Consider the following 143,131-nt stretch of genomic DNA (forward strand, 5'->3'; position numbering starts at 1 on the left):
TAGTATAGTTATATTCTCCAAATGCACGCACAAAATATAGTCATTTTACTTTTGTTTAAATTGAATTATGCAACTGAAATATGTTTTGGTAACTAAACATTGCACACGCATGACTACCATCTAGTTTAAAGGCACTCCAGGACAACCTTGTCCAGAAAGATAAAATACAATTAATAAATTCCTGCAGTTGACTTGTGTAGTAACAAATCTTTAATATAGATGATGAAAGACAAAATCTTGTCAGAAAATTGGGTAGAACTAGAGCAAAGGTCTTCAAACTTGGCCCTTTTACGACTGAAAAGTTTTAGCCCAGAAAATTGGCTAGAACTAGAGCAGAGATCTTTAAACTTGGCCCTTTTATAATTTGTGGACTTCAACTCCCAGAATTCCTCAGCCAGGCATGCTGGCCGAGGAATTCTAGGAGTTGAAGTCCACAAGTTATAAAAGGGCCAAGTTTGAAGACCCCTGAATTAGAGACTACTTAAGTTCTGATGTAAATTGTATCAGCCATTTATTCACAGAAGTCCAAGGAACAGGAAAGTTGCTACAGCTGTCTCATTTTAAGGGCACAGCGCAAGATAGTTATTGAGACGTCTAATTCTCTTTTCTGAAAGCCCGAGAATTTGCATAAATCTATCTTCTGAACTCACTGCAAAATAATGGTTATCAAAGGGCTCCAACATCTTCACTAGCACGTACTTCTGTATTAGAAAGGAAATGATCTTGGGTTTGTGTATAATTTAGAATTCTAATTCCACATTGCTCAAATGCATCTTTTCAAAAAGTGTTTCATTCTACCAACTGTATTGTGATAATTTGAAAAGGCAAATCTTTTAACCAACAAACTGAAGTTACTTGAAAAAATAGTTTCCCATCCGCCACTGAAGTAGTATTCTCAATGAGGCAATTCAAGGGAAAAATTAATACAAGTTAAGCAGTAGGAAATACAGAATTCAGGTTTCTTCACCCCACCTGAATTTGTGTGTGTGTGTGTGGGTGGGTGGGTGGGAATGAATCACTACATTGGAAAATACGATGAAAAACATTTAAGTTAAGACAAAGAAAGTGGTCAGAAACAAGGAAACTGGAGTCACAGGAATTTTTTTAGTTGACAAAAAATTATACATAAAAATGAGAAAAATCTCATTTGAGCAAGGTGCAAGCAGCTGCTTCAACACTAGGTACACTGCAGTTCCACCATTGGAAACATTACGGCACATTTACAAATATACAAATCCAGGATTAACAAACAGGAGGCAATACTAGAAGCACTTGTACAAAAGACAAATTCCATTTCAAGAGGCAGTCAGGCCAAGTAGCTTAAACTTCACTGGATGGAAGAGTTCACAGCCTTCTTTTCATACTCCTGGGCACTTGGTTTCAAAGTACAAGCCAGGCTTCCACCTCCACATATGCATATTTCTTTCCCATGCATTTAAAAACCAATTGCTACCCAAATAGAATCTCTGCTCCCCCTCCCCCCAGGACAAGGAGAGTACAGCACAAGGAGGAACACTTGTAATAAAACAATTAAAATGCAAAGAACTAGCCGATTGCTTTCAGAGACCTGCTCAAGTTTGATACTATTAAAAAGATAAATTCAGGAAGTTTGCTATCTGCAACTTTACCATTGTTTCTTTGACCTTTTGAGGAGATGCAGAGATGCAAGGGCGTGCCCCACCTCCTAGCAATCAGATCCATAAATGAGAATAGCAGCTTTCACCTAGGTATGCGCCATCTCCCAAATAAAATGATTTTCTGGCACAAAGGCCTGTATGGTAATGCCCCAGCAAGTTCTATGTCAAATTCCAAGAACTGCAAGCATTATCAACATATGAAACGGAGGCCAGAAATATAAAGAAAAATGTAGATAGGTGTATCAGTGAAGCTTAAGTTACTGGGCAATCTCACAAATACACTTTTAAAAGTTCATACACAGTACTGAAAGTACCACCATCAGTTACTGTCAGAAAGTACAACTTTAACCCCCAAAAGAGATGTCCTTTTTGTCACACAAATCATCTTTAACATCTAAGTAGTCTCACCACTTTTGTTTACCACCCTCAGAAACAATGCAGGACACAAGGCACAGTTCAACCTAGTTGTCTGGCTATTAATCCTGATGTTGCCGAAGTTCCATTGGGATCTGCTCAGAACAGCTCACTTGTTCCTTGTCACCAAGCTGTCTGTAGACAAACACCACTTTGCACAAATCTTGTTCTTGTTTATTCTCCAGAATGTTCCTTTTGAGTATTACCTCTCCTCAAGCATTCCTCATTTTTCCAAAAGTGAAGCAGTATTCCCTTTCCCTCACATCCTAGCTGCCTTTGGGGAAAACGGGCTTCTACTTCCAACATTTTCATTTCCTATTAAAAATCTATGGCTTTAACTATGTTAAAAGCATTCAGCAACCCCCCCCCCATTTTCAGAGAATGATGCAATTGGATCTAATGAGAATTTCTTAAGACAGCAACTCCATTAAGTATGCAGCAAAAGCTACAAGCTTTCACTGATCATTCATGGAGGATTCCCTGTTTAATCATTCTTCTGTACTTTGTTATGTTTACTATTTCTTTTGTAGGCCAGAGTGGTGAATGTGGTAAAGAAGTCCTTAAGACAGAAAATGTAAATTACCATCATGTAAAATACCACTCGGATCAGAAGAGTGCAGGACGTTGTATGCCACGAGCCATTTAAAAAATAATAATAAATGCATTGTTTTCTGCCCACGTTTGGCCTGTGTAGTCATTCCCAGGTGAAATTCAATTTCCCTCCTTGCTCCTTCCTGCCTCCTGCAACTGAAGCAATATAATAGCAGTGTCACAAAGTAACAGCTGAACAACAGGGTAAAAGACTCATGGCAACTGTGGCATCTTTAAAAAAAACGAAGACATGCTTCTCCAACAGGATTTCTTATGAAAAAGACTGCTCCCTAGATGGCTAGCAGGTCCCTGCAAGGTCATAGGCTGCCTTTGCACTGAGCATCACTTCTAGCACACAGTGCCATGGCAATTATTATGGCAAAAAGTTTCTGTGGGTTTTTTTTTAAGGTTCCTAGATGAAAATGCTTACACTTAGTCATTATGGACTACTCACAGATTTGCTAATCTACTTCTTGGTCACCATGCAGTCTTGAAAAGGTGAAGAATAGCTGATCTCTTGAATCCCAGTGACTGGAAATATACAGTAGTATAACCCCCTTGGATTACATTTTAACCCTTCCCTCTTCGTCAGCTGGCTTTAAACCACTGTAGCTTTTAATCCTTTTTAACATCTTAAACCTATCCTTTATTATTATTATTATTAGCTAGTTCTTTATGATGGCCCCTAGTTAGATCCCCTTCTCAAGAGTGTTGCAGTTTAAGTTTGCTCCCTTTTCCCAGCGCAGGGCCGAGTCCCACCCCACCCCATTCCATCTATGATGACCTCTGAATAAACGAGGCCTTTCCTTCTGCCACTGAGATACCCTGGTTTTTGTTTCAATTGGTTATGGAGGCCCACCCTCCCCCCCCAACTTTGTAAATTTCAGGAGATGGGGAGCGGTCATTTTATGTCCCACAATGCTCTTCCCGTCCTCCCTAACCCCCCATTAACAGGGATCTGCAACACTGGGTTATGGACGAGTTCCCAGTATCCCTCCCAGCGCACACAGGAACCTAAGGAAAGAAAGAGATTATTGGAATTAAAAAAAAGGTAGCCAATAACCCACTGAATTCACAAGACTGAACCATTTTTCACAACTCGTTTTATCCAAGTTACTTAACTTTCATCATGCAGAGTAACGAGTTAAATTAGTACAGCCACAATTAGAAGTGGAAACTGGCCACAATTCAGGAGCAATAAAAAATCAATACCATTGGTTATGGTGGACGTTAAAGTCTTATTGGTATATTTCCTAATTCTAACGCGTATAGTAAAATGAAAAGGCTGCATCTTCAAAATCAGTATGAATTAGAGATTAGAGCAGGAAGATCTATCCCTTTCTTCTCAATTTCTCAGCCTTGAGACAAGATTTCTTAAAAAATGCTCCATCCCCTTTTAGTTACCCATTCTCCTTTTAATTGTGGGGATATAATCTCACTCAACATTCTTGGGACTCACCAAGTATGGTTTTGCGGCTTCGCCTAAACACCATAGAATGCAGCAAGCCTCTCTTTCAGAAGTGGAGGAAACTGCTCTGAGAACTGCTGCCAGTTATCTTCCCCAACTTGATCTTTGAAACCATGGAGAATCTGGAAAAAATACAGTATCACTCATTAGGAAGAAGAAAAAGGCACACCATTACAACCACACCATTATTAACACAACCCTATCTCTCACACAAAACTGCTTATAATCTATCTACAGTTTCCAAAAAAACTCAGAAAGAAAATTCAGAGATATAAATTAGGAAACAACATGAGTATATACAAATAACATCAACTTACTGAAGTAAAATGAATTCTAAAAGAATGACTACTTCTCTTCATACAGCATACTGTCAAACAAACCTCTTCCTATGATGATGACTTACCTTATAAAACATATCTCTCAGGTCATCCTTTGGACTCACCCATGAAGCAACAGCATCACAGAAGAAAATAAAATCCTAGAAAAACACAATAATTCTTAAGAAAATATTCACTACAAATTATAGTTTAAGCCAACATCATTTTGCAAAAGTATAGGGCATGACATCAAAAATCTAACCAGTGTGAAGTTAAGAAACCTGGCACGCCTGCCTTAAGCTAAGGAAGATCTTGTGAAACTAATATATATAATATACTGGATGTTTTTGACTAGTTTTCTACATATTAACGAGCATATGAAAATACTGCAGAGAATGGAACAGCCAGCTCTAACATCAATTAATGAGCAATGAAGATCATAACAAATTGAAACTTATGCAGGACTGAGTAAATGTCTGATTATTATGAATTAGGCTGGCAGAGTTCAAGGTAATAGGATCAGTCTTTTTAGAAAAACTAGACATTAATCTGTTTGGAGTCTAGCAAGGGAGACGCATGCAAAATTTAAAAATTGTCTCCTCATATAAAAATATTTTTCATAACTGACTGCTATTATGGCTAAGCATTTGAGAGTCAAACATCCTTAATTAATTTAACAGTAGATTTACCAGTACAGCAAGATCTATCTTCTTGTTCAGCCTGGGATAGCATACATAACAAAGTAAAGAATTTATGTTTAAAGCTTATTTACCTGTACAACTCCACCAGGGTTTACTCCAATCATCATACAGATGCCACGGAAAGCAGAGTCCTTCTCTTCATTATCACGAATGTTCCTCAAAGATGTACACCTATGAACAAGAATACATCTTTCATATGTTAAGAAAGTGGGGAAGACCAAAAACAATGCATTTCCCAAACCATGCACTAAGATTGGTATTTTTGGCAGAGATACATCATCAGATTTATTAGAGTCAAATAACATTCTTCCACTAATGTATTTACATATAAATATTCACTTAGCAGCCTTCTTTATATAGTGCTTATGGTTCAATTTAAACTCTGATCATTATTTAGAGTAAAACCACAAGCAAAAAAAAAACATTATAAATGCTAATTTTAGGATCTTTCCTTTACACGTCCTGTAAGAAAAACTGTGACATTAAATGTATTTCAACTGTAGACTTGGGGGGGCAGGGGGGGGGCGTGGCGGGCATAGCAGGTGTGGGTGTGGCGAGCTCAACATTGCTCGTGTCGGGGGTAGGTGGCCTGTGCAGGGCTGGGGGGGATCCATTGTCTCCAGCCGAGGAAGGCGAGACCAGGGCGAGCACTACACCCTTGTCCACCAGAGGAGCCTTTCTGTCCCTCTCAGGCCATGCAGAGGAGCCCCAGTGATGCAGGCTGCCCGGAGCCCTGGGCAGTGGAGGGCCCAGTCCAGCCTTTCCCAAGGGGGGGCGCCTGGCTGTGCTTACCTCCTCCTAAAGGCTGCTGCTGATTGGCTCGCTCTCCTTGGCCAAGTTGCTCATGGTGTGTGTGGGAGGGCAAAATGTGTGGGTCAGAGGGAGGCCCACTCCCACTCGGCTTTGTAACCAAAGCATCCTCAGTGATAGGATGGGAAACCACCAGGAGAGGTCAGGAGGAGGGAAAAGGGGATGGCGAAAGGGCAGCAGGGCTGCTCGTGGGCAAGTGGTAAGGCAGGACTTCCTCAGACCCTCCCTCCCTCTCATTATAATCTTCCTTCCTTCCTTCCTTCCTTCCTTCCTTCCTTCCTTCCTTCCTTCCTTCCTTCCTTCCTTCCTTCCTCCTTCTTTTTCCTTCCCTCTTCATTTTCCTTTCATTCTTCTTCCTTCCCCTCTTTCCTTCTTTTTGTTTGTCTTTCCTCTTTCCCTTTCTCCTTTCCTGTCCCTTCTTGGATGCTCAAATGCAAAAGGGGAAACATTTCTCGATGCCTCCTTGCCTTGTGATCAAAGGCCACTTTTGCTAGTAGTCTGTGGCCACTTAAAAGACCGGGAACAAACCAGGCTCGGTTTCTCCCACGCTTGCATTTAGTGGGGGCGTCCACAGACAACAGTACAGCAAAACTGTCAAAATGGTGGCTGGGATAGTTAATCAGAGCTCCTCCGTTTTTTATGTGCAACAGCTTTAGCATTAAGTTAGTTGCTTTTCCATTAATACATAATGCTTAAAAGGGCTCTTCTGTAGGGACCCAGCCATGGTCTAATTCAGACTGGAAATATAGCAAAGGAAAATATTTTCCCCCACTCTGCTTTGTCCTGTTTTCCCCATTGGAAATGGCCGTTTGCAACACACAAGGAGGGGATACTTTCCTAAGAGTTCACAACTCAAGAATATCAATGTTAACTTGGATTACCAACAAAGTTGTCTGTGACAAAACAGAACACAAAATTGCTTTCTCCTTTGAACCCAAGTCTCAATGGATCCAGGACTGAATCAGAAGTGCGTGAATTGGGGCATCTCCAACCAACTTGCCTCTCTCTCCTTCCTTGCTTCCTCCCTTCCTCTTTCCCTCCTTCACTGTCTCCCTCCTTCTCATTTCCATCTCCTTCCTTGCTTCCTTCCTTTCTTCCTCCCCTGCTTCTCATTCCCATCTCTCTTTCCTCCACGCTCAGGAAGGAACGACGGGAGGGGGAGAGATTGCCAGTGCTGCTGGTGGCCATTCTGCGGCCGGCCATCGCTATCCCACGTGTGGGCCCCCCCCAGTCTTGGTGAAAGGGAAGCCCCGTGGCTGTGAGCCTAGGTCGGCAAGCGGACCATGGAGGTGCTGGTGGGGGAGGGGGGTTGGCGCTGATCTACAACCTGGCTGCGTCCATCAACGCCAGAACGCACTCAGCCTTAGATCCATGGGGCAGCCCTGGAACCAGTGAGGGGCTGCCCCGCTGCCTCTGCCCCGCCCCCTGGATGTGTGCACAGGAAGAGACCAGGGCTGGTGTCCTGGGTGAAGTCAGCCTCCAGGGCAAAACAGCCAGCAGGGACGCCAGGCTCCATCTGCTTGCTGCCTCCTGCACGTGTGCTCAAGGGGCGGGATGGGGGTGCCTGTCGCTGGTTTGAGGGCTACCCTGTGGATCTAAGGCTGTGTGTGTGCTGGCTTTGATGGACGCAACCAGGTTGTAGATCGGCGCCCAGTTGGACTGGGCCAGGCCGAGGTGCTGCCGGCTGGTCCTTCGCTGTTTCCAGTGCAGCTCCGTAGGCCAGACGCAACCACATGGCGGGCCGGATCCGGCCCACGGACCTTGTGTTTGACATGTCTGTTCTAGTGCAGACATGTCAAACACAAGGCCCGGGGGTCAGATCCAGCCCGCGAACTGGTTTCATGTGGCCCACGAAGCCATCCTGGAAACAGTGAGGGAATGGCCCCCACTGCCTTGGCCCTGGCCCAGAGACCTTCCTTCTGCCAGAGACCCTCAGATCTGTCCCACTCCTGCCCAGGCCCCCATAGGCACCCTTGATGCAAACGATGTAGAGCTGGCCACGCCCACCCAGTACGCCATACGCACTCTAGCCACGCCCACCCACCCTGGCCATACCCACCTGGCCCCCTGAGGGCAACCGCAATGCTGATGTGGCCCTCAATGAAATTTGAGTTTGACACCCCTGTTCTAGAGGATCAAATACTTCACCATTTGAGATGTCCCCAGTCTGTTTTAACCCCGGAAAAGCAAGCCCCAAAGTTTCTTCTATGCCTCTTCATAAACACTAACCAAGGTCTGATAAACTGCTGCAACATCGGTGCCACTTCCTGAGGACAGACGTAGCCCAAGCGGCCAATTGTGATGGCTAGAAAAAACAAAAAAAACCCAAACCTGTCACAAAAGCAGTGTCTTATCAATTTGTAGTAATAAGATATGGGTGGACAGAATCAATACCACCTTAGCTTTACTATACTGCAGCACATAATATAAAGATGGTTTCACACTAGTAAACGTGCACAGAAAAAAAGAAAGTAAATACATACAGCTTTTTAATTCCATTAAACCTTTAGTAAGTCATAAATCATTTGAAATTAGTGAAATTTTAGTGAAGAAACAGCCATAGAAGTCTAAGGTTTAATGACATTTCCATCTGATGGTTATGTCTTATTAATTCCTTCAATTCCATCCCTTCATGCGGCCCGGTGGCCAAGTGGCCACAGCCCAGTAGTGAGCCACGGCCCATAAGTTGGGGACCCCTGATGTACCGAACTGCATTTATATATCCTCCATCTGATTATGTCTGTGTATAGAGGCATTATTTTCATTGTTTGAAGACAGTGTTAGCCATGACATCATTAGAACAGCAGATATTGATAAGTTGGTCCCCTGCTTCATTTTAGTTTCCTAAACCATGCTATTTAATGATATTTTCTTTCTTTGTGTTTCCAACATTGGCATTTCAATCACAAGCAACACACTTTGCTTGTATGTTCTGTTTTTTTTTCCAACTTGGAATTGATCATAAAGCTTAACAACTTCATTTTCTTCTGAACTGGTGGTTAAAGCATAATCTTGAATGATTGTCATATTAAAGGATTGCCCATGAAATCTAATCAATAGGACCCAGATTGTTGGGGGCAATAAGCTGACTTTGTAATAATGCTGCTTGGGGAGGGGCGAAAGCCCTAATAAAGCAGGCATATACATAGAATGAAGGCTATTGCTAAGCACATTGATTTGTGCTTCTTAGATTGTAAGCCGCCCTGAGTCTTCGGAGAAGGGCGGGATATAAATGGGATTTTAAAAAAAATTAATAAATCTATTTATGAATTAGTAAACAATCATAGCTATCACTAGGACAGCAAATGCCCTCTCACCTGTGTTTTCCAGAAGAGTTTTAGGGGTATTTGGTCTGTTGATGATCTCCACAAGATTATTCAGCACCATCTGAACATATGGTTGCATTTCAGCCCCTGGTAAAAAGAAATTTGTGAACTGAGTCATGCTTAGTTGTAGAAATCTAGACTCCATATTTGAATGTCTTCCAATTTAACATCTTGCTGGTTCTTCATGCATAAACAAAATGATTTTTGATTCAATGACCAGAAAAGCTTATATCAATCTTAACAACACCATTTAAGGCTAGAAATCAAATATAAGAAAAGGGTCCTGTTACAATTAGGGGTAGGCCACAACTATAGATAAAGTAGAAATTGATGCTATTATTTATGTATTTATTTGACTCTGACACTATCCAACTCTAGGCTGAATCAAACAAATGAAAATGGGGAATGTGGATATACACCATCAAAAAAACATGCAAGCAATCCAACCTAACTCAAGCATGGGAGAACACCCTGATATTTATGGGCTTCCAGAATGCTATTAGGGTGGGAGCCATTCAGATCTCAGAGGGGACGCCATTTCAGATGCCAGGCACCAAGTCACAGAAAGGCATGCTTCCTGAAAAATGGCACTGTTTATTAACGGGACCCAGAGAATGCACTTTCTGTCAGCTAGATGGGAAGAAACCATGGGAGACAGATGGTGTCACAAATAATCAATCCTTATGCCATTTAGGCCTTTCTAGGTCATCATCACCACCTTGAATTGTACCTGGAGAAACACTGACAATCATCATAGCTCACGAAGCAGAAAAATTTCTAAGTGGTCTTTACAGGCAGGCCCTCTCAAACCAGGAAAGGATGCAATTGATACTCCAGATGGAGCTCTGCAAAGGCCTTTTTGGTTCCTTAAATCCAAGAGCTTCATCACTCTTGAATGGACAAATGCAATTCCATCCATGAATAAAAATATAAGGTCCCCAGATCTAGGTGGTTCTAACATCTACAGCCATTTGGTCTTTGTGGCATTTGAGTTTGCATTAGTTTCTTCCCACTGAGGCTCACACAGCCTCCATGCATTGGGACAGCACTTCAACAAATTATATTATCAAATTATCAAAATATATCACAGCCAACGTTAACAATGGCTCAAGACTGTGAGAGTGAAAATCTCATTGGGGGACTAACAGAATTAGACACCAAAAAGCACAACTTAAATAGGTTTCATACATCACCTAAGCAACAAGAAGTCTACCACCCTAAAATGCCAAAGAGACATTATTCTCATATAAAAACTAGAAAGGAATACTGCTCCAAAGTGCTATAGTAGTCTATCCACCCATATTTGTGTGGGCACTTTTTTTACACTCACCCATTTGCATGCATATCTCTCCAATTGCCCAAGTAGCATTGTTGCACACAGAAATGAATTCTGGATTCAGGTTGGTCCCTAAGATAGGCATGAATTCAGCTAAAGAGAAAATACGTTTACTCAGCATCGATTATCCACATAATAAAGAATACTAAGACTACAACTAACCGTTATAAAGGTTCTGTACAGAAAGAATGGGCAATCTCATCACTGTGTTAGTTCTTTCAATCTTAATTTAGGCAGCTCTAGATTTGGACTGGCAAAATTCAGATGTCTCATTAATGTATCTTTTATTTTAAGAAATCAAACAGAATAGAGCTGGAAGGGACCTTGGAGGTCTTCTAGTCCAGCCCCCTGCTCAAGCAGGAGTCCCTATATCATTTCAGACAAGTGGTTGTCCAGTCTTTTCTTAAAAACCTCGAGTGATGAAGCACCTACGTCTGAAGGCAAGCTGTTCCACTGGTTAATTGTCCTCACTGTTAGGAAGTTTCTCCTTAATTCCAGGTTGCTTCTCCTTGATTAGTTTCCATCAGTTGTTACTTGTCTTGCCTTCTGGTGCTTTGGAAAATAAATTGACCCCTTCCTCCTTGTGGCAGCCTCTCAAATAGTGGAATAAGGCTATCATGTCCCCCCTAGCCCTTCTTTTATCTAGACTGGCCACTCCCAAATCCCGCAACCGTTCTTCATATGTTTTAGTCTCCAGGCCTTTAATCATCTTAGTTGCTCTTCTTTGCACTTTCCCCCCCCAAAGTCCCAACATCTTTTTTGGAATGTGGTAACCAAAACTGGATACAGTATTCCAAGTGTGGCCTTACTAAGGCTTTATAAAGTGGTACTAATACTTCACATGATTTTCATTCTATGACTGTTTATACAACCAAGGATTGTATTAGCTTTTTTGGCTGTGCCGCACACTGCTGACTCATGTTTAAGTGATTGTCCACTAGGACTCCAAGGTCCCTCTCACAGTTACTGTTCTGGAGCCAGGTTTTGCCTAATCTATACTTGTACCTTTGGTTTTCCTGCCCATGTGCAATACCTTGCTTTTCTCCACATTAAATATCATTTTGTTAAATAGGGCCCATTGTTCAAATCTGCCAAGATCTTTTTGGATTCTGAGCTAGTCTTCTGGAGTGTTGGTTATTCCTGCCAGCTTGGTGTCATCTGCAAATTTGATGAGATCTCCTTCTATTCCCTCATCTAAATCATTTATGGGGATATTGAAGAGTATTAGGCCTAAGACAGAACCTTGTGGTACCCCACTGCTTACTTCCCTCCATGTAGATGTAGTGCCATTGAGGATTACTTGTTGAGTACAGTTTGTCAGCCACTTACAAATCCATCTGGTGGTGATACTGTCACCCATATTTTTCTTGCTTACCAAGTAGGTTGTGGTCTACCTTGTCATCCTAGCCTTAGTTCTAAACGATCAGTACAGAACACTTAAATTTGAACTCATACTGTATTCAACTGCAACATTACAATTAGCATTTATAATATTTGGATCACTGATTTTTTTTAGCTCTCATCTGGAAGCAGCAAATTTTTAAAGTCATTTTTGCCAAATTCCAATAAATAGGTTGGTATAAAAGGCTCCATTTTAGCCTGAACAACAACTATCTAATATTTAAGTTTAAAGTCTCTGTGTAATAACTTCAGAATAATCTTTATCAAAGTTTTAATCCTTGATTTGGCAGACGCCCTCCTTCCTTCAGTATTAGTTGTTAAAAGTTAATATGACTGAACTGATCAAATCATCCCTTTAATTCTTAATTTACTTCTGAAGGCTAGCAGCAAAAAACCCAGAATAAAGATCAGTTGTATATCTGCCATCTTTTAGTTCTCAGCCTACACAAAACTGGCTGGGAGAATTATCACTTTCATTTTAATCTTTTTTTTCTCACTAAAGCAGGAAACTAACTAATTGTTAATATTTATTTTTATTTAGACTTCCGGTGGCGGCGGAGCGCCGGAGACAGCCTTTTCGGGCTGCCCGCGGCTCAGCTATGTAGATTTCACCCGAAACAGCGCCGATCAGCTGTTCGGGTGAATTTGAAGCCCCCTCCTTGGGAGAAGAGGAGGGGGTGAGGCCCCAGGTAGGGGTCGAGTTCTCCGGGGCCGCCTGAGTTTAAAGCTTGGGCGGCTGAAGGATCGAACTCCCCCGTAGCCTGGGTTGCTCCCAGCTGGTCAGCGTCTCTGCTCCGGATTTCTTGGAGCAGAGCCAGGCGTTTGCGACCACCCCTGCCAGAAGGAAAGACCCTGGAATAAAAGGAGCAGGCAGAGCGGTACAAGAGGAAAAGGTGAAGAGGATCTTTATTTTTACTCTCGAGCTTAATGGACTTTTTAAACTTAAAGTGAAAGTGCGTCACAAGTGAAAGTAAAACATGGCGGCTAAACCTCCCTCAAAAACCCTTCGGAGTGCTGGAACTTCTCCGGTGCAACAGACATCGTTGCAAGCCTTGCTTCCTCCTGCTGCATTGACATTGAAGGATTTACAAGATGCCCTTGAAAAACATGCCCAGGTAATTTTAGAAACATTGGGTGATAAATTGGCAAAAATGGAGGAGAGAATAGAAGAGAGGATGGAAGAGAAATTTAGTGCGATGAGGGTAGACATTTTGTCTACAGTGGAAAGTGTGGCTGAATGTGTGCAAGGTTTGGAAGAAAAAGTGGAAGATTTGACTCAAAAAAATGCTGTACTAGAAGTAAAGGTATTGGAGAATGAAGACTTAAGAGACAAAATGGACAGAGAGTTAAGCCTTGTTCAGTTTCACCAGATGCAGTATGCTGTTAGAATCAGAGGCTTAAAAGAAAATATTAAAGAAGATTTAAAGCAGCTGATTTCTGAAGCCCTGGAAGCAGTATTGGGTCAGCCAGCATCTGAAATAAAGGGATGTATGGATAAAGCTTTTCGTGTTAACTCATGGATTGCCAGACAGAGGAAGTTACCTAGAGATGTGGTGGTTTATTTTACAAAGAGAGAAATCAGAGATGAAGTTATTCAAGCTGCCTACGATACTAAAGTAGTGGTTGCTGACCAAGAAGTTTTGGTCTTAAAGAAAATTCCTCCAAAGATTTTAAGGAGAAGAAAGGACTTTGCATTTCTTGTGCAGGAACTTAAGCAACGTGATATAAGGTTCAGATGGGAGATTCCAGTTGGGCTGGTGGCGATGTATGAAGGTAAAAGATACCGCCTGGTTACTGTGGCACAGGCGCGTGATTTCTACAATAATGTCTTAAAAGCAACCCCACTATCACTTTTGGAAGCGGCAAAGGGATCTGGTGAAGAAAAACCTCATGAGGCTGAAGATGGTCAGACAGAGGAGGATGGTGCTGGAAGGGATCAAATTACAACTTTGTTGGCTGATGCTGGAGAGCTAAGGGTGACGCGTGCTGCTTTAAAAAGAGCACAACAAATAAAAGAACAAGACCAGCAGAAGTTTATGGAACTTTCAAAGCGCACTTACAGCGAGGCAGTGGGAGGAGCGCGGCCCAAAGGCGACAGGGCCATTGGAGAGGTGCTTCAGAAGCTTCGGGGCGACAAGGATGGCGACTAAATTTTTAACTTGGAATGTTAATGGATTAAATTCGCCTCAGAAGAGGAAGAAAGTTTTTCAATATTTAAAACAATTTAAGACTGATGTTATATGTTTGCAAGAAACGCATATTAGGGCTATGGACCAAAAGTTTTTACTGAACTCAAGATTGGGTACGCAATTCGTTGCCTCTGCAATGAATAAGAAAAACGGAGTGGTTGTTTATGTTAAAAGTGCTATAACAGCGGATTTAATTGAAGCAGATAAGCATGGAAGATACGTAATGATAGATTTGTTGTTAGAAGGTAAAAAAATACTTTTAGTTGGACTGTATGCTCCTAATCAACAACAACAACAGGCTGACTTTTTTAGCTCACTTCATACAAAGCTTACTCAGTTGGATTACAAATCGTTTATTTTTATGGGGGATTGGAATGGCGTTTTGGACGTACAGATGGATAAAGCTGGTTTTTTTAAGCGTATTCCGTGTCATGCCAGACTGCCTAAGTCTTTTTTTGAAATGAAGGATGATTTGGAATTGCGAGACATTTGGCGTGACACACACCCGCATGAAAAGGATTATACTTTTTTTTCTGATAGACATCAATCTTTTTCTAGGATTGACTTTATTTTGCTGACTAACGACTTTTTTTCTAGGATTAAGAAGGTAAAGATCTGTGCAAGAGCTATTTCTGACCATAGTCCAGTATGGTTAGAGATCAATAAGGACAATAGAGATAGGCGCTCGTGGCGTGTAAATGAGAACTTGTTTAGAAATCAGAAAAATGTGGAAGAATGTAAGCAACGAATGAAGGATTTTTTTGAAATTAATATGAATAAGGATACTTCTATGGACATGGTTTGGGATGCTAGCAAGGCATATATGAGAGGGGTGCTGATATATATGAATAATAAATACAGACGTACTTTGGAAGCTAGAAGGAAAGAATTGGAGAATGAAATTAAGGAAAAAGAGAAGGCCTTGATTTTGAATCCATTGGATGTGAAGATTAAGGAGGCTATCAAGCTATTAAGAGGACAATTTGATAAATTAATGGCTGATCAAGTGGCAACCAATTTGAGGTTTGCCAGGCATAATACTTTCTGCAATGCTAATAAGCCAGGTAGATGGCTAGCTTATAGATTAAGGAAAAAGCAGAGGGCTTCTAACATAGACAAAATTGAACATAAGGGGAAGGTAGTGTTTCAACAGGATTTTATTAAGGAAGCCTTTGTGGATTTTTATTCTAAATTATATGCTAAGGAGAAGATTAATGAAAAAGATATTGATGAGTATTTGGAGAATGCTAGCATCCCGGTTCTTACGCAAGTACAAAAAGAGGAGATTAATCAATTGATTACAGAAGAAGAAATATTTACAGCAATTAAGGAGTTGAAGGTCGACAAAGCGCCAGGTACAGATGGTTTGACTGCGGCCTACTACAAAAATTTACAATTAGAGATGGTTAAACCGTTAAAGGAATTGTTCCAGACAATCCAGAGAGGGGGAAAGGTGCCTCCATCTTGGAGAACTGCTTTTATCTCTCTGATTCCGAAGGAAGACCAAGATGTTACTCAAGTAAAAAACTATAGACCGATATCACTATTAAATACAGACTACAAGATATTTGCTAAGGTGCTGGCTAATAGATTGATGAGGGTTCTGCAACGGGTGATTCATGGGGATCAAACTGGGTTTATTAGTGGCAGGCAAATGAAAAATAACGTGAGGCATATAGTTGATGTGTTGGAATTTTTGGAAAGGAACAACCAGATCCCTGCGGCACTAATTTTTTTAGATGCTGAAAAAGCTTTTGATCAATTGAATTGGCAATTTTTGATGAAAGTTTTAGATAAAATGAATTTTGGGGATATATTTTTGCAACCAATTAGGGCATTATATCAAAAACAAACAGCTCGAATAATAGTTAACAATAGTTTGTCAGAAGTATGTAGTATTGAGAAGGGTACAAGACAAGGGTGCCCGTTATCGCCTTTGTTATTTGTGTTAACATTGGAGATATTATTGGTAAAAATACGAAATTCGGAAAGAATTAAGGGTATACGGATTGGAGATCAGGATTATAGATTGAGAGCGTTTGCAGATGATCTGGTTGTTACAGTGACCCAGCCGGAGAGCTCTGTTGTGGACCTGATGGAGATAATAATGCAATATGGGAAGGTTTCTGGATTTAAAGTTAATGTACAAAAAACTAAAATTTTGGCCAAAAACATGACAGCATCGCAAAAGGCCCTTTTAGAAGGGTTAACTGGATTTGAGATTGTCAAAAGGGTCAAATATTTGGGGGTGCTTTTGTCGCCCTCTAATACAAAATTATATAAAAATAATTATGAAAAATTATGGGGAAAAATCCAAAAAGAAATGGAGAGTTGGGAAAAATTGCAATTGTCTTTGTTGGGGCGAATCGCAGCAGTAAAAATGAACGTCCTGCCTAAATTCTTGTTTTTATTCCAAATGATACCGATTCTTAAGAAAGATTCTAACTTGGAAGAATGGCAGAGAGGTATCAATAAATTTGTTTGGGCAGGGAAAAGGCCACGAGTCAAACTTAAGATCATGCAGGATACTCGTGAAAGAGGTGGTCTTAAAATGCCTAATCTTAAATTATATTATGAAGCTGCTGCGTTAGTAGGTATAAGTGATTGGATTAATTTGACACAAGAGAGATTATTAAACCTTGAGGGCCACGACCTGTTGTTTGGCTGGCATGCATATTTGTTGTATGATAAGAAGGTAGATAATGTGTTTAGAGTGCATATTTTAAGACAGGCATTGCTGAGAGTTTGGAAGAAGTACAGACATAAGCTAGACTGCAAGATACCATTGTGGGCAATTCCAAAACACGCAATAGAAAATATACATGCTGGTTTCAAACATGATGTGACTACATACAAGGAGATTCTAAACTTGGAAAGAAATATCTGGTGTTTGAAACCATATAGTCTCTTGCGAGATGAGAAGATTGTTCAGAATTGGTTTCAATATACTCAGCTACGGGCCAGGTGGAAAGAAGATCAGAAAAATGGTTTTACAATGACTGATGAAAATCTGATAAAGCAAATCAGAAATCAGGGTCCAGCACATATTAAACGGATATATCTTGCATTGATAGAGATTGACTCAGAAACAGAACTTGTTAAAGATTGTATGATAAAATGGGCCCAAAATATTCAAGAAGCTATTACAATGGACACGTGGGAAAAGATTTGGGTGAGGAATGTAAAATTTACACAAGCTCAAAATCTAAGAGAGAACTTTTATAAAATGTTTTATAGATGGCATTTAGATCCTAAAAAGCTTGCAAGCATGTATCCGAATTATCAACCAAAATGTTGGAGGTGTGGTGATGAAGATGCAACATATTTTCATGTATGGTGGACTTGTAAAAAGGTTAAGGCCTTCTGGATAAAAATTTGGTGGAATATGCAGAAGATTTTCAAGCAAAGGATAAAGTTCTGTCCGCAACTCTTTTTGCTGGGAATAATTACGGATGCTACGGTTGTGGACACTAAGTTGATGTTGAATTTAATCACGGCAGCAAGACTTTTAATAGGTCAGTATTGGAAGAAAGAGGAACTGCCGACTATAGAAGAATGGACTTTAAAGGTTTCCGACCTGGCAGAGATGGCAAAGATTTCGGCTTACTTGAAAGATCACTCGCAAGAACGTTATATTATGGAATGGAGAAAATGGGTTGAGTACATCCAGAACAAATATAGGGTTAAGAAGTTTCATGTAGCATTTGAATAAGTCTTCCTTCGCTTTTTCTTTCTTTATTTCCTTTTTTTTTCTTTTCTTTTCTATATATATTTAATATCATTAAGGTTTGTATTATCCTGTATAAGCTAGAGAGTGATGGATTTTAGAGTTTATGGTTGTTAGTATATGGTTGTTTATGATTGTTTTTTTTCTATACCTTGTATTTAGCTCTGGGAAGTCGGGGGGGGGGGAGGGGGGGAGGGGTAGGGAGGGAGGGAGAGGGGAGGGGGAGGGGGGACTCTTAAAGATAAACTGTATGTTAAAACTTTTCAATTAAAAAAAAATATTTATTTTTATTTTTATTTTATTTATTTAGATTTATATACCGCCCTTTCCCGAAGGACTCAAGGCGGTTTACAGGGCATTTAAAAAAGAGTCAATACAAACGTTAAAACAAATTAAAAAAGATTAAATAAAACCCTGAGAACAGTAAAAACCCAATTAAAATTAAAATTAAAAAAATTCTCAGCCTGGGCCAGAGAGCTCGAAGAGCCAGGTCTTCAGGTCCCGGCGGAATGAACGGAGGTTGGGGGCAGTCCTAAGCTCCACAGGCAGCTGGTTCCACAGGGCAGGCGCACCCACTGAGAAGGCCCTACCCTGGGTGTTACCCGCTGGCAATCTTTAACCGGCGGCACCCTGAGAAGACCCTCCCTGTGGGAGCGCACTGGACGAAGGGAGCTTGATGCCGGCAGCAGGTGTTCCCTCAAATATCCCGGACCCTCGACATTTAGGGCTTTATAGGTCATCACCAGCACTTTGAATCTCACCCGAAGGGCAACCGGAAGCCAATGCAGCTCGCGGAGTAGAGGTGTTACATGGGAGTATCGGGAGACCCCCATCATGACTCGCGCTGCTGCATTCTGCACCAGCTGAAGCCTCCGGGTGGTCCTCAAGAGCAGCCCCATGTAGAGAGCGTTGCAGTAGTCTAAACTTAATATACTGCCTTCAATGGAACCATCTTTTATCTAATGGGAGCTTCTTTTAAGTGGAATAGAAATGAAAATATCTGGAATCTGTACTTTTCAAAATGTCCCAAAAACTAGGAATTAGGATGGGCAAGGAAAATGCCAAAGACCATCTTTTATCAGGAGCACAGGAACATAAACCACATACAAGTCAATGTTAACAGTTAGCATAATGTCCTTCTGACCTCTCCCACCAATGTGCATTTCTTGCTTTTCTTACCTGGGATATTTAAAAGCATCAATACCGAGACTACTACTACCATAAAAAATATCTGTAGGCCTTAGGGGAAAAGGGTACCTACCTATGCATGGCTTGACGTGCATAAAACAGGCTTTGGTAAGATCTCCCAGGAGTGCAAAGGAGCTTTGCCGAACCTCTGGCATAGTATCCTATAAACAGGAGAATATGAGAAAAAAAGTTCTATTTATTATTTTAACTACAGTATTGTGTAAGAAGTGAACAAAATTATAAAAATACAAGATCTAATATGATGTATAAGCCTAATGTGTGAATTTATCAGCTACATGATTAAATTTTATTTCAGACACAGAAATAGGACTACCTGTGCCAGTCTTGTTTAAGTCCTACTCCAGGCTCTTTGCCTTATTGGTTCTACCATACAGCTGATTAATTTTTCTCAGATTAAAAATTTGCCATATTTATATTAAAAGCTGAAGTAAGGTGAACTAAGTTTGGGACAAATACCCGTAGCTAGCCACTTGAATTCCTTTTTTATTATCCAATTTTGTTAAGTTTTAATTTTAATTTTAATTTTAACTGGGGTTTTTATTTGTTCAGGGATTGATATAATTTTTTTAAATTGTTTTTAACTTTCGTATTTTCATTTTAATCACCCTGTAAACCGCCCTGAGTCCTTCGGGAAAGGGCGGTATATAAATATAATAAAATAAAATAAATAAATAAATAAGTTTTTTAGATTCACTTAGAATATAAAAACATACGTATATTTCTAAATTAAATGAAAGAGAAAAGCAACCTGGAATTAAGGAGAAACTTCTTAACAGTGAGGACAATTAACCAGTGGAATAGCTTGCCTTCAGAAATCGCGGGCGCTCCATCACTGGAAGTTTTTAAGAAGAGACTAGACCAGGGGTGTCAAACTGCCGGCCCGCGGACTGGATGCATCATAGCAAAACCGTGCCCACCCCATTGACGCCAATGGAAAAAAAGTCACGATATGTTGCAACACGTCACGTGACAAGTTTGACACCCCTGGACTAGATAGTCACTTATCTGAAATGGTAATGCTTGAGGAGGCGGCTGGACTAGAAGACCTCCAATGTCCTACCTTTATTCTATTCTAAAAGATATTTAATCTACTCCAGTCCCCATTAGACAAAGTAATTTTTTTCACTTCCTTTTAAAAATTTGCGTCTGACTAAACAACATACATTGCTTTTCCTATCTTCAAAGCACTGCTGGATAATTCTCATCTATTCTGTTTCTTCAATAATGATATTTACACACACATACATACTTCCCATCATCTCTCTTTCTCTCTCTAATATGCTATAAAAATTATCTTGAAGTGGTAACTATCCCAAAGTATTTACAGCTTCCATTTTTAGAATGCTTTTATAAAGCAAATAATTAAAAACATGCAATGGTAAATTACTTCCTCTGAACTACCTACGTGCCAATCTTGCAATCATGCTAAAATATATTATAACAGCTCACTATTTTTATTGCAATGTTTAGACTAATATTCAAGATATGATTTTTGTTTGAGCGCTGACTAACTGTTTCTGGGCTAAACAGCCAAACATGTAAAACTTCCACCCACTTGCATGCACTGGAACAGTAGAGTCATTATATTGCTACGGGCCACAAGCTGTTCAACATGACATCCAAGACCTTCAGCTAAACCACTGAGCAGATCAAGAGCAACTATCATGAAGTCTTTGTCAGGTGCTTCATACTGATCAGGGTGTTGACTGTACATCTGTGTTGGGAAAAAAAATAATTTATTGCAAAAAAAGGTGACATATCAACTATACTTCAAGTTTTCCTGAACAGATTGAAAAGAGTAGTTTTGCTACTATAAGAGATAGACAACTTGCAACCACATGCAGCTCCCAGGACCCCTCCGGAAATTTCCACTGAATTGTAGTTTGTGACATAGCAGATTAAAAAAAAAATACAACAACTATTCAGTGTATTTCGATTAAATCTAAATGAACTCGTATTTGAATTTTCAAATTGTTCCACATTGTTCTACAGAATGCAGCCCACACCATCCAGTTCTAAACCAAATATAGCTCTTGGATTGAAAAACTTTGTATACCCACACATTAAAACAATAGACTGGCAAATTCAGCTTCAGGCACCTAATGGTTCAAATATTTTTTATGATGAATTAATGTGCTCCATTACTTCTCATCCATTAGCAAGCCGTGATTCCAAATCAGAAACATGTTTTGGAAACTTAGAACAAATTTCTCAGATACTGCTGAGAAAATACTGCCATACCATTGCTTGAGCCAAGGTTTTCTGCACAAGGGTTACACAGCGCTGGTAGACTGGTTCACAGTACGGTAAGAAGCCACTTTGTAGAGCAGTTGCTACAGATGACAAACACTGTAGAAGTGAATGGACAGTGCATGAAAAGACATTCATGAAAGATCATGTTGAATGTACATTTCTATACTTAAATATTGAAATCAGGAATTTGAGATCATACATAAAAATAAATATCAGTTTTCTCTCATTTTGCTAAAACGACACACAACATGTAGCTCCATAGAGTACAGGACCTACAGACATTTATCTTTAAACAGAGCATCAGATAAGTCAATTTTTCATGCACAACGCCATTAATCATATCATCTGAGACACTAAAACCCATCCAAATAATTAGTAGCTAATTGGCTACTTACTTCTAGGAGGGGGAAAAGATCCTTATCCTCATCCTTCAGCTCATTCCATTTCTGAATCAGTGGAGGCATTAATTTTTGGATATATTCCTGGAAAAAATAAGGCAATTTACAACCACATTTCAGTTGGAACCATTGCCAGCAACAGCCCAGAATCTTTAGAACTAAAAATCATTCAGTACATTATCAAACAGTCTCTATTTTAATTTGTCATATATGTTTCTGGCATTGGGATTTCTGCTGGAATTCAAATCAATTGAGTAATGTTTACCAGATTTGAAAATGCTAACAATTACACTGACAGGAGCATCTATTCATAAAAACACAAGTAGCAGACGAAAAAAATAAGATCTGGAGAAATTTCAGTTCTCACTCATAATAACTGCCGTTTGTGATTTTGATTATAATAAGAAAATTAAAGGAGAAGTGATTAATCAGCTGACTAGGAAGAAGCCAAGCAACTGAATGTTGCCTGTTAACTTTCATTATGTATATCTGAAGTAGGAATCTGTAGCACCTTGGTTGTTTCTAATAATAGTGAATCACTAAAAAGTTTCATTTAGCATTTGAATAAGTAGTGGATCTATATGATGTATAATTAGTTTGTAGTTATTTTATTATTATTTTGACGATGGAGAGTTAAAGTGCGATAGAATTTAATGTTTTATTGTTGTTAGCGTATTTTAGATTATGTTTATTTGTATTTTTATACCCTGTATTCAGCTCTGGGAAGTCGGGGAAGGGGAGGGTAGGGTAGGGAGGGGTTGGGGAGAGGGGGGGTAAGGAGGGGGTTTTTTTGTATTCAAAAATGTATTTTAAAACTTTTCAATAAAAAAATAAATAAATAATAGTGAATCACACCCCCGCGCACACACCCAATCAGTACTGAAGGCTGTTTTGAGCTGCAGTTCAGTAACAACTAGAAGGCCAGTTTCCTTATGCACTTGATACACAGGCAGACCAACAGCTGTTCAATACAGTCTACAGGCAGTCCTCAACCTACCATTCATTCAGCTACTTTTTGAAGCTGCAATGGCACTGAATGAATGATGGCTAAGACTGGTCCTTGGAGTTCTGGCTATCCCAGCATGGGCATGGTCATGATTGCAACCTGAGCACTTGGCAACCAGTTCACACTTACAACCAGTTGTAGCACATTGCAATCATGTGATCATCATTTGCAAACTTCCCTGCTTGCTTACCCATAAGGTCATAGGGGAAACCAGCAGGGAAGGTCATAGGTCACTGGGGTAAGTCTTCCTGACCTGTGCACCCTTCCTGAGCCCTCTGTACTTGCGCCATGTTGGCTACTTGCACACCCTCGCCAACCGGCACCTTGACTTTTGTACATAGCCTGTGCACCCTCTCTGACATGTACCACTCATGCAGTGCCTTGTGCACTCTTTCCAACTTGTATTGCAACTCGCACTCCCCTGCACCTTCCAACCCACACTTCTTGCAAACCTCACCACCTTGAATTGTACCTGGAGAAACACTGACAATCATCATAGCTCACGAAGCAGAAAAATTTCTAAGTGGTCTTTACAGGCAGGCCCTCTCAAACCAGGAAAGGATGCAATTGATACTCCAGATGGAGCTCTGCAAAGGCCTTTTTGGTTTCTTAAATCCAAGAGCTTCATCACTCTTGAATGGACAAATGCAATTCCATCCATGAATAAAAATATAAGGTCCCCAGATCTAGGTGGTTCTAACATCTACAGCCATTTGGTCTTTGTGGCATTTGAGTTTGCATTAGTTTCTTCCCACTGAGGCTCACACAGCCTCCATGCATTGGGACAGCACTTCAACAAATTATATTATCAAATTATCAAAATATTTGGTGGAAATCCAAGAATTGTAAAAGAGGTGCCCCACTATGGTTTACACTCTTCTGTGTACCATCACATTTTAATTTAAGGATTTCTGTTTTAAAGAAAACAGACATAAGTAGCAGATCCCTTTCCCTCTACTGTTATCCTATTGAGTGGGGGAAAAAATCACAACCTGGATTTGCCTATATTCAAGAATCCTGGCACTAATAGTATTTTATTCAAGTGGGAAAGGAAATAGTTCAACTAATCACAGTCATTAAATGCTAGCAGTTTCTGCTGACACTGCCTGCCAATAGGAAAAAATGTACTAACCGGCTGGTTGAGGTGGTGTCCAACAGAATCAGCCAGAGTGCCAATTGCATCATACAGGATCAGCAAATTCTTGTGCTGGTATTTTCCAAAAGCAAAAACCAAAGTATCCAGAATGAAACTGAGATATGGGACCAATTCTGTGCAAGCTTCCTCCTCAAGGGTGGCAAAAGCACTAAAAAAAAAAGACAATTGGAAGTGAATACAAACCCAAAGGATAACAGCCCCAGGAAGTGAACAGATAAAAACGAAAAGTCAACCCAACACTTTGGTGGTTTTTTGGATAAAAAAAATAGTTTTGTTGTGATAGCCTAATTACTATTTTTGATCTGAAATATAAGGGCATTTCTCTGGATCAGACAGTACGAATACATGACTCATCATGTGATAAGAGCTCAATCATCAAATTCTTCATCATATCCAAAGAAAGCCTCAAGATAATACTAGAAAGCCTTACTATACAGCTCAGACCTGCTTTAGAATATGGGTGGCCAGCCCACACAAACCATATATTCTGGATGCAGGCTGGCAATGTAATAATTATTGTTCTCGCAGTGTTTTTTTTCCTCAGGATTGTAATAGGCAGGCAAAATGAGGTTACACTTTTCCAAGAACCCACTGTAAACCTGCTACTTACATAATGGTAAATAGATGTCATGATCTGAAGCCAAATTGCCAGGAATAAAGGGCATTAGAAAATGTAATACCCTATGCAGCATCTAAGGTAAAGGTAAAGGTTCCCCCGCACATGCGTGGTAGTCGTTTCTGACTCTAGGGGCCGGTGCTCATCTCCGTTTCAAAGCCGAAGAGCCAGCGCTTGTCCGAGGACGTCTCCGTGGTCATGTGGCCGGCATGACTAGACGCCAAAGGCGCACGGAACGCTGTTACCTTCCCACTGTAGTGGTCCCTATTTTTCTACTTGCATTTTTACATGCGTTCGAACTGCTAGGTTGACATTGCAGCATTTATGGTCCCAAAAAATCCATTTATGCTACAGATCCTAAGTTTTATTCAGGGCTACAGATGGAAGCTCAAGGCTTCCAGATACCTTTCTTACCGGGAAGCATTTTTAAGCTCCCTATCAAGCCTAGGAAATAACAACCAGCTGGCACTCTACAACGTCATTTCTACATCTAAGCAGAGGGAACTATGGGTGGTAAAGGATCATCAATGTTTTATTTGCATTTTAATTATTAGCCATTTTGATTACAAATTAATAGAAAAACAAGAGATAGATAAATAAGTAAATAAATAAGAAAGTATATTTGTGCTGATAATGACAAAAAATCTTAAGTCTCCAATGCTGTCCTTCACAGATAACTGAAGCATTCCAGGAGCAGATTACCTGCAAGCAGCCTCTTGCACTCTTTTATTACTGTCAAGAATCCTTTTGAGCAACTCTGTCATCAGAGGCTTGAGATACATGTCTGGGGGTTGGCTTACAACCCAATGTGCATAGCGGCTCAGGGTCCAGCAAGCAATGGAACGCACCAGGGCCTTTTTGTCAGACAGGCACTGGATCAAGTGGGGAATCAGCTCAGGGAGGTAAGGAACCATGCCCTGCATGCAGCCTAGAAATGCAAAAGATGTTTTTAGTACATGATCTAGACATACTCAGGCAAACTAATTAAAACTGTCAATTCCATGGGTTGTTTTTTTTGTTGAAGTGATCACTACTGTCCTTGTCCCTCAATAGAAAGAAATTCTGGCTTAAACTAATAACTTCAGGATTCACCTTCAGCAATCGCCCCTAGGACAAGGATTCCAGACTCCTTGATGACCCACTCAGGATGGAAAAGCAGCCCCTTGAGTAGTGGGAGCAGATGCGGGAGGAGCTCATCTCGAAAGACATTGGCCAACACATCAAGGGCAGCAGCCGAACACTTCCCTGCAAAAGAAATGGGCCTTGTGACAGAAATGACACAAATTCTGAAAGGAGAAAAACTTTTCACGTCAGTAAGTACAAAGAGCTTCTGCGCTAAACCCTGTTATGTCAGAAACTCATTTATTGATTTCAACGGTATGTATTGGAAAATTAAGTATATGCTCTTCTCTCAAGCCCCTGCCAAGATGATGTAAAATTAAGAGTTAAAAAGGGGCAGCCAAAAAGAAGAGTAACAATTGGTTCCCAGTAAAACTTATTTTCTACATCTAATTATCATCTAATTCCATATAACAGCAAAGTAGAAAACGCGTTAACTACTTCATCTACACAGGGCTACAGTTTCAAGTTCAAATAGCACTCTCTCCATTTAACCCACATGCACTATTTCCCAGAATCCACATCCCCGGCATTTTACTCTTCTCGATCCCTAGAGCAGAGGTCCCCAACCTCTTGAGCACCAGGGACCGGTTCTGTGGAGCGAGGTTTTTCTGTGGTTTTGTGTGCTGCCTGCATCTCACGGATGGGACTTTGTTTGTTTGTGCAGACCAGTTGCTGGCATGCTGCAGCCTGGTACTGGTCCACGGACTGGGGATTGGGGACCCCGGCCCTAGAGCACGGCTTAATACTAATCCCCCTACGCACTCAGATTCCAGTCAGACAGCGTGTCGTCGTCATCGTCCTCATCCTCTCCATCTTCCTCATCCTGCAACCGTTCCTCTTCATGCTGCAGAGTAACTGTGCGTGATTTATGAAAGCGAGGTTTGATATCTTGTTCACTATCTGGGATGGCTTCATCCTCCTCCACATCACCCTGTAAGGGGAAAGAGCCTATTATGGAATCTCATTTGATAGGGAATCTCTTTTGCTAGGAAAGCAAAACACCGTATAGTATTCCACTGATTCTTCAATGGAGGACCTTAATTATTCTCTGAAACCTACATGGTTACTCTCTGTATAGAATAGATTCAGGTAAGAAACCAAGTCCATGGATATCATGTTCACTTGCAGCCATCTGCATTTGATTGATGGAAGTCCAATGTATGAAAATACTTCAAATTGCTGACTTAAACTTTGATAAGAGTGAACTACAAGCTTCTCAAGAGGCTTCAGACAATGCTTCTATGGATCAGACAGTACGAATATAACAACCCATCACTGCTGTCAGGTTGAAGGTCATGCATCATTTCCATAAATGCATTTGCTCAGCCTTTTCCTTGCATTTACAAATATCTAATAACCTGTCTTTAAGAGGCAAAAGTCCATGCTATCTGACTTATTGCTATAACACTTTTTTGTTACCTGATATATAAATTAAGAGTGCCAGTTAAGGCACAAGGCTAGAAGCCAGAGACCAGGAATTCTATTCCTACCTTAGATAAAAAGCCAGCTAGGTGACCTTGGGCATCACTCTTTTTCAGCCCTTGGAAGTGGACAATGGAAAACCACTTCTGGAAAAATCTTGCCAAGAAAACTGCAAGAACTAGTCCAGGAGTCATCACTGACATGAAGGGACCTGTATGTGTATGTGCGTGTATTACATTTTCTGCAATAGATAATGTACTTTTTCAGTTTCATAGAAATGAGTGTCTACTATCTTTTTTTTTGCTTTTCCCCCCACTACACCCGGAAGGATGTTCAGCAGTAAAATAGCATAAAAAACCAATGAAGCTGTATTGAAGCTACTATACAACACAGAATATAATTTTAATTAACTTGGCTTAGTAAAGAACTAGGAATAGTGATAAAAAATCAGAAAAGAAAAAAAATTAATAAGCTAAGCAACATAGTATTCCTAAATTGTTTAGATGGTTTAAAGTAATACCTTCAACAATATGATGTCAATTTCTGAATATTTCATGCCCTTCACCAAAATAGGAATCAATCTAGTAAGAGAAAATGAGATAGTTTATCAGGTGAAATCCTGACCCAGAACAATATGGATAACAGCAGCTTTGACAAATAGGAATGAAAATGTATGATTTAAATTTCAATAGCTTCTGAGAGTTCAAAAATATTTTAACTATTTTTAAAAGCAAGGAAGTATTCACACAAGATATCTTGGCTTTTGTTGCTAGGCAAGAAACTACAGCATGTAATAGTAAAGTGTAAAGTCCATTCAGACTTGAATGGTGGTTTAAAAAAGTAATAAACATTCTAGGGCAGTGGTTCTCAGCCATTTCTTCACCACGGACTCCCTTTAAACACCTTTTCTGGCTACGGACCATGGCCATGAACCTCTAAGACTTAACTCAAGATTTAAAATCATAACATTTCTTCAAGCCTTTGCAGACCCCCAGTGACGATATCAGGGACCTCCAGAGGTCTGCAGACCACAGGCTGAGAACCACTGTCCTAGGGCAAGACCAGATCTAGTGGGTTAAAGCTACAAAGAAGGTGGTTCGAGCCAGAAATCAGGAATACTTTATAAATGTAAGAACGGTTAATCAGTTAAATAGGCCATTACATTATGCAGTGATTTCTCTTTCATAAAGAGAGCCTGGATGTTTATTGATCAGAAATGTTGTACTGTATTCTGCACTGAACAAGGGATTGGTTTTCTAATTTTCTAATTCTTTAAATTCATATTAATAAGTGAGGATTATAGAAATATAACAAGTTTACATGACCAACCGTCTTCTCCCATCTTTGTTATTAATAACTAGTTCAGTGACATTTGGCTTGGTGAAGTCTAAAGTTTAGTTTATGCTGAGAGACACTATCCATCTGGAATGAAATAGCTGTGGTCTATTTCTCCTGAAAATACTCCTTTGGACCAAAGGGATATATACTATTTTCATTTCAATATTCTGTTATTTTATTCCATTAGTTTCTCTAAAGAAAGCTCACAAACATATACATTAAGCTATATGTGTTTAATATACAGTTTTAATATAAACTATCCAGCCTAGCTGAAACTCAAATAAGCAAAATCAGCTTAGTGGCAGCTAAGTCTTCTTCTGCTTCCTTTTTGCACAGAGCTTCTGTTAAGAAAGGATACAATAGCGGAGCCATCTGCAAGTTTTCACAATGTAAATATCAAATCACTTGCTACATGAAAACAAAGTCCACGCATCAAAAAGTAGACAGTGCACTGCTGCTGCTATTAAATTACTCACTGTACTAAAGGTGAAGATAGCACCTCTTTGCAGATGGGTTGCTCAGCCAACGTCAGCCAGAATTCACAAGCTTCCAATGCCACATTTTCATCACTGTCCTGAGTCCTCTCAAGCATATACTGTCACAGACAAAACCACAGACATAAAACCTTTGATTCAAGAAACCATTATTTTTGCTTTGTATTTGCTATATCTGTCTTACAGAATACTAAAATTCCTGCAAAAAGGAGTATAGGTATTCCTTGACTTACTCATTTACTGACTATTCTTAAATATTTTCTTTAAGAAAACCTCCAACATTCATTATGATTATACTAATAGTATTATTTAATGACTTGTAAAATTAATTAATTTCTCCTGCTGTAGAAATAGGGTTGTACTTGAAGGAATATTAATTTGTGGGCTTTAATTCTGAAGGCTTTGGAGGGAAAGAAAACCCAGGTTGGAAGTAAATAATTTCATTTTTGAATAGAGAATACAGGTAGTCCTTAACTTGCAACATTCTATTTAGCGACTGTTTGAAATTACAACAGCGCTGCAAAAAGTGCCTTGTGACTGTTTTTCACATGAATGTTACAGCATCCCCCAGGGTCATGTGATCAAAATTCAGAGTACTGGCAACTGACTCATCTTTATGACAGTTGCAGTGTCCTTAGGTCATGTGATTAACGTTTGCAACCTTTTGACAAGCAACGTCAATGGGGAAGCCAGATTCACTTAACAACAGTGCAAGAAAGGTTGAAAATGGGGCAAACCTCACTTTTAACAAATATCTCACTTAGCAATTGAAATTTTGGGCCCAATTATGGTTGTAAGTCGAGGACTACCTGCAGTTGGTAGTGGCCTGATACTTATTTGCTTGGGACTTGTCACATAAGTAGCATAAATCAGTGAGAATGAACTTTTCTATGAACCAGTGGAGCAACACCAGCGGCTAGCACACATTATCCCTTTCTTGTTTGTGTTTTCCAAAAAACTGGTGAACAAGTATCAACTTCCAGAAGAATTTTGCACAATGTAAACAAAAAGTTCAGATTGGATGGTGCAGGGTCACATATTTCTTGTATTTTTGTTCATTCAGCTTCTTTGGTAATCATCGTAAACATTACGTTTGGTAAACATCAACAAGGTGAATAGTTGTCAGGAATCGGTAAATGCTGCGTGACATCCAAAATGTTGCAGCACGCCACCTCTGATATGCGTGTTGTAGGCTTGCTATGATTGGTTTAGAGCAGACATGTCAAACTCATGACGTCACGTGACATCGCACAACCTATCGGAGCTTTTTCCCCATTGCCGGCAATGGGGTTTCCTGGTGACGGGTCTGGCCCTTGGGCCGGCAGTTTGACACCCCTGGTTTAGAGGGACCAACTCTGTAAAGCAAGAGTACTTACTTGGATGATACTATGCATGTGAGGGATCAGTCGGTCAATTCGCACTTCTAACAGCATTACTAATGCTCTGCAAACATTCTTTCGAACCTCAGGATCTTCATCTACTGCCAAGGCAAATAAGTGCTGCCAAGAAGGGGGAAAAATTACTTTAAGTCAAGAATCCAATGCCATCTTCAAGAATTGGACAAATACTTGGATCTTCTAGAACTGTTGTAGCCTAGATAGAAAACCTTCCCTTCTATGCAGAAAAACATTACAATCTGTGTTCTTTGTCAATACAGAAATGCATTTATTTTTCATGCAACTCAAGCCAAGTGCAAGTAGTGCCAAAGCTTAGTATTTCTAACAAGTGGACACATGGTGACAATAAAGTTAGTAAAGCAAAAACAAGTGTGTACGGAAAGAAAACAGAAAAGCCTCAAGCTTACTGTTTGTTGTACACCTTATGAACATTCAGGTTTTTCACAGACACTATCTGCCTATTTTCAAGTAGAGAGGTAGCACAAAACAGTGACCTCAGTATGCATAGTTGAGGCTGTATTATATTTTCCTATATTTAGGGAAAGGAATATGTTGGTATTAAGAACCAAATACCTTTCTCTCTGAACTGGACCCTGTATTTTCTAAGGATACCTCTGCCCATGGATATGTAACTGCAGTAAAAAGAAATTACTAAAACGTAGAAAACTAAGGATGAAAATGTTGAAATCCTTATCTTCCTTTAAAAAATCATATTAAGCACTAGACAAAAAAAACCAAGACCTGATACTGCCTATGGTTACAATAGTAGAGAAATATAACAATCACAGAAGAAAATCTGATCATGTGTTGCAAGGTTAAAGAACTGTTAATTCAATGACATCAAACTTTGCTCTGAAGAATCTTGGCATTTCTTAAAATTTTTGAGGCCTCCTCAACCTACACATAAGCCAGTAAATAAATTTCCAAAAAACAATTCCACAGTTTCTTCCCACCATCGTTCAGATACAGAAAACATTTGGTATGTTTCCAGTTTCAGGGTACTTGATCCAAAAACTGCAATAATCAGAAAGAAAATCTCTGGAAGATGTTCACAGATTTCTTTTTAAGATGAAGTGACTTCCCCTTAATTAAAGGAAGAGAATATACCTGGGTTTGGGAAAGCTCATAAGTCAGGAGCTGCAATTTTCCCCTCTCATCCATAAAGTTATGTTATAATGACATTACAAAGGGAGTTTTGCCTTAATTTTAAAGATGCCTTTTTAATTTTTAGAAGTCTGTAAAGTCTATCAGAAACTTCTGAGTTTATTATAGTTGCTCACCAAGGTTACACAAGAAGTGTTGCAAGATGGAAGGAATCTGGGAGTTGGAGAAAAAGGATTTGGGAATTACCCACCTGTACTCGAAAATTATAATACTGATAAGTCCATAAAACACCTAATACTTAAGTGGACTGTAAAAACTCAACCTTCAAAACAACTGTTGACCTAGTTTAATTCCACTCACCTCAATAAATGTATCAATGTTATCCATCAAGGCCTGGGCCCTCTCCATGATGAACTGGTTGACACAAGCAATAGCATGTGACCTAAGGAACAGAAAACAACAGCTTTAAAAATATTTGGTTTAACCTTTGCTATTGACTTCAGTAATTTACTAACAACATGATATAATCTCAAGTAAGTTCTGGACAACCAATATTTTGTTCTAAAAATAGATCAGATTTAACAATTTCCTTTACTTATTTCTACAGGTAACTCTTGACTTATGGTGGCCAAAATTGAGCCCAACTTTTCTGTTGCTAAGCGAATCATTTAAGTGAGTTTTGCCCCATTTTACAACCTTTCTTGCCACAGTTATTAAGTGAATCACTGCAATTGTTATGTTAGCAACACAGTTAAGTGGACCTGGCTTCCCCATTGATTTTGCTTGTCAGAAGGTTGCAAAAGGTGACTACGCAACCCCGGGGACACTGCAAACATCATAAAGTCCTTCGGGAATAAGGCGGTATAGAAATTTAATTAAATAAAATTAATTAATTAATTAATTAACAGTAAAACTGATGATCAAAATAATTTGTTTCATTCTATTAAAGCCTAACAAAATAGAAAATATATTTTTACATTACTAAAATGGTAACTATGTTACAAGGATAGTTCCAAAGATTAAAATATGTCACTATATAACAATAAATGTTCTTTTTCACTTGGCACTCTATGGCAGGGGTGTCAAACTCGCAATGTCACATGACGTGTTGCGACATATCATGACTTTTTTTTTCCATAGCCAGCAATGGGGTGGGCGCGGTTTTGAAATGACGCATCCGGCCCATGGACTGGCAGTTTGACACCCCTGCTGTATAGGGAACATTCAGAGAATCTTGCTTTTGGAAGCCTGGATATGACAAGCAGCACGTTCTATCAACTTTGCTTTTCCGCTCATGTAATCAAGGGGCCTAATCTGAAAACTGCAATTACGAACATTTTCTTCAATTGGAAACTGTATTCCAAGCAATTCAGGATGCAAAACCCAATGCTCACATACCTATTATTGTTTACTAGCAATTTACTTTATCACCTGTTATGTGTAAACTAGAGACCTTCAGTTAATGGTGGTTTCTAATTAGTTCCATTACTTGTAAAGAAAGAAAAAAATTCCCACCAGGAACAAGGAAACTGCTTCCATTTATACTACTTTTATGTCCTGATTTATTTCAACCAGAACCTTTGGCTTAGTGTCGTAAGTTTATGAAGCTATCTAGATTCACATATTACACTAAACTATCAGATTTTTTGTCCTTTCTTTTTAATATGACTTGGTCACCGTACTTTGCAAAATCATTCTTAATGGGTTAGCATCATATGAACTTAGAAAACTGTGGCTGAATTACCCACAAGTACCGTGGTTAATTATTGTAATGAGTGGACCTTGACTGTCAGCACTCTCCAGGTTGCTAAGAAAACTGAGAATTGGAAATCAATCTAATAGGAGCCTCCAAAGATCAGTAAGACTAGTTTAGATATCTGAGCAACTTGCCAAAAATACTACTAATTTTATGACAGACAAAATATTTGAAATTGGATAGCAATATGATTTTGGTTTATTCAATCAAAAAGCAGTAAATATATTACAAAAAGCTTTAATTACTATCTTTGATTTTAATCCAAAATGGCACATTCCACTAAACGTTTTATTGATGCTAGAACAGATACATGCCTAATTTTGGGGCTGCAATGCTTGAAGAACTGAAGGAACTTTGGGATCATGACATTAAGAGGCCGATTGAGGGCATCGCTGTCCAGGAGCTCAGCAGAATCTTCACAGATCTTCTGTAAGGCACCAAATGCCCCCTATAGAATATTGCAATATTTAGTAACAAATATATGGAGTTGAAAAACAGGCAAAGATCATCTAAAATTCATTTGAATGCCTACATCTTGGCTCTGCTCCTCAAATTGATTTTCTAACATGAGCAGTATTCACTCTGTGCCAAAGAGAAGAGACAAGCTGCCAATTTGAAGGAACGTGTTGTCCTCTTACCCAGAGCCAGACTTCCTACGCAACAACCTGGTTATGTGCCATTCTAGTGGCTAAATAGCTGAAGAGATTGCAGGAGGAGTACCAATTGGATTGTTCTTTAAAAAATAAACACACTGCATTTTTTATCAGTAAAAACTGTGAGCACATGGATATATTCTTAGAATACCTATATTTCCAAGATGCAAATGTTTAACTTGATTTTTTTTAGAGTACCAGTTGCATCTGATACTGCCCAACTACCTTTTTCCCCCACATATCTCTCATTTTAACTAGGAAATTTTACAATGAAAAATTGCACAGTAAAACAAGAATACAGGTAGTCCTCAACTTGCAGACACAATGGAGTTCCAAATTTCAGTCGTAGGTCAGATGTGACTCTTTTCAGGATGGTCATAAAGTGAACTGTATTGTCATTAAGCAAATCTATTCTTCTGAATGGGTGAGGTTTTTGCTAGAAACAGCAAAAAAGAAAAATGCAGTCATGTGACTGCAGGATGCTGCAACCAGTTGTAAATGCAAGTTGCCAAGTTCCCCAAATGCAATCACATGATGTGGGGTAGGGGTGAGGCAGCTGTTGTAAGTTTTAGGATAGGTCAGTTGAACAGTTATTGACCAATTGGTTGAGAGTCAAGGACTACCTGTATCACACTGTGTACAGTAAGAACACATTTCTGAAATATGATACTACATTTTCAAAAAATTGTGAACACCATCTAATACCAGCTAGGCTTTTAAAAATATTCCATTAACTTCATAAATACTAAAAACACCAATATTGTATCTTATCCCATCTTATCTATCTTAGAGGGGCACAAGCGCCAAGTGCTTAAGACGCTGGGCTTGTGGACAGCAAGGCTGGCATTCAAGACAGTACCGTGTGATGGAATGAGCTTCCGTTAATGGCCCCAGCTCCTGACCATTTGAAAGCATGCAAATTGCAAGTAGATAAAAGGGCACCATTTTGGTGGGAAAGTAACAGTGATGTGTGCACCTTCAGCATATAGTTATGCCAGCCACATGACCATGGGAATGTCTTCCAACAACATTGGCTCTTTGGCTGTGAATCAGAGATGAGTACCGGCCCCTAGAGTTGGACAAGACTGGAAGGGGAAACCTTGTCTGTCTATCTAATTTTAAAACTGCCATTGCCCTCACAGAGGGACTCTCTCTGACGTTTACTCATCAGAAAGAGTAAACTCACAATAGCTGATTACTGAGAAGACATAGGATTCCAATGAACAGGAAGCGACTAGTAAATTAGAAGTTCAATATATTAATATATTATACCTAGCAAAAACTGAAAAATCCTTAACACACTAAATAAAATATGGCTTCTGGCATCACTTACACTAGCTTTCTTAGGAAAATTTCAGTGCCAAATCTATACTCTATAGCCATAGTTAAGACCATCTTGCTGGCTCAAGCCATCAATTAATTCTATGCAGTTGCCCCACTCACTTCACATGTGTTGTAATCTTCAGAATTAAGTAAATTGCAGAGTTGGGGCAGAAGCTCTGGCCACATCTGCAGTTCTCCTTTGGAAGCAATTGTTGTGATAAGAATACCTGCCGAAAGAAAGAACAAACTACAAGATCACCTCACAAGCCAATTTCTCATATAAGAACTTTGATTTTATAATGCTTGCTATAAAAAAAATAGATGAATTTTCTGTTACCTATCATTCACTGGGGCTGAGCGCCACTGATTCCTCAGCTAATCTAACAGAAAACATGCTAAGACTGTTAAAGCAACTGAGACATACTAGGAGGAATTATTATTTAAAGGTAACTAAAGTGTGCAAATCCTTTATGCTACATGTTAATTTTTGGAGAGCCAACAATTGGGGTAAATAAAACGTTTACCCTTTAAATTGTAATTTTTTGCCCTTAAGGAGAATATGCTATGCTATGCTATGACTAAGGTCTATATAGACAAATCCAGTTTACACCGTCTACTTGCTTCATATCTGTTGAGCCCAATCACCCTACTTTTTATAAGTGTTCCTATACACAGTGGGAGGTAGACAAGTTCCAATTTGCACAGTTAGCTGACCATTACAAGTTGAAGTAGAGTCTTATTAAATAATTCTGCTTTTAATTAAAACACTTTCACAGCACTAATTTAGTATAGCCCTCCCTTTCTAATAACAAAGAGCAGCTCTTCAGAAATAATGTTTAAAAGATGGCTGGGAGTTTACAGGAGAGAAAACAGCACCTATCTGAAACTCTTCAAAGTACCTATGTCTCTATCCAGTATTGATATGCATAGCTGCTAATTGCAGTTTCAATATAATCCTGGGAAGAAAAAAAACACCACTGCTGCTGCACAAAGTTGCAGACAGATTCTATTTTCACATTCCAATATGCTCCATAACTTGTTTCATATTCAAAACATAGCACAGATTAACTCTAGTTAGTAATTCATCCTTATTAGCTTCTTACCACTACTCACCAATTGTAGCTCTTATAAGAGAAGAAGCATCCCCAATGTTGTTAAGACACTCTTGCTTAATAAATTCAGCAACAGGCTGGGGGAAACTCTGATAGTGAGCTTTCACATTGTTCTTCAGGATCAAGCCACTCAGAGAACGGGTAGGTTCATCTGTTTTTAAAGAGATCAGTGGGATTAGAACTAAATGTTATGAGATGTTACATAAAATTACGGAAATGTTTTAGGTAATAACATGCAAAAAACAAATAGAAGTGATGTAAATAAAGACACTGGGGAAAAAAAAATGGATTCAACAACTGGCTGACTGCCGTACAATGAAGCTATGTATACCCAAAAAGTAATGCAGTCTATGTATGCACGTGCATTTCATTAACTTCCTTCTGAATGTCTTAAAAGACATCCGTAAGGTTATGCACCTATAAATCTCTCATATACTTTGGACTGCAAAACTATGTCTGAACTAACATCTGATCCTGCTATCATGGGAGTAAGTTCATTAACCAAGCTGTGTTGAAAAGGGTCACAGTCTGACCTCCCATTTAGCCAAGAAATTTAGCAGCATGACTGGATTTTGGTTCTACGGTGCAATTCAGCATTTGTGTTCCTTCTTTAGTCTTATGTAATATATACACTTCCAGATTTTAAGAAATTTGACAGTACCATTGTTGATGTTCTCAGCTAAGTTATATCAATTTCCATTCAAGTTATGTTTTCCTTGTTATATTTATTAGCCTATAATTCAGAACAGAGCTGAAGATCATATTATTTCAATTAAAATTTAAATCAAGATTCATGGATTATTCAAAACAGTACTTTTTTAGTTTCAGTGTACCAAAGTATTATAAATGATAGGGTAAACACTACTGCCTGGATACCAACAATGAAAACTTAGTATTAGCCTTTTAGTAGATTAAATTTTATTAAAAAAGAACGTAAGGCCGGGTGACTATAAGGGGAACCTGTGCTATATGAACCCAGTTTTCACAAAAATAAATGAGGGCATTTTAATATACCAATAAATCTTGTGTATGGAATTAAATGATTCTTTGTTCCTACGTTATCCAACAAAACTGCCAAAGCTTTAAGAGGGAAAAAAAAGGTAAAATTATTAGAGTTATTTCACTCAGGAGTCTCACTAGTTTCTAGTACAAACAGCAGCTTATTACAAATTATTGTAAAGATCCAAACAACTTCAATCTTTTTTGTATACTTAAAAATCAGGGCACTACATACCTTTGGTCATCAGTCACAGAACACCTTTATCTATAGGATTTCTTGCAAGTTAATTTATATGTTTACAATGGGCTTGTCTTCTTCTTACCTTATTCTAGAATCTAGATTCTTTCACTGGAGCTCTTCCAAAAGCTCAGCCTATTAACCCTTGCTCTGCCATTTTGAAGGGGGAGCATAGCTTCAAGGGAGCAGCATTAAACAAAACAAAGGAAGCTCGACTTTTTGATTCCTGAAATCCTCCCTTGCTTTCTAAGCCATTTAGAGCACCAAATTATCAGTCACAGATTAAAAGGGAAATCTCCTTTAAGATGTTAAATCAGGCAGTTTTCCAACATTACTCAAAGCTAAACATGCCATATCACTTAAGTCAAAATCTAATTTTCCTCAAATATTCCAATGGCCAGTTAAAGACATTATTTTTTTTTATTTTAATTCCATTTATATCCCGCCCTTCTCCGAAGACTCAGGGCGGCTTACAAGCTTAGCAGTAGCCTTCATTCTATGTATATGCCTGCTTATTAGGGCTTTCACACACACCCCAAGCAGCATTATTACAAAGTCAGCTTAATTGCCCCCAACAATCTGGGTCCTCATTTTACCTACCTCGGAAGGATGGAAGGCTGAGTCAACCTTGAGCCTGGTGGGATGCGAACCTGCACTAATTGCAGGCAGCTGGTGTTACTTAAGGAGGCATTAGCCCACTGCTCCACCAAGTATTAAGTATTGTATCCCATTATTATACAGACTATATAATATATATAATATAGGTTTTTTTTTTAAAAAAAGTGTTGTAATAGATTTGATAGACATACCCTCAGATTTCAGTCGTGTCAGAACAAATATCAAATAGTTATTGAAATCAGGGAACTGGTTGAGCTGTTTCAGTTTCTGTAGCATTAGTTAAGAATTCATTCATTCATAATATGTTCTGACTAAAAGTCTCCAAAAGCCCATATATATTTTTTTCAGCCACAGATGTAGTAATAGACGACCATATTGCCCTATGACTGCAGCTTTTTGCCACCTGGGGTTTGCCAGATACGCTGGAATGCGAATTCCATAATCCCCCAGCCAGCCCATTACAGGCGGCTACATCAAGAATAGGCCACTGCCAGAGGAACCACTTTCAGGTTTGTTTTCTGCTACCACTATTTTAGACCAGGAGTCTGTGACCTAGGTTACGGTCAAGTCCCCAAACCCCTTATTCTTTGCCTTACATATATACTCTACTTTGGGGGCCTGTCATTCTGCTGGGGGGAGGGGGAGCTTTTTACTCTCTCCTCCTGCCTCCATCCCTTTGAGAAAGGAATGTCTCCCTTATCAGGGAGTCGGTCACAGAGAAATGAAACTGGAGGTGACCCTGAGATGCCCACCAACTGTGCCAGTTACCCACTCTTCAGGCCACCTGTGGATTGGCTGGATTTCAAATGGACATTGTGAGGAGGAGGAGGAATATTGCTTGCTTAACTATACCGTTTCGGTGGGCTTTTTCATCTGTGGGCTTTTCCACAGATCTCACCCTGACTTCCCTACTGTCAGTGACCCCTAATAAAAGTATCCTTATGAGACAATGTCATTTTCAAGAGTTCTGCTTTCTTGGGTGGTTAATTGAAGTGGGTCCTTACAATGATAAAAACAATCAATATTACCGCTGGTCCAGAAATACAGGAATTACAGCCCCAAATATATGGAAAAATAGTATGTTGGGAAAGTTGTTAACAAAATGTCTATCTCATTAGTAATTACAGGTAGTCCTCGACTTATAACACAATTGACCCCAAAGTTTCCACTGAGAACTGAGGCAGTTATTGAGTTTTGCTCCATTTTATGACCTTTTTGCCACAACTGTTAACAAATCACTGCAATTAAGTGAATCGTGTAGCTGAGGCTGCTTGTCAGAAACCAGCTGGGAAGGTTACAAATGGTGATCATGACTCCTGGACAATGTAACTGTCATAAATACATGCCAGTTGAAAAGTGCCCAAATTTTGATCACATGACCATGGGGATGCTATAACGGTCATAAGTGTGAAAAACAATCATAGATCACTTTTTTTCAATGCCATAGTAACTTTGAACAGTCACCAAACAAATGGGGATAGGTCGAGGGTTACCTGTATTCCCCAATGTGACATATTATTTTTCTCCCTCTATTCTTTAAGCTCATTGCCTGCATTTTGTTCTTTTTAAATCTCAAGCAATACTGTAGCAATGCTAATTAGTTCAAGGATACATCTTGCACAATACGCTGGGTTGCTGTGTTTGGAGACTGGGAATCTTTGAGTAACTGAAGAACTTGCTGGAGACCCTGTTCATCTGGTTGCCAGTCCATGATGGAAAACTGCCTATCTGTAGGTAGAAAAATTATTAAAACATAAATTAAAAGCAGTTATACACATACAAGCAAAGCTAACAGCAAACCTCCTTAAGAATGCAACCTGGAAATCAATCTACATGCAAAATTATATAAGCTACCCACATATGGCATCAGTGCTTTATAAACCAGACAGTCCACACAGATAAACTTTACTTCATTCCAGCCTAGTTTATATTCTAGGAAGAAAGGATGCAATGTAAATCTAAGATTTGGCTTATGGGGCTTAAAAACACACTGTATTAATAAAGAAAGGTGACAATTTAATTCAATATTTCTATGGTGGAGGATATGTTGAAGACCAGCCAAAGAGTTTCTCTAATGGAAATATTTCATATTTCATCAACAAAGTACTTTTATGCAATATAATACTCTACATGAACTTTATAAATAAAATTGCTATGGTTCCTTGTGAAAACAGAAGAATATACAAGACAGAATAAATGAAATCTAGCAGGAACTTTTATCTACAATATCGAAGACATTTTTTTCAAAGAAAATCAATTAGAGGCTACTAGAAAAATATGAGGCACCAGAGTCAAAATCTACTTATGACTCAGCACACATTTAGTCATGGTGGGGCAGAAGGAACTATTTGCTTCCATGTTTTTCCATATAGAGATCTGGTAGGGAAGGACTTACACTGAAATAAACAGGGAAAAAATTACATGAAGACAGCAAAGGAAGTAAATACAGAGAATGATATCGGATGATGCCTTAATTAATCTTTCAAAAATGATAATTAAAGATTAAAAAAACTACATTCTCTAAACTCAGCAACTTATTTGTCTCCCCCTTCTCCTCCAGCTTCACTTTCAGACTTTAGCTAAACTCTTGGTAGATCTGCTTCCTCATCCCAAAATATTTAAATGACCAGCTTTGCCATGAAATGTAACAGATTTTTCAGTCTGTTTGAGCACATAAACTCATCATACATGTCAAATGCTTATTGTTGCAGTCAACCCTGTTATCTCTCATGAAGTAGTCCAATTATTTCCAAGCTCTGATATTTTGTATCTCAGGAAAAAAAAAACCCTTCATATTCAGTGATACACATTTGTGAGATTTCTACATACACCCAATATTCTATGATAGAGGACTAAACAAAACTATAACTTCTAGATCTGTATTTTTCTTTACATTTCAATCAAGATTATAAAAATCCATGGGACCTGCTCTTCCTCCTTTAAAAGTCCCCCTTTCTTCTATTGTTTTGTAAGCTTTTTATGTCATAGGTTCCCATACACCCATTTTTAAAAAGATCATATTACCATGACCTAATGCAAGGAAACTTTCTATTGCTTTTGGACTGAATAGCACAATACTATTCCAAAATAAGGTTAAAAGATTTACAGTAAAACCCAGGGTATTATTGGAAACAGGTACTTAAGGATAAGCTATTTATAAAGCCCTAAGAACAGAAAACACAAGGCAAGCTTTGGTACGGGGGGGGGGGGGGGGAAATCAGTATATGGAACCTTCAATTCTCAAGAAATATATTTAAGAATCAAGAGTTGCTAAACAGCAGACATTTGCACTTGCAAATTGGCAAAAACTCCCAATAATTTTAAACAGTAACAAAGAAAAAAAAAGGTTCTACTAAGGTAAGCTCTTAAAATCAAGCATAAATGCTTTGAAAAGAGATCATAAACAGGGGGGAAAAAACGCTATTCTACCATTCTATAGCAGTTATTTTGATGGGGGGAAAACGGACTAATAAATCAACGGAAACAGTCAGTGCACACTGGACAGAACCCAGGAAAACCCCTTTTTATTATTCCATGATCCCCGCAAGGCAAACTATCAGTAACGATTAAACGAGGCCTCCATGTTAAAAGATTTCTCTCCCAAGTACCGGGAGGAGGGAGGGAGGGAGGGAGGGGGGCCCAGAGGACAATCGCATCCTAAAAAGAAAAGCACTACTTTCTTGCCCTTTCTGAGCTTTGGGAAAGCAGCTGGGCAGTTCTTTTTGGGCAGGGGTCGGCAACCTCGGCTCTTTTATGACTCGTGGACTTCAACTCCCAGAATTCCTGAGCCAGCATAGCTGGCTCAGGAATTCTGGGAGTTGAAGTCCACGAGTCATAAAAGAGCCGAGGTTGCCGACCCCTGTTTTTGGGGGAAGAAGATCCTGAGGGGCTAAGGCGAACCCGCGCTCTCCATCAGCCCAAGGTCTTTTTTGTCTTGCATTTTTGAAGCACATTTCCCGTGCGGTTCCCAAGGCGCTTGCTTCTCTCTCCGCCCGGGGTTCTGCAGCATCACCTCCCCACACAGAGGCACCACGGAAAGCAGCAGCAGCAGCAGCCACCGGAGAGGGGAAAAAAAAAAAACACCTGAGCCCCTTCCCCGAAAAGCCACGGTCGCTCCCGAGACCCCCCACCAGCCGCAACCGAAGCTTTCTGGGTTGCTCCCCGCCAGCCACGCCAGAGAAGCTCTCGGCCGGCAGCGTCGCGCCCACCGACCCACCCCGTTCGAGCACGGCTGGCGTCTCTTCAGACAACCGGGAGTCCGCTCCGCAGCCGGCCCCCTCCTCACAACCCTCCGAGCGCAGCACCTTCAGGCCAGCTTGGGCCGGACTCCTGAAGGCTCTCCTTCACCCAACTCCTGTCTAGGCCAAACCTCGCGCCATCGCCTCACCCTGCAGCTCCTGACCCTCCACCGACCACCCCCGCGGCGAGGTACCTGCCGGCTCCCCGCGTGCCCGGGCTGAGGCCCCGGCGTCAGCTCCGAAGGAGGGAGAGAAAGGAAGGAAGGAAGGAAGGGGGCGGCAAGCCAGAAGCGAACGCTACACGCGGGCTGTGAGCCGGCCCGGCCGCCGTCTTTGCCTGTCACGTGTCCCGGCGCAAACGCGAGAGGAAGCCGAAACCGCTTACGCACGTCGGAGGAAGAAAGTACGTCATGCGGCGTAGCCTAAGAAAGGGCGGTGGCCACGCCCCTTCTTCTGGAGTCTGGGTGCTGTGGTCACGTGGCACAGCCTTACCTTGCCAGGAACGGTCCCAAGCCGGAATGAATGTTATTTCCGAATGGCTTCCTAAAATATCTAGTTTCTAACGAGCAAACTGTTTGTTTTCCATCTACAGGTGATGATCGGCCCTATCTTCACGTCGATTACTAACCCACGATTAACGGAACCCTGGTTCACTGAATTAATCCAATTTCCTGCATCTGCACAGCACTCGTGCGGCTCCGGTTCCAAATAGGCTGCATTAATTATAATAATTATAATAAGTTGGAAGGGACCTTGGAGGTCATCTAGTCCAACCCCCTGCAAAGGCAGGAAACCCTATACCATTTCAGACAAATGGCTGTCCAGTCTCTTCTTGAAAACTTCCAGTGTTGGAGCATTCACCACTTCTGGGGGCAGGTTGTTCCACTGGTTAGTTGTTCTAACTGTCAGGAAGTTTCTCCTTAGTTCTAGGTTGCTTCTCTCCTTGACTAGTTTCCATCCGTTGCTTCTTGTCCTGCTTTCAGGTGCTTTGGAGAATAGCTTGGCTCCCTCTTCTTTGTGGTAGCCCCTGAGATATTGGAACACTGCTATCATGTCACCCCTCACCCTTCTCTTCGTTAAACTACACATACCCAATTCCAGCAACCGTTCCCTATATGTTTTAGCCTCCAGTCCCCCAATCATCTTTGTTGCTCTTCTCTGTACTCTTTCTAGAGTCTCGACATCTTTTTTATATCGTGGTGACCAAAACTGGATGCAGTATTCCAGGTGTGGCCTTACCAAGGCATTGTAAAGTGGTATTAGTACTTCACGTGATCTTGATTCTATCCCTCTGTTAATGCAGCCTAGCACTGTGTTGGCTTTTTTGGCAGCTGCAGCACACTGCTGGCTCGTATTCAAGTGATTGTCCATGACCAAGTAATGGTCTGGGGGGGTAGGCAACCTTGGTTCTTTAATGACACATGGACTTCAACTCTCAGAATTCCTGAGTCAGCATAGCTGGCTCAGGAATTCTGGGAGTTGAAGTCCATGAGTCATAAAAGAGCCGAGGTTGCCTACCCCTGGTCTAACCGCTAGCGGCTTCTTTCCCCCTCCCGAGCCACCAAGCCATAAAGGTTGGGGACTGCTGATCTAGAATATTGTGAGAATTTAATATCCTGTATGTTAGTATCTAATTTTTGGTTCAGCATGCCATGGGCACCATTCCATCGCAAAATACTCTGTGCTTGAAGTAGCAAGTTATGGTAACAAGTCTTTCAGAATCTGTCATCATAAGAAAGGTTAAAAAGCTGTGGAAGGTTGTGCCCAAATGTTTCCTATTAATGGTACTATATATTGCATTGGAGAAGATGACTAAAAAAACAAATAGACTTTAAATCAGAATTGTTTTTGTTAGCAATAATAGGAGCCAATTATGAGAAAGATTGTAGATATCTAATACTACATATAATAACAGCAGCAAGAATTGTATTTGCCCAACATTGGAAAAATGAAAACCTACCAACTGAAGAAGTACTAATTAAGAAAATTCTAGAGTGTGCAGAAATGGATAGATTTGACTTTAAAGATTAAAGAGAAAGAAGACTCTGTGTACTATCAATGGCTAGAAAAATGAGTCAGAGAAAGGAACATGATATGTAATTTTGAATATATAAGAAGTAAGAAGGCTATTGAGTGATTAATTAACATACTGTTTGTGATAATTAACCATATCTATTACTATTAGTTAAATACATGTACCGACACTATGCTGTTTGCTAAATATTCAAAATGTTATTTCAAAAACCCCCAATCCTAACCCAAGACCCAATCCTAATCCCCACAGTTTTTGAACCCGTTTTTACCCTAAGCGTGTAAAAACTAATAAAATCTATATATAAAAAGAATCTGTTGTCATAAGGTTAAAAGATGTGTGGAAGATTGTGCCCAAGTGCTTCCTATTAATGCTACTATATATTACTTTACTTTACTTTTATTAAATTTGTATACCGCCCTTCTCCCGAAGGACTCAGGGCTGTTAACAGGGCATATATAAATAACAATACAAAAATTAAAAAGGAATTAAATGCCCAATTAAAAATTACAATAACAATAAAAGCAATAAAAGACCCATTAAAAACCCTAACGTTCCCCATCAGGCCAGACCAGCTAGTTCAAATAAGTGGGTCTTCAGCCCGCGCCGGAAGGAGCGAAGGTCCGATGCCATCCAGAGCTCAACCGGCAGTTGGTTCCATAACGCTGGAGCACCCACAGAGAAGGCCCTCCCCCTGGGGGCCACCAGTCGACATTCCCTGACTGGAGGCACCCTGAGGAGGCTCTCTCTGTGGGCACGCACAGGGCGGAGGGGAATTGACGCCGGCAGCAGGTGGTCCTCGAGGTACCCCGGACCCATGCCATGTAAGGACTTGAAGATCATAACCAAAACCTTGAACCTCACCCGGAAGGCAACTGGTAACCAATGTAGCTCGCAGAGCAAAGGTGTAACATGGGAGTATCGGGAAACTCCCAAGACAACTCTCGCGGCCGCAGTCTGTACCAGTTGGAGCCTCCGAGTGGTCTTCAAGGGAAGCCCCATGTAAAGAGCATTGCAGTAGTCCAGGCGAGAGGTCACGAGCGCATGAGTGACCGTACACAGGGCATCCCGGTCCAGATAGGGCCGCAACTGGCGCACCAGGTGAACCTGGGCGAAAGCCCCCCTAGTCACGGCCACTATATGGTCTTCCAGAGTAAGTCGTGAATCTAGGAGGACTCCCAAGTTGCGAGCCATATCCACGGGGGGGTAAGGACTCACCCCCCATAAGAAGAGATGGAATATTTTGAATGTCCCGGGATGCCGGAATGCACAGCCACTCAGTCTTGTCAGGGTTGAGCTGAAGTCTGTTCCTCCCCATCCAGGCCCGAACCGCCTCCAGGCAACGGGACATCACATCGAGGGCATCACTGGGGTAGTTTGGGGTCGAAATGAAAAGTTGGGTATCATCAGCATACTGATGATACCCAACTCCAAAACCACGAATGATCTCACCCAGCGGTTTCATGTAGATGTTGAACAGGAGAGGAGAGAGGACCGACCCCTGAGGAACTCCACAAGCGAGAGTCCTAGGGGTCGACCTCTGCCCCCCTGCCAACACCGACTGCGAGCGTCCCAGGAGATAGGAGGAGAACCACTGAAGAACTGTGCCTCCCACTCCCAATCCCCTGAGACGCCGCAGCAGGATACCATGGTCGATGGTATCGAAAGCCGCCGAGAGGTCTAATAGGACAAGGACAGAGGAATGTCCTCTGTCCCGAGCCCTCCAGAGATCATTCACCAGAGCGACCAATGCCGTCTCCGTGCTGTACCCGGGCCTGAAACCCGATTGGAACGGGTCTAGATAATCCGCTTCATCCAGGACCAGGGGAAGCTGATGCGCCACCACACTCTCAACAACCTTCACAAGAAAGCAAAGGTTGGAGACCGGACGAAAGTTGTTCAGAACAGCTGGGTCCAGAGCAGGCTTCTTGAGGAGAGGTCTCACCACCGCCTCCTTCAAGACGGCGGGGAAATTACCCTCACTCAACGAAGCAGATATAACTGCCTGGAACCAGCCTCGTGTCCTCTCCCGAGCTGCATAAACCAGCCAAGAAGGGCACGGGTCCAATAAACATGTGGTGGAGCTCAGCCTCCCCATAATCCTGTCCACTTCCTCAGGGGTTACAGAATCAAACTCCTCCCAGATATTATAGTCTTTAGATCTGCATCCCACAGGAAAAACCAGAGGAATGAGACAGTCTTCTATAAAGTAAAGCAGCGTGTTTTCAGGTTTTTGTTTCTGTACTGATTTAACAGCATGGAGACACATAATGGATGTCCCTAGCTGATAGAAAACTTACAGTATTATCTCTCTGAAGTTGAACTCTCACTTTATATTTGCAAGTATGTTATCCTGACATCTTTTATCTGTCACATATATGTGTACTGACAACAATGACCTCACATTTGAAATAGTTTGGTGTGAGTATCAAACAACTATTTTCTGAGCAGGTAATGGAACTTTACAAACAAAATGATTTTGTTCAGCATTTTAATTGCTACAAACTACTTGCTTTAACCAATTACTGTATTGTGACTTGTTGCAACTACAGGTTTAAACTATGTGAACAGAGTGATTCATGTTTAAATATTTTTATTCTGTTAATGACTCAGGGATAGAACACTTTAAAAATAGTGATTGTAATTACACCATGACAAATTGCTTTAGTTTCATGGGTTCATACAACACATTCAAAGCAATCTAATTTTAATCTAACCTGTTGCACAAATTCAGAAAATGCACAAATGCTGATATAAGTACTGTCATCTTACAGGACTAGGAGCCAAATATGTGAAATAAAATTTGGAGAATATTCATATCTAACCTAGATTACATCCTATTTACATTAGGATATAGCCTTTCTCTTTTAAAGAATCTCAGTGTTAAAACCTACAATAATGTAATTATTTAAATAGACAGGTAGAACCTTCCCCTCATAAAATACCAACAAAAACTTCTTACGTCAAAGCATTGCCAATGTTAGAGATTCTTTATGAACCGTTCAGAAGAAAACCAAGCTCAGCCAATATCAAGATCCCAAAGTAGTTGTGTGTTGATTGACAGGAGTTATAGAAAACAGGAAAATAATTCAAGCAAGAGATTTGCCCAAACTGATGGCTTCATAAAGAGTGTCTGAAGAATGTATGAAGATGCTCTATGTTTTCTTAGTCAACCACTAGGATCAAATGTTACCCATTAGAAGCATTATTTAAATCTCAGGAATGAAAATGCTTCTACGTAGCAAAAAATTATAATGCAAGTAATTGCCACTGTTTTAATATTGTAATAATCATAATAGTAAAGTTGTAAGGGACCTTGGAGGTCATCTAGTCCAACCCCCTGCTCAGGCAGGAAACCCTATACCATTTCAGACAAATGGCTGTCCAGTCTCTTCTTAAAAACTTACAGTGTTGGAGCATTCACAGCCTCTGGAGGCAGGTTGCTCCACTGGTTAATTCTTCTAACTGTCAGGAAGTTTCTCCTTAGTTCTAGGTTGCTTCTCTCCTTGATTAGTTTCCATCCATTGCTTCTTGTCCTGCCTTCAGGCACTCTGGAGAATAGTTTGACTCCCTCTTCTTTGTGGCAGCCCGAGATATTGGAACATGGCTGTCATGTTCCTAGTCCTTCTCTTCATTAAACTAGACATACCCAATTCCAACAGCCGTTCCTTATATGTTTTAGCCTCCAGACCTCTAATCATCTTTGTGGCTCTTCTCTGTACTCTTTCTAGAGTCTCGACATCTTTTTTACATCGTGGTGACCAAAACTGGGTGCAGTATTCCAGGTGTGGCCTTACCAAGGCATTGTAAAGTGGTATTAGTACTTCACGTGATCTTGATTCTATTCCTCTGTTAATGCAGCCTAGCACTGTGTTGGCTTTTTTGGCAGCTGCAGCACACTGCTGGCTCATATTTAAGTGATTGTCCACTAGGACTTCAAGATCCCTCTCACAGTTACTACTATTGAGCAAGGTACCCCGTATACTATACTTGTTTTTTTTTTTTTTGCCTAAATGTAGAACCTTACTTTTTTCACCATTGAATTTCATTTTGTTAGATAGCGCCCAGTGTTTAAGTCTGTCCAGATCCTCCTGTATCTTAAGACTGTCTTCTGGAGTGTTGGCTATTCCTGCCAGCTTGGTGTCATTGCAAATTTAATGAGTTCCCCATCTATCCCCTCATCCAAATCGTTGATGAAGATGTTGAAGAGCACTGGGCCCAGAACAGAGCCCTGGGGCACCCCACTACACACTTCCTTCCATGTAGATGCAGTTCCATTGAGGACCACACGCTGAGTACGGCCAGTCAGCCAGCTACGAATCCATCTGGTGGTGATGCTATCTAAACCACATTTTTCTATCTTATCAAGTAGTAGATTGTGATCTACTTTATCAAATGCCTTACTGAAGTCCAAGTAAATTATATCTACAGCATTCCTCTGGTCCACTAGTTTTGTCACTTGGTCAAAGAATGCAATAAGATTTGTCTGGCATGATCTGTTTTTGACAAACCCATGTTGGCTTTTAGTGATAACTTTGTTCGCATCAAGGTGTTCGCTGATTTGTTGTTTGATTATCTTTTCCAGAATCTTCCCAGGTATTGAGGTCAGGCTGATAGGTCTGTAGTTTCCTGGATCTATTTTTTTCCTTTTTTGAAGATGGGAACTACATCAGCTCTCTTCCAGTCCTCTGGTAGTTCCCCAGTGCTCCAGGATCTTTGAAAAATATAGTTCAGTGGTTCTGAGATCACATCTGCCAGTTCCTTGAGAACCTTGGGGTGTAATCCATCTGGTCCTGGTGATTTGAACTCGTCTAGACTGGACAGGGACGCGGTGGCTCAGTGGGTTAGGACGCTGAGCTTGTCGATCAGAAGGTCGGCAGTTTGGCGGGTCGAATCCCGAGTGCCGCGTAACAGAGTGAGCGCCTGTTACTCGTCCCAGCTTCTGCCCACCTAGCAGTTCGAAAGCACGTAAAAATGCAAGTAGAAAAATAGGGACCACTATGGTGGGAAGGTAACAGCGTTCCGTGCGCCTTTGGCGTCTAGTCATGCCGGCCACATGACCACGGAGACGTCCTCGGACAAACGCTGGCTCTTCGGCTATGAAACGGAGATGAGCACCGGCCCCTAGAGTCGGAAACGACTAGCACGCATGTGCGGGGGAACCTTTACCTTTACCTTTACTTAGACTGGACAGGTGCTCACTTACCATTTTCTTGCCTATCTTAACTTGCGTTTCTATTCTGTTTTTTACGGCACTGGTTTTGGTAGGTTGGTCTGTTTTTCCCCTTTGTGTAAAGACAGATGCAAAAAATGAGTTAAATAGTTCTGCTTTCTCCCTGTTGCTTGTCACCTTCTTGCCACTTTCACCCACTAATAGTCCAATCATTTCCTTCACTTTTTTCTTGTTTTTTACATGTTGAAAGAAGCTTTTTTGTTATTTTTGACTTTGGTTGCAAGCCTTAGTACATTTTGAGTCTTAGCTTTCCTCATTTTGTCTTTGCAGGCTCGGGCTATTTGTTGATATTCTGACTTAGTTACGTGCCCCTCTTTCCACTTTCTATACTTGTCCTTTTTATCTTTCAATTTATCAGAGAATTCTTTATACTGGTTTCTTTTGAGAGCTGTTATTTTTCCTCTTTGTTGGTATTGTGCTAGACTGGGCTTTTATTATCTCACTTTTCAAAATTTCCCAAGCTTCTTGCGTTGTTTTCCCCTTCCCAAGCTCTAAGTTTATTGAAATTAGCTCTCTAGTTTGACTACATCTAAAAAAATCAGAGAGATGGGGGCTGTTCAGTAGCTTTATCACTACTACGCATAAAACTACATATTTTAAACACCATACAGTAAGAGCAGATTATTTATTGTATGGCGGTTCCTGTCTTATTCAGCATCAGCTTGAAAGGGAAAGGAGGCAGTAAGCGTACAGAACGGTACTACGCCTATCTTCCGTCTCCCTCTCTACCCTCAAGAGAAAGAGGTCTTTATCGCAAGCGCAGACTTCCGCGGAGCTGAGAACTACATTTCCCGTCATGCTAAGCGAGGTTCCCCCCCTTTTCCCCTGCCGCCACTCCCCCCTCCCTCTAGAGCTGGTAGACGGAGGTTGGCTGGGCCGGTCCCGGCAGTGGCCCGGAGCGGGCGGGCATGGGGGGCTGCCTCTCCTCGCAGGCAGCTGATGATCTGTCGCTACTCAACGATTCTACCGGTGATGGGGCGAGTCTTGGGCCTGGAGACCCACCACCCCTCCCTGACCCGCCGCCCCCCTACCAGGTACCGCGTGGGGTGGGGAAGGGAGCCACGAAGCCCTGGGGCTGATGATGCTCCCATGCTCTCGCCAGTTGGGGTCAGCTTTGAGTAACCCGCGTGGGGCTGGCGTGCAGACGAGAGGGAGGAATTCGGGTGACATTCGGGAACGTCGCGACTCGGGGGCAAGTAACGCGAGATGGACTGGGGGGTGGCCGGAGCCATGATGGAGAACTTGACTCGGTCCATGAACTAGACCACAGGTAGGCAACCTCGGCTCTTTTATGACTCATGGACTTCAACTCCCAGAATTCCTGAGCCAGCTTGGCTGGCTCAGGAATTCTGGGAGTTGAAGTCCATGAGTCATAAAAGAGCCGAGGTTGCCTACCCCTGAACTAGACGGTAGGACATAAGGACAGATGTTCCTGCAGTGTTGACCCTCTGCTCATTCCGCAGATGCTACAAGGATGAGTTCATTTAGTGAGGACCGGCTTTGTTGCACAGCATTGACCATGGCTTGGAAACATGGTTTTAAACTTGGGGTGGCTCTTAGAGGAGGCTTTTCTTATGCAGTTGTGGTTCTACCTTGTTTGTGAAAATTTAGACTCCAGCCAGAAAATGACGTCTTCTTGTTGTAACCTTCCTGTGTTTTCTCATTACTTCCTGTTTTACCCCCTTATTATGGAATACCTTTTAAGGAGAAAAATATAAAATATCACCTGCACAATACTGTTTTTGTGCTATGAACCATCAGTGTGGAAGCTCCCTTGGGTGAAGAGAAAACTATTGCCTTGTTAACACTTGGGCCGCTGTGAGTATAGGCCAGTCTATATTTGGACTCCTGTAATTACTCTTCCTGATCAGAAAAAGAAATCCTATGAAACATAAATTAATGGAATTAAGCTAGGTAATGGTCAATATTCTAAATAAAGAACTAGGAACTGTCATTCAGCTATGGAAAAACACTAACTTATTACAAGAAATGGAAAGCTGTTGGGCTAATTTTTTAGAGAATGTAATGGACCTTTGCGGTGGGGGCTTCCAGATAAAGACCACCTAGTACCAACTAGTAGGAACTGTGCAATCATTTTGTCTTTTATTTTTTAAATATATTGTATGTATAGGGAAAAAAGGAAGTAGAAAACACAGGAAACCCAAAGGTGATTTTTCAAAAGGCAACTGGACTTTTGTTTTTCCTTGAACATGTTTCCCTTCTCATCCAAGAAACTTCTTCAGTTCTGTTCAGTTTCAAAGAAAAACACAAGTCCAGTTGCCTTTTGAAAAAGCACTTTTGGAACAACTGTGACCTGGACGACTGAGACTTTCTGCATACAAAACACAGAAAAGTTACAAAAGAAAGCTGTTACTGGATTTCCTGTAACATCATGAACGAGACAGGAAGAAAGACAACAAATACACACACACACACACACACACGTTCATCAAAGAATCAGGCGTGACTGCAACTGCATCAATATTTATTGCTAGCAAACCTAGGTTAACATATCGAATGGTCTGCACTGAACTCATAATCAGCATAAAATACTCAACATGCAGGCTGTTTATGGACTAAAAGGGATATTGTGGAAGTATAAAACACGATAAAAAATCTGTTTGGAGGAAGAAGGGAACAGCTACACTAACTTTACTGTCTTGTTGAGTGAAAGCATTTGATCTTTTTCATCTATGGAGAGACAGCTTTTTACTTAAAATTATATGTGGAGATGTAGGTGTCGGGTATGAGGAAGAATGGGAATAGATTAGGTCATTTCATTCAAATTAAGATACACCTTTCTGTCACCATTATTCCCTTATACGTGGTATTTGGAGGCATGATGCCTCTGACCCACATGTAATGTTGAATTTCATAAAAACTGTCCTCCATGAATTTAGTCAATCCCCTTTAAAAAGTGTCAAAGCTAGTGGTTGTGTCACCTTCTACAAATTATATATTGTATGAAATATTTGTTTTTTCTGTCTAAATCTCTTTCATGTCAGCAGCATTGGATGACATGGTATTGGTAAGGCCACACCTGAAATACTGCATCCAGTTTTGGTCACCACGATGTAAAAAAGATGTCGAGACTCTAGAAAGAGTACAGAGAAGAGCAACAAAGATGATTGGGGGACTGGAGGCTAAAACATATAGGGAACGGTTGCTGGAATTGGGTATGTGTAGTTTAACGAAGAGAAGGGTGAGGGGTGACATGATAGCAGTGTTCCAATATCTCAGGGGCTACCACAAAGAAGAGGGAGCCAAGCTATTCTCCAAAGGACCTGAAAGCAGGACAAGAAGCAACGGATGGAAACTAGTCAAGGAGAGAAGCAACCTAGAAATAAGGAGAAACTTACTGACAGTTAGAACAACTAACCCAGGGGTCGGCAACCTAAAAAAGGAAAAGAGCCACCGGGAACCGGTTCCATCACAAATTAAAAAAACTGGGAGCCGCGTGCGTGTGTCCATGCACGCGCATGCGCAAAAAACGTTTTGCGCATGTGCGGACGCACGCGGTTGCCATTTTTTAAAAAAGAGATGGAACCGGTTCCCGGTTGCCCGACGGCGACGGCCCGTCTGCAAAGCTGCCGCTTTCGGCAGCTTTGCAGACGGGCCGCGGCAGCTTCCTCAAAGAGCGGCACCGCTGCCCGTTCGTGCGAAGGTACGCACGCACCTCTCCAAAGGTTTGGGGAGGTGCGCGCGCAGCTCCGCCCATTCGGGGAGGTGCGCGCGCACCTCTCGGAACGGGCCGCGGCGTCGCTCTTTGAGGAAGCTGCCGTGGCCCATCTGCAAAGCTGCCGCTTTCGGCAGCTTTGCAGACGGGCCGCGGCAGCTTCCTCAAAGAACGACGCCGCGGCCCGTTCGTGCGGAGGTACGCGCGCACCTCTCCAAAGGTTTGGGGAGGTGCGCGCGCACCTCCGGTCGTTCGGAGAGGTGCGCGCGCACCTCTCGGAACGGGCCGCGGCGTCGCTCTTTGAGGAAGCTGCCGTGGCCCATCTGCAAAGCTGCCGCTTTCGGCAGCTTCCTCAAAGAACGACGCCGCGGCCCGTTCGCGCGGAGGTACGCGCGCACCTCTCCAAAGGTTTGGGGAGGTGCGCGCGCAGCTCCGCCCATTCGGGGAGGTGCGCGCGCACCTCTCGGAACGGGCTGCGGCGTCGCTCTTTGAGGAAGCTGCCGTGGCCCATCTGCAAAGCTGCCGCTTTCGGCAGCTTTGCAGACGGGCCGCGGCAGCTTCCTCAAAGAGCGACGCCGCGGCCCGTTCGCGCGGAGGTACGCGCGCACCTCTCCAAAGGTTTGGGGAGGTGCGCGTGCACCTCTCCAAACGGGCGGTGCCACTCTCCATTTGGAGAGGTGCGCGCGCACCGGGCGGCTGGGAGCCGCAGAAGACGGCTCAAAGAGCCGCATGCGGCTCCGGAGCCGAGGGTTGCCGACCCGTGAACTAACCAGTGGAACAACCTGCCTCCAGAGGTGGTGAATGCTCCAACACTGGAAGTTTTTAAGAAGAGACTGGACAGCCATTTGTCTGAAATGGTATAGGGTTTCCTGCCTTAGCAGGGGGTTGGACTAGATGACCTTCAAGGTCCCTTCCAACTTATTATTATTATTATTATTACTCCTAAATGGTGTCTCAAAGATGCTTTTTTCACGAGGCACCTGGACTTCCTTTTTTTTTCTTTGAAGACCTTTCACTTCTCATCCAACTCAGAGCTGAAGAAGCTTCTTGGATGAGAAACGAAACATCTTCAAAGAAAAAGATGCGGGTTGTGATATCTGAAATTAATCATAAAGAAATGGATAGTTGTCGACTATTGTTTATTCAGGGTTTGAAGCTATGAAGAAGGTTAACATTTAATGGCTACAACCGTGGTTCTCAACCTTTTCTTCCCCACAGACTCCCTTTAAATGCCTTTTGTGGCCACAGACCATGACCACGGATCACCAAGACTTAAAATTCAAATCATAACATTTCTTCAAGCTTTCACAGACCTACTGCAATGACATTGTGGTCCCCTACAATGTACTGGGTTACAGTACATGTTAATTCATGGTTACTTGATTCACAGCTTACTCAATTGACTGGATTCATACAATACACTAAACCATCCATTTAATTATGGGTCATGTTCATATTACATCCTATGCCAAAAACTAACCATTCTCTTTAAGCAAGGCATGAACAATTTGTGCAGTAAGTAGCAGGGAATGGAATAATGCAATAACTCCCTTTACATTGTTTATAGTGGATGTTTAAAAAGAGACTGTACATGTGAGTAAGGATTTACAAGGACAATTCAACATTCAGCTGAAATAAATAGGCAGAGATTAATAAAGACTGATGTTTAAAAAGACGAAACCCAAGCCAGTTTTGTGGAATTCATTACTGCATAATTGTACAGCACAGATTGCTTTTTAAAAAAAATAAATACATTTTATGATCCTAAGGGTTCAAATGCAGCGGTTGTGTATGTCAGCCTTTTCCAGCTTGTTACCTTCCATAATTATTAGGCTGTGTCTCCCATGATTCCCCAAGCCATGCTGACTAGTATTTGTGGAAGCCTTGGTGGAGCAGTGGGCTAATGCCTCCTTAAGTAACACCAGCTGCCTGCAATTATTGCAGGTTCGCATCCCACCAGGCTCAAGGTTGACTCAGCCTTCCATCCTTCCGAGGTAGGTAAAATGAGGACCCAGATGGTTGGGGGCAATAAGCTGACTTTGTAATAATGCCGCTTGTGGGGGGCGAAAGCCCTAATAAGCAGGCATAGACATAGAATGAAGGCTATTGCTAAGCACATTTGATTTGTGCTTAGATTGTAAGCCGCCCTGAGTCTTCGGAGAAGGGCGGGATATAAATGGGATTAAAATAAAATAAAAAATAAAATGTTCCCATATGTTGAGAAGACATCAAGTTACATGTACTACATGTTGACTGCTAGTGTATAGTTGCTTCTGCTATTCTTACTGTGTAAATTTTAATTATTAATTATTGGACCAACTACAAAATTAAGCTGAATGTTGACTTCAACCAGCACTGTAATTCTTGTGTCCTCCTGAAATTTTGAATGGAGTAGTGCTACTTAGGATTTCTGTGTACGATATAGAACATTTTGTGCTTGTTTGTTACCTAATTTGCCTCATAAGTTCAAAATAAAGTGATTCAGGAAAAATGCACTTATTAATACCAGAAAGAAATTGGGAAATTATCTTTGTATGCTAATAAAATCAAAATGTTTGCTCTAAATGCAAGACTAGAAAGCAAGTAGGGGATCCACTCATTAGTGGTGAATTAATGGCTTGCATGGTTCATAACAGATGTGTGTACTATAGAAAAAAAGGAGCTTTTCTGACATTTGAAACAGCTGACTGATCCTGTAGAAAAGCTTCAGACAGTCATTAGAAAACTTATTTTAGCCCATCTGGCATACCACAATATTATCTTACAGTCCAGCCCTCTTGTGTCAAAACGATAAATAGCTGTATGTGTCAGTGTAGGATTTCTCTGGATTATTTTCATTTGTTACCGTGGGAGCATGTTAAAGGAGTATTTTAAATTTTTTTAGCAATCTGAGAGAAAAGGGAATTGTTGCTTGTATTATGATGTGTAATTATGAATCCATGTAACAAGTTACTTATGAGAATAGTAAATGTTCAGCCACACTGTTGTCTGACTTTCTAGGATCACACTCCAATTCCAGTGTATCATCCAACGCCTAGCCAGGCACGTCTTGCCACACAACTAACAGAAGAGGAGCAGATACGGATAGCTCAAAGGATTGGACTAATTCAGCACCTTCCTAAAGGAATATTTGATCCAGGCTCAGAGCCATCAGAAAAGAAAATCAAAGAGTATGTTTCTATGCACAATGCTTTAAATGTATCTTGTAAAGTCAGAACAAACCTTGAAAATATTATAGTAATTAATTGCTAATGAATGCAATAATATCCTTTAGAATTTACTGACTTTATGCAGAAATGGCCCTCCCAAATGCGACAGAAATATGTTGTGCTTTGTTTTTATTAATTTATTTACAATATTTATATAGCTGTTCATCTCACCCAAAGTAACTTTGGGCAGCTTACAAACTTTTCCTGCTTTGTTTCTTTTAAGAAAACAGATTACTGCTTCCCTAAAGAAAAACTGCACTTAATATAGGCATTCTGCTAGATAACAGAGGATGTGATGCGTTGTGAATCTTTCCAGAAATTGTACTTAAGCTCTTTATTCCCAAAGTCATCAACACAGCAGTGCTTCATTATAGGTCTTATGCTAAACTCTTAATAAATTATTAATTACAGGTAATTCTCAATTAGTGACCACAATTGGGAGTGGCTACTCCATAAGTAAGCTTACAGTCGCTAAGAGTAAAATCATGTGACTGTGATGGGCTTACATTACTTTTCATTTGGTCATTAAGCAAATCACCCCAGTCTTAAGACATCACATGACCACAACTTCCAATTTTACCTGCGTATTCTCCATTAACTACTTGTGAGAAGCCAGTAGTGAAGCAAGTCAATGCTGATCATGTGATCACTGTACATTGTGATGGTCAATAATGCATGCCGATTAGAAAGTGCCCCAATGGTGATTGTGTCACCATGGACATTGCGACAGTTACAGTATAAATACAAGGATTGATCAAAAAGCTGTTTTTTATATCATCATCATTTTGAATGGTGACTATACAAGGCAGGTAAGGTAAGTGACAACCACCTGTAATGAGCTGCATGTTTCTGAACTTTCTCTGTTAAATTTGTTGGAGTATAATTCTCATCACGGACAGTCAAAATGATCCAGAAATTTGAACTGTGCTTTTTTGCAGAACAGTATTTATTTCAGAATCTCAGTATTACTGAAAACGTGAAGGAAAATTTGATGATGGTATATTTGAAGTGGGGAAAAAAAGCCATTACTACTATTATATATACATTAGCTTTGATTTCTTAGATATGAGTATACTGTACAGTAAGGCATTTTTTAAAAAAGGTAGAATATATTAACTATGTTAATAGGGACTGGGACTGGACATTGTCAAGTGATGTCATAAGGTATGACTTCATGTGACTTTAACAACAATTGTCAGCTGCCAAATCCTGCATAGTCACAGCATCCCATGGTCATGGGAACATCATTTGTGATCTCCTGACAACTTTCCCATTGACTTTGCTTGAATTGTGATCACATGACCAGGGGGACACTGCAATGGCTGCAATTATGAGGCTCCATTGAAAGTCCCCCTTGTTCAGCAAAGTCATAATTTTGAACACTAACTGAGTGGCTATTCAGTGAAGATTATCTATAAAGCAACAAGTTTTGTTCTTAGTTGCTGAAGGTGATGCCCATAGCATAGGCAAAGCAAGTAGTCCTCACTTACTGACTGCCTCATTCATGGTTATACCACGATGAAAAAGTAATGTACAACTTTTGTGGGTCTGTAAAACAAAGGAAAGCTGAAGCAATGTCATAAGCATAGTTGTGGTTTCACTCATTTAATGCCTGAGTTGCCAGCCCTAATTGTTTTTATCTTACGTTAGAAGATTTCCTAACATATAAGCACCTGTTGTAGAATTACTTACACTTCCCAGTCAGGCTATCCCATTGGAAATGCCTCAGACTGTATACAGGAAGAACAAATTCAAGTTCAAAGTACTATTCTTGGGACTGGCCTTGGTATCCAGGGTATTTACTAGAGAGATGGCAATGATGGTCCCTCATTTTATCTTAGAATGAATTGTTTATCAGAGTACCTTTTGTAGAGAAACCAATTAACAGCCTGATATTGATGCTTTGATACCTCCACGAGCATGATTTCATGGTGAATTTCACTAAGAGCTCATTCATATTATTAAAGCAGATCACAATCAGCAGGAGGGAGAGAAAATACTTGTCTCAGGAGAACACCCTCAAGGTTTGAAAAGTGTAAGGGCTAACCTATAGAAGGCCAACCCTCAGGATGCTGGCAAGATTACAAGGATAATAAACTCTCGATTCAGTACCGTAGGCCCAATTCCATTCCAGATCACTCCAGTTGTTCCTTCCAGCCTAGACCCAATCCCATCTGCACAAGACAATGCCAAGCAAGGTAACCCAATCATTGCATTGGTGGCTAATCATAAATTGGCAGAGGGAAAGCCATTTGGCTTTCTGATCAAATCATCAACAGAAGCTATCCTAATGAGGTGGGGAGCCTAATTCTCAAATAGGTTAATGCAGAAATTATGGTCCCATCATAGTTTAGTATTGTTTACTAACAAATGGAATAAGATTATAGGAATGCCTCTGAAGGCATTTTCACACTAGATAAATTGGTGTCATATGGACAACGTTATGACCAAAGCCTATATGGGATGGCTAGAAATCATGGGGCTTCTGAGGAAGATGTACAGCTACTGTAATTTATTATTTATTTATTATTTATTAATTCCATTTATATCCCGCCCTTCTCCGAAGACTCAGGGCGTCTTACAAGCTTAGCAGTAGCCTTCATTCTATGTATATGCCTGCTTATTAGGGCTTTCACACACACCCCAAGCGGCATTATTACAAAGTCAGCTTAATTGCCCCCAACAATCTGGGCCCTCATTTTACCTACCTCAGGAGGATGGAAGGCTGAGTCAACCTTGAGCCTGGTGGGATGCGAACCTGCACTAATTGCAGGCAACTGGTGTTACTTAAGGAGGCATTAGCCCACTGCTCCACCAAGGCAACAAATATATATCTATGCTCTATATCAGCAGAGATTACTAAACAGTATAACCAATTCATCAGTGCTTGAATTAAGGGGAGTGGATCCTTTACTGAGATGTTTCACTACAATTTACATGAAAATCCCCCTTAGGTGACCTGTTCATAACAGTGAACAACACACAAGTGAAATGTTCTTCCCAATTTTCAGAAAATAGAGCAGGGGATCAGTTTCCTAATGGCCTCTTGATCAGAAAGGCTACCTATGTTTGATTGATATTGACCCAAATTATCTAGAGTGATATTCAAGGTGAATATGCACAAGGTATTGGGTAATTTTTATTCCATTCTGGCCCAGGAGATGCAGTTCTCCACCCAAAAGGGGACTAGTAATGATTGCATATGACATCTCTTGAAAGCACGCTAGCATTTGAAGTTGATTACCTAGTTACGAACTAGCTACAATTTTGCATCAAGAAATTTAATGAGAATCCAGTTACGACTAAATCTGTCAACTGATTTGGTCTGCTTTTAATAGGTGGTGTAAAATAGTTGTAGTAGTAACACAAATCATAGAAGTATAAAAATTCATACAAAGGGGGCCGAGAGAGGTTTTGCGTATACTCTGTTAATTCAAAGTGTGCTAAAACTGGGTTCCTGTTTCATGGCTAAAGTCAGTTCCACGTTTCACCAGGCATAAAAAACTACCTGTTTTTCTGCCCCAGACCTTTCCACTCCAAGAGGACTAACCAACACAAAACATCAATAGAAATATATATATATATATGTACCTCAGTGTTGAACTGTTGAATCCTTTTCTTGCAGACATTTCATTACTTGACTATGTAATATCAGTGCTAGTGAGACTGGGGTTTCCTCCTGTTCATATACAGTAGCAGCCCTGCCAATGTTGGCGGGATGTATGATGGTAGGTAGGACAGACAGGCAAAAAACTAGCAGAGCACATCTGTGAACACCAACCAGAGCAGTCAGAAGACACAATGAAAATTCCTTCATCTCACAACACATTACCAAACTCAATCATAGCTTCAATTGAGAAACTCAGCATTCTAGATCAAAAACTAAGGAATTCCTGGAAGTTTGGTATTCTGATAAATTTCTGGAACCTTGGTATTCAGCCATCGGTAGACACGTAGAGATAAACCACTTTTACACACCAATCAAAAGAGGCATTAAAAAGGAAACAGAAAGATTAGAACATATCCTCTCCAGCAACCAATACCCAAATAAACAGAGATTAACTCCAGACAAACAAGCAGAAAATAATACTCTAATTGAGGAACTACCAAGGGAAAAAACCAACAACCCCACTAACACTGGCAGGGCAAGCTATTGCATATAAATAAGGCAAACCCTACACTCGCTAGCACTGATGATTTTACCTAGTGGGGTAGTGAAATATTTGGAAGTAAACAACCAAACTCAAGACAGCAACACAACAAAAGTAGCTGTGTGCAGGAAAAGGCACTAAAAATATATCAAACATACTTTACTAGTATGGAAGATTAATAACCAATTTGCTTCCTATAGAGTAGGAATTCTGGAGAGATAAGTTAAACAGTCCATCAGCTAGTAAGCTAGAGTATATTGATTGCTCTGGCATTTAAGCCAGAGTTGGGTGATACCTGCATCAACAGTGTTAATTGCTGTTTTGGATAGTACATTTGTGGTTATTGTGACACTGATATGGAGAATGGGATGGGAGTGGATTAAACCAGTGATATTCTGATCTCCTGGCTAACAGAGTAAACTAGAAATCTAGAACCCTAATAACGTTAAAAATCTTCATTCTTTGTAATTTTTTGTGAGTCTAGAATATGTTGCTTATACATGGAAGAAAGCAGCATAGTTCTTGCAAGTTTCCACCTGGAAAAAATAACAGGGGAACTTTCAAATATCATAAATTAAATTCAGTGCAGGAGGTTGATGTTATACTTTAAAGCTGAATGTATGGCAAAACAATATAGCAACTAGTCTTTTACAGTTGTATTGAAATTTACCAAGCAGCAAATTGGGCAGGAAATAGAAGCAAGATGGCTGGGGAACCATCTTGCAACCTTTGTATTAGCATTCAGTTTCTCTTTTTACTTCTCTAGGTGTGTAATCTGTATGCTGGATTTTGTATATGGAGATCCCATCCGATTCCTGCCTTGTCTACACATCTACCATGTAAACTGCATTGATGACTGGCTGATGCGCTCATTCACATGTCCTTCTTGCATGGAGCCAGTGGATGCTGCTCTGCTCTCCTCCTATGAGACTAACTGAGGTGGCTTTGGGCCCTGCTCTTGTTCATGCTTCCAGGCTGTTGATATATTGGGGGCCTGGGATGTGGGACATTATTTGCACAATTCTGGGTACACCAAAGAAACCGGTCCCAGCCCCTACGGACACATGCAGCCAGGCTGGCTGTATTAAAGGATGATTTGTGCCATATTTTGAGTGTTCTATCCAGGTTATGGGGGGGGGGGAAGGGTTGGAAGGAAACAGGGAATGGCAGAACTAACACTTTCCTTCCACCCTACTCACAATTTAGTTTTGTAGAAAATCAAGATTCTTTGACCCAATTATCGACCCTCATACCACTGGAAGTCCCTGTTTAAGCTATTGAGTACAGTTGTAGGAAACTGTAGTGGAATTCTTACGTGTTTGTGATGCTGAAGATGATCTCTTAAGGTTTTACAAATTAAGAGAAATTCTAAGGCTATTATACCAGCTCTGGTCAGTTCATGGGGGAAAAACCCGGGCATTTTATGTTTGGGCCACTATTGAAAATTCATCTATCAGTACGAGTACGCAATGCAGAAAACAAGGCTTAGAAGCTAGTTAGCTACTTACCTAGGGTAGCTTGAAGCTGCAACATTTGCTAGGGAAGGAGACTGAACCTGTTCTTGTTGCTTTTGGAAGTGCTTCGTTTTAAAGATTGGTGTTTTAGTTAAGAGAAAAGGATACTATTTCCTTGCTCTTTTCTCCTCCATCACGTAAGAGTTTTATCTATTTTGAAGAATTGTATGGTGCCTCTTCTCAAACCCCTGTAGGGCAAGCAGATACTCCACCTAATGCTCATTCACCAGACTAGGAGAGTGTGACATAGATATAACAGATTTTGAAAGCAATAATTTCACTCAATCTTCATTAGGGTGAAGTTCACTGGAAGGAGCAAGGATGGGCTAAGTGCAGATTATTTGTCACCATGTGAAATTTCTGCCTTTCTACTATTTGGAAAGTGTTGACATTTAGATATATATGTATATAGCTTGTTTAAAGTGAGAAATATTTTTATGGAAAGTTTACGATTCAGTATGGCAAGATCCTTTTAGATACTGGTTGTGAGTTAAAGCATCCATATATTCTGAAGAGTGAAGAAATGTTTATTTGTAGGCAATCTACTATTTGCTTAAAGGTTTTGTCCGATAAGAACCCATTAAGGCAGGCTGTTATGATGATGCAGCAAAGCCAACATATGAAAAGGCTTTCCTAAATCACATTGTTTATTGCCTTGCAAGTACAGAAATGTGAAAGTGCTTTTCTGATTATGTATTGTCCATAACAAAGATCTAGTGCTTGAAAGATTTAAAAAAACACAGATGTACATTGCATTGAAATGGAAAATAAATAAGATTGTCAGCAGTGCCTTCTAAAAGTACATACATTGGCCAAAATGACTGTAGAAATCTTTTCTATTAGTGAAAGTGAGTAGAACCAGAGAATGAGGTACTCTGAATCAATTTATCACCGATTCAGTTTTCTCTTTTACCTTTAATAAATTAGAAATTAGTTGCCATTTTTCCAATCAAAGCACAATTCTGATATTGCTATTGTATGGTCCTTCAGAGGTTTCTGAATGGACTACCCAGCAGACCTATGATATTGTGTAAGGAATCTTGGAAATTGCTATTTGGCAACAAGAAAGTCACATTGGGTTTGGTAATGAAATCATATCTGCTTTCTAAGCTATACTACAAATCTTTTATTTGTAATTCCAAAACTGGCAGGGAAGAAACAACTCAATGCCCCAAACGACGATTTGGTCTTAAAATTTAAGGGACAAATAGGGGCAGCCTAGAAATCAGTTTAAGGTAAAAATTATTAATTTGGAGGTTCCTTTGGATGATAGTAAGGGGCTACATGTCACTATCTTACCCTTCCCTTTGATTCTGTTTTCTCAATCATGCAGCCATGACCCCCCCTCTCCCCCCATGAAGCACACAGTGAAAGACCACAATAATCTCAAAGGAATGTAGGCTTTCTTTTCATCTTTTCAAATCGAACTGCTGTTGCTGATGAGTTATGTGGTTTGTGTTTTCAAATAATAGTGCTTTGAAAGGGCAAGTCCCATTAAGACGTTAGCCCTCAGTGGATGCCTCTTCATCTGCTCAGAGGGAGAAGAGGTAAGGTTTTCCTTGGCCATGATACCATTTCTATGATTGAAGTGAATAGAATCCATATTTTGAAGGCAACGGTCTCCGACCTTTCTGGCTTCGTGGACCAGCAGCGGTATGGGGCTGATGGTTTCGCACGTGCTCGCCCACCGCTTGCATGGTCCAGTTGCCAATGGGCCATGAACTAGTAGCAATCTGTGGGATAGGGGGTTGGGGACCCCTGTTTTAAAGTACATTGCTTTGTCTAAAAGCCCTTGCCCCATGTTATCTCATTCCTTGGTATCGCCTGTATCTTCATTTTCAAGTTCACCACAAAAAAAGTGGCAGAAGTAAAGATGGAGCACACTTGTTCTGTTACTAGTATACTCTAGCCAGCAAGTTCTGCCTATTGTCTTACTGCTGTTTAGAGATACTAGGATTGCTTCATGCAGACCACCGAAATCTGTATTTAATAAATCATAATACTGAAAAAATTGGAAAATAACATGGCATATCTTTCAGGCCAAGCAGACTCCTATAGAGTACAATATTGTGCCCAACATTTCACTTCATCTATGAATTCTCTGAAGCCACTTAGAACATTGGAGCAGGAAATATACAAATGTCTTAAAAAGTGTCATAGCCACTTTTAAGACATTGGATTACTATCCAGTGTTGCATGTAAGGATATTTCTTCCTTACTGGTTTGGAAAATCAGAAAAAAGGGGGAAAAAATAGAAGTACAGGAAGATGGGTGCCTACAATAAGGGACTATCACTTAAGTATCAATTACAACTTCTATTTTACATCCCAAAGAATCACTTGGCAAGGAAATTGCTCTTATTTAATTCATAAAAAGATAAAATCCACAGAACAGAGGCACCTTCAATTCCATGTGGCTAATATGACTGATTAAGCCTAATAATATAACCCTAAATTGTAACTTTGATATGAAAATACCTTGGGCAGTAGAAATGAACTCATTTATGAATAGCAGTAATCATTTAGTAAAAGATATGACATTTCAAAATACAAAGTACATGCAATAGTCAAAGTACGTCTGGAAAATATGAGCAGCTGCTTGTGTACCGTGAAAGGAACTGTTCTCACTCCATTTATGGTTTTTACCTGCTCCATTAACTGTTTATTTTTTTCAAAATATAACTCAGAAAAGGGCAAATGCATTTTGTTTTTTCATTGTAACTGAAAGCAAACTACATTTCACTGGTAGCTATATAATTATAGCTGTTTATGCAACGTGGTAAGCTTTAACATAGATTGTCTCATTTGGGCTTAGCACAGTTCATGAACCTAGTAGTAGTTGCTATGCATGTGCAAACCACGACAATTTAGAAATAAACAACTTTATGGATGTTGTGCACAATTGCAATAAGAAAATTAATCCATTTTTCTTTTAACTTTACCATGCATATTTAGGGAAATAATTCTAATCAATTTAAGTGCAGACAACTCTTCATTTATCTTTCAACCTCCTGATAACTCTTGATCATTATCACTTGTATTTAAAGAATTCTTATTACCCCATAAGCAAAAGGAAATCTGGATGCTATGGTTGTACCTGCAGTAAACAGTTTTAATGACTGTATAATGTATAAATAATGCCATTTAGAAAAAACATATATATGGGAAACATATATCAATAAATATCCACAACAAAATTCTACTATTTAAAAAGCTATTACTGTATTAGGGATGATTATTAGTACTGTAACCTAGGCTGTGGAAGTTAAAAGCAATAAAGTAGAAAGCCTGATCAAGCGTGTAACAAAGAAGAAAATTGCCACCACTTTACAGGAGACTCGAAATAAAATACCAAACCTTTATTTATTTTTTCTGACGTTTTAACAGCAATCTCTCATGATATTATGAGAGGCAAAGACAGAATATTTGTCTAACCACTCCCTTACCATATTCAGAAGTAGCTCCTACATGCTCATTGTGCATGTGCATGAAAAACCTGTTATGTAATGAGAATTCTTAAGTTACACTAAAGAACACTCAGATGTTTTATGTGAAATTCCGGCAAAAAATGCTTAAAGAACCCCAATATAAAGAAAGCATTGTTCTTCAGATGCATTACACAAAGGCCCAAGATATATTGGAAACCAATGGCCTTTTCGTGGCAGAAACCTATTTAATAGATCTGGTCCAGTGATGAACAGTGTTGATTGAAGAAAAAAAATAGACCCAAACAGTAAGATCAAACCTCAGTTTGTTTTGCTCCAGAGTACAAATCCATCTTTGTGAATATCGCATTAATAGAGCAGCTCAAAAATCAGCCCAATCTGTTAAAAGGAAATGGCACAAACTGCATAACATTTAGAAGTGAAACCCAATTCCAGCATAACAAAAAAATAGCTTCTCTATGCCAGCCAGAAAACAGAAGATCTCATTAATATTTCCTGACTTGAAATCGATTGCTGGGAATGCACCATAAGCCCTTATATCAAATTGTCATGCCCAGTTTCAGTACCATGTTAGGTGCTTTCCATTTTAACAGTATTTTATGGAAAGAAATCAAACTCAGCGTAAGTAAACAAGTGATGAAAGAGCATAGGTCCCATCCATGCAACAAACCATTATCAATACAATGGCTATAGACCCAAGTTCTTACTTTCAGAGCCAAGGACCTCTCTGGTCATAACACCTAGGAGCAGTCGAACGTTAAAATTATAGTATCTAAAATTAAATTCATTGCAGAGAGCACCTATGGTAATTTTAGTGATTTTTCTCAAATGTGTAACACTCGGTACAAAAACAGACCAAGTGTTTTTCTTCTTAGATAATAAGACAGGCACAGGATATCCCCCCAGTATTAGATTGGAGCATGCATAGGAAAAGGCTAGGAAAAAGCTTAAGCAACAGCTGGAATTAAATACAAAACTCCATAATTCACTGCAATATGCAGTGAAATTGGAGTAGGGAAAGAACAACATGGGCAAAAATGCAGCTACAGAACTGTCAGACATTAAGTGAATCGAGATGCAGATTCATTTGTCTTTCATAGTGAATAGAGAGGGATTACTTCAAGCTCTGGAATTATTACAGTCTGCAGTACAGATTGACTATTTGCAACCACATTTTAAATTTATCTTCATCAGTAAGAGGTATTTGATAAAGAGAACTTCTTAGCATGTCCTATAGTAGAAAGTTCAGGTATTAATGTGAAGCAAAGACTCAATGCTGAAAGTTTTATCAGCAAAGGTATGTTTTTGCCTGATGATTCTGGGAAAGAAATGTCAGACCAATTCCACTATTTAGAAAGAGGGTGTTACAAATTAAAAATCTGGCAATTAAGTCAAAGTTCTTAGCTCTCAGAAGAAGGGGGAAACAATAAATGAATCAGTGAAGGAGGCTCTAAATTTTCAAATATAAAAGTATGGCAAGTCTGCTGCCATGGCAGCATTCAGTCTTGTGGGACAGCACTACTCCTTTGATATTTTAAATAATTATGTACATCACAGACAGTCCAGGCTGGAGATAAAAGTTATTTCACTAAAGGCCGGGTTTTATCATCATCACTGCACTGGTGGGCTTTGTACTTTTTCACTTCAGCCATATATTTCGCCCATGCATCTCCTTTATTTGTCAAAACCTATAACAGAAAAAAAGGGAACCAGTTATGGAATAATACACATTTAAACAATTGAACTTAAAAACATTCTTAGGGTACCGGTTCTCATGAACATCAGCCTACATATAAATCTAGGGAAGCCATTCAATTGAAAAACAAGAGATCATCGTAATTTTACTGGCGAAGTCAGCTACAATACTTACTGCATGGATTTTCAATTACCCTGTTCCATTCTAATTTGCTACACAAAGTGCAGTTAGAACAACAGGATATATACATTGCTGCTCTGATCTTTTTGGAGCTAAATTCATTTTATACACCAAAAATAACCTTCAAACCTTAAAACAGATTTAGGAGATGAATCCGAAACACTCTTTTTACAAATGAACAAGAAAGAAGTCACTTTTTTCCCAAGCCCACAAGGACACACCCAGCCGTCAATTTTAAACTAGGGTAGCACGAAGGCAGAACTGTTTCACTTTCTAGAATGCTGAAATGGAGACCACAGTGCTACTTTCTTCACAGAAACTTTTAGGAAGCTCCATGCTGCCCCTCTTCTCTCAATTTATTATTCCTGATGTATCCCAGCTTACCTCCTCCTCTGTCTTTTGTTTCTTGGCTACCATTCCTGTCTTCAGGGCTAGCTTGCTGCCCCCTCTCCGCTTGCCCACCTGGGTGAAGGGATAGAAGACTGCAACCGTTATACGAGCCTGGGAGCTGCAAGGGGAATGTTGCCCACTACATAACGGTATAGGGAGTCCTTCAATTAGATCATCTTAGCTCGCCATCACACCTGTCAGTCTGTACAGAGCTGCCGAGCGTTACCTACACCGCTGTGCTAGGAGGGTAAAAGGGCACCTTAGCAGTGTTCACCAATACATCTGTACAGTTAAGCCCAAACATTAAAAGACATTAACAAGCAACAAGAAATGGAAGTATTCCAATTTCTTTTCAGGTTTGCTGCCTGGTGGGAAATAGGAACACCATTCTATTTTTACTTTTATTTCCCTTCAATATAACAATCTGGAATACATTATGTGAAGAACTTTTATTTCCTCAAAATCATGAAAGCAATAAAGTTAGCAGAACCAATACAACATTAATTCAAAATAAATAATTATTTTTTATGGACTTGGGAAGTGTGTGTGCTAATATAATCTTAGATACAACTGCAAAGGCCTGCTGCATACATTTAAAAATGGTATTTCCAATACCATATAAGCATGTATGTGATTCAGTTTTTATGCTGAAAAACAGAATTTTTGATCTTCAGTTGAAGAGGACAGTTTAAAATAGAAAATGTCAATTTCAGTTAGCAACAGACAAAACAGGGATTCCAATTACCACTTTTAGATGGTATAGCACTCCCTCCCCAATCCGTTTTTAGAGCAATGCCACATGCATTGCAAGTACAAATTGTTTTATATATGGTGATGGAAACATACATGTTGGAAAACAGTTTATACTTAAAAACTTCCACCCAACATTTTAAAGACTGGAAATAAAACATTTTTATTTGTCATGTTTAGGCTACAATGCCTACAGATACCTAGGAGTAAATTCCATTGAACTCAATTAGAATTACAGGTCAATAAATATGGCCAGGATTATCATATTTCATTGTAATGCAGAACAGACTTTATTCCTCACGTTCAAATTTATAATTAATGGATGGACGAAGTCATACTTGCAATATTCCCTAGCCAATGCAAATAAAAATGATTCAGTATATTTCAGACTTATTGTATCACATTAACAAAAACAAAAAAGATTTCATTTGGGTCCCAAGAGACACACTGATGACTTTTAAACTGTGAATACAAAAAAACAATGTGCCAAGAAATATTTGTTACGACTCACTAGCAACAAATGTGTAGGAGAGCAGGAAGCAATTTCATTTCAAAAACATTTTTATAGAGTTTTAATGCATTCCACTTCATTTACTTGTGCCTCAATAAAAGGCTGAAATCAGCCTAAAATGAACTTTTCCAAAAGACAACTAAAAGCAAAGCATATTGTATTAGGTACTAGCAGATCAAAGTGTTTCCATCTCTATTGCTTCCATTTTAAAAAATATCTGCATGATATGCATGTCAAGAATGGCAGCTTCACGTTCACAAAAGGCAAACTCAGTTGGGACATCTGTTACCAGAGACTCTTATCAAATCAAGGTTTGGATTATGGCACAGAGCAGAGGTTCCCAACCTTTTGGGCACCAGGGACCGGTTCCACGGAGAGGTTTTTCCATGGACCGGAGGGGTGTGTGTGTAGATTTGCAAGCTGCTTGCATCCTGCAGATGGGGGCTTCACTGTTTTGGGTGGACCGGCTTCTGGCATATCACAGACCAGTACCGGTCTACGGACCAGGGGTTGAGGACCCCTGGCATAAGAGTAAAATTATTCAGCCAATATTACGAAGCCCACAAACCATAAACCTGCCCAGGAACGAATGGTGTCAAACCATAGCATCGCAGTCCTGTGAACAACTGTGGGATAAGTTCATTTTCTATTTGTTTTTGTTTTTTTTTGGGGGGGGGGGAAACCTGACATAGTGAGGAACTGGGAGAAATGTACTAAATAACTACAGGGCCCCCAGACATGCTTAGAAAAACGGGGTCCAATATAATGCCTTTCAAAACAGAGGAGGGGGAGGAGGGAGGGGGCAAAGAGTTCAGAAGGAAGAAGAAAATGTAACATTGCTCCTGCTAACGTCATATTGCTTTAGTAAAAAAATAAATAACCTCTTTTATAAGGGGGAGCAGGGATGCAAGTAACGGGGGGGGGTGTGCGGGGGGGGGAAGGAAAAAGAAAGGGAAGCGTATAATAGTCTAGATCAGGGGTCTTCAAACTTGGCCCTTTTATGACTTGTGGACTTCAACTCCCAGAATTCCTCAGCCAGACAAGCTGGCTGAGGAATTCTGGGAATTGAAGTCCACAAGTCATAAAAGGGCCAAGTTTGAAGACCCCTGGTCTAGATAGGCGGCTAAGATGCGGCACCTGGAGAATTACTGCCTGTGAAGCTATTTATTAAAAGACATCCTATTGTTGCGAGAAAAAAAAACTGACAAAGGGTTCTGCGCCTCGGTCCTTCGAAGAAGGCCCAGGAAAAAGGAGAAACAAGGGGAAGAAGAAGAAGAAGAGGAACCAAAAAGGAAAAAAAAAGAAAAAAGAAAAGGTCAGTGCCCAGATCCCTTACGAAGCTGAGGGCGCTCCCGCTCCGCTTCTTTCCCGGTGGCTCTTGGTCCCCGGGCGGCTCTGGCCGCGGTTCGATCTCTTTCCGTTTCTCGGCCCCGGCGGCCGCCGTTTCTGATCCGCTCTTTCCTCCCGACCTAGCGGCTTCCTCCATGCGCCGCTTGAACAGCTCAAGGAAGGAACCGTCGTTGGCGAACACGTTCACGCCGCCCGATCCGGCCGCCTCGGAAGCCGGGCCTTCTTCCCCGCCTGGCACCCCGGCCATCTCTCTCTCTCTCTCTCTCTCTCTCTCTCTCTCTCTCGACTCGCTCCCTTGCCCAGTCCGCGCGGCCCGGAGAATGACGGGAAACGATTACGAAGTCAGTCCGCCGCAAAGCACGGCGGGAAAGCCTCTCGTTTGTTAGGTTGGCCGCGCAGATCAAAGGGGGAAAAAGGGTTGCGGACCTGGGGGTCTTAGGCGCTCCGATGGCCAAGAATTGACAGCTCTTCCGACCAATCCAAACAGGCTTTTTTTTGCATCGCCGCTTAAGATGAATCGACTTTTGCCAATCAGAGAAAAGGAGAGATTTGAGTCTTCTTCCGCTCAGGTGAGGCCAATCAGGAAAGGAACCTAGCGACCAATCGGGCGAAATGTTAAGATAGGAATATACCAGCCGTTCAGGTAGGGGTGTTGTTGTTTTTTCTGGCGTCAGATCTGTTTATGACGCCAGTGATTTGAGACGAAGGTGTTAAGCATTAAGTTCAAGAGGAGGCCGCAGGAGGGAGCGGAGTGCCGTTTCTTCTCCCTGTGTAAATGCTGATACGCCGGTTGTTAAAATTAAGAGCCTCACTTTAAAATGGTGTAGCCTAGCGTCTTGTCACGTGACTTTGTTCCAAGATGGCAGCGGTGGCGTCTGGGCTGTCGGCTGAAGCGGACGAGTTCGAGGACGCGCCTGATGTGGAGCCGCTGGAGCCGACGCTGAGCAACATTATCGAGCAGCGGAGCCTGAAGTGGATTTTCGTTGGCGGGAAAGGCGGTGTGGGCAAAACGACTTGCAGGTGAGCCAGGAGGCGTACGTAGGATGGCGGTCGCCGGTTTTCTCTTTTACGCGGTGGGTGGTGGTCGTCTCCTGCCTTCCTGAGTTGTTGAAGGGTCAAGATGAAAAAAAGCGCTGCTGCGATGCTTGCTGTTGAGAATCCCACTTTTTTTTAATTGCTGCCTCGTATTCAGCTGGCAGAAGAAGCCGGACGGCGGTGAGTGGTGTGGGACCTTGCAGTAAATGAAAATGTGAAATTCTTGCAGACGAGAGAGCGGCTGAAGAAACCGGAGGGTTAAGGAAGCAAGGGGCTTGAGAATAATATATGCCGGGTAGCAGGGTTGGCGTCATTTCCTCCCAAAAGAGCATTGGCTGCATTTGAAATCGGAAATAAAATTAGGGATTTGAAATTTCTTTTTAAAGTCAAGATTTAAACTGTTTTTACTTAGGTCTCTGTAGCTCTGGGTTTCCTTCCTCGATGGCCTTGAATGTTTAGCGCAGGGGTCTTCAAACTTGGCCCTTTTATGACTTGTGGACTTCCACTCCCAAAATTCCTCAGCCAGGCACGCTGGGTGAGGAATTCTGGGAGTTGAAGTCCACAAGTCATAAAAGGGCCAAGTTTGAAGACCCCTGGTTTAGCGGCTCCTGATTGGAAGTTTCTGTTAGAGCAGGTTGAAAATATTTTCTGACGTGTATATAAAAGTTTTCAAATTGTAACTTAGAAAATGCCCTTTTTAAAATAAAAAAAAACCAAGATTAATTAAGTTAAGACCTGGCATTCTCTCTCCTTGGTTCTTCATCCATTTGTTGAACTCTGCCAACAGAGTTTTTATACTTTCAGGGACAAGCGGTGTGATTTGCAGTAGATTTGCTATTGTGGAATATTTCTGTTCCAAGTTGTCTTGGAATCATAAAACAGAATTTGTGATGGAAACATTGAAAGGCATTGGCATGTAGTGTTAGATTTAAATGTGGGTTTTCAATTAGTCTAACTGTACAGCAGTAATTGATAATTGTTACATGCTGCACATAAATTATGTACTGTATGGCTCATAATCGATTGTTAAATGTACTGTTTCTCATAATTTATCTTGAGATTGGTACGTGATAGGTGATATATGTGATGTTTAGAAGTGAGTTTAAGAGGACTGTTTTTATCTTAAATGATTAAAGTTGCATTCTTTCAACACTGAAAGTTTTCCAGTGAATTTGCCAAAGCACTGTTTTGACTTAACGTAAGATTATTTTACAATATAAAACAAGTGTCCATAGGATAATAACTTATTAAAATCAAAATGCCATCAAAGGTAAATAAACAGATGTTTCACAATTACAATATAGGCAGTCCTTGATTTAATGTTCATTCAAAATTACGATGTCGTTGGAAACAGTGATCCATCCTTGAAGTTATGAACATTGCACCATCTCTACAGTCACATGATTATAATTTGGGCACTTTGCAACTGCCTCACATTTATGACAGTTGCAGTGTCTTGTCATGTGATCGTGATTTGTGACCTTTCTAGCTGTCAGGTGCAGACAACCAAAATGGCTCTGAAGCTTAGCTTTCTTTATCGTTGACTCAATTGTACGTAAGAGTCATGCCAGACTGCCTACTTTCCCCTGGAAAAGCCAGAAATATATCTTAGTGCCTTACCTCAGATGCTTCCTCAGATCTGTGGAGTCCAAAATGGAATGTTTCTTAACTACCCAAAAGGGACTTCTTTCCTTTCAGCTGTTGATTCCACCATATTAGCAGGCTGTAGGAATTATTTAATGATCATGTGATTTGCTTAATGATGGGGTAAAAATGATCATAAAATCAGGTCTGGTTGCATGATGACTTGCTTGAGACTATTGCTTAGTGGCAGAAATTTTGGTCCAATTATAGTTGCAAGTCAAAGACTATCTGTTTTGATCTGATAATTTTAGACTGTTAATGTGTGCCATAATGACTTAACAGTGTGTTTACTGAGTTAGTCTTGGATACTAATAAATCTTTAAATCTTTTTACAAGGTTAACATACATATGAGGTACGGACACGCTTTTAAATATTTTATTGAAATCTTGTTTTCCTGCATTTCCTATCTTTCTGATTGGTAAAATTCAAATTGTCTTGTTAAGATTATGAACTTGCAAACTGCAGGCAAATGTATTGAAAACGTATACAGGTAGCCTTCGACTTATTTAGTGACAGTTCAAAGTTACAGTGGCACTGAAAAATGTAACATGACTCTTCACGGTTAGAACTTTGCAGCATCCCCATGATCATGTGATCAAAATTCAGTTGCTTGCAACTGGTTTATACTTATGACCGTTGTTGTGTCCCAAGACCATGTAATCATCTTTTATGAGCTTCTGACAAGCAAAGTCAATGTGGACGCCAGATTTACTTAAGAACTAGGTTACTAGCTTACCAACTGCAGTGATTCACTTAACAACTGTGGCAAGAAAGGTTGTAAAAGAACTTAATAAATGTCTCCATTAACAACAGAAATTTTGGGCCCACTTGTAAGTTGAAGACTACCTGAATAGCAGAAAAAAATTAATCTCAAATACAAATAGAACAAAATATTGCAGTATTTATGTTCTGAACTATAGCACTGTATTATATAGAAACATCCACAACTTTTGTAGCAGAAAAAAAGCTTAAACTCAAACTTATGTGCATAGTAAAATGTTTCAGATTATTTCTAATATATAATCCTATTTTTGCAAATTGCCTTGTTCAAAATCTCAACTGTTTGTTTTAAATAAAATAATTCACAAGCATAATATCTATTACAGTATTATCTTTTTCTTTCAGATTAGTTTCTTCATTTAAAAAAAAGCATGAAGTAATCACTTGCAATTTGTTAGTTTACGTTTCTATTTACTAAATAGTTTAGATAAATCTTAAAAGTCTTGCATATAGTTCTTCAGTACAGGGAGATCTGAATTTTAGAAGCTTGTCCTATTTGTTAGTTTGTGTGCGTGTATTAATAACTGCTTCTTGCTTTTATTTTGTGGTCCAGTTGTAGCTTAGCTGTACAGCTCTCCAAAGTACGTGAGAGTGTCCTCATCATCTCTACTGATCCTGCTCACAACATCTCAGATGCCTTTGACCAGAAATTTTCCAAGGTTCCCACCAAAGTAAAGGGTTATGATAATCTTTTTGCCATGGTGAGCAGAGAGGATAAATAACTTAAGATGTTTTCATATGTTAAAATTGTGCATATGTTTCGTAGAAAGAAAGATCTGGACCAAATTTGTTTTTCCTTAGTTCTTTTATCTTAAATAGTACGCTAATACTGAGAAATTATTTGAAGAAAATGCTATTCCAGTTACTTCATCTCCTTATTAGAAAAGGCTTTTCCTCCTAAAAGTTTTGTAAGTGGGTATTCTCTTAAAAAATGGACTCCCTTATTGCAATTATTTTATTAATCACAAAGTATTACTCTGGACAGTGTACAATAAGCAGTAAAAAGGCATTTAAAATATAAACATCAATGTTAAAAATAAAGTTTAATTAAAACTGAAACATATACAGATCTCAAACAGAGAATAAGTACCTCCAACCTCAACAGTGGATATATGATTCCTATTCAGTCATGTGAAACAGGGCATCAACAATATTGATAAAGGAAATCTAACACTACTATTTACAGTACATTTTAACTTTAACAATCCCCCCTCCCCCCACCCCTACCTAACCCTCCCTATCCCTCCCACCCATTCCCCCCTCCCCCCCCCCCCCCCCCCCGTCTTCCCAGAGCTAAATACAGGGTATAAAAACAAAGAACAATCATAAGCATCCATATGCTAACAACAATAAACTATTAATTCTATCACCCTCTAGCTCATATAAAATGATTACAAGCAATATTAATATTACATATAAAAAGAAAAGAGAACGGAAAAGGAAACTTACTCAAATGCTAAATGAAATTTCTTAGTCCCATATTTGTTCTGGATATAATCAATCCACTTTTTCCACTCCATAATATAACGTTCTTGCGAATGATCTTTCAGGTAAGCCGAAATCTTTGCCATTTCCGCCAGGTCAGAAACCTTTAGAGTCCATTCTTCTATAGTCGGCAGTTCCTCCTTTTTCCAATATTGACCTATTAAGAGTCTTGCTGCTGTAATTAAATTCAACATCAACTTAATGTCCACAACAGTAGCGTCTGTAATTATGCCCAGCAAAAACAATTGCGGACAAAACTTTTGTTAGTTGCGAAGTCGTGTCCGACCCATCGCGACCCTATGGACAATGTTCCTCCAGGCTTTCCTGTCCTCTACCATCTTCTGGAGTCCATTTAAGCTCACGCCTACTGCTTCAGTGACTCCATCCAGCCACCTCATTCTCTGTCGTCCCCTTCTTCTATTGCCCTCAATCTTTCCCAGCATTAGGCTCTTCTCCAGTGACAAAACTTTATCCTTTGCTTAAAGATCTTCTGCATATTCCACCAAATTTTTATCCAAAAAGACTTAACCTTTTTGCAGGTCCACCATATATGAAAATACGTTGCATCTTCGCCACCACACCTCCAGCATTTAGGCTGATAATTCGGATACATACTTGCAAGCTTTTTAGGGTCTAGATGCCATCTATAAAACATTTTATAAAAGTTCTCTCTTAGGTTTTGGGCTTGCGTAAATTTTACGTTCCTCACCCAGATCTTTTCCCACGTGTCCATTGTAATAACTTCTTGAATATTCTGAGCCCATTTTATCATACAATCTTTAACAAGTTCTGTTTCTGAGTCAATTTCTATCAATGCAAGATATATCCGTTTGATATGTGCTGGACCCTGGTTTCTAATTTGCTTTATCAAATTTTCATCGGTCATTGAAAAACCAATTTTCTGATCTTCTTTCCACCTGGCCCGTAACTGAGTATATTGAAACCAAGTTTGAACGATCTTCTCATCTCGCAAGAGATTGTACGACTTCAAACACCAGACATTTCTTTCCAAGCTTAAAATCTCCTTATACATAGTCACATCATGTTTGAAGCCAACATTTATGTTTTCTATTGCGTGTTTTGGGATTGCCCACAACGGCATCTTGTAGTCTAACTTATGTCTATACTTCTTCCAAACTCTCAACAATGCCTGTCTTAAAATATGCACTTTAAACACATTATCTACCTTCTTATCATACAACAAATATGCATGCCAGCCAAATAACAAGTCATGGCCCTCAAGATTTAATAATCTCCCTTGTCTCAAGTTAATCCAATCACTTATTCCTGATAACGCAGCAGCTTCATAATATAATTTAAGATTAGGCATTTTAAGACCACCTCTTTCACGAGTATCCTGCATAATCTTAAGTTTAACTCGTGGCCTTTTCCCTGCCCACACAAATTTATTGATACCCCGTTGCCATTCTTCCAAATTAGAATCTTTTTTAAGGACCGGTATCATTTGAAATAAAAATAAAAATTTAGGCAGGACGTTCATTTTCACTGCTGCAATTCTTCCCAGCAAAGACAATTGCAATTTTTCCCAACTCTCCAATTCTTTTTGAATTTTCCCCCATAACTTTTCATAATTATTTTTATATAACTTTGCATTAGAGGGTGACAAATACACCCCCAAATATTTGACCCTTTTGACAATCTCAAATCCAGTTAGTCCTTCTAAAAGGGCCTTTTGCGATGCTGTCATATTTTTGGCCAAAATTTTGGTTTTTTGTACATTAACCTTAAATCCAGAAACCCTCCCATATTGCATTATTATCTCCATCAGGTCCACAACAGAGTTTTCTGGCTGAGTCACCGTAACAACCAGATCGTCTGCAAACGCCCTCAGTCTATAATCCTGATCTCTAATTTGAATACCCTTAATTTTTTCCGAATTCCGTATTTTTATCAATAATATCTCCAATGTTAAAACAAATAATAAAGGTGATAACGGACACCCTTGTCTTGTGCCCTTTTCAATATTACATACTTCAGTCAAACTATTGTTAACTATTATTCGGGCAGTTTGTTTTTGATATAATGCCCTAATTGGTTGCAAAAATTTATCCCCAAAATTCATTTTATCTAAAACTTTCATCAAAAATTGCCAATTCAGTTGATCAAAAGCTTTTTCAGCATCTAAAAAAATTAGCGCTGCAGGGATCTGGTTATTCCTTTCCAAGAACTCCACCACATCTACTATATGCCTCACATTATTTTTCATTTGTCTACCACCAATAAACCCAGTTTGATCCCCATGAATCATCTGTTGCAAGACCCTCATCAATCTGTTAGCTAGCACCTTTGCAAATATCTTATAGTCTGTATTTAAAAGCGATATTGGTCTGTAATTTTTAACTTGAGTAGCATCTTGATCTTCCTTCGGAATCAAAGAAATAAAAGCAGTTCTCCAAGACGGAGGCACTCTTCCCCCCCTCTGAATTGTCTGAAACAATTCCCTTAATGGCTTTATCAACTCCAATTGTAACTTTTTGTAGTAGACCGCAGTTAAACCATCCGTGCCTGGCGCTTTATCCATCTTCAGTTCCTTAATTGCTATAAGAATTTCTTCTTCTGTTATCAATTGATTGATCTCCTCCTTTTGTTCTTGCGTAAGAACCGGGATGCTAGCATTCTTCAAATATAGATCAATATCTGTTTCATTAATCTTTTCCTTAGCATATAGTTTAGAATAAAAATCCACAAAGGCTTCCTTGATAAGATCCCTAACACTACTATTTACATGTAGTAGTCCTTTGTGTAATAAATATAAATGCAAATTTATCATATGGAAAAAATACGTGCACATCTACATTTATTTCTGCCTCAGTGCCTTAAAATGAGAATCAGATTCAAATGATTAGAACATTGATCATATGTTCAAAAAGATAATTTCCAAGTGGAGAAGATTTCAAATAACTGCCAGCTTGTTCAGGCCAGGCTATCCTACAAATTCAGCCTGAGAGCAGAATGCAAGTTGCTGAAAGAAAAGTCTAAGTACCCCAAGGTTTCATCACATGTCACTACATATGTCAAAGAGTGTGAGTATCATTAGGAAGAAGCTGCACAAAAAGATCTTCATGGGAGGTGTGTGAGAAGGAAACCCTTTGCTTTCTAGAAAGAACATCGGGGCAACACTAAATTTTACTTCAGAACCTGTAGACAAAGATCAAGACTTCTGCAACATTGTGCTCTGGACAAACAGGGCAAAGATAATCATTTGTCCATAATACTAAGGGACATAATTGGCAAAAACCAAAAACAGCATTTGAACAGAATAACCTGATATCAGCTGTAGTGGAAATGTTATGCTAGGGGGCTGCTTTGCTGCAGCAGAGTTTGGGCAGCTCACTATCATTGAATCCAGTGTGAATTCTTCATTGCACCAGAAAGTGCTTGAGGCATGTATTTGTGTTGGTTGCAGTGTTCTGGGGTCATGTGATCACATTTTGCGACCTCCTGACAAGCAAAGTCAAGGCGAAAGCCAAATTTACTTGACAGCCATGTTACTAACTTAACAACTGCAGTGATTCACTTAACAACTGTGGCAAGAGAGGTCGTAAAATGAGGCAAAACTTAACGAAGTTGAGGACTAAGTGCAGGTTATTTTCATATGGTAAATTTTGTTGTTTCACTCGAAGCATTCACATTTAGTGGCTTAATGATGCAGCTTCTACATGCTGGTGTTGAATTATATTCTATCTGTAATTTATTATTAGGAGATTGATCCTAGCTTGGGTGTGGCTGAGCTTCCAGATGAATTTTTTGAGGAAGATAACATGCTAAGTATGGGCAAGAAGATGATGCAAGAGGCCATGAGTGCCTTTCCTGGTATCGATGAAGCAATGAGTTATGCTGAAGTGATGAGGTGAGAATTGTGAACTGAAGTATCGGGCTAATCATTCCCCTGCTATGTATTTGAAACTGCACTTTGGAAGCAAAGGCTGAACTTTTTTTGCCTGCATTTGGCAATGTAACATGTAATAACAGTTTTCCTTAGCAGTAGTCCGATGTGGATGTGGAGTTCTCATTTGTGATGCTAATTTCATTTATGTTACAGACTTATGGCCTGCTGTGAATATACAGGGCAAAAAAAAAGTCACTACTATAACTGAAAAGGTCATATGTGTTGCAGACTGTGGGCCTGATAATACGTACGGATAGTTCCCGTTTACTGGTGGTCTTTGGGATTGGGAACTCTTGAGCAATGCTCATAAGATGTTACCTTGTATGTCCACACCAGCTTACAGCAGCAGTTCTAGCAGTCCCATTGATGTCATTTGGTGAACCTTTCATTGTTGCAGTTGTCTTATGGTCACATGATTACCATTGTGGCCTCCTAGTAGCCCCCCTGTTGATTTTGCTTGTCAGAAATTGGCAGTGAAGATCGCAAATAACAATCGTGGCTGTGGGATACCGCAATGTTATAATTATGACCCAGTTGCCAAGCACCTGAATTGCAGTCAAGCGACCCCAGGGATGTTGTGACAGCCACATCTGCATGGACCTATTGTAAGTACAGGTAGTCCTTGACTTACAACCATTCATTTAGTGACCCTTTGAAGTTACACAGGCAGTGTTAAAAAAAAAAGCAACTTGACAATCATCCTCACACTTAAAACCATCACAGCATCCCCAGGGTCATACAATAAAAATTCAGGCACTTGGTAACCTGCGTGTATTTACAAAGGTTGCAGCGAGTGTCCTGGGGCTACGCGATCGCCAACTGCGATTTTTCCCAGCTGGCTTTCGACAAGCAAAAGTCAGTGGAGGAAGCTGTATTTGCTTAACAGCTGCTTAATCCACTTGGCTTAACACCAGGTGATAAAATCCGGCACAACTCACTTAGCAACTGCCCTGGTTAGCAATGGAAATGTTGGTCCCAACTGTGGTTGTAAGTCATGGACTGCCTGAACCCTCCTTCACTCAGGGATAGCTTTGAACAGTCACCGGACTAGCAGACGATAAGCCAGGACCATCGGGATGTTGCAAAATGAACAGAGGCCAATACCATATTTTACAAAACACCCAAGAGCCTTTATAAAATACAGCATTGATTCTTGTATGTATCTTGTGTTTGTCTAGTGACCAGAACTCAAATTGATAAGATGCTGCTGCAGCCCTTAAAAGAACACAAGGATTATTTCCTTTGATGGAATGAAAAACAAAGATTCATATTTATGGATCTCATTCGATTTGTGGGAGAAAGATTTGTAATGTATTTTAATTGGTGGCCATATCAGTAGGAATTAGCAGTCTAGGAATGCTGTTTTGGAGGATGCTGATAGTGTTCTCTCTCTGGCCTGAACAGGTTGGTGAAAGGAATGAATTTTTCCGTGGTGGTGTTCGACACAGCACCCACAGGACACACATTACGGCTGCTCAATTTCCCCACAATAGTGGAGCGGGGGCTGGGTCGACTGATGCAAATAAAGAACCAGATCAGTCCCTTCATATCCCAGGTAAAGGAGGAGAATCATTAGCAACATAAAAGCATGAGATTTTATTGTTAAAAAGTATTATGCTACTATCTGACTTGAATTCTACCCATGCTCTGTAGGAAACAGTATATAATTATCAGCTTTGGTATGTGACATTGCTTGTATGATGGAGTAGAAATCAAAATGTTCTGCTGGCAGCCAGCAAGATGCAATAGCAGCCAAGTGTATTGATGTGCTTGATCATTCTTCCCTGAGTTGGTTAGCCTATTCAGTTTCTCTTTACTTGCCATACACCAGGGGTGTCAAACTCAATTTCATTGAGGGCCGCATCAGCATTGTGGTTGCCCTCAGGGGGCCTGGTGGGTGTGGCCTGGGTGGGCGTGGCCTACTGGGTCGGCGTGGCTAAAGTGCGTATGGCCTACTGGGTGGGCGTGGACAGCTCTACATCGTTCGCATCAAGGGTGCCTATGGGGGCCTGGGCAGGAGTGGGACAGATCTGAGGGTCTCTGGCAGAAGGAGGGTCTCTGGGCCAGGGCCAAGGCAGTGGGGGCCGTTCCCTCACTGTTTCCAGGTGGGTTTGCAGGCCGCATGAAACCACTTCTCGGGCCGAATCCGGCCCCTGGGCCTTGTGTTTGACATGTCTGCCATACACTATAATTATGATTTGCCCTCTGTTGTATGTTACCCATCATTGCAACTTTTTGTTCTTCACTAGATGTGTAACATGCTTGGCCTAGGAGACATGAATGCTGACCAGCTGGCTTCCAAACTGGAAGAAACACTTCCTGTCATCCGCTCGGTCAGTGAACAGTTCAAAGATCCAGTAAGTATATGGCAAAAGGAGAGGGAATAGTGAAAATGGATTCTCTAGGCATAAGCAGAGATTCACCTCTTCCTGGAAATTGCAGAAACATATACATTTTAGAGGTAGTGAGGGAAGGAAGATGAACTTTCCTGCATCTAGATTCTCAAAGAATAATTGTTATTTAAACCAGAACTGTTTTTATTTACAAATGTTTCACTAGGTTAAATACAGAATGCAGAATATCAGAGTGGGAGGTCTGCTTGCATTAAAGACAAAATATTTCGGAAGGAATAGAACTTGTCAATATTTCTCCTCCTTTTGGAGAAAAATTGATAATTCTGGTCAAATTTGAAAATGTTCAATTTATGGTTATTAGAGACCTTCAAAACGGTGAGCTTAATTTCACACCTCGTGAGATTTACCTTCTTTTGATTTTTTTAAAATTATACAAGAATTTAAAACAATACACAATTGGCAAAAAGCAAAAAAAATTTTGATTTATGAAAGTTTTAAACAGAGACTATTTGATATGTTGATTAATTTTGCAGTAAGATTTGAAAAACAAGTATATAATTAAATAACATGCTAGTAGAAAATGACTGAAACACAACGAAACCCATGTTAGGAACTGAGGCTTGAAGGTTGCAAATGGACACTAGAGGGAACTAAAGGACCAGGCAGAAAAGAGTTAAAATGGCCGAACAAGCTATAATCTTTTGGAGTGAAGTATTAATAGCTAATATCTCAAAAAGTATACAGATGTCAGTGGATAAATTTTTAGAAGATAAAAAAATAGACATTATAGTGTTTGAAGGCATAGAAGACAACATTGAGATAACTAACATGAGAATACGAAAGACAAATCAAGAAGAGGGTCTAGACGTGGAATAACTGACAAATTCTGGATAATGCCTCTATGGGAATAATAATAATAATAATAATAATAATAATAATAATAATAATAATAATAATAATAATAATAAAGTTGGAAGGGACGTTGGAGGTCATCTAGTCCAACCTCCTGCTCAGGCAGGAAACCCTATACCATTTCAGGCAAATGGCTGTCCAGTCTCTTCTTAAAAACTTCCAGTGTTGGAGCATTCACAACTTCTGGAGGCAGGTTGTTCCACTGGTTAGTTGTTGTAACTGTCAGGAAGTTTCTCCTTAGTTCTAGGTTGCTAGATTTATAAAGTTGAATAAAGCTGGTGAAAGATTTGAAAACTCGAATGTCAGAGATTGATGAAAGATAAAATCCTACGATGCCACTGGAATGACTCAAACGTTAAGATTGTGAAGAGCAAAAGCAAGAACTATAAAGCAGGACCATTTGCTCAGGGATAAATTACTTGTTCAATATTTTTCACTACTCCTAATAGACTTTTTGCTGAATCAGTACTGAAAAGATGACAATTAGGCTCTGGGAGAAGAGTTTTTTGTTTGTAATTTTGTTTTTCTTCCACGCCTTCTGAACTTTCCTTTTTTTCTTTTGGTTTGCATTAGTTTTCCCTACGTTTGTTAAAAGTACAATAAAACTTAGAGTGCTTAGGAGAAGTTTTTTCTGCTCTGTTTCTGTTCTTCAGGTTTGATTTCTGGCATTGACTCTTTTCTAAAACATGACATAAGACATGAGAGGGAATGGAGAAAGAGGCAGCTGCACTGACATTGGGTTCTGGGAAGAGCGAGTGAAACAAAACTATAACGTGCACTTCTTTTCACATCACTGAAGTAACTGTATCTTGTCTGTGTTACAGGAACAAACCACTTTCATCTGTGTTTGCATTGCGGAATTCCTATCACTGTATGAAACGGAACGGCTTATCCAGGAGTTGGCCAAATGCAAAATCGATACCCACAATATCATAGTCAATCAATTGGTCTTTCCTGACCCTGACAAGCCTTGCAAGATGTGTGAAGCTCGGCATAAAATCCAGTCTAAATACCTTGACCAGGTATGATTACAAGCACTGCAAATTCCCTGATAAGCTGGGAACATATTAATATATATCAGGCCTGCATAGTCTTCCAGGCAGCCTTATGTGATAATAAATTTGCTGCCCTTGCGCCAAAAGACACTGCCAAGCACCTCGGTTTTTCTAGGCCAGCACCAGTTCTAGTGCTGCTGCTGCTGCTGAATCAGCACTCCAGGTATTTCTGCAGCCTGTAGTGCAGACATGTCAAACACAAGGCCCGGGGGCCAGATCCGGCCCGCGAAGTGGTTTCATGCGGCCCGTGAAGCCATCCTGGAAACAGTGAGGGAACGGCCCCCAGTACCTTGGCCCTGGCCCAGAGACCCTCCTCCTGCCACAGACCCTCAGATCTGTCCTGCCCAGGCCCCCATAGGCACCCTTGATGCGAACGATGTAGTGCTGGCCACGCCCACCCAGTAGGCCATACGCACTTTAGCCACACCCACCCAGTAGGCCACACTCACCCAGGCCACACCCACCTGGCCCCCTGAGGGCAACCGCAATGCTGATGCGGCCCTCAATGAAATTGAGTTTGACACCCCTGATTTTAAATTTGTCAGTGCAGCCCTTTCCCCTGTACAGGTTGTGCAGGCCTGATCTGTAGAATAGGAGTTTGCTTTATATTAGGAATGATTGAATAGCCAGGAGTTAGCAATTCTATCTCAGCCTTCAAGCCTTAAGTATCATGCTTTAGAACATTCTCAGCATTTGTTTCACAGTGAACATCTAGCCTTTCTGAAGATATGTAAAATCCAGTTGTCCATTACTTATTGTTAGCACTTAAAATTTGACTGGTTACAGGTGTTTGAAGAGGGCAGAAAATGTTTTAGCTGTTTTTTCTGGAGATGCTGTTCTTTAGGATGTCAAGCCCTTGTCTTGTTTTTCTGTAAGCCCTTATGATTATAAATATTTAGATTTTATATATATGTATGTATGTATATGTATAATAACTAATTTGGATGATAGGTTTTTGTCATATTTAAATAAGGGTCCAGTTGCCTATATTTGTCAAACTGTTCACTGTTTCTATTCTTTTTTCTCGACCTTCTGTCTTTTTTCTTTAACTTAGCATCATCATTCTGTATTTTTTCTTTTTTATTCTTTAATTTCTTCACAGCTTTCAAGAAATGTTTTCTATCTCTTTTAATCCCAGACCACTTTCCCTTCAAGTGTTTCTCTAATTTAACATTTTTTTTCATAATTTCATCCCTACTTTATATGACTTATTTCACTAAATCTTGCTCTGAGGATGACTGACTTGAATTTCCTTGAACCCAGCATTTAAAGCCCAGTTTTACTCTGAAAGGTATAATAATCATCTAAACCTCTGGCTAACCTAATAATAACTGATTTGACAATGCCTGAGGATAGTAGAATACAGCACAAAGAATTGGAGAAAATCACAAAGTATCAACATCTATAAATTCAAGTTGAAAGATTATGGCATAAAATGGCTGTGGTAGCCCCAGTGGTATGGCCCAGCGGATGACATACCAAAACATATTGGACAGCACTTAAGAAAGTTGTGCATTGGCAAAATTTCCATCAGTCAATTCCAAAAGGCCACACTGTTTGGATCCACGTATATTTTCACCGATAATTATGAGATCCTAGTTTCTGGGAAGAATTCAGTGTGTATGAAGGCCTAATCAACAAAATGAATAGCAGCTGTGACTTCACATTGTTGCAAATAAATAGTAATAATACAAAGAATCATCTGCTTGAATTAGTTGTATAAGTGGAATTGCACTAGGCTACAAACTTTAGTTCCACAGAATAACTTGCACAAAAAAATTAATCTGCTATAAAAATTGTAGCAAAGCTCAAATTTAGCATGCTTAATGTATTGAAATGCAAATTATATTTAGAATTTAAACCTACTATTGAATTAAGATGATAAAGGATACAAAGGATTATAAAGAATAAACATAGTAAAACTTTCTAATCTAACGGGATAAATTGAAATAGAAAATGCTGCAATTCTTAATCCTGATTTCTAGGTTCTTAGGATTGTTTGACTGTTTTTTTTTTCTTTTATCCAGATGGAGGACCTTTATGAAGACTTTCATATTATAAAGTTGCCACTTTTACCCCATGAAGTGCGAGGAGCTGATAAAGTCAATACCTTTTCAAGTCTTCTACTGGAGCCCTATAAACCGCCCAGTGCAAAATGAACACCTATGGACAGACTCCCCCTAATTGCCCCCTCTACCATTCCATGCCTGCTCTTCCCTGTTCTTTTCCTGATGGAATTCCATCTTTTCCATTGACTTCTCATCTGTTGAAATCGTACGACTGACAAAGCTAGAAGAAGTAGAATTGGCACTCTCACGTAACTTGTGTTCTAATACGCTGATTATGTAACTCCTTGGGACACCTCAAAAGAAACTACAATGTTGAATCCATTCCCTTCCTGGACCAACTACCTAAGTTAAATGTGTGTCACTTTTTTTGTTTATTTCTCTGTCACTTGGTTTCTCTTTGGTTCATGTCACCTGGGATTAATGTCATTCTGACTGAGGTGCCAGTCAGGTACTATGATGATGATACAGAAGCTGTCAGTTCATTTACAACATCAGGGTCATCAGCGCTAACGGGAAGTATGTAAATAAATTGTAAGAGAAATAATTTCAGTGCTTCTTGTCACTCAAACTGTCAGATTGATTTTTATTGGGTATTGTCAAGAACTGAAGGCAAAACATGGAAGTTATTTGACAAGGGGATGCTTTAGGGGAGTATAAAACCACTGAGCTTAAATTATTTGTTTCCTTAAGGTTGCAAAAGTATTGATGATGAGGTTGTTTTATCTTTCTTACTGGCTTTCTGACGCGGTAAATCATAAGTGTGGAAAATGGGTGTAAAAATGGGGAAGGGAATAGAGGTTTGGAGTTTAACAAATTATAGGTCTTTGAAATATTTGGATATATGAACAGTTCATTTTCTAGTCCCCAGTTCCTTCACTCAAAGAAAACTTGGTATTAAAATGTCAGTGTATGCACTGTTTATGAAGTTCATATGTGTTAGTATGCTTGAATATAAAAGGAAAGAGTGTAAATTGGAACAAAGCAGTTCATGGTAGAGCTGGACTTATTGCTATGAGTTATAATTGAGCTTTTCCAGAGTTCTGAAGTGTTCTGATACTGTAGCTATGGAATAATTTAATTCTATGAAAATTAGAAGGGAAATTACCACATCACTTTGGAATCTTTCTCTGGGTACAATGTAAAACGGGGGGAGTGGGAGAGGCTAGGTATTAGTAGTCCATGGCTTTAATTGGGCACATCCCTTCACTTGGAGATTTGGGATATGGTCTTGATGACTTAGTTAAGCATGAGTTGCCAGTACAGGTAGTCCTTGACTTGCAGCACTTTGTTTAGTGACCATTTAAAATTACGGCACTGAAAAAAATGACTTACAACCATTTTTCATACTTATATCCATTGCAGCATCCCCAGGGTCACATGATTTACATTTGGATGCTTGATAACTGGTTCGTATTTATGACAGTTGCAATGTCCCTGGGTCATGTGATCATGTTTTATGACTTTTTGACAAGCAAACTCAATGGGCAAAGTAGATTCACTTAACCGTGTTACTAATGTAATTTAGTGTTAAGTGATACACTTAACAAATGTGGCAAGAAAAGTCATAAAATGGGGCAAAACTTAATAAATTTCTAGCAACAGAAATTCTGGGCTCAATTGTAGTCAAAAGTCAAGGACCAGCTATACTTTGCAACTCTGAATCATGGAAATTTCCTTTTGTAAAATAAAGTAGATTCTTTTGCAAGCTTTCATTCATTTGTAGACAAAGGAACTTGTGTATTTGCCCCCACAGTACACTGATTTTCCAAAGACATCGGATTTACGAACGTAGAACAGATCTTTAAGTATATTGTATTTTCTTTGATAATAGGCTTCACCTTTAGAAAGCAAGGAATTGTGGAATCTTTTTCTGGCTTTTTTTAAGAAGAATGGGTGAATTAAAGTGAAAATGTGTGTGGCAAAGTCTGAATTTTCTCACTGTGGGGAAGAAAAATTTTCTGTTGCAGAAACAAGTGGGGATACCTTTATTTTTAAGTTGCAGGCTTTAAATTGTATAAAACATAGTACAACAAATGGACGGATAAGTAGTACTTACAGAGAAGATATCTGTAGAATAACATTACTAACCTCAGTTAATAGATAAAGATAGTCAAACTACTGTAATTTTGAAAGCCTTCCTAATAAATCTTTTCTCTCTCCTTTAACAGTTTTATAATGTTATTATGAAAAACAATGAATCTTGAGCAATGTTTGTGCTCAAATCTGCATCAGAAATGTTTTTTTAGAGTTAATGCAGCTGTGAAAAGAATTGCCAGAAGTGTGTCAACTGCAATTTGTTGTATATAAACATTTTTCTGATGGGAGGAAATAATTGCTTTTTCGTGGACCAAAATTCAGAGGTTTTTATTTGGGGGTGGACCAAAGCTTTGAAGTTCCGAAATTCTCTCCCTGGCATTCCTACTTAGAAGAATTAAGTAGATGGTGAATGAAAGATCTCTCAAGACCCTGTCAAATTGAAGTTGATCGTTTTCATTCCAAGGAGCTAAAAGTCTGGCTTGGGCTAAGGCAAGCCAGACTTTTAGTTCATTTATTTTTTTCATCCGCATACAGATATTTTGGAATTACTGGATGTAAGTTCCCACAATCCTACTTTCCAAAACACAATTTACATATTTTTGCCAATATAAATACTAAACTGTACAGGTATATCAAAAAGTATAATTTTAGAGGCTGAACCTCTTAAAATGGTATCTGAATTTCGAATAAGTCTATTGTTAAATGCTATGCACATTGCTGGATGTGGAATAACTCCATTCAATGCCCAGTTCTATAGTCTGAAATACCTACGTGAACCTTATAGATGGAAGCCATAGGTGGCAGCTTGCCAGGAGTTCCACTGAAGAGATTTAGTCTGTCATACTTGTGCTTGTTTTTGGTATTTCAGGGTTCTATATTCCCCCAATTAATGGCAGAATACAGTGGTAAAAGTTTGTGAACCCATTGAAAATTTGTGAACCCTTTGAAAGTATCCATAACCCTGCAGTATTGTGGCCTATAATGTGATTTGAGCTTCATCTAATCTCTATTAGTAGATAAAGAGGTTCTGGTAAATTAATCTCTGTTGCGTGTCATGTTTTTTGGACCCTTTACTTTTTGTTGGAGATGGCGTGTGAAGCTTTAGATATAATTTATGGCATCTCGTTGTCCATTAATAACTTCAGACAAATGTTTCTGGTATCTTTTGATCAGTCCTGCATATCAGCTTGGCAGTAGCTCAGCCCATTCCTTTTTACAACCTATTTCTTTTCATACCCAGCTGAAGTAAAAAGCCAGCTTTAGTGGTCTGATATGGTACACCTTATCCTGTCATAGGTTAAACTGAGGGGCTCCAGTGATGTTAGGGGTCACCAATGTTGCTGACTCAGTGGGTTCAGGAAGTCCAGAGGGGATTCCAGCTGCAGGGCTATTTGTGATCAATCACTTTGGGAGTCAGGCAAAGTGGGATGGCCATTTGCAGCGAGAAAGTTTGGGATGACTGGTTTTGTGGTCACAGAGGGAGGATGCCCATTGCTATGGATGTTGATTGTAATGGTGCTGTTATTTAGCTTGAGTGGTTCTGCTAGCTGACCATTTGGTTGGTTGGTGGGGAAGTTGGGAGGAAGTCATGATGGGTTAATGATGGAAAGGGCCTGGAGCTATAAGAATACAAAGGAAATCAGGTCTTGTTTGTGTTAGACAGGGACAGAGTTGAAGGAGCTCCCTACAGTCCAAGTTTCAGAATAAAGGAAACCATTTCATTGATAATTTCATTTTCACTCTAGTGAACCTGGCCTCAAATTGCTGATCCCAAACAAATTCATTTGCTATATATTTTCGTCATTTTCTGAGCGTTTCATGGACAAATAGGCAGACATAATACTCATTGGCAAATCTTGGATGAGCAGAGGTGGCAATATTGTCAGAAATTTGCCCTTCTTAGTTTCAAAGCCTCAATGTAAAGGTCAAGTGGGGCTGGGGTTGGGATGATAATTGACCTTTAAAGATACTTCAGCTTGACTAGGGACTTTGCTTCTGCAGTGATGGAGTATGAATGCTGGGGGATAAGGACAAGACAGGAAACTTACCGGTGTAACCATCCTGCCCAACTGTTGGCTAGGAGAACTGAGGAATTCATGACTTATATAAAGGTTTGTCACACATAGGAATACACGTTAGACTTCATATTTTCCTTGGAGCAGTTTTATGAAAGTCATATGGAAGGTATCAGCCCTTTCCATAGTCATATTATGTCCTGGTCCAGTTCGTTGCGACCCACGTCTTTTAAGATGAAAGAGCTCATTGCAATACTCTCTGGTGTCTATTGGATCCAAATGCTTTTTAGCAGATGCTTGCAGAGCCTCTCAGTTATCTGGGCATTTCTGCCTTGTCGATAAGACAAGTAAGAGGCTTCCTTGGCACTTTAATTGCTCTCAATCTTTTTCTATTAGCTGATCTTGGAAGTCACCTTTACTTAGGGGCTCCAGACTGGTCACTAGGCACAAGCACAAACCAAATTCAGGCCTACATTGTGGGAACAAGGGGGGGTGTCAACGTTTCTTCAATTCTCTTCATTGAATTAGCAGGATATTTTCCAGCAATCTTGATAGGAAATGGGAAATTCCATTTTAGCAAATGGAATAACACGTGGATCTGCTTGGCCCAGGATTTTGCTGATCATATCACACAGATAAGTGGCTACTTACAGAGGGAAATCTTAAAGCAGATAATAGGGAAGAAGAGAAGGGTGTTCAATGAGAATTTGATTCCTTTGCAAATGTTTATATTCCCTCACATTTGTTAAATCAACTCTGCTTATTATTATTATTATTATTTTTGCTTAGTGAACAAGAACAGGTCTTAATGGTTGTTTTTCAGGCTTCCTATCAAGAGGAAGACTTCCCTCCCTACATGGATAGTTTAAGTGTCTGGCTACCACTTCATTTCTTGTTCGCCTTCCATGCAGATTGCTAGCTTAGGCCTTTCGCTCCCAGAACTGCCACTAGCATACAAGCCACATGGTTATGAAACGGCATCCTGTGGGCTCAGACGGGTGCCTGGGGTGGTGGTGGCAGCAGCAGCTGTTGCGCTGTTATGTAAGTGGCGCTCAGGCGATGTCTGGAACAGTCTGCCTCAACCAGAGGCTGTGGAGCTCATTAGCAGCCGCTCAGCCAAGCATCTGAAACCAGTCCAGCATGACTGCAGCTGCACGCTACAGCAGCAGCTCCAAAACAAAGTTGGGGTGTGTGTGTTTTTTTGTGTGAGAAAGTTTTTGGCTTCCATGGTCCAAACATGTCCTCCTAATCCTGCAGCTGCCTCTTCCAAAATGTTCTCATGCCATGTGATGCTTATATGGAAGCTTTCGTTAAACTGTAAATAGCGTAACTATAAATAATCCTTTAGATGTGCATACTGAGGGGAACATTTTTTAAAAAAACACAGGTAGTCCTCAGTTTATGATCACAACTGAGCCCAAAATTTTTATTGCTAAGTTAGAAATTTGTTGGGTGGGTTTTGCCCTGTTTTTATGAGTTATTATTTATTTATTTATTGCTGAATTTGTTAAGTGAATCACTGCAGTTTTTAAATTAGCAACACGGTTGTTAAGTGAATCTGGCTTCCCCATTGACTGCTTGTCAGAAGGTTGCAAAAGGGGATCACATGACCCCGGGACACTTCAACCGTCATAAATGTGAGCCAGTTGTCAAGCTTCTGAATGTAAATCATGTGACCCTTCGGATGCTGCAACGGTCAGAAGTGTGAAAAATGGTCATAAGTTACTTTTTTCAGTGCTGCTGTAACTTCGGTCGCTAAGTGAACTGTTGTAAATTGTGGGCTACCTGCATATAGTACAGGTGAAAAACTTTGTAGAATAATATGGGTAAGTTTCTTGACCTCCAAAATTGCCAAAGGGTGGAACTGTTTCTCTGGCCCTTAAAGTAAAGACACCTTCAGGATCCCTGTTTGTGCTGAACTAATTATATTAGACTGGGATTGTGGCAATGTCAGCATAGATACTTCCTTAGCTATGAAATCAATAGCACTGCTGTGGGAAAACTAATTCAGCTCAAGCTTCTACAGACCTTCACTGTAGGATAAAATGGAAGTCATCCTAAAGTGATTGGAAAAACTTTAGAACACATATTAGAATATATCATATGTAAATATGTAACAGTTATTGTACCAAATCCCTCTTGTATGGTGCTGGGCTTCCTTGGTCATTCAATCATAAGTCCTCTGTTAACCTATAGAATCATCACTGTTTAACATTATCTAGAGCAGGGGTGTCAAACTCAATTTCATTGAGGGCCGCATCAGCATTGCAGTTGCCCTCAAGGGGCTGGGTGGGCGTGGCCTACTGGGTGGGCATGGCCTACTGGGTGGGCGTGGCTACAGTGCGTATGGCCTACTGGGTGGGCATGGCCAGCTCTACATCGTTCGCATCAAGGGTGCCTATGGGGGCCTGGGCAGGAGTGGGACAGATCTGAGGGTCTCTGGCAGAAGGAGGGTCTCTGGGCCAGGGCCAAGGCAGTGCGGGCCGTTCCCTCACTGTTTCCAGGATGGCTTTGCGGGCCACATGAAACCACTTCGCGGGCCGGATCCAGCCCTCGGGCCTTGTGTTTGACATGTCTGATCTAGAGATACTGTTTTTTAAAGTACAGGTTCAGAAAATTTGCATCTGAAGGAAAGTAAAAGATATAAATCTCATGCATTCCAGAGAGTCATTTGGTCTTAATTCTAGAATGCCCCTCTGCCACCAATCTGAGGTCACCGCTTGAGGAAGGATCATTGTAATCCTGTGGGTTTTTTTTGAAACATTCTTTCTGAAGGTTTACAATCAATTGCTTATAAATATATATTTGCCACCAAAGATACATATGCATGTGCTGTACAAAACGCGCACTAGATAAGTAGCTTGAGAAAACTTTAGAACTTGAAACATGCTCGATAACATTCCTAGAATATATTAGAGGCATGGTAAAAAAAAAGTAGATTTGGAATGACAGCTGTATACAGTGTATATTTTATATACTGATTTGATGTATGCTGATAGAGTGGTATGTCTGGGCATTTCAACATGAGGGCTGAAAGCAATTCTGAGCTGCTGTGATCTCACAGGGTCAGCTAAATTCAGTGGCTGAATCCACTGGAGTCAGGTAATCCCAAATGCAAACAAACTCAAACCTTATTCATTCATTCATTCTCTCTGCAACAGTGTAATTCTGCAGAGCAAGTGGGTAGTCTCAGGTCTGTAACCCTGATGGAAGATCTTGATAAAGACTCTTGCCTCATCATTCCCCACCTGAGCTTCAGCCACCCTTAATTGTCAGCAGACTTATTAATACTAAGTTTATACTTTTAAAGCAAAAGGATAAAGGTGGGTATCTTTATGCATGGTTGAAAAAACATAATTATTCTCCCATTATTCTGTCCAAGTAAGTAAAATATAATAGATAAGAACCCAAATACAGGATGGAATGCAAGGTTCAATATAACACACAGAGCAAGAAGCAATTACAATAAGGGTCAGGGTATATGAACTGCATTTGTGCATATAAACATTTCAACTGAAGAATAAAAACTGGCAAAATTCATTCAGAAAATAAGTCAAATTATACCATCAGATTAATTTTCTGTAAATATTTTGCTATGAACATAAAATCTTAATTTTTTCAGCTTTATCTAAGATTCTGCAAGTTACTGACACGGATACATTACTAGGCATGAGAATTTAATCTTATCAAAGGTTCTTTTAGTTCAATCATCGATATCTCTGCTTTCTACTCTTCTGAATATTTTGTATTCAGCATGAGCACTCCTTAGAAACATACACACCCATGGACATTTCCACATATGTTCTGTCATATAACTACAAACAAATATACATTGTTGATATTTTGCGAGGTTGCCTAGTTTTGAGCCAATGTACAAATCACAAAAAACATTCAAGTGGAGCTAGTAATGACAGATTATAGCATCATATTGTGAAACAGAAAGTTCTGGCACTGAATCCAAGTAATGTTTGTTGCAGAACAGTGGGCAGAAAAGCTTACATAAGCAGAGGTTAAGGCTGTTCAGCTCAAAGGCAGACATTGTATGAAAAGCAATGTTAAAGATGGGGTTAGAGTTGGTAACCAACCTTCCCCAATCTGAACAGACTACAAGCTCCAGAATTCCTACCTGTCCAAAATATCTAGAAAGCACCCAACTGGGGAAGAGAGGTCTAGCCAGTACTCTAGCACAGCCAAAATTTATAAGCCAGGAGGAGCATGTCAGTCTTAATATATAACATTTAAGCATAATTTATTACTAGTAAACATAAGTTGATGTAATGAGTATAAACTATGATTTATAACCAAAGTGGCTATTTTCATCCTACATGTTAAGCCAGTAGTAAGTAAGCCACATTATGGCTTGTTGCAATGTGTGAAGCCTCCCACAGGTTTAATACAAATTAAATAAGATTTAAGAGTGGATTCTGGCATGCATTGACACAAAGAATGCTCAGTTACGATGGTAATTGGGACTGGGATTTCTGTCACTGAACAATGCATCCTTAAAGGGTGATGTCACCTGACTGCATCGCTTACCAACAGCAGTCCCAGCACTCCCAGTTGCCATTGTAATCCTGGGACTGCGTGACTGGTTTAGCAAGGACCTCACCTGATAGTAATGTAGGAAGAGGTAAGAGTCTCAGGCAAGCAGGTGGGCAGGCAGGATGACACAGGCAGGTCTGCAGAGTGGCAGGTGTGATTTGCAAGCTCCTATGGCTTTCCCATTGACTTTGCTTGTGGGAAGCTGGCAGGGAAGGTCGCAAATGACAATCCAATTGCTATGGGATACTGCAACAGTCATAAGTGCAATCCAGTTGCCAAGCACCCTGATCATCATCACATGACTGGAAGGTGGTACTGGGATTAGTGGTGGGATTCAAATATGTGAACAGCCGATTCTCTGTGTGGATGCTGGTTCCAGGAGTCCATTCTGGGCCTGGGCAACAAAAAATTAGCTACCGGTTCTGCCGAAGTGGTGCAAACGGCTGAAGCCCACCACTGACTGGGATGGCTGGAGTTTCAAGGACTAGTCATAAGTCCCACTTGTTCAGCACCATAGTAACTTTGAATAGTCGCTGAATGAGTAGTCATACCTATAATTGCAAAACAGGGACTTTTCTCACCACTGTTTTCTCCCTGTCACATAAAGCATTTTAAAATCAATTCCTTGATGTCTTCACTATATATATGACCAATAGGAGGGTGGAACAAATATTGCATAATCTGTTTCCTGTCACCTGAACTACCATGCTGTTTCTTCCCCTTTTTTTAGTACAGTAGTCCTTGACTTACAACAGTTCATTTAATGACCATTCAAAGTTACAACGGCACTGAAAAAAGTTACTTATGACCATTTTTCGCACTTGTGATTGATGCAGCATCCCTATGGTAATGTGACCAAAATTCAGACACTTGGCAACTGACTCAGATTTATGACTGTTGCAGTGTCCCTGGGTCATGTGATCACCTTTTGAGACCTTCTCACAAGCAAAGTCAATGGGGAAGCCGGATTCACATAACAACAATGGCAGTGATTTACTTAACAACTGTGGCAAGAAAGCTCATAAAATGAGGCAAAATTCACTTAATAAATGTCTCACTTAGCAACAAAAATTTTGGTTGCACATCGAGGACTACCTGTACATTAATGTTTAGTAGTTTACAAAAAACATTCATTTAGTTGCTATGATAGCAATCTATACCTGCAGAAGAGACAGTGGAATATGAAAAACGTAAGCAAAATCTCCTGAAGGTTTTCTTTGATGCACTTGTAAGTCTCTGAATTGGAAAGATGCAATAATTCATACATTTGGCAATTTGCAATCGGGTGCTTTTTTTAATAACTGTGGCCATGTTTGCATATCACTGCAGCAGTTGGGAAGAAAGAGAGAAGTAAACTACAATGCACACAGGCAAACCTGTGTTTGTATGTGGAAGGATAGATGAAGCAAATGTTCCTGCCAAAGGAAAAATGGATTATGATAAGGTCTGCAGAGAAACAGTAAGTCAAAATAAAATAGCTTTGCTGAAATTCCAATAAATCAAATAATTCGATTCAGCTCTGCTAACAGACATTTAGAGATTGCTCCGGTCCAGAGCCAATCCTAGAATTTTGCACAATCCTGATATACAGTGCTCTTATTTTACTGATAAGGCCTGTATACTAGGTAAAATGCTAAGCAGTGCAGTCTAATTCCCTTAAATCAATTAAATCAATTATATTCTAGATATTATCAGTGATACTCTAGATAAGAAAAATAAGTTGTCTGGATTACATAATTGTATGTTACTCATCTCCCTCTTTCCCAACTTCTAAATTTTATTCAACTACTATTTCTTTACTAGGTGGCTTCGATCAAAATTCTATCTTGCTATGAGAAAGAATTATTTCTTTACAATAAATTATGTGATGGAGTATCATAATCACAGAATGTATTGTATATTTCTACCTTACGTGCCTTAAACGAGTCATATCCCAGTGTGCGGCTTTGAAATTAGAGGTTGCCATGCTAGTTCAATCACTTAGTAAGAGTATTTATCTGGAGTTTGCATCCATTCAATTGCTAGGGTTGGGCTTTAGCAGGTACCTGCCCAGTTTATTTTACAACCAGCTAAGCTTCCCATACCACACTGAATACAGGAGCTGTTGAATGCAGATGATGCATCTCTGGAAATTTCTGTAAGGTTTGTAATGGGCATTGGGCATGGATTAGGCCATAGACTGTGAATGGCTGGCAAAGCAGGGCTTGCTTCTCGTTATTGTCTTGTTGCTGGGTAGAGAATGCTGTTTTTTTTCTATCCATAGGTTTACTTAGGTCAGTTCAGATAGATTGGCCTTTGACTCTCTAACTCTCAGGCAGTACAGCCTTGAAGTCCGATGTATCTAGTGGGCATCACTGGGGACAAAGCCTTCTAGAGCAAAACAGTAGCTGTAAGAAGAGAGTTCATGTCATTTCTAGAAAAAAAATCATGTAATTGGTATTTGACAAAAAAAGGCTTTATATGGGATATAGAACACAAATTGTACCTCAGTGACAAAGTTTAGATATGATTCCTTTTAAAACTCAATTCCTCATTTATAACATGGAAAGAATTGTGATTTAAGGCTAAGAGCTGGGAGATTAATATTTTAATTGTTAGCTTGCCCCCAGAGTCGAACACGACTGGATAGGGGAAACCTGCACTTTTTAAATATGTATTTGACTATATGATTTTACTTTTTACTCCTCACATAGAGTTTAAAGTACTTTTATTGTTGTGTTTGTTATTCATTTACATTAAAATTGATCCCTGAGTTTGGAGATGATAAATTCTGTAGCAAGCCAAGAAAATATAGTTAGAATAGCTGTTCAGCCTGATTCAAAACAAGGAACTTTATAGGTTTGAACTTGCATGTAACAGAAACATGTCTTTTTGAATTAACCCATTTGCCTGGTTCTCACAATATACTAAACTATTAAACAAGCCATACTGGTTGGGCGTGCACAATATATTGAATGACGTACTACATCATAGTGTAACCTAGTATATTATGCAAATTCTATGAGTAATGCTTCTTGGTTGACTAAAATGCTGTCTATTTTGCTATAAAAGACTGAGAACAGTCTCATTCTGATAGGCTCTAATGATCTTTTTAAAGGGTTAGTCTATCACTGGCATGTCTTCCAAGAAAGAAAACTAGGCTACACTGATTTTGTGGTGTTTGCATTCTTCTATCAGACTCACAAACCATATGGCTATGGCAGTCTGCTTCTTTGAAGGCCTACTGAGAGAGCCAGTATAGTATGGTAACTATGGTAAGACTAGGATTTGGGAGAACGAGGCTCAAGTCTACTTTCAGCCATGAAAACTGAATTGCTGACTTTGGCCTATCACTCACTCTCAGCTCCATTTATCTCATAGATACGTTGTGACGATGAAACTAAGGAAGATTCCTCTATCAGTGTTTTTCCTGGAAGAAAAGCTTGATATGAATCTAGTAAATAAACTCAGCAACCTGATGCACACCAGAATGCAGCTGTAATGAACTATCTAATAGTATCAGGTGGAATGGGCAAAGCCAACCACACAGATATAAGAAATACGTATGGCAGCTTCAGTCATCAAGGAGATAACACATCACCAGAATCACTACAGCTGGCATACAGCTCTGTAACTAGAAATGTTTTGAGAGAACGTAGGCATGATAATTTCCATCTTCCTATTCAATATCTAAATCCTATCGTAAAGATGGAAAAAATGCAAAAGAGATGGGAGTAAGTATATGCAAACGCAAGCACTTAAATGTGCTTGTGAGAAAGTAATTCCTTTGCCTCGCCTCTTTATTTTTCTGTCCTACTTTCCATGGCAATGTAGCTGTCTGCATGGTTCATCTTTGCTCTACAAACCAAACCCTGAAGGTATTGACCTGTTAAACACTGAAGGAGAAAAAGGCCCAAAGGGAAGAATGATTCCATCAGGTTTCAAGCAGGAAAAAAAAGGATTATAAATTCTTTCACAAGCCTATTATTGGCTGTTTTTAAAACAGCCTGAGATTGTTTATAGAGATCCAACTTCCATATGTAGCTCATTCCCAAACTAAATCATCAGTGCAGAAAACCAATTTAAAATACTGTAACCGATGAGGTTAGAAAGCTGAATGGTAAGGATTCAAGGTCATGTCAAGTTTTCCTTCCTCCAACTGAACTCTTTTTCCCAGATAATTTTCAGACTATCATAACATTTATTGCTGAGCACAGTGTGAGGAAATTGCATGTACTAGGGATGGGTTTAGTACATTTAAGAGTTGGTCTTCCATCTTATAAATTTACCCATCCTGTAGCTGTCTTTAAAGTTGCAACTGATACTACTTAATTAGCAGTGCAGTTTTTGGAATTTCCTTTCTTGGGATTTGGTTTTCACCTTTGAAGTGTTTGTATGTAGGGTTTTTTTTGTTTTTGGTCATACTGAGGGTTTGACTGAAATAGATATTCCTTATACCTTGCTTGGTTTTACTGTATACTACCATGCATCTTTTTGTTGTTCGGCTCTGTTTTTTTACATCGGTTTAAATGCATCAAATGTATTTCATGTTATATATTATAAATATTCATATTGTTTCCTAATGACTGTCTCTCTTCACTCATCCTAAAATTTTTGCCATTCTGCAGTTCTTTCCCCTTCCTCTTAAAACTGACTGAAAACTAAATGCAGGCCTTTTTGTGCCTGCAACAACTCTTGGAGGCTTTCAGTTCCCATTTCTGACCTCTCTCCTCTCAATCCAGGTTCAGATGCCTAGCAATCAAAGAGTTTACCTGTGGGTGGGTTGTAAAAGGTCAATTCACATTTCAAAGGGTTAGATGTGTAAGCATTTAAAAACCTGTAAGGGCTGCCTGAGCTGTTCCCTTTTTTGGCACCTTATCTTTAACACTTGCATCGTCTAGTGAAGTTTGGATCTGAAAATCATTGTCAGGGAAGTTTGCAAACCAGTCTGTTCCTGCAGGTACCCTGGTTGAAGGCAACTGTAAAACAGCAAAAAAATTTTTTGCACAGGTTAGTGTTGAAATGGTTTGTTTGGGGTTCCCTGTTCCTGCAAGGAGCTGGTTCTTTTTCCTTGCTTTATAAATTTTGAATCCTGTCAATGTTGTTACAAGCTGATGGCTTCTTTAACAGCTATTGCATGCTGAGATAATTTATAAAATTTACCTACAGATGTTTTTAGTTGGCCTTCATGTGGTTTGGGATTGGAGGCTGTAAGGTTTAAGTGCTTGCCTTCTCCTCTTTCATCAGTATACCGGTAGGGTCAGAGTGATAAACCTAGAAAGACTTCTCCTTGGAGGCATGTATATTCATTCCAGTACTGAATTTTGGCCTGAAAACTGGAGATAAGTCCTGTCTCTTCTTTGTCAATTGTCAAACTCCAAGCTAATTGTCAATTAGCTTGGAGTTGTTACATTTCTCTAGTACACTGTTTCTCAACCTTGGCAACTTGAAGATGGATAGAAATCATCTCCCACTAACCCCCAGGTATCACGCTTGCCAAGAAAGAGAAACAGTGCTTTAGCCTAGTGAGTCTGTGACCCTGAAAGTTTGAATTTTATAGGAACTGTATTAACTCAGTACTGATACCCATTCTAAAGATGCTTTAAGCAATAAGGATGGGTGAAATTATCAGACTGTTTGTAGTCTAATCTACACATATCTAGCATGACAATATATTTAAGATCATTCTAAAATTATTTTTGCAGTCCTTTAATGTCACCTTCAGAGTCTGGTGCTACATTTGCAATGACAGGCTAAGGACAGTACTTATTGCCTGAATTGTTCACTCCACACTCACACACACACACACACACACACACACACACACACACACTCCACCTCCTTGGAACTGGTAGAAACTGTGTTCAATGTTTCTCTTGAGGCCATTTTCCAAGGGAGAATTACACTGCAGTAGATTCAGTAAAGAATATACTATATCCTTTGGTCTATCAACAGCTATGAGAGTCTTTGTTTTCCTGTAGGGACTTAGACAATATAAATCTTAAAGGAATGAAATGTTTCCATTTCCTGAGTTTTCCCATTAATTGATGCAGCCTGCAGAAAACTTACCTGTGCCTGAGGTGATTCCAGACATTAGGATCGTTTAGAGTTTCTGACTCTGAGAAAGAACTTTCGGCAAGTACTGTATGGGCTCTAGCATAGTTGCATGCAGACCAAACTTGCTAACCAAAATGCTATTGCATTATCTCCATTTTCAAGACATTAAGACTCATCTCACCTAAGAGCAATGTTTTGGTTTGAAGACTCAGTCTTCTCTTACTCATATTTTCTGTTCTTACATCCCCCAACTGCTCCTGGGGGGGAAAAAGGAAGGAAAGAAAGAAAGAAGGAAGGAAGAAAGAACACTTCGGGTTTTTTGGTATTTGTTTATGGGTTGAATCTCAGTAAGTGGTCAGTTGTACCACAGCCAGACTTTAGTTAAGGAAAAAAAATTGGCTAGCGTTTACTCATTAATGAAGAACTCATTTAGATAGTCTGGGAAGTTGCCCTCCTTCAAAGGCTTTACCTTCCACTGTTAATCCAAGAAGATTTGATTGTTGTCCCCTCAGGGGAAGGCATCTGATTTCTCAATTCTTCTTGGGATAGCAAGTAGGGAGGGGAAATCTCTGAAAAGAATGTACCAGATGAGAGAAGCATTGCTAGATCTGGACAAGGTAAGGTTGTGCATGTGAAAGATTAAATCAGACGCCCTTTAAAGTATATTTAGAGGTCTCTTCTTAGAGTTCGAGGGCTTGCTCTATTGGCTTGAAGGAACAACTAATTAACTCAAGATAAAAAGGGAAAGGGCTACAGCTGTGCCCCAAGGTTTTGCAAGAGAAGATCTTCTGATGAATGCTACATATTTTGCCAAATGCAGAACTCCTACCAATAAAAATGTCAATAATCCAGCTAAATTGCTGTACTGCCATATGACCAAAGATCTTTTATTAGATTTGTAGCCTGCATTTTCTTGAGGAGCATAAAGTGGCATATCCTGCAATCCTACATCCTGTTTTCCCCCCTGCAATAGTCTGGGTTGGGCTTGGAAGGAGTGATTGGTACAAAGTTGCCTAGCAGATGTTTAGTACTTTGATCCACCATCTGTAAACCAAACTGCTTTAAACAAAAAGCTGAGGTATTGGCAAGGTTATCTCGGTCCAACAAAAGAGTGTTGTGGGAATCCTTGCAGGTTTTGTTTTACATCTCTCTTTGCTATTGTATATGGCCTATAACTTGTAAAGGACTGCTTTTTACTCTTTTGAATTATTGTGTATTAATGTATAATGTATTAATTGTGGGAACGTTGCATATTTTCCTCCCATCTTGGGACCTTTACTTGATTGAGATTTGATTATAACACTTATTAAAATGTTTGTATTTGAATGCTGTACTCACTGTACGTTTGTCCATTATCCACAAATTTTCTGTTGGGAATAGCAGCCCTTCTTTCTCTTGCCCACAAGAAGGATGCCAGCAGGAAATGCTCAGCTAACAACACCTGCAGAGAGATAAAGCTGTTCAGTTGTGGGAGGGCCAAACTTAGCATGTGGCACCGGATTCAAGAAGTGATGGTCATTGGGTCAGTCACTGTTTCTCAGCCCAGCGTGCCTACTTCGTAGGATGGTTAGGAAGATAAGGGAGTAACAAGGCAATCAATCATTGTAGGTAAAGAAAAAATGATTTTAAAATGAAACAAATAAGACAACTTATTCCAACATAAGGGACGCGGTGGCTCAGTGGGTTAGGACGCTGAGCTTGTCGATCAGAAGATCAGCAGTTTGGTGGGTCGAATCCTGAGTGCCGTGTAGCAGAGTGAGCGCCTGTTACTCATCCCAGCTTCTGCCAACCTAGCAGTTCGAAAGCACGTAAAAATGCAAGTAGAAAAATAGGGACCACTACGGTGAGAAGGTAACAGCATTCCGTGCGCCTTTGGCATCTAGTCATGCCGGCCACATGACCACGGAGACGTCTTCGGACATGCGCTGGCTCTTCAGCTTTGAAACGGAGATGAGCACTGGCCCCTAGAGTCAGAAACGACTAGCACGCATGTGCGGGGGAACCTTTACCTTTACCTTATTCCAACATATGGACAGTGCAGAGAGAAACTCCCGATAGCGCCATTTGAATCAAAATTGCTATAAATAAAGCAATATATTCAAATGAACACAGGGCTATTTTTCCAGAATTGAGTTTATAGTATCTATAACACCGTCAATACGTATAGCAGTATAAGAAGATGTGCTTCTGCCTTGGGAAGCACATCATGCAGTATTTGATACAGAGAAAACCACATAGACTATGCAAGAGAGGGCGGCATATTATGCAGCAATATAAGATTGTTTCCAATTGCATCTAACAAGGCTAATGCACTAAGGCATAAAAACTATCAAGCTTAGAATTATCATTCTGAATTTTTTTTAAAAAAATGACAGACCCACATTTGATGCATAAAAATGATTAGTACTTTTTGATCAGGTATTCTGTGCTTCCCATTATCCCGGGGTTCCCAACCAGGGGTGCTCGCACCCCCTGGGGGTATGAGACGATATTCCAGGGGGTGCGAAAACCTGGGTTTTCAAAATTATAGTGAGTATGCATAATTCATTGCCATTATTTTGAACTTTTGTAAGGGGTACGAGAATATATCAGAAGCTTTCTAGGGGTGCGGGGATATAGAGAAGGTTGGGAACCACTGCATTATACAGTAATGTCTGATGCTGAAAGCTTTTAAACTATTTCAGTGAGGATTGTTTAAATTCAAAGCAGTGGTCATTCCAATAGTGGTTATTCCAACTGGTAGAGCAGGACTGATATGCCTGCTATTCTTTGAGGAACCTTCAGTAGATCAAAAGGTGCCACTTGATGTGTTGATGAAGGTGATGGTGTTGCCTACCTGAATCTGTAACCTTATTAACACCAACTTTATACACAGCAGAATTTGATCAGCAATGTGGGAATAAATGTTCATCTTTAAGATGACATAAACTTTCCTTGCTTTTGTCTATCTGTTGTAACAAATAATTGTGCTTCCAGAGGTCATTTTCTAGGATGTGCTCACACAAGTTGTTAATCCAAACTACACTTTACTGAATTAACCCTCAACCATAAAGTAGCCAACCACATCTTAGCCTAAGGTGTTCTATGTACCCTTTATTATATAATCTTCTGCAAATGCTGGTACAACTTTACACGATCATTTCAGCGTTCAGATAATGTTATCTTCCACTTGCAATCTTGTCTTTCCCTGCCATTTTTAATGTTTAGTGTTATTTTAAAAGGAAAAAAATATATATAGAATTGTTGCTTGTCTTTTGATTTGCTAGGTGTTGCTAGGAACATTCTTGATTGCAAGGTGGAATCGATTTCTCTGTGCCATTGTAGAGGACATAAAAGAAGAAAGGAAGATGCAAATCAGAGCTATTCTTTTTAGCTGATAGCTGAACTACCATGGAAAAATGGCTTGAGGGCCTGACTCTCCTACCCAGTTAAAACCAGCAGTTTTGTAAAAGGGAGGAGTTTTTTTTTAATCTTCTCATTGTAACAAGTATTCTTTCTTGCATGACAATTAGCAGTTTGGATGTTGTAATAACTCCTCCCCGGTGATGCTACTCCCTGTTCATAGCTATCACTTTTTCCAATGGAAAAGCACTTTTGACAGGGGTTGAGGCAAGAAAAGCTCTTTTACAAACACACCCATTTGAAAGTCAAGGGAGTGATCTCCACAGAGTATCCTACGAGTTTTTCAGCAAGGGATTCTCCCCCCCCCCCCCGCAGGGTTTCTCCTTGTCATTGTGGGAAAGTGTTGAGGCAAAAGGAATCAATCTGGAAGGCATCAGGTTGGGGAAGGCAACTTAAGTTCTCAAAGGTGAGGCGGCGGCTGTGTCCAAAATGAATGAAAGGCTCTGAAAGAATCTAACATTTTCTTTGCTGTAAGTCCCGTTGTGAGAAACAGAGAAGGTGAGGGAGGTTTGTATGTACTAAGATCTAATTCTGTGTCTCCTTCATTTGCAGGATCACTGAGCTGCCTTCTGCCTAGCATGACTGTTACATACACAGCTCGGGTGGCCAATGCCCGCTTTGGTGGCTTCTACAAATTGCTGAGCCTCTGGCGTGGGAGCATCTACAAACTGCTGTACAAGGAGTTCCTGGTCTTCTCGGTTTCCTATTTGGGATTAAGCCTTACTTATCGGTAAACCAGGATATTAGTAGGCATCCTTTTCCTCCTGTTTTCTCAGGGCAGCCCAAGAGCTTGGAGTTGTCATTAATATTCCACCTGCACATTCGGGGTTTTATGAAATTCCTTTTCTAATTTGAAGAGTTACTATACAATACCATACTAAATTCCCAAGGACATTGTTCATTCAGGAAAGTGTATTTTGGCATGAGGATATATATTGTTAAAATAATTCTTGTAAAAGTTTGCTCTTAAATAAGGTGTTGCCCATTTTCAACAACAGTGTAATTAACCTGATTCATGAAATTTCATGTGTCAATTATAGCCTATTTGAGCAAAAGAGATTTCACTTTCTCCTGTTTGGGGCACTGTGTGAATAGGTCTGTATTTTTCTTCCTAAGTGAACTATGTTGAGACTGAAACGTGAGTAAGCCAAAGGTAGATAATTAAGAAATGTGTGAAAACTGTCTCTCATGATGTGTTATGGTAGATACATGGTGCCTTCAATTATTCCAATTTTCAAGCCAGGTCCATGGAAGCCAGCCACTGCCAAATAATAATCTTCCTTAATCTGGGTCTTCTTTCTATTTCTAGGTACGTCTTAAAAGAAGATCAGAAACGGATCTTCGAAAAGGTGGTCATTTACTGCAACAAGTATGCCAATCTCATTCCTGTCTCCTTTGTTTTGGGTGAGATGCTTGATTTCTCAACCTCCTCCTTTGGCTATTTCCATTCCAACCCTTTATCTACTCCTCATCTGCTTCAAGGATAATGGGCAAAATGCAGTGATTTTTTTTTTACATATGAAATTTTCCCAACTCTCTAGTTTTAGACTCGAATATGAACCTTCATTTTCCTGTTCTGCCAAGGGAATGGCACAGTAAAGGATACCGGTTATTAAGCAAATTACAGTTATCTCTAAAAGCAAAAAGCAAAACCTTGGGCAAGATATTGGAATTTTCTTAATTCCAAAATCTTGGCCTTTGCTCGGTAGTTAGAGGAAAACACAGGGCATCTACTCAGGGAAATGTACATTAGCAATGAATTTTATTGCAGGATACGGATTCTTATGAAATTATAAGAATGCAGTAGGAATTCTTGGATTCCTAATGAGTAAAAGGAGTAAAAGGAATTACAAATAGAAACTTTAAAAGGAATGGGATCTAAGACAGTTCAGCAAAAGCTGAGAATGCTAAGTGGGCATGAAATGCTGAACTGACTATTGAAAAGAGAAATCAGCAATGTGGAATACAAATAATGCAGTGGCTAAAAAACTGAATAAAAACACTTCACACATTTTGTTATAACACATTTGTTATAATTTGTTGTTTACATCTTTGGATGGCTGAGTTTTGGCTTTTAGAACCTGTTTTGGGTTTTATAATAAAATAATCCTACCTCCTGTGAGACTTGGAATGTGGAAGTCATATTCTAATGTAATTTGAGAAGAAAGGCAGAATATAGTTTTAATAAATGAATAAATAACTTCCTATCTCTTGGATTCACTCAGGCTTCTATGTAACACTGGTAGTAAACCGCTGGTGGAGCCAGTATACCAGCATGCCTATGCCAGATCGCTTGATGTGTGCCATTTCTGGAAATGTGCATGGTGCAGATGAGAAGGGACGGCTTTATCGACGGACACTCATGCGCTATTGCAGTCTGTCAGCAGTCTTGATCTTGCGCTCAGTCAGCATTGCTGTTTTCAAGCGCTTTCCCACCATGGACCATGTGGTAGAAGCAGGTAAGTGTAACAGCAGAGGCCCATCTTCTTGTTGACCTAAAGCGATTACATGGGAACATTCTGAAAAATGGAGAAAATAAAAGTAAGCTCTGTTTAGGATATCCTTTAATTTGGAAAGTGTTGCCAGTAAATGCCATTGTAATGCACTGTTTTCAGCTTTACTCAGCCTGGTACAATCCAGATATATTGGGCTACATGGCCATTAACCATAATCGGTAGAGCCAATGGAGACAATGATATTATAGACCCATACACCCTCAATATCTTAGGGTATGAAAGTCTGCATGAGAACTGATGTTGTGTCTCCTAAAGAATTCCACCAATTGCGTGAGTGGCATATATAAATCTGCTTTTTTGCATCTGTTTCAAGGGTTTATGACTCGTGAGGAACGCAAGAAATTTGAAAATCTCAACTCTTCCTACAATCGATATTGGGTCCCCTGCATATGGTTTACCAACTTAGCTGCACAGGCACGTAAAGAAGGCCGCATACGTGACAACTGTGCTCTCCAGTTGCTCATGGAGGTGAGGTTGGGAATCTTAGCATTTGAATTATAAACTTAAATTAAGTTTAATAGTTATTTCCACTTCCGAGAAACTTCAGGTTTCTGAAGTTCTGACATTTAAGATATTTATTCTTATTACATCTTTCTTAGTGGATAGTGGTAGTGCTATGCATATATATAATTAATTTAATTAAGCAAAGCATTCAACTAAGGACTCAAAACTAGGTCCTCTCTTGACCCCTCCTTCCAGCCTAACAGGCAGTTCCCAACATCTACAATTTAACTACCACAAGACTGCTGAACAATATCTTAATGCTACTTTCCAGAATTAGATGATGGAGCTACTGAAACACCAATGCTTCTAAGTTAGAAGATATATAGCCAATTTTTTTTCTGAAGTCGCTGAGAAGTCCAGGAGAATCAGCGGATCACATTTCTCTGTCTCATTCCAGAAAAAGTCATAGTCATTATGTATTTGAGTAAAGCTACTCATATGACTGAAGGCATTGTGGAAAGCCATATGAAGGCATTGTGGAAAGCCATATCATATAGTGGCTGTGACTAGGGGGGCTTTCGCCCAGGTTCGCCTGGTGTGCCAGTTGCGGCCCTATCTAGACCGGGATGCCCTGTGTACGGTCACTCATGCGCTCGTGACCTCTCGTCTGGACTACTGCAACGCTCTCTACATGGGGCTTCCCTTGAAGACCACTCGGAGGCTCCAGCTGGTGCAGAATGCAGCCGCGAGAGTTGTCTTGGGAGTTTCCCGGTACTCCCATGTTACACCTTTGCTCCGCGAGCTACATTGGCTACCAGTTGTCTTCCGGGTGAGGTTCAAGGTTTTGGTAATGGTTTTCAAGGCCCTACATGGCATGGGTCCGGAGTACCTCGGGGATCACCTGCTGCCGGCATCAACTTCCCTCCGCCCTGTGCGTTCCCACAGAGAGGGCCTCCTCAGGGTGCCACCGGTCAGAGAATGTCGGCTGGTGGCCCCCAGGGGGAGGGCCTTCTCTGTGGGTGCCCCAGCTTTATGGAATCAGCTGCCGGTTGAGCTCCAGATGGCACCTGACCTTCGCTCCTTCCGGCGCGGTCTGAAGACCTACCTATTTGAACAAGCCAGCCTGGCCTGATGGGGGATGTGCTGGGTTTTTTATTGGGGATTTTTATATTATTCTACTGTTTTTAGCTCGGGCTCTTATTTAATTCTTTTTTTAATTTTTGTATTCTGTATTTTTATATGTGCCCTGTTCACCGCCCTGAGTCCTTCGGGAGAAGGGCGGTATACAAATATAATAAAATAAAATAAATAAAATAAATATGTAGTTGTAGAAAGTTCTCATACCTCACACAAGTAGTGATGATTGCACTCTCCCCCCAGGAACTGAATCAATTTCGTGGCAACTGCAGCATGCTTTACCACTATGACTGGATCAGTGTACCATTGGTATACACTCAGGTAAGCTGTCAGATACTGAGTACACAAATGTTATTTCACTGGTGAATGATTAAGCATATCCTATTGTTGGCATTTCTGGTTTGTGTGACCTTTTCCTCTTGTTTAAGGTATTTTTAAAGGATTATGAACAGACTTAAAAGAAAATTGGTAATGGGAAGGTTTACCATGTCTTGCATCTAGCAGTTCTGTTTTGTGGCTCTCTAGACTATCACACGTTTGTATCCTAGGCAACCAATTGTTTGTCCAGGTTTAAGAGAGCAGTTGGAAAGAACATTCTTATAAATGTAAGGGATTGCATTTTTAAGAGAAAATCAGTAGACGGGAGAAAAACAATTAAGCTTATCTTCTACTCTCTCTTTGCTAATGCTCTCAATATATATCCTGGGACCGGAATGTTGGGAATTCCCAATGTATATGGTCATTGGTTAGGAATTCTGGGAGTTGTAGTCCGAGAAAACAGCATCAGAGTCTCTGCAGCAATGTATAGAGTAGAAATCAAAGGTTACTATCAGATTAATGAACAATAGAGATGGAATCTCTGTAGAATTCTGTTCCACACAAATAGTTTTTGTACATAGCATTGATGTTTAATTGACTGACAGCCATACCAAATAGTGTTTGTGAATGATTCTGTATCATTCTGAAAGGAAGTGTTAAGTAGCATCCCCAGACATCATCAGCTCAGTTCTACTTTACAAATTTGATTTGAAGAATGAGATGGAAAGGATGCTTGTACATTTTGTGAATGACACCAAGCTAAAATGATTGGCCAATTAAGAGTACAAAATCATAAAAATTACCTCAACAGATAGGAGTATGTACAACTGTGATAACTACGATAGTGAAAACTATATAATGGATATAGGACTGGAGAAATGAAAATTGACAGTAGGGCACAAAAGAAGAATTTAGGTAGAAGAGTACCCCGATGTTTGAACATGAGCAAATAACTTAAGGTAGCAGCTAAGAAACCAATGCACTGTGCCTAAATAATAGGAAATAACAGTTCCCTTATACCTTATTGCTGCTTAGATTGCATTTGGAGTTCTGTATTAAGAGCTGATGCTTTAAAGGGGATATGGATAAGCTGGAACATATTCAGAAAGAAGTTACCTGGATGATAAAATATCTAGAAGGGAAGCCCCATGAAGAAGAGCTACTGGAGCCAGGAATAGTCAGCTTCTAAAAGAGAAGCTCAACCGGAGCTTAAGGGAGGAGAACTGGGGGAGTCCTGGTTGGAACAGAGGGATGTACGAATAACCTGCAAGAGCCCTTCTAACTCATACATCCTATGCTACTAGTATCATTATTGCTTTATATATTATTATATGTTCACAACAATGTCAAATCACAGCTGCTGGTTCTTTAGCTATGTTGGCTTTCATATGCGTCGAATTGAGGATCTTGTAACGTATTATGTAATATATGTGCGGATCCAAGCAATGTGGTCTTTTGCAATCGACAGATGGAAATTTTGTCAACACACACATTCTCTAAGTGTCGTCCAAGATTTTTTGGTATGGCATCCAGTCTGCAGATAAGCAGTGGGATCAGCAAAGTCGGTTTCAATTTTAATTTTCACATTTTGATTCTTTCTGATCTTTTCCAATTCTTTGTCTTCTACTCTACTGTCCCCTGGTATTGCCACATCAGTTACCCACACTTTCTTTTCTTTTTTTCAACCATAGTTATATCTGGTGCGTTATGAGCCAAGACATTGTATTTGGAAATCCCACAATATTTTAACCTGCCCATTTTTACTACTTTTTTCAAGTCTATGTTCCCACCAATTTTTCATTATTGGTACACGGTAATTTTTATAGAAGCTCTGTGAATCATTTTCCTGAATATGTTATGTTGTGTTTATAATCCGTTTGTGTGATCTTGTATGAGCTGAGCATATGATCCACTGTTTCTTCTTTGTACAATCTGCACTTTGAATCATTTGACAATTTTTCAGTTCTGGCCTTGATTTTATTATAGCTTATTCTTGGGTAACCAAAACCATTACCATTGTTTTAAGCATAATTAGTTTGTTGCTGTTATTTTAAAAATAGACTGCTTTAACCTTAGTCAAGTTTGAATTGTGGATTATTGACACAATGATTACATATGTAAAGTAGTATAGCTTTATTTTATTTTATTTGATGTAACTGCCTAAGGAAGCTTTTGCCTTGAAAGATAGTGTATAAAATCTAAAACCAGCAAGCCACAAAAGCCACAGCTAAAATTGGCCATAGAGCAGAGTTGGTACATTTAGAACATTTTAAAACTCTCACACTTTAAGATGTGAAACAACAGGTGTGTCATGAGTTCTGCGGATAATATATTCTCTGTGTCAGAGTACTTGGCTGCACAATAACTTTATCAGAGCAGATGTTCCCTTATGGCCGACAATTCTTTCTGTGGTATGTTTATCAGGACACTTAATTTTGGTCTGCGTACTGGTTAATTACATCCAGCAACCTAACATCTTATCTACAATGCTGTCCTTTACAACCTAGTAATCCAGGATATTTAGTTACTCTAGAACAGGGGTGTCAAACTCAATTTCATTGAGGGCCGCATCAGCATTGCGGTTGCCCTTAGGGGGCTAGGTGGGTGTGACCAGGGTGGGCGTGGCCTACTGGGTGGGTGTGGCTAGAGTGCGTATGGCCTACTGGATGGGCGTGGCCAGCTCTACATCGTTTGCATCAAGGGTGCCTATGGGGGCCTGGGCAGGAGTGGGACAGGGGAGTGGGACAGGGAATCTGAGGGTCTCTGGCGGAAGGAGGGTCTCTGGGCCAGGGCCAAGGCAGTGGGGGCCGTTCCCTCACTGTTTCCAGGATGGCTTCGCGGGCCGCATAAAACCACTTCGCGGGCCGGATCCGGCCCCCAGGCCTTGTGTTTGACATGTCTGCTCTAGAATAGCCATACTTTAACTGTTTGTTTGCAATCACTGCCTTAAGAAATGTACTCAGGATGATAAAAAAAGTAACTAATGGTACTTAAATTAGTGCCTTTCTGCATTAAATTATTGGTGGATAACAAGTGGTGGTGGTGGGGGGAAACTTTACTGTTCTATTTTTCAATGTTACATGAGATATAGTCCTAATTCCCACTGGTAACTAAATAGGGAATGGTAAATTATCTTAGGGTTTTTAAATGATCATGGAATTAAATGTACAATCTGAAAATTAGAATCGTCATAATTTCTTATATTAACATTGACCTAAAAAGAGACTGAAAATATGTTGTATTCCTCAGCAGTCCTAATTCTCTGAATGACAGATGATTAAGCAAGGATTAAACTGCGCTCCAAATTGCATCCTAAGTAATTATTGTTAATTTTAAAAAAACCCTTTCATCTGAGCAAAGAAGCTCTCCGCTTTTTCATTTTCCTTTTCTCTTTGCTCTGACAGGTGGTTACCATTGCTGTATATAGCTTCTTCTTTTCTTGCCTAATTGGAAGGCAATTCCTCGATCCCGCCCAAGGTTATGAAGGACATGACCTAGACCTGTGGGTTCCTGTTTTCACCCTGCTTCAGTTTTTCTTCTACTTTGGATGGCTCAAGGTAGGACAGGATGGAGCTGGTTAATTTGCAGTGGTTGCTGGAGCATTTTCTTCTTAAAAACTTTCTGAAAAATCCACCATATTTTTATCCAAAAGGCTTTAACATTTTTACATGTCCACCATATGTGATAATAAGTTGCCTCTTCATTACCACATCTCCAACACTTAGAGGTGGTTGATTTGGATACATACATGCTAACTTTTTAGGATCTAAATGCCATCTATAAAACATCTTGTAAAAATTCTCTTAGGTTTTGTGTGTTGTGATTCAGGGTCAGCCTGTGGGTTCGGCAGTTGGGTCGGACGACTCAGAGGAGGAGGAGGGGGGTGTTGAAGAGCTTGCTGATGATGGCTTTGAGGCTCCGCAGAGCCCTCAGCCAGGCCCCTCCCACCTGGTGGAGACCCAGCTGTGTGAGCCTGACAGCGTGGATGAAGATGACCCACAGCTGGCCCTGTTCAAGGACGCCCGACGCAGGAGGCAGTCAATCAGGAGTAAACAGAGGAAGGCAATGGGGCACCTCAGAAGGAGGCAGAGAGAGGCCACGCCCTGAGCTGTATTTAAGGGGAATGTGTGGGAGGGCTGGTTTGCTGAAGGCAACCGCTTAGATAGTTCCTGTTTCATAGCTCCTGTTTCATGGTTGGTGTCTGTTTTATGTTAATAAATTTGGCAGGCTTTATTCCAGCCTCTTGCCGTTTGTAAAGGGGTTGTCCCTGCCTTTTCTGCAGGGCCAGTAGCAGGCTGGTACAGAACATTGTGCTTGCGTAAATTTTACATTTCTAACCCAAATCTTTTCCCAAGTATCCATCATTATGGGCTCTTGAATATTCTGAGCCCATTTTATGTTGCTGGAGCATTTTCTACATCTCTTTCCTCAAGCAGATCTTGCCCAGATGTGTCGAACAAGAGTTCTTGTCTATGGAGATTCTCAATCATCCAGGTCACGGTTGTTCCAAAGGGGCTTTTTCCAAAAGGCAACTGGACTTCCTTAGGTTTGTTTTTCTTTGAAAACTTTTCGCTTCTTATCCAAGAAGCTTCTTCAATTCTTGGATGAGAAGCGAAATGTTTCCAAAGCAAAAAAAATATCAAGGAAGTCCAGTTGCCTTTTGGAAAAAGCACCTTTGGGACAACAAGAGTCCTCATTATCTCCAACCACTGTGGCTGCCAACCAGTCCTTTCACTATTGAGAACCAATATGATTAATGGTTATCTTAGGAGGGAATGACTGGAATCCCTTACCTTGGAAGGCTGCTGTAGAATATTGCTCTGGGATGATAGGCCAGTGAATACGATTTGGGGCAGAGGAAAAACAGCTAAGAGATAAGAACAGAACAATAGGAGAGTTGGAAGGGACCTTGGAGGTCATCTAGTCCAACCCCCTGCTCAAGCAGTAAACCCTATACCAGACATGTCAAACACAAGGGCCAGGGGACCAGATCCGGCCCGCGAAGTGGTTTCATGTGGCCTGCGAAGCCATCCTGGAAACAGTGAGGGAACAGCCCCCACTGCCTTGGCCCTGGCCCAGAGACCCTCCTTCTGCCAGAGACTCTCAGATCTGTCCCACTCCTACCCAGGCCGCCATAGGCAACCTTGATGCGAACGATGTAGAGTGTCACGCCCATCCCGGTAGGGTCTTTTCCGGTGGGAGTTGCTGCGGCGGCACGAGGTGCCGGAAAGGGGCAAGCGGCCACTCGGTGCCCCGGCTGATCGCACCGGAAACACCTTATAGCCGATCTTGGAGGCGGCACGGGTGGGCTTGCCGTTGGGGCCACGGCCTTCCGACCCTCCTCCTTCGGCCTTTCGGGGGTCCTACGGGTCCCGACCACCCCCTCCGCCTTACCCCTGCATTCGCGCAGCCGGACGTCCAGTTCTACGGTGACCCGGTACCACTCCAGCAGTCGCTCGGGCACTCCACGCACCACGCACGCCCTCCGCAGCGCGCCGTCCAGCCCCGACTGGAAGTGGTGTACCAGCAAGCGTTCCGGCCAAGAGCGGAGCTTACGAGCCACCCGGCGGAATTCAGTGACATACTCCGCTGCGGGCCTGCCTTGTTGTCGCAGCCCCACCACCTCCGCCTCGGCTCTGTGAGTACGGGCCACGTCCTCGAACTGCGTCCGCAGTGACTCCAGGAACAACCCGACGTCAGCTAGCTCCCGGGCATGCTCGCCGTACAGGTCAGCCGCCCATGCCGCGGCCTCTCCCTGCAAGCTTGCTGTGATAGCCACCACCATGGCCCATTGGGAGGTATAGGCTGCACCGTACTGGTCCAGGTGGTGAATGGTGTGGCTTAGGAACATGGCAAGCCGGTCAGGGTGGCCGTCGTACGTAACCGGCAGTGGTGGAGGGCCCCAGAACACCCCCTGGGCCCTGGGCCCCCTTGTACCTGGCGCTTGGTGCCGCCCGCTCCATGGCCGGGCGGAAGCCCCGGCCGTTGTTGCCCACCTGGTGGCCTCTGCCTGGTCTGTCACCCCGGGGCGTTGTCGTTCGGCCTGAACAGCTCCCATCTCCGTCAGCCGTGATGGCGGGCCCCGAAACCTTGGGCCTGCCAGGCGGAAACTGGGCTGGCCCGCCTGGTCGGGTGTCAGCCTCTGTAGTGACCACCGCCGCGACTCCTGAGCCGGTCCCGCAGGCGACCAAGGTGCAGTGTCCTGATAGCCAAACTCCCCAAAACGGTCCCGCAACACGTCCATCGTGTAGGCCCCTGGGGCCGTAGAGTAGCTCCACTCCTCGCCTTCCTCCTCCGTCAACCGCCGTTCCCTCCAAGCCGGCACACCAGCCCGTGGACGGCCCTCACCACGGTCTTGGTCCCAACGCTCCAGGGAAGGGCTTTGCCACCCTCCCCCGCTTTGAGCCAGAGACCCTACCTCCCAACTGTCACCGGCTTCAGCCGAGGCTATAACCCCCTTGGTCTTCGGCCGCACTGCTGGCCCCTCCGGCTCGCCAGGATCAGGGGGAGTTGCAACTGCAGCCCCAACAGCCCCTTCCTCTTCGGCTGCCAGATCAAGCCCCGATGGATCCTCTGCCATGCCCAAAGCGTGAGTAACAGCAGTAGGTATCCTAGATTAACGCTGACTTACTGTCACGACGTCCTCTGCCAGGCAACAAAAGCACTTCAAAAGGAACGCGTAACAAGGTTTATTTCTTCTCCAAAGCAAACCGCGGTAAAGTCAGCGTTGAGGCATCCAGCCTCAACGCTCTTTTATCAGGTTACCACGCCCTGACCCCACCCCTTCAAAGCAAACCGGCATCCGCCCGCCTCCCCATAAATGCCCCACCCATCACCTTGCATAGCCACCACCCACCGTGTGCACCGCTGCGGCCCGCCAAGCCCTCTTCCCGGTAAGCCTCCCTCGTGCGCCCCAGTCCGTGCCGGCATTGCGGCTGCGAGCTCCCCCCCCAGTCCTGCTAGGCGCTCAGGGAATGAGGGTGACAACACGGGCATAGCCACACACCCCTCCACGTGTTGCTGGGGCGGCCCTGTCCGTCCGTTCGGTCCCGCGTTGCCCCCAGTCTGTTCCTGCCCGGACACCTCCTGCGGCCCAGAGTTCCGCCGCCGAGGTGAGGCAGATGCGCCGATCAGCTGGGCGCCGGCCAGCTGTGCGGCGGGGCTGCGATGCGTCCTGCAGGATTCGGGCGAGGCCACGCCCATTGACCGAACGCCCGGGACCCGACGGAGCTGACGGTCCGGAGGGGGTGCGCTGAACAATCGGGCGCCGGCCAGCTGTTCGGCGGAGCCGCGGCACGCTCCGCGGTGTTCGGGCGACGCCACGCCCATCCCATTGGCGTCCAGCTTGCCGGCGGAGCCTTGGCGCGCCTCACGGCATTCGGGCGACGCCACGCCCATCCCGGTAGGGTCTGGGGCTCGACAGGGGGACTGCCGCCGATCCGGAGGGAGCGCGCCGGTCAGCTGGGCGCCGGCCAGCTGTTCGGCGGAGCCGCGGCGCGCTCCGCGGTGTTCGGGCGAAGCCACGCCCATCACAGCCGGGTTCGGGACTTGCCGGTGGGAGTGTCGAGCCATGCCCACCCAGTAGGCCACGCCCACCCAGGCCACACCCACCCAGCCCCCTGAGGGCAACCGCAATGCTGATGCGGCCCTCAATGAAATTGAGTTTGACACCCCTGCCCTATACCATTTCAGACAAATGACTGTCCAATCTCTTTTTAAAAACTTCCAGTGTTGGAGCATTCACAACTTCTGGAGGCAGGTTGTTTGGCTGATTAACTGTTCGGACTGTTAGGAAATTTCTTCTTAGTTCTAGGTTTAGCTTCTTCCCTCCATCTATTTGTATAATTGGCAGAAGATTGGGAGGCTCTGTGCAAGGTTAGAAACAGAGACTGTGAGGGGAGCAATCTTTGTCTCACTATGGATCTTTGCAGGTGGCTGAGCAACTCATCAACCCTTTTGGAGAGGATGACGACGACTTTGAAACCAATTTACTGATCGACAGGAACTTCCAGGTAACCCCCAACCTCTCCTCTTCTGCTAAGAATTGACAAAGCAATGTTCAGTGGAGCTGAATTTTTCAATGGTCCAATAGTTGTAAACCCACCCCGTCCTACAGTTGAGACTCTTATCCCTCCCTACCCCAGTGCATACATATCCTAAACACATATTGACAAACAGACAGGCAAACGCCAGTACTGTCTGCCTGCAAAAGGGATTCTTCATGTTTGGTTTTCTTCTGAAGGTCTCCATGATGGCTGTGGATGAGATGTATGGGGATTTGCCTCTCCTGGAGAAGGATAGATATTGGGATGCCTCAAACCCACGTGCCCCCTATACAGCAGCTACAGTTTTTCTGTTGCAACAGCCGTCATTCCAAGGCTCCACTTTTGATGTGAGGTAAGGATTTTTTTCTTTATGCAGAGCAAAAATTAGTAATAATAATAATAAATGATTAACTGGTAAAGAAGCAAGAGCGGGGCACAAGGGGACGAACCTTTTGGGTTTTCCCTATTTGGGATAGATCAACAATCTTTTCCCAGTGTGCGTGAAGCTCCCCATTGCTGAGACTGTAATTGTACAAACACCGTGACTATGCATTTCCCACTTGAGGGAAACCCTGCTACTTTCTAGTAATGGAAGTATCTATGGTTAGTGCAGAATGATTGAACAAGTTCCTTCAACCGCTTCTCCTCGCTTTCCAGATTGGCCAAGGAGGATATGCAGTTCCAGCCTCTGGAGGAGATTGCCGAGGGCCTTGAAGAGAGCCGCCATGTGCCTGCCCACCTCTTGAACCGACTGCTCTCTACTGCTCCTACCCCAGGAGGTTTTGGACGCCGTCTCTCTCTGCTGAAGCGCAAGAGCAGCTGTGTTTCAGAACCATCAACTATCTACAGCTGCCTTTGTCAGGACACGCAGGCCCTTGACTGCACATGTACCCCACCTGCCAGTCAGCAGATGCGCAGTAACAGCATTCCCTTCTTCCCTGAAAGGGTGGGAGACTCCGACCATGATACCAGCAGCCCAGGAAAGGAAGCAGAAAGTGTTCTTCCTGATTCGCACATTGTTGAGCTGGGTGAACTTTCTCAGAGTGCGTCAGGCCAGGAGAATGTTACAGCTGCCCCCCATGATCCAGAGCCCCTTGTGGATACATCAGTTAATACAAATGTCTTGTCCTGGCCTCTCCTAGAACATGACTCTTCAGACACTTCCTTCTTTCGCAACCCAAAGGAGGTGCCCAGCAAGGGGGTCAGCTATCCCCCATGGCTGCAGAGCCCCATTGAAGAGGAAAGTACGGCATGACCCAGTTATTGGGTATCCACAGCTGAGATGGAGTTACTGCCGGGGACATCTTGTTATGGTGATCTTATTGGAAGAAGGCCCTGAAAGGAAGGACCAGCAGAAGTGAATCTACTTTTGTAAAGAAACACCTTTGTGGCAGGGGCTTGGGGGAATTTTAAGACAAAGGTTGTTGAGACACTCTTAATTTCAATACTCTGTTTCCACCAAAGAAAATGCTAGTTTTTAAACCTTGCTTTTAACTTAATAGACTACATAGGAACATAGAGTAGATATGAATATCATACTGCTTTGCAGTGTTGGTGAAATGTTTCCCATTCTTTTTTTCTCCTCAAGATAAAACTGAGAAGGAAAAAGCCAAGATGTAGATGAATTCTATGGCACCTTTTTTCTTTCACAACCCTGTATAGTCAATTGATTTAAAGTTTACATTTTTATGTTTTATTAAATGTTTGTTTATAAAACATTGAGACTTTTTAATGCTTTAAATCTTACCGTAATTCCTTACACCTTTAACAAAGTAGTGGGTAACTTCATTCTGACAAACGTTTGTCATTTTAAAATGTTATTCTGGCCTCTGGAAAGAACGGGAAGAATGGCAGAGATGTATTGTTTGTATTGTTCATGCCAGAGACACTTTCATTAAATAACCTGCATACTTAGGTCTCTACCACCCTTTAGATGATTTACATTAAGACTGACTGAAGGAGGCAGGGAAAACTAGACTTTAAAGGGACTGATTGTAAACCTCTAGTATTCCTAGGGCAATACAATTGTCAATAGATGCATTATTCAAATGTCTAAGAATACTCATCAGGCTCAGGTGCTTTTCCTATTTTCACAGGTTTGGCATTTTCTTGAAAGAGATAAATGTTTAATTAAATATACAGTTTGTTCATGCCTAAGCTCTAGAATAGCAAATAAAAAAAATGATTTTAAGAACCCTTCCAATTTTAAAACTATACCCTCCTATTGGAGTACATTATTTATATTCAAATGAGCTACAGCAGCGGTCCTCAACTTTTCCGGCTCTGCAGACCAGTTGTGGCAGTGTCCTGCTGGGGATGGTTTCACGTGTGTGCCCACCACTTACACAACCTGGTTCCCAACAGGTCACGGACCAGTATCACTGTGTGGACCAGGAGTTGGGGGCTCCTGAGCTATAGCATATGAACACTGAGCCTGAACACTTTTAATAATGGGGCATTGTGGTGATTAATTTCATTTAAGAAGAGCTATGCAACTAGGGACAGCCTAATTTAGCACAAAGCTGACCTATTAGTTGATGAAATTGGAAGGAAAAAAAGGACTTGATTTGTATTGGTGCAAACAGCAGCAAGAACACACTGATTATTGTGGTCAAAGAAGTAAAGGGATATATAATTCAGTAACCTTGCTGAAACCGACCAGGAAAGCATACTAGAACCTTGTGTATGGGACTCTAAGTTCCATTATAGAAAGGAAGAAAATGCAAGTACTATATTAATCTTATGCCATGTATGATACTGCTAAGCAAAACATTTCAATTCTAAAATATCACTGGGAATATTTCAATGACAATGTTGAGTTGTGAAAATGCCAGGTTGGTGCTCTTTCAGTTTGGGCAGAACAGCTGTTCTAGGCTTGGGGCAGGGTGTGTTTCAAATTCAAAACGTTTGGTGCGTCACAAACATTAGTCTATTATAATATTTATAATCAAACTTGATATAAAAGATGAAGATTGTTAAAGCTAGTTGCACTGTTCATTTCAAAGCTAGAAAATTTGGCAAAATATTGTGGTTTGTACATAGCCCAGAAAACTTGAAAAATCAAGACTCTATAAATATTAAAGTTTATTAAAGAGAGCTTACTTCTCAGATTACGCTAAAGGGATGCAACAAACTGAATTTCTTATTTAAAATAAATTGTTTAAAAGAAACAAAGCTGGGAGTCCAGTTATTATAGGATGAAAAAGACTTTGGAGACTTCCAGAAGGTCAACATACTCTGCTTGTTTTAATCTTTCATATATCCTCTAAGCCGTCTAGAGTTGTCAGAGTGCTGCAATGATCTAGAACAGGGCTTTTCAACCAGTGGTACAGGTACCACCTGTGGTACATTGGCACCTGGCAGGTGGTACATGACCATCCTAGAAAAGTGGTAGCGAGGGAGGGGAATGAGCTGAACCAGTGGCAGCACTGCACAAGCCTGAGTGAAAGATGGCTGGAGCTGCAGGGCTGTCAGGGCTCAGTGAAAGCGCCAGGACCAGCGCCAGGCTCCAGCTGGAGCTCGGTGCTGATCCCAGCACGTCTGCTAAGCCCAGAAGAAGCGCCGATCAGCTGGAATGTTGCAGCATCCCCAGGGTCTTGTGATTTACATTCAGACGCTTGGAAACTGATTCATATTTATGATGTTCACAGTGTCCCAGGGTCATGTGAAGTAACCAAAATCTGCTGCAACCACCCAGCAGAGGGGGTGGGGAATAAAAACCAAACACCCCCCACCCCACCCCTGCTGCCAATTCTCAACAGAAACAATGGAAACCTCGGACAGGACGAAGAGCACCGCCGGGCGGGCAGGCAGGTGTCTTGCTCAGCTGTGGCTTGGGGGGCACTTTTTTCAGTGCCACTGTAACTTCGAACAATCACTAAGCAAACTGTTGTAAGTCGAGGACTATCTGTACTTCATCTTTTTTTTTTAGTCATCAAGTTCTTGACACCTTGCAGGGGGACTGGTGGTACTCAGATATTTTTTGTGAGTATATATATATATATGCTCTATCAAATATTTGTCAAACATTTTGCAGTAGGCAATACTACTGTTATGGTTTTATTGTAATTCTCCCTATCAAGAGAGTTAGCATTCTCTTAACTAAGAGTTAATATCAACAGCAAGGTTTTTCCGACACTGGATGCCTTGGAAAGCCACACTGCTGCCAAAAATAGTTCATGAAATTCTTTAAGAGATATTTCTTGTTGCTTCTCAGTTGAAAATAACATGCTCAGAACAAAAAATTACTAGTAGTGACTATGTGGCAATAATAATGGTTGTGTGAATGGCAATAAAAACAAAAAAGGGTCCTATCTTGGAGTTTATCTGATGATAATATATGACCTTAGATCCTAAACTTCAGATTCCCTTCCCCCAAAGACCAGACCAAAGGAATATATACCATTTGTTTATTTTACATAAAAAGACAAAGGTTTAATTTTAAAATAATTCCTAAGGCATGGTATAGGAAGTTAGCCTTTGGGACATCAGCACTACGAGAGGAATAAGATGGCAAAGTACATTTTAGAGCCTTTATTTGTAATGAAAAGATCCTACAGGCATATTCTGTCACCCTCCCCTAACATTGCATGCCAGGTTTCTGTCCAATAGAAAAATAAAGAGGCAGAGACCTGCCCAGATGAACAAATTGCTTTACAAAATGTATAATTTACAGCAGTAAAACTATATTTACTAAAAAATAAAAACAAACTCCAAAGAACAGATTTTAAAAGGAAACAGCTTCTTACAACTTCCAGGATGGAAGGGTGATCCAAAATTAGACAAGGCATACTAACAGAGTAAAACAGAGTACCTTTTTTTGTTGTTAAGTAAAAGCACCAGACTCTAAATATTGCTGTGAAAACAGTATAGTTATAGGAATACACTCAAATGGTTCATGGGCAGGACTGCAAGCTTCCCTTTTTCTTTAAGTCTGTATCTAGGTAGTGTTTATAGAGATTCAACTTGTGGTTTTTTCCTGCACTAATCCCTTCTTGGAAGGTAACCATTAAGCAAAGCTATGTCTGATGAGCTTTAGGTGCTGCCACAATGGAAGGAGAAGGTGTCGGAGCTGCTACTAGTTGTCACAGGACTCGATCCCTAATCAAAAGTCCACATTCAGAGCTATTACCTCACCCTTGTACATTCAATTCTCAAGACGGGCAGAGCGAGCCTGTATTCACACTATAGCAAAAGAGAGCCAATCTACCAGAAATTTAAAATATCCTTCCTGTAGCATGAAATAAACTTTTTAACTTTTAAACATAGCACTCTTAAGGCTATACAAATGTCACACATCATGTAAAATGCGAGAGGAGGGTTGACCAAGTAGTGGTGAAGAGCACCTCTCTAAGGGACTCGTTTTACAACAGCTCCTAGCAGTGTGTAGTAAAAGGAAAGTCAGGTCAGAGTTTATATTTGCTGGAGAAAAGTCAATCCATGGCTGCCCCGGGCCATATTCACCTAGTTTTAGAGGCAAAAGCTCAGGGGAGAAGGACTCTTGAACAGCAGAAAATTATTTTCAGCAATATGGACGGAGGCTGGAATCCCCAAACAGACACCACTGCACAGAGTAAGAGCTCAGATTCAACCCTGCTTTGGGATAAATTCAAAGCACACATGCACTAAACAGTTTTTCCAGATCACAATCTGTAAAGGCGACTCATCTGTATCAAAGCAACAAGGGCTGAGTTCGGCTCAGGTGACCCCGACGATTATTGGTGGCCAATCTTTGCTGGGCCAAGAACGATTGGACTGTTGGAGGATTAGACGATCGCTTTTCTGTAGCTCGTTGGTGCAGTGTTAGGCCCTGTAACAGGGGAAAGGAATTGACTTGCGTTGTCAGACACCGGGATAACAATTCTCTAATATTCTTTTGAACTGAAGAAAATGTAATTATGTCAAACAGCCCAGGTATTTAATAATATTCAGCGATGCTGAAAGCTAGACCTAAATCAGCATGTAACAATTGTCTAAGACCCTTACACTGCAGAAGGGCCAATAAAATACTAAGTGCTCAATTGGCACAGTTAAATCTAGGTTAAATGCTAAGAAAAGCAAATTTATTTTTCACACAAGCTCAAATCCCCACAATGGAGAATCGCAGAAACTCCCATTGATTTTAAGATTCTTCTCTCAGAACTGCTTGTTGCTTGCAAACTAGCACTGCCGTCTTTTTGCTCCCTCTTATTTTTTGCTATTCAGCACAGAATTTAGATTATTAGAAATGTCAAGAGGTGAGGAAAACTCTTGATCTTACTAAATGTATTGTTCTCTTTCAAGTTAATAATGATGTGCATGCCCCCACAGCATGAAAAGATTCTCTCCTTTTATATTTTTATCAAGAGCAAACTCTGATTGGCCAGAAGATAATTAAAAATTCTGGGATAGTAAACTGGGTATTGATGACCTGCCTCTGCGTATGGAAATGTGAGCCTGCATCTATATCCAGGATAAACTGCTTCTGTGCGGTGACAGTTCTGTGGCTACTAGATATCATTCAGGTTCTCAAACCCAGGTCAAACTCACCATGTTGTACCAGGCGGTGATGATGAGTTTTTCTTCTTGCTCCTGCTGAGATTTTGTCTTCTCAAAATCAGACTAATACAATGAGAAAATGAGAATACAATCCCTTCAATACCAAAGAATGTCAGAGCAGCTGGGAACATTACAGGTAAGATTAAAAAAATAAACCCTTCAAATGTTATGAAATACTTTCCCAAACAGTGTGCCCTAAACAGATGGAAACTCTCTGGAGCAACCAAGGATGATGGGATGAAGGGCACCTACATGCCTCTCCTCCTTCAGCATCTGCAGAGGGATTCAATTCCATTAGATCAGACATGTCAAACACAAGGCCCGGGAGCTGGAGCCGGCCCACAAAGTGGTTTCATGTGGCCTGCGAAGCCATCCTGGAAACAGTGAGGGAACGGCCCCCACTGCCTTGGCCCTTGCCCCGGTCTCATCTCCTTCTGCCAGAGACCCTCAGATCTGTCCCACTCCTGCCCAGGCCCCCATAGGCACCCTTGATGCGAACGATGTAGAGCTGGCCACGCCCACACAGCAGGCCATACGCACTCTAGCCACGCCCACCCAGTAGGCCACGCCCACCCTGGCCATACCCACCCGGCCCCCTGAGGGCAACCGCAATGCTGATGTGGCCCTCAATGAAATTGAGTTTGACACCCCTGCATTAGATCTTCAATTTTAAGAAGACTCCCTTCAGAGCAGGGGTTTCAAGCTTATTCTTTAATCAGTTAAAAAAATAATTCCCCAAATCTCTGATTGAAAGGAAAACGATAGAAAATTGACTGCATCCAGATGAATTACTTTTGGCCCTTAAGTGTCTCATGGAACCCTCAGATTTTTGCAGAAGCCTAGGGTTCCAAAGGAGATTGGGAAAAAAAACCCTGCTTTAAAGCACAACTTTGGCCTTTAGTTTTAGTATTTGTTTTCTTTCACAACATTCCACAATCCGATTCAGGAAGGGGAGAAAAGGAAAGAAAAACGATTCCTCGATGTCATAAAAATGCTGAAGATGATTTGGAAAGACTATACCAAGGCAACAGGAGGATGGCTATAAAGCAAAGTGAGCCTCCAAAAAACGGCAGGATGGGGAGGAGAAAAATACCACGAGAAACCGAGAAAAAAACAAAAGAATCAGCAAAGCAGACCGAAAAGGGATTATACGCTCTACATGCGCTGATGATCACAAAGCGGGGGGGGAGGGGGGGCAGTCCCAACATTTGTGACTGAAGATTGCCTCAGAAGAACGTGGGCTGTTCAGGATGCTTTCCAAAAATCCCATAGATCAAAAACTGTGATCAACCTACATTTATTCTTGAGCAAAATTAAATGAACATTCAGCGCAAAAAAATAAAAATAAATAAAGCCCCTGATTTACTAATAGAAGGTTAGCAAAGTTTTTGTCAGATCCTTGCTTGCATTTTAAAAACTCTTCATCAGAACTGCTTAAATTATTCCAGACAGTACTGTTTGGCCTGGTCCAACTAGTTTCTAAAGAAGAAGTCCTTAGTATATAGTCATACATACTAATTTGTTGCTATACTAAGACATAACTGTAGCTAGTATTTTAAGACCAACTTAAACCTTGGGTGAGATAGAAAGGACATTCCTTCAGTTTTGCTGCAGATTCCTAGTCTGCCAATTAAAGAAGAAGAAGCTTGCAAGAAAAAAAAACAATTTCATGAGGTGTAAAGAAGATAGAGAGTCAAGCCACGCAGATGTGAAAGAATTAACAGCCTGGTAAGGCATCTGCAATAGACCTTTGCTAGTTTCATTAGAAGGTCGGCAGTTTGGTGGGTCAAATCCTGAGTGCCGCGTAAGAGTGAGCGCCTGTTACTCGTCCCAGCTTCTGCCAACCTAGCAGTTTGAAAGCACGTAAAAATGCAAGTAGAAAAATAGGGACCACTACAGTGGGAAAGTAACAGCGTTCCGTGCGCCTTTGGCATCTAGTCATGCTGGCCAAATGACCACGGAGACGTCCTCTTCAGCATTGAAACGGAGATGAGCACCGGCCCCTAGAGTTGGAAACGACAAGCAGGCATGTGCGGGGGAACCTTTACCTTTACTTTTTTTAGCCATGGGAAAGTTGCTTACCCTGTCCTTAACAAAGGAAGAGGACCTCACCTCAAGGTGGCTTATTTTCTTATCTTTTTCTTGCAGCTGGTTCTTCAACGCCTGAATCTCCAAAGGAACTACGTGAGGCTGTTGCTTGGGGTCTAGCTTCTTGATAACCTGTAGAGGAAGTGAAGCCTCTGCCATCATAACTAAGCCTCTGAGAATGTGGACTAGTAGATACTAGAAAAGCTCAGAGACAACATTCTTGATATGAATTACCCTCCATTACCAAACAGCGTATTCACAAAGTTATTGGTCTGGTTCACATATGTGCTAAATCGTGACTAGTAGTTTATTTTGATTGACCATGACCATTGTGCCTGAATTTAGAATCCTGACATATACTATTACTTGTCCAAGTTTTTTTCTAACTCATGTATGTGCAAAATCGGAACAGCCTGAAAATAGAGCACCCTACTGCATTTTCTCACTATCCCTAGCAATCATATAGTTCTCCTGACTCTTTAATGAGTACAAGCCAAATGGAGATATTTCATTTCCTCCTCAGAAAAATGCACACAAGTAAAAGAGAGAAAAACTCTCAAGTGCCTTCAAGAAACCCTACAGAGTAAATGGTGCTTTATTGCTCTTAGGACCCTAGAGATACCAGTAAGATAATTACCAAAGAAACAGAAGATGAACAAATCAAGAATTAGTTAGACAAGTCATAACATAATTTGCTTAACTAAGAGACAGCCTCTTATGACCTCAACAAATCTTGGCTGAAATACATCTTGCTTCAGCAGTACAGATGAAGCCAGCAAATCCACGAGATTTAATAAACACAGTGTGTATTGCGTTCCTATGTAGCGGTGCAAGTACAAAAGCCTTGCTTACTGTGCAGGCTTTATCCATGTAGCGTTTATACCGCTCCTCCATAGCTTTCATATCTTCATCCTTTTTCTTCAATGTCTGCTGAAGTTCATCAATTTTCTTGGCAGCTGTTGGAAACGGGAGAGACCCGGTTATCTATTCTCTAGTATGCAGTTTGGAAGTTTGCGGGGGAAGGGGGAGGGGAAAAAGAATTTTTGTTCCAAATCTCAGGAACTTCCGGGTATCTCAGCTGAGAATTTCATCCTGGTTACAGAGCACCTCTTCTCATTCCGTGGTCAAGAAAACTAGTCCAATCTGTTATGCATCTAAAGCAGGGGTCTTCAAACTTGGCCCTTACTGGCTGAGGAATTCTGGGAGTTGAAGTCCACAAGTCATAAAAGGACCACGTTTGAAGACCCCCTGATCTAAAGCAATAGGAGCAACTTTCAATCACTTACTGCTGCTGCTGTCTACTTTGGGTTCCAGCTCATCAAGGCATTCCTTCTTCTTCTGAAGCTCTGCATGAGCCTCATGCAATTTCTCTCTGGACAGAAGATGAGACAAATTGGAATGTGTTACACAACTGTTTTTGTGAATAACAGCCAGAAGGTCAAAGACTGTGGTTTGGAAGTGCCTTACAACCAATAAGATTCAAACAGTACTGCTAGAGGCTTTAACAGGTTGACAAATATGTACTATAGGAAGTCTCTTAGGCTTTATATTCAGAGAATATAAAATACTGAAATACTGAATGGAATCACTTACAGGTGCTCTTCCAGTTTCTTCTGCAGCAGGGAAGACTGAGAGAGAAAAAAGGAAATGAGTGCTCAGAATTGTGTTCATGCTGAGAAAGCAGACTGGAACAATCTAACATTTTCTCATTGCCCATTAGAAGGAGTACTGCTATGCTTGGAATATATGGCACCCAACATTAAAACCTATGTACATTCAGCACATAAAGTCCCGGGAACCTGTTGTACATATACACTGGCTTTAAAAAATTCACTTTGACTGGAGGTTGGCAAGATTAAAGTACAGATTTACGATCACAAACTAAAATAGACAAGGTTGTTGGGATGCTCCTGAATTCAAATATATTATGAAGACACAGCTGGAGAGTTGCATTCAGTTCCATAGACACCAGATCCTCTAAGGCAGACATGTCAAACACAAGGCCCGGGGGCCGGATCCGGCCCGTGAAGTGGTTTCACGTGGCCCGTGAAGCCATCCTGGAAACAGTGAGGGAACGGCCCCCACTGCCTTGGCCCTGGCCCAGAGACCCTCCTTCTGCCAGAGACCCTCAGATCTGTCCCACTCCTGCCCAGGCCCCCATAGGCACCCTTGATGAGAACGATGTAGAGCTGGCCACGCCCACCCAGCAGGCCATACACACTCTAGCCACGCCCATCCAGTAGGCCACACCCACCCAGGCCATACCCACCCGGCCCCCTGAGGGCAACCGCAATGCTGATGCGGCCCTCAATGAAATTGAGTTTGACACCCCTGCTCTAAGGGGCAGTGCAGAAACCGACAGATAGAATTTGTAATGAAACTGAGCGAATATGGTCTGTTGCTCAACACAGAATCCTGTATGTAGCTGAAAAGGCTACTGACTGGGTAAGGGAAGTTGCAGCTCCTCAGAGATATCTTATAATACATACAGTAATATATTGGTACCTTTTAGATCATCAGTATGTAAACTGGAACAACTAATTTATATTTATTGATCAGCACATTTAGATTCTGTCTTTCTCTTGGAAGCCCAAGCTAGCACTTATTGGAGTCTCCTTTCGTCTTCATAGTGCCATGATTGTGTAGTAAGACTGGGCTGAGTTCAAAGATGTGTAAAGAGCAAACAAGCCAAATGTCTTCCAAATCCCATTCCAAACGTTAAGCCACTAATAATTCTAAGCAGACCTTATAAGTGCTTGGTATGGAAACCCACATAACTACCCCTTGTTAAGGCACACACAAAAAAACTTTGGCAGAAGAAAAACAACAGTGCCTTTTAGGAATGAAACACAGATTATGAGAGCAATGCAGGATATGCAAGTACTTACAATGGCCTAGGCAGGACAGCCAGCAAGTCAGAGGGGAGAAAGAGAGGGCTATTAGTACAGTGGATTGGGTATGTGGGGACCCAGGAGAAAAACAGAGGTCAGCCTAAAGATTAATGCTGAATTTCAAGAAAAGACATGGGGAAAGGACATTAAGGATAGCAACACAATATCCAGGCAAGTATCATTCTAGCCAAATAGCACTCTTTGTCCAATATGGCCACTTCAAAATCGGGCGGGGGGGGGGAATTCTCTGCCATCCACATGAAAAAAACCCACCATTGTAAGGTTTAGATTTCCATTTGTTCTGAAGCAAGTGGTAGAGAAAAACAGGAAATATACAATTGTCCCAAACTTATATTCAAAATTCAGCTCAGAATTAAATGGTGGAGTACGGGACACGTTTCTTTTAAAACAGCTCTATAAAGCTGGTAGGTGGGGAATAACAATCCCATTACTGCTTTTTGGTAAGGAACTCTGCACGGAGGCAGGGAGTGGATGGAATATCAGCTCCTATGAAACTTATTTCACAGCCTTCTGCAAGGCCCACTTAAGATGTTCTAAACCATTTTCAGAGAAACTCACATCTTCTGCTTTGCTTCCTTGTTCTTGGAGGGTACGCTGGAGGTCCTCCACTTGTGCCTTAAGCTGAGAGATCTGTTGCTGGCTCAGCCTAGACAGAGAAATCAAGATACCTCCACTGACAAAGCCCGGTAATGTAAAAACAGATTGTTCAAAAGTATCTTCACTTTTTCATTTTAAGTTTTTGGTTCTGTTGCTCACTTTCCCCGAAAGGAGCCTTCTTGCATACATCAGGCCTTACTTCTAAGCAGGTACATCTGTTACTACATTTCCAAGAGCAAGATAACCTTTATGAAATTCACACTAAATCTTCAGACATTATGCAAAGACATGGATGGCCCACTTAATCATACCATCTTGAATAAATAACTTTGTACAATGTAGTATGTAGAAGCCAAGCAAATCATGGGAAGATTTGTTACAATGTGTGAATCAATCCATTGTACCCCAAATTATCCTATAACTGGTTAAACATTACACCTGAAAAAGAATTCCATCCAATTTCCAATCCTCAAAATGGCAGTTTTGTGCAACCAGAAGATTGCCCAAGCCCCTTTTCGTTGCAGGACGAATTTACTATCATAAAATAATGAGGCTTTCAAACTTCCATGACTTATGACTGTTAACACTACTAAGATTTTACCAAGGCCTCTCCCAGCTGCAGAAAACTACCAAAGGCACCCCTGCGCAACTAAGGACTATAGGGGTTTCTCTACAGCCTGGTCTGCAATCATAAACATTCATATTCTTAGGTTACAAAGCACTGCTCCAGTGCTTAGAAGAAATCTTTTGAAATCTTGAACAATAAGACCTTACAATTCTCTGTAATTCCCAGCTGCATATTATTTTTGAGCTTGTTGTATATGGATGGGAGTGGGGTGAATCAAAGAAACAAATAGCCAAGGCTATTTTCCATTTCTGAGTGACACCAATGCACACAGAGAAAATTGCCATTGCTATATAAATATGTAAGACGCATAAGGTAATTCTCTAACGTTATCTTCATACGGCATCAGGCACAGGATACTTGAGCTCAAGACCCCCCCCACCCCTTATTTAAATATAAAAGCTAAAATGTTGCTTCCCAGGATTGAAATAATAGGCCAACATCAATGAGCTTCAAAACACTAACACTGTGTTAAAAGTGCCAATTTGAAACGCTTAGCATGCCCAATACAGACCAATACATGGCATGCTGGCTTCTGTTTTAATAATAAAGTGTGGCAATTTCTTCAATCTCTGCCAAGGATTAAATAAGAAAAACTTTCCAGCTCTTCTGCATACCTTTGCTGGGCCTCTAACTGGTTTTTAGCCCGGTTGGATTCTTCCAGAAGTCCTTGCAATTCATCCTGTTGTTGCCGGTATGACACCTCCTGAGCACATAACATCTTATTCTCGTGTTGTAGCCGTACAATGGTCTCCCTGGGTACAAGAAACCCAATTTCAGGATTTCTGAAGAAGGAAAACCAGATTTATCTGGAATTCTGGGCCATGGGGGGAAAATTATGTTTCAGTACAATCCTTATTCAACCTTCTCCTTATTCCAGATTATTGTTTTCAGGGATTCACCTGCTTTCAACTCTTCGTGACCCGATGATAGCAGAAAACAGAATAGATTACTGTTTCTAAAATGCATCTAAATGCATGAGGAATTGGCAAAAATTCACACTGTGACAGATGGCCATGAATGATGACCAAGGAATTAATGACATCGTTGGGATCAACAAGTAGTCCTCACTTAGTGACTGCCTTGTTTAGGGATAATTTACATCGATGATGAAAAAGTAATTTTACCACCAGTACGTCAACCTTCACAGGTCTGTAAAGCAAAGGAAAGCTGAAATAGGATCATGAGCCTAATTGAGATTTCACTTAGTGACTGTTTCACTTAACAACAAAGTTGCTGGTTTCAACTGTGGTCGCTATACGAGGACTACCTGTACTAGGTTGGAAAGCAACCCGGAGAGCATCTGCTCCTCATTCTCTGCACCAGGAAGAATAAAATCAATTCATCTGGCATGCTTCCCAGTGTGGATCTTCTAGCAACAGTAATGTACCTCTTTGGCTGATGGAAGGAGCCAATTATAATGAATTAAGGTTAAACCTCACTAGGATCCGGAGGCATTGACCCTTATTTCAAAGAAAAGGTCCCCAAAGTAGTAACGTTTATTTTAGCATTATCCTTATTGATAATAATTATTAAAACCATCAACATCAAAAGATATCAGGATGGACTAAACAATCTTATATATATACATTTTGCATAATCAAAAAAACAGCATTTTACTTTAATTCTGCTGGCATGATTTCAGCTGCTAAATTATCCATTGGAGAAGAAATGTCTTCCAATATAGCATCTGCAATAAGGTAGGGAACAAAAAATATTATTATTGTTTTCAAAAAAAGGGGTATTGGGGAGGGGGACTGTCAATTACCAGGTAAAAATTCAACCTTTTACACTTAACCACCATATACTGCATTTATATTGGTGTAGTTATATGGTATAGCCACACTAAGAATGCTCTAATGTAGGAGATAATATTTCTCAGAATGGGCAAGGGGGAGGAAATGCAAGTTGGGAAAAGATTTAGTTAAGTTTAGATGTCTACGTTGGTCATCTTACCCAGCCTGCAAAACTAAATTGCCACACTTGCATGATAGCGAAACGTGGCTAGCTAGTTTGGTTTTGGGGTTCAGTGAATTCAGCCTTTACTTTGGTTAATTGATGCTACAATATTGTACATGTCAAGAAAAAATTTCGCCGCGGCCTCAAAACACTCCTTTTCCACCTGGCTGACCTAGACTGACAGGGATTTTAATTATGTTTTTAATTTTTAACTCTAATTTTTAATTTATTTTAATTTTAATTTTTATTTATTCTACAGGGGCCTTTAATTTTAAATTTTATTTTAACTTCTGTATTTATTGTACGTTATTGTTGTTAGCCACCCTGAGTCCTTCGGGAGATAGGGTGGCATATAAGTCCCAATAATAAATAATAAATAATAAATACTTGTTCATACTTCCCTAAAAGTCCCTGAACACCAGTGTCATGAGATGGGGAATCTCATTCTCAAGACACCTCCTAGCATAAATATCTCATCTCCTTCACTGCAGATACAACAGTATCACCTATTTGAATACTTGAGTGACGTAGTGAATAGATTACACTGTACTAAATTTACCGAATAAACCATTACTGGCTGAATCGTACATGCTAAGCCATTAATTATAGTTTACAGACCACAACTGCTTATTCATAAAACAAAGCTAAAACCGAACAAGCCATCTTATGAGTTATTTATTCTGAACATCAAGCCAACATGAGGGCAGATTCCCTCCCTACACTGTGGTTGTGCATTGTGATTTGGAACTGTTCCAAGAGATCAGCTCTGCTTCCCTCCCAAAGTAATACAGCGAAGCCTCTGAGAGAGCAAGCACTGGAAGTTCTTCTCCCAACTCACCTGCTTGGTTGAGGAATTTCTGCTGCACTTGAGCACATCGCAATTCCTCATTAGCCTCCCGAAGGGCCTCCCGCTCTTCAATCAGTCTCTGTGGAGAAATACTCTTAACATCACTTCCCTCAAAAACTACTTAAAACCCGTTAGCCCGTTAATTCTTTCCTGAAGGGAGTACACAAAGCCAGCATGCCAAGGCACCTCTTCCCTCCAGATTTCTTTATCCTTACCACCCTGCCAAGGGGAGGAATACCCAACCCGAATGCCAATTCTGCATTACCTCCTTTTCTTTTACCAGCGCCTCAAACTTCTCCTTCAAATTTTTATATTCAAACTGCCACTTCTCGGCCTTCAAGGCTTCCTCTCCATGTTTGCTGTGGAGCTCTTGCACCTGAGTAGGAGAAACATGGAGATCTGCTTGGAGACGTTATCAACGGTCTCTTCTGCTTTCTCTTCTTCCTTTCCCATTTTGCAGGCATCAGCCTGTTCTTCCCAATCAAAGGTATGTCTACGTTAAATGCTTTCATATGCCAAAAAATATAGTCAAGGCTATGGTCTTCCCAGTTGCAATGTATGGCAGTGAAAGTTTATTTTATTTTTATTTATTTTATTAAACTTATATACCGCCCTTCTCCCGTAGGACTCGGCGGTTCACAAGGTTTTTTAAAACAATGCAAGAAGTTACAAAAATTAAAAACAATTAAAATAATTACACTAACCTTGAAATATAACCCAATTACAATTAAAAATACAGTTAAAACCCCAGTTAATACTCTCAGTCTAGGCCAGAAAGCTCGAAGAGCCAGGTCTTCAGGTCCCGGCGGAATGAGCGAAGGTCAGGGGCAGTCCTAAGCTCTACGGGCAGCTGGTTCCAAAGGGCCGGCGCACCCACAGAGAAAGCCCTCCCCCTGGGTATTGTCTGCCGGCAATCTTTTACCGGCGGTACCCTGAGGAGACCCTCCCTGTGGGAGCACACAGGACGAAGGGAGCTTGTTGCCGGCAGCAGGTGTTCCCTCAAATATCCCGGACCCAAGCCATAAGTTGGACCATAAGAAAGGCTGAGCGCCAAAGAATTGAGGCCTTTGAACTCTGGTGCTGGAGAAGACTCCTGCGAGTCCCTTGGACTGCAAGGCGATCAAACCGGTCAGTCCTAGAGGAGATCAACCCTGACTGCTCTTTAGAAGGCCAGATCCTGAAGCTAAAACTCAAATACTTTGGCCACCTAATGAGAAGGAAGGACTCACTGGAGAAGAGCCTAATGCTGGGAAAGATTGAGGGCAATAGAAGAAGGGGACGACAGAGAATGAGGTGGCTGGATGGAGTCACTGAAGCAGTAGGCGTGAGCTTAAATGGACTCCAGAAGATGGTAGAGGACAGGAAGGCCTGGAGGAACGTTGTCCATAGGGTCGCGATGGGTCGGACACGACTTCGCAGCTAACAACAACAATGCCAAAAATTATACTGACCATAAAGCTGCAGTTGTGACAACTGTTCTGTCTCCAAAGCCGTAATAAGAAAGATACAGTTAAGCCGTAGCACAGATACAGTCATCTGTTTACTTCTAATCAAATGACTTTTCCGCAAAACATTTTTACTTCTCAGCAGCCCTGCCATAGCGGCTTGCTGGCCTTATCAGTTCAAGGCTTCCAGCTGATCAAATAGGACCTCCTTCCACCATACCTGTCTTTTATGAGCTTCTAGTTGTGCACGCACAGCATTGGCCCGCCTCAGCTCTTCCTCCAGCTCACAGGTGCGCTGCATATAAACTGTGTTTCGCTCTTCTAGCAGGCGGACCTGCCGACGTAGGTCCCCCAGATCTTCCAGTTTCTTTTTGTAAGAATCTACCATGGCTTCCAGCCGTCCCACCCTGTCTGATGAGTGGCTGTAACAAACGAAAATGGCAGTGTAACACTTTTCACATATTTTAACATCAGATCGGTTCCAGTTCTCATCTAACTGCCTGCTTTTTATCTAGAAAAAGTAACTCTCTTGGCTATTGGAAGCATCAGTGTAAAGCAATGATATTGCTGCACAAGGTCAGTATGCACCGCTGACTGAAACAGTAACGGTGAGAAACAAGTGTCCCATTCACATTAATCCTAATGCTTCTATGTTCTGACCACCAATTTGGCCTTAAAGCTGAAAGGGGACCCAAATGAGGCATTCCAGGCATAGGACTCAAAATGTGACCGGATCAAAAGCCAGTAGGATTCTATATTTAACAATAATGTATTTATATACAATCTCTGACAAACCAATTTGTATGCTGTATTTTTAGAATGAAAGGAAAAGCCCCAAAGCTTAAAAAACAAACTTGGCTTCTACAATTTGGAACACAACATTTGCAACAGATTTGCAACTTTGTGCCGAGTTAAAATTCAAACATGGGAGAAGGGAGTAGAGAAATGTATACAGCCACCACAAATGCTGACAGAAATACAGTTGCAAGAAAAAGTATGTGAACCCTTTGGGATTACGTGGAGTTTTGCATGAATTGGCCATAAAATGTGCTCTAAACGTCATGTAAGTCACAACAATAGAAAAACACAGTCTGCTTAAAATAATACTACACAAACATTAGCTGTTGTCATGTTTTAATTGAACATAAGATGGAAACATTCACAGTGCAGGGTGGAAAAAGTATTTAAAGCCCTAGCCTAATGACTTCTCCAAGAGCTAATTGGAGCCAGGAGTGAGCCAACCTTGACTCCAACCAGTGTGATGACATTGGATGTGTTGCTGACAGCTGTCCTGCCCTTTAAAAACACACACCTGTTTTGGGTTTACTGGTCTCAAGAAGCACTGTCTGATGTGAACCATGCCTCGCAGAAAAGAGCTCTCAGAAGACCTACGATCAAGAATTGTTGACTTGCATGAAGCTGGAAAGGGTTACAAAAGTATCTCCAAAAGCCTTGATGTTCATGTGTCCATGGTACTGTCTACAAATGGAGAAAGTTTAGCACTGTTGCTACTCTCCCTAGGCGTGGTCGTCCTGTAAAAATGACTGCAAGAGCACAGCACTTAATGCTTAATGAGGTAAAGAAGAATCCTAGAGTGTCAGCTAAAGACCTACAGAAATCTCTGGCACATGCTAACATTTTTGTTGACACATCTACAATAAGGAAAACATTAAACAAGAATGGAGGACATGGGAGGACACCACGGAGGAAGCCATTGCTGTCCAAAAAAAATATTGCAGCACGTTTGAAGTTTGCAAAAGAGCACCTGGATGTTCCACAGCACTACTGGCAAAATATACTGTGGACAGATGAAACCAAAATTGAGTTGTTTGGGAAAAACACACAACACTATGTGTGGAGAAAAAAAGGCACAGCACACCAACATCAAAACCTCATCCCCACTGTAAAACATGGCAGAGGGAGCATCATGGTTTGGGGCTGCTTTGCTGCCTCAGGGCCTGGACGGATTGTTGTCATTGATGGGAAAATGAATTCCAGAGTTTATCAGGACATTTTGCAGGAAAACGTACAACCATCTGTCCGCCAACTGAAGCTCCGCAGAGGATGGGTGATGCAACAGGACAATGACCCAAAGCATACAAGTAATTCAACAAAACAATGGCTTCAACAGAACAGAATACGCCTTCTGGAGTGGCCCAGTCAGAGTCCTGACCTCAACCCGACTGAAATGCTGTGGCATGACCTTAAGAGAGCGATTCACACCAGACATCCCAAGAATATTGCTACACTGAAACAGTTTTGTGCAGAGGAGTGGTCCAAAATTACTCCAGATCGTTGTGCAGGTCTGATCTGCAACTACAGGAAACGTTTGGTTGAGGTTATTGCTGCCAAAGGAGGGTCAACCAGTTATTAAGTCCAAAGGTTCACATACTTTTTCCACCCTGCACTGTGAATGTTTCCATCTTATGTTCAATTAAAACATGACAACAGCTAATGTTTGTGTAGTATTATTTTAAGCAGACTGTGTTTTTCTATTGTTGTGACTTACATGACATTTAGAGCTCATTTTATGGCCAATTCATGCAAAACTCCACGTAATCCCAAAGTGTTCACATACTTTTTCTTGCAACTGTACATTAGCAGGTCAGCCCAAGCTGGATTCCCTATAAGAAGCTTATTCCATATTCCCATATGCAATTCCTTAAATTTCAAGTTACAGCTAATCCAAACTAGTACATTCCAGAGCTTCAAGTGCCCTTTTCAGTTTGTGGGCACATATAGGTCACAAATCATCTGGATTCTTGTTTGCAATATACTTCTTACACAATTCCTAAATGCCTTTTAAATGAGCAAAATCAGAACGTTTTAGAAATATGTAGCACTCAATACACACGTGCAGGTTTGACCTATCCCAGTGCATCCTGGCTTGTTTCCCAGACCACTCGCAAATACACCTACAGAAATAACATTTTGCTGCCTTATCGCCAAGGTATCAAAAGACTCACCGAAGTACATCCATTTCATCTTTGAGGGCTTGTGCTTCTTCTGCCAGGCTAGTCAGCTCCTCATTACGGCGTTGCAGCTCCTGCACCTCCTTCTCCAGATCTTCACAGCGAACCCGAAAATCATCTCTACCATTTTCCAGCCTGGCCCAAAGAGACTTAGTTAAACAAACCTAGTTTCCTGGGCCCTAGTGATTTAGCAGAGTACCAACTCCCCCTCCCCACAAGTACCTGCCCTACCGGAAGTTCTCCTCTTGCAGCTGTTCTATCTGTGACTGAAGCAAAAGCAACTTCTTGCCAGTGAGTCCAGCAGCATCTGACTCCAGAGAGCATTTTTGCTCACGAAGGGTCTTGTTCTCCAGCGCCAGTAAGTTTTTTTCCTCCATTAAAATGGTGATCTAAAGGGGGAGAAGACAGCAAGTGCCAACTAACATGGAACAATGAGGCCTCAAGGATCCAATACTGTGGCCATCAGGGTTTACAGCTAAACTGCACGGGGGCTTAAAGCCCTCAAAGTCTGAGCTCTTTAAGCTCTTCTTATAAGTGCGCTAGAAAACAAAGAGGCGGGCGAGGTTTGCTATTGCCTCTCTGCCCAGGCTCAAAAATGGAAAAGCCAAACTTCTCCTTAGTCACACCCATACACAAAGCTATAGATAGTTACTTGCTTCTGCATTCTTGGATTGTGTGCATTAGGAAAGTCTGCAGCTGGTAATAAAACAAGATCAAACGACAACTGTGCTATGCACAAGACCTCCTATCCCACACCCCAAAAAGAACACAGTTCCTCTTGCACTTCCTTCTGGGTAGACTTCTATGATTCACGCTAGATCTTCTAGCTTGTAAGCAATAGTACAAGGCAAGCAAGAAGGGTCGTTTTCTCCTTCAGAGCTAGTGAGATCTTGCTGAAGGTTGTGACAACAATCTTTGGCTTTTGCATCGATTAAATACGACCGACTGAAGAGCTGCAATCGTTACTTCCCCTCGACGTAAGCACGTCAAGAATCTTTAGAGGCAAGTTTGAAGCTTAAAGAAATCATTGTGTGTTCAAAAGTAAACTGTTATGAGGTCAGAAGCATCTACTCTGCCGCACACACCTCCCCCGACTTTGTATGCCTCCCAATCCAACCCCAAGCACTCTCAAGCAGCTGTTAACAATGGTCAGCATTGTACATGCTCATGCAAGGAGGTTAGGCAGGCCCACCAGGCATGGGGCTTTGGTGTTGGATAAGCATTTCAATTATCATAAGCAAGAGCTTTGGGGAAAGGGAGGGCACTTACCTGCTGGAAAGGGACTGCATCCCCAGGGGCACTTTAGCACCTTGGAGGAGTAAAGTGGGAGGGGGTTTAAGGGAGAGAGATCAACCTACCCTTTTTCAGATCCCTCACCACCCGTTACCATACTCCATTACTGCATAATAATAATAATAACAACTTTATTGTCACTTTGGATGTACACCAATTGGCATACATCAAAATGAAATTTTGTTTCATACAGCTCTCAAAGGGTCACCACCTCCGATATACATTCCTTGTTCGTAGCCAGCTCAAGTTTCAGAATATCCATTTAAGTCTCTCCTTTCCTTTTTCTGATCCTGTCTCTTCCATCTTTTCCTTAAAGAGGCCTCGCTTCTTTTCGCCCCTGGAGCACGCTGCCTGCCGCCATCTCCAACTCCTTCAAAAGCCTCTCTCCCTTCCTCTGGGCCTGCCGACAGCCTCCTCCAGTTCCTTCGCTCCATAAGCCCTCCTCTACCTCCTTTGGAAATAGCCCTTCAAGAGCCAATGCAGCCGCAGCCATTCCAGGCGCCGCCATTTTAGAATAATAATCCAAATAACTTCTCAATTACAGCAAGTGTTACAGTGTAGTTCTATAGAAGATGGACTTATTTCTACTGTTGGATGTGTGCAAGAGGTACAGGCTGTGGTCACAGACTGCACTGGGCTATAACATAGTTTGCTTTTATAAACCCAATCATTCTGGAATGTATAGCACTAGCAACAGCCCTTAGACTTATATACCGTTTCATAGTGCCTTGCAGCACAGCCAGGGGTGTCAAACTGCCGGCCTCCCGGCCGGTTGCATCATACACAGGCTGTGCCCACCGCAGCTCCGGCAATGCAAAAAAAGTCACGATACGTCGTGACATGTCATGTGACGAGGCGAGTTTGACACCCGTGCTCCAAGCAGTTTACAAAGTCAGCCTACTGCCCCCAACAATCCAGGTCCTCATTTTACCAACCTTGAAAGGATGGAAGGCTGAGTCAACCTTGAACTGATCAAGATCAAACTCCTGGCTGTGGGCAGTCAGCCTGTAATACAGCATTCTAAGCACTGCGCTACCACGGCTCTTACCATGGTCTATGGATTAACATTTTGAATGAACCAGGTCACAATGGCTTGTTAAACAAATTATGATTTAATGTGATGTATGAATTCAGTTACACAGCAACAAACCTGGGTTACAGGTCACCTGACAAAGTTACCAGACTCAGGGTAGCCTCAAAACTTCCATGCTGGATTTGCTCTCTATACAAAGAGTGGAGAAAGAGAACAGCTGAGCACTAAGAGGAAAGGTAGGAGGAGGGATACACCACACTGCAGCCACACCCAGTTGGTTCCATGCAGCTTAGCAAGCCACACATTAACAAAACATTTGCACCTCAACCCGAAGTGTAGTACTGGGGCTTGCGAGGAGAGACAGTTTACTTTCTCCAAGGCAGAACCAATTACTCAAGTCCCCAGAGCAGAGGAGGTGCCAAAACTCACGTTTAGGAATATATGAATCAAAACTTTCCCAAGCCATGAGTAATCATTCCCGCAATGCACCAAGTATGGACAAGGTCTGCTAAATTAGCATACCATGCAAGCCATTGAGATTTTCCATCAGACTGAGAACTACTGAACTTACAGAAGATCAATGGCACCTCACTGTAAGCACCTGACACACATTTTGGAATTGTATCTGGAAAGCAAGAGTTGAAACGTAAGTTTTATCTATAATATACCTGGCCTCCAAAAGGAACCCACCTGATGCTCCAAGTCATGACAATGTTGGCGCATGTCATCTGTCTCCTCTAGGTCATCACTGAGGAAGTAATACTTTCGGGACTGTAAATCAAGGCAAAGGAATGAATCAGGGAAGAACTACATGATCATTAGCACACTCAAGTAACTCAATCTAATGCATGTTTTGCCTCTTCTTCCTCATCACAAAGAAAAAGGCAGAGCTATTCCTCAATGAGTATTATGCATTACTTTGCCTAGTTAATGCCTCAAGTAACACCAGCTGCCTGCAATTAGTGCAGGTTCGCATCCCACCAGGCTCAAGGTTGACTCAGCCTTCCATCCTTCCGAGGTAGGTAAAATGAGGACCCAGATTGTTGGGGGCAATTAAGCTGACTTTGTAATAATGCTGCTTGGGGGGGGCGCGAAAGCCCTAATAAGCAGGCATATACACAGAATGAAGGCTATTGCTAAGCACATTGTGCTTTAGATTGTAAGCCGCCCTGAGTCTTCGGAGAAGGGCGGGATATAAATGGGATTAAAATAAAATAAAAATAAAAATAGTTATATAATTCAGTGGGATACCTGACTGTCGAAGTTCATGTATGTCTCTGAACTTAATGTGTCTGATGAATCTTTGGTCAACAGCTGCAAGAGAAAAGAGCATCAGTGTAGAATCTAATTACATAGACATAGACACATTATTTTTCAACAGACATAAATTAACTAAGAGACTTTGTAAGGTCATCCTGGAGGAGACCAAAACTATTTGGGCACTACTCATTTTAATTAAAACTATAGTGAAGCCGTTGGTTGGGAGGTAGTGTGATTGAGGTTTGAGAATGAAGGGAAGTCAAAAGAAGGCTTCCAGTTCCACACTGAATTATTTTCATGCCAGATGGCAGTCCAAAACCACGCTTACCTCCTGAATAGCTGCCATAACGACATGCTGAACCGATTCTTCCAATGTCATGATTTGCTGGATGTAATCTACAAACATATTAAATTAATAGCTCAAAATAAGATTGGACTTGTTCTTTCCTTTCTTCACTCAACTCCCCAGACTACCCTTTTATTTGAATTGTAATGCTATGATAGTTGATCAGCATTACATTAGAGAATAGGGCTAGAAAGGGGTAGTGGGTAGGGCAAAATATCAGATGTTGGCACAAAGAGTTTGCTTCAATTTTAAGCAAGGGACATCCCTATGGAATCAAAGGGAGGAAGAAAGGGAAAAGGAAAACTAAAAGAAGAAGAAGGAAGCGGGATCAGCAGATTCTGTAACTTCTAAACTTAGCGCTAATGAAATTCCAAGCAAGTTAAGAATTTACTGTAAATAGGAAAGCAACACCACATTTTGGACAGCTGCTTGCTAGCCTCTCCATACCAATATTTAAAGTAATCACTGCTATGATGTTCTCCTAGCATAAATGTCTATGCAGCCTTATTATCCCCCCCCACCTCCGTACTATCAAATTGCACACACATACCTTGCTTCTTCTCACAGCTGATGGCACAGCCTAGTACCAGCTGTAGTAATTTCCCAAGCTCAGCCGAATCCGACAATTCTCCAACCAAGGCTACATCAGGCAACAGCTGCTCTGGGACTTGGTGGCCCAGCACCTTAGGGATATGTAGAGAGCAGTAAAAAAAAATACTTCCTAGCTGCCCATGGGCATTCTAGCATTCCAGCTATTACTGTCTATTTCACTGGCCTTACCTGGTGGAAACACAATCCTTGTCAAATAGAACTGAAGGTAGGGCAATGTATGCAGAAGTTGGAAAGTTACACTTTAAGAGCATTGATTGTTTTTTTTTAAAGCCACTTGCCCAATAAGTATGACAAGCAACAAAAACTGAGATTGCCGGCGTCAACTTCCCTCCGCCCTGTGCGTTCCCACAGAGAGGGCCTCCTCAGGGTGCCTCCGGTCAGAGAATGTCGGCTGGTGGCCCCCAGGGGGAGGGCCTTCTCTGTGGGCGCCCCGGATTTATGGAATCGGTTGCCGGTCGAGCTCCGGATAGCACCTGACCTTCGCTCCTTCCGACGCGGTCTGAAGACCCATCTATTTGAACAAGCCGGCCTGGCCTGATGGGGATATGTTGGAGTTTTAATGGGGATTTTTATATTGTTATCGATTGTTTTAGCTGGGCTATCTAATTCTTTTTAATTTTTGTATCCTGTATTTTTTATATGTGCCCTGTTCACCGCCCTGAGTCCTTCGGGAGAAGGGCGGTATACAAATATAATAAAACAAAACAAACAAACATATGTGATCTGTTCCTCAACCCTTCCCACTTTCATTCGTCTATAAACCCTCTAGATCAAAGGACCCTGGATCAGCGCGCTAAGAAAGGATCTGAACCAAGATCTCACTAGCTAAAACCCATTCTGAGTCTCAACAGAGTAGGAAGTGGGAAACCAACCAACCTGCATATACGTAGAAAATGAAACATCATATTTAACATATCTGAAGTAGTGCTAAGTGACAAAATCTACAGATACAAAACAAGGGATGCAGACAGAAGCTAGAAACCCGTACTTTTTAATGCTGACTTTAATGTGTGTGAAATGGATAACCTGAGATTCTTCATTTGAAAGCATACCCTTGCTTATTTAATGTCTCAGCAATATTAACAATTATATTGCCACTCTACCAGCAAACACAGCCTATAGAATATACTCACATCCTGGGAGTATTCAACCACACTTTGCAGGATCTTTTTCAGGTTGCTCACCTGGGTAAGAAAAATGGCAAAGATATGTGTAGACTTGCCCAAGTATTCCTGTTTTCAGCTATCTTCAAGATAGCTGAAATCCAATATTCCCAGTAATGAGATAGCAAGAGCAATCATGCTACTTAACAAGCTTCAATGCTACCTTGATAGCAAGAAGAGTCGTGACGATTTAGTGGAAAAGAAAGCATGACACAATCCAAGTCAACTGCCACTGCTTGGTGAAGATGGCTTGCTACTACATGCCACCTTCATTTTCAAGCCAAACACCTGAGTCTATCTGGACAGCAAAGTTCTGTTGTCATCATGATGTCATCATGTTATGAACTTTCTATAGTATCTTTCAGTCATCTGGCCCCATTGCATTTCTTCCTCCTCTCCACTTTCTATAAAGCTGAAGCTATATTGCATCATCATGCAATCAACTCATTTCTGGAAACCTCATTGCCATTTAATGATCTCCAAATAAATGTTTTCTTTTCTTCAAAAGCTCTACTTCACCCCTTCCCATTTCTCTATGAGCATTTAAAGACATTAGACTTTAACAATCCAAATTATATGCACTTGGCTCTTTTGTGTTTGGCTTAACAATGCTAATTTGAAATTTGTTTTACCACAGGGATATAACGCAGCAAGGCAAAGCTAGAATCGAGTAATGGATAATTTCCCTGTTATATATTCAAATTAAATCTCTTTATTAATCATGTGCAAAAATGGAAGAATGTACCAAACACTGAGAAGTAGTCTATCAAAACAGTTAGAAATACAAGCACCAAAGAAGAGAAGACTATCTGGGACAAGATGCTTTGGGGACATCAATTCACTGAATCACAATATATACCTTCAGTCTCCAATTTTCACCACTGTCATCTTTAATCCGTAGGAGCCATGTTTCATTGAACCAAGATGGGTCTCTGGGAAGGAAAAATGCAGAGTTTTTATTTGTGTTTATATGGGACAGGAAGTAAACTCTTTACAGCAGATCACAATATTCAGTAATCCAGAATTAATAAAAAACAGTTTTATAGTAGTTACTCAGATGTATGTTCTGCCTACCTTTCATCCCAAAAACAGAATATTTTTCTCATTATCCCACCATGATAAAGAAGATAATTACCATGGGAACTTGTTTCCCAAGCTGTAGGCTATATGTCTGATCTGATCTAACCTAGCAGTAAAGT

At 41.0% G+C, this 143,131-nt stretch overlaps 6 protein-coding genes and 1 long non-coding RNA gene across 15 annotated transcripts in view; 3 read left to right on the forward strand and 4 right to left on the reverse strand.

Annotated features, from left to right (window-relative positions):
* Positions 1–1,085: 1,085 nt before the first annotated feature.
* Positions 1,086–42,717, reverse strand: TNPO2 (transportin 2). 4 transcript variants are annotated; one of them, XM_081318019.1, is made up of 25 exons: positions 42,564–42,717; positions 39,744–39,859; positions 38,323–38,398; positions 36,278–36,427; positions 35,285–35,391; positions 33,503–33,636; positions 31,793–31,874; positions 30,308–30,430; positions 28,914–29,032; positions 27,620–27,680; positions 26,440–26,608; positions 25,648–25,800; positions 25,258–25,483; positions 23,916–24,087; positions 21,775–21,861; positions 21,368–21,475; positions 20,682–20,840; positions 19,179–19,266; positions 10,595–10,693; positions 9,256–9,351; positions 8,168–8,243; positions 5,200–5,299; positions 4,514–4,588; positions 4,102–4,232; positions 1,086–3,656 (listed from the first exon to the last, which is right to left on the reverse strand). In XM_081318019.1, the coding sequence occupies exons 2-24, from the start codon at positions 39,840–39,842 to the stop codon at positions 4,125–4,127; spliced, it is 2,667 nt and encodes an 888-aa protein (XP_081174145.1). In that variant the 5' UTR covers positions 39,843–39,859; positions 42,564–42,717; the 3' UTR covers positions 1,086–3,656; positions 4,102–4,124. The 4 variants fall into 4 exon arrangements, with proteins under 4 accessions (XP_081174145.1, XP_081174147.1, XP_081174146.1 ...); XM_081318021.1 differs by having other exon boundaries at positions 42,534–42,717; XM_081318020.1 differs by having other exon boundaries at positions 42,519–42,717.
* A 7,758-nt stretch (positions 42,718–50,475) lies between these two features.
* Positions 50,476–61,674, forward strand: LOC308663249 (RING finger protein 11-like). The gene is made up of 3 exons (XM_081319533.1): positions 50,476–50,668; positions 56,311–56,480; positions 61,437–61,674. Exons 1-3 carry the CDS (start codon positions 50,543–50,545, stop codon positions 61,606–61,608), a joined length of 468 nt encoding a protein of 155 aa, XP_081175659.1. The 5' UTR covers positions 50,476–50,542; the 3' UTR covers positions 61,609–61,674.
* Positions 61,675–66,536: 4,862 nt separating this feature from the next.
* On the reverse strand, positions 66,537–70,973 carry TRIR (telomerase RNA component interacting RNase). 2 transcript variants are annotated; one of them, XM_081319535.1, is made up of 3 exons: positions 70,493–70,973; positions 67,890–68,013; positions 66,537–67,317 (listed from the first exon to the last, which is right to left on the reverse strand). In XM_081319535.1, the coding sequence occupies exons 1-3, from the start codon at positions 70,751–70,753 to the stop codon at positions 67,304–67,306; spliced, it is 399 nt and encodes a 132-aa protein (XP_081175661.1). In that variant the 5' UTR covers positions 70,754–70,973; the 3' UTR covers positions 66,537–67,303. The 2 variants fall into 2 exon arrangements, with proteins under 2 accessions (XP_081175661.1, XP_081175660.1); XM_081319534.1 differs by having other exon boundaries at positions 67,084–67,317; positions 67,890–67,967; positions 70,493–70,964.
* On the forward strand, positions 70,386–86,670 carry GET3 (guided entry of tail-anchored proteins factor 3, ATPase). Of its 3 annotated transcripts, none has more exons than XM_081319529.1 (8): positions 70,386–70,471; positions 71,366–71,526; positions 74,520–74,667; positions 79,174–79,322; positions 80,766–80,916; positions 81,611–81,718; positions 83,452–83,649; positions 85,710–86,670. In XM_081319529.1, exons 2-8 carry the CDS (start codon positions 71,366–71,368, stop codon positions 85,839–85,841), a joined length of 1,047 nt encoding a protein of 348 aa, XP_081175655.1. In that variant the 5' UTR covers positions 70,386–70,471; the 3' UTR covers positions 85,842–86,670. The 3 variants fall into 3 exon arrangements, with proteins under 3 accessions (XP_081175655.1, XP_081175657.1, XP_081175656.1); XM_081319531.1 differs by lacking the exon at positions 70,386–70,471 and adding an exon at positions 71,069–71,075; XM_081319530.1 differs by lacking the exon at positions 70,386–70,471 and adding an exon at positions 71,145–71,149.
* Positions 86,671–104,361: 17,691 nt separating this feature from the next.
* On the forward strand, positions 104,362–117,953 carry BEST2 (bestrophin 2; the record flags this gene model as incomplete). The annotated part of the gene is made up of 9 exons (XM_081315612.1): positions 104,362–104,513; positions 105,093–105,187; positions 106,009–106,242; positions 106,613–106,767; positions 108,124–108,201; positions 111,603–111,755; positions 116,130–116,210; positions 116,441–116,595; positions 116,901–117,953. The coding sequence occupies 9 exons, from the start codon at positions 104,362–104,364 to the stop codon at positions 117,496–117,498; spliced, it is 1,701 nt and encodes a 566-aa protein (XP_081171738.1). The 3' UTR covers positions 117,499–117,953.
* LOC308660966 lies at positions 106,113–113,299 on the reverse strand. Of its 2 annotated transcripts, none has more exons than XR_014024850.1 (3): positions 112,992–113,299; positions 111,611–111,815; positions 106,113–106,302 (listed from the first exon to the last, which is right to left on the reverse strand). It is a non-coding gene; the product is annotated as an uncharacterized lncRNA (long non-coding RNA). The 2 variants fall into 2 exon arrangements; XR_014024851.1 differs by having other exon boundaries at positions 111,611–111,819.
* Positions 117,954–120,637: 2,684 nt separating the features above from the next.
* The window catches only part of HOOK2 (hook microtubule tethering protein 2), a 33,405-nt gene continuing 10,911 nt past the window's right edge, over positions 120,638–143,131 (reverse strand). The window contains exons 3-22 of one of the 2 annotated variants that reach the window (XM_081319959.1): positions 142,792–142,864; positions 141,903–141,953; positions 140,708–140,840; positions 140,140–140,207; positions 139,803–139,865; positions 139,242–139,322; positions 136,457–136,614; positions 136,220–136,360; positions 133,474–133,675; positions 132,074–132,184; positions 131,800–131,887; positions 130,623–130,692; positions 129,620–129,787; positions 128,339–128,426; positions 126,462–126,496; positions 126,155–126,240; positions 125,721–125,824; positions 124,893–125,000; positions 122,772–122,843; positions 120,638–122,052 (exon numbers count right to left, since the gene is read on the reverse strand). In XM_081319959.1, coding sequence (XP_081176085.1) covers positions 121,915–122,052; positions 122,772–122,843; positions 124,893–125,000; positions 125,721–125,824; positions 126,155–126,240; positions 126,462–126,496; positions 128,339–128,426; positions 129,620–129,787; positions 130,623–130,692; positions 131,800–131,887; positions 132,074–132,184; positions 133,474–133,675; positions 136,220–136,360; positions 136,457–136,614; positions 139,242–139,322; positions 139,803–139,865; positions 140,140–140,207; positions 140,708–140,840; positions 141,903–141,953; positions 142,792–142,864 — 2,038 coding nt within the window. In that variant the 3' untranslated portion in view covers positions 120,638–121,914. The remainder of the gene's footprint in view (positions 122,053–122,771; positions 122,844–124,892; positions 125,001–125,720; positions 125,825–126,154; positions 126,241–126,461; positions 126,497–128,338; positions 128,427–129,619; positions 129,788–130,622; positions 130,693–131,799; positions 131,888–132,073; positions 132,185–133,473; positions 133,676–136,219; positions 136,361–136,456; positions 136,615–139,241; positions 139,323–139,802; positions 139,866–140,139; positions 140,208–140,707; positions 140,841–141,902; positions 141,954–142,791; positions 142,865–143,131) is intronic. The other variant, XM_081319960.1, reaches the window with a different exon arrangement.

The sequence above is a fragment of the Vipera berus genome, assembly GCF_964194415.1.
Source record: "Vipera berus genome assembly, chromosome: 2".
NCBI lineage: Eukaryota > Metazoa > Chordata > Lepidosauria > Squamata > Viperidae > Vipera > Vipera berus.

Excerpts from the sequence above, each read along its gene's own strand:
- TNPO2 (XM_081318018.1), bottom strand. The coding sequence starts at position 42,071 with ATGCAAGACAAAAAAGACCTTGGGCTGATGGAGAGCGCGG. Across the intron at positions 33,637-35,284 it reads AAGATTACAACACATGTGAA|GGGGCATTTGGTGCCTTACA; the intron begins GTGAGTGGGGCA and ends AATATTCTATAG. Across the intron at positions 5,300-8,167 it reads CAGCAGTTTATCAGACCTTG|GTGTACATCTTTGAGGAACA; the intron begins GTTAGTGTTTAT and ends TCTTGTTCATAG.
- LOC308663249 (XM_081319533.1), top strand. The coding sequence starts at position 50,543 with ATGGGGGGCTGCCTCTCCTCGCAGGCAGCTGATGATCTGTCGCTACTC. Across the intron at positions 50,669-56,310 it reads ACCCGCCGCCCCCCTACCAG|GATCACACTCCAATTCCAGT; the intron begins GTACCGCGTGGG and ends CTGACTTTCTAG. Across the intron at positions 56,481-61,436 it reads TCAGAAAAGAAAATCAAAGA|GTGTGTAATCTGTATGCTGG; the intron begins GTATGTTTCTAT and ends TTACTTCTCTAG.
- TRIR (XM_081319534.1), bottom strand. The coding sequence starts at position 70,753 with ATGGCCGGGGTGCCAGGCGGGGAAGAAGGCCCGGCTTCCGAGGCGGCC. Across the intron at positions 67,968-70,492 it reads GCGGGAGCGCCCTCAGCTTC|GTGGGCAAGCGGAGAGGGGG; the intron begins GTAAGGGATCTG and ends CCCTTCACCCAG. Across the intron at positions 67,318-67,889 it reads AACAAAAGACAGAGGAGGAG|GTTTTGACAAATAAAGGAGA; the intron begins GTAAGCTGGGAT and ends TTTCTGTTATAG.
- GET3 (XM_081319529.1), top strand. The coding sequence starts at position 71,366 with ATGGCAGCGGTGGCGTCTGGGCTGTCGGCTGAAGCGGACGAGTTCGAG. Across the intron at positions 81,719-83,451 it reads GTGAACAGTTCAAAGATCCA|GAACAAACCACTTTCATCTG; the intron begins GTAAGTATATGG and ends TCTGTGTTACAG. Across the intron at positions 83,650-85,709 it reads AGTCTAAATACCTTGACCAG|ATGGAGGACCTTTATGAAGA; the intron begins GTATGATTACAA and ends TCTTTTATCCAG.